The 144,179-nt window shown below is 42.0% G+C and overlaps 5 protein-coding genes and 1 long non-coding RNA gene across 27 annotated transcripts in view; 3 read left to right on the forward strand and 3 right to left on the reverse strand.

Moving 5' to 3' along the window:
• Positions 1-3,167: 3,167 nt before the first annotated feature.
• LOC309618610 (RAD52 motif-containing protein 1-like) lies at positions 3,168-15,432 on the reverse strand. Its single transcript, XM_082372637.1, has 6 exons — positions 15,270-15,432; positions 14,706-14,869; positions 10,490-10,588; positions 8,740-8,825; positions 6,257-7,283; positions 3,168-5,530 (listed from the first exon to the last, which is right to left on the reverse strand). Exons 1-5 carry the CDS (start codon positions 15,359-15,361, stop codon positions 7,182-7,184), a joined length of 543 nt encoding a protein of 180 aa, XP_082228763.1. The 5' UTR covers positions 15,362-15,432; the 3' UTR covers positions 3,168-5,530; positions 6,257-7,181.
• Positions 15,433-15,703: 271 nt separating this feature from the next.
• LOC309618601 (leucine-rich repeat-containing protein 37A2-like) lies at positions 15,704-61,035 on the forward strand. 2 transcript variants are annotated; one of them, XM_082372623.1, is made up of 11 exons: positions 16,182-16,474; positions 19,243-20,973; positions 25,369-25,940; positions 26,365-29,863; positions 31,196-33,707; positions 34,132-34,236; positions 38,624-38,670; positions 40,063-40,120; positions 40,202-40,344; positions 40,454-45,011; positions 58,994-61,035. In XM_082372623.1, exons 5-10 carry the CDS (start codon positions 33,468-33,470, stop codon positions 40,554-40,556), a joined length of 696 nt encoding a protein of 231 aa, XP_082228749.1. In that variant the 5' UTR covers positions 16,182-16,474; positions 19,243-20,973; positions 25,369-25,940; positions 26,365-29,863; positions 31,196-33,467; the 3' UTR covers positions 40,557-45,011; positions 58,994-61,035. The 2 variants fall into 2 exon arrangements, with proteins under 2 accessions (XP_082228748.1, XP_082228749.1); XM_082372622.1 differs by lacking the exons at positions 16,182-16,474; positions 25,369-25,940; positions 38,624-38,670; ... (2 more) ...; positions 40,454-45,011; positions 58,994-61,035 and adding exons at positions 15,704-15,910; positions 37,868-38,526 and having other exon boundaries at positions 20,875-20,973; positions 29,745-29,863; positions 31,897-33,707.
• On the reverse strand, positions 45,122-93,061 carry LOC309618618. Its single transcript, XR_014238560.1, has 3 exons — positions 78,253-93,061; positions 51,819-51,916; positions 45,122-45,636 (listed from the first exon to the last, which is right to left on the reverse strand). It is a non-coding gene; the product is annotated as an uncharacterized lncRNA (long non-coding RNA).
• Positions 47,959-58,312, forward strand: LOC309618609 (RAD52 motif-containing protein 1-like; the record flags this gene model as incomplete). 4 transcript variants are annotated; one of them, XR_014238558.1, is made up of 6 exons in its annotated part: positions 47,959-48,054; positions 48,435-48,614; positions 52,114-52,236; positions 52,612-52,780; positions 56,126-56,461; positions 57,176-58,312. XR_014238558.1 is itself a non-coding variant. In XM_082372634.1 (5 exons), 5 exons carry the CDS (start codon positions 47,959-47,961, stop codon positions 56,338-56,340), a joined length of 783 nt encoding a protein of 260 aa, XP_082228760.1. In that variant the 3' UTR covers positions 56,341-56,621. The 4 variants fall into 4 exon arrangements, 3 of the variants coding, with proteins under 3 accessions (XP_082228760.1, XP_082228761.1, XP_082228762.1); XM_082372634.1 differs by lacking the exon at positions 57,176-58,312 and having other exon boundaries at positions 56,126-56,621; XM_082372635.1 differs by lacking the exon at positions 57,176-58,312 and having other exon boundaries at positions 52,705-52,780; positions 56,126-56,621.
• An 8,620-nt stretch (positions 93,062-101,681) lies between the features above and the next one.
• On the reverse strand, positions 101,682-140,080 carry UTP18 (UTP18 small subunit processome component). 2 transcript variants are annotated; one of them, XM_082372607.1, is made up of 14 exons: positions 139,608-140,074; positions 137,862-137,974; positions 135,276-135,374; positions 133,145-133,212; positions 128,526-128,614; positions 127,080-127,205; positions 126,449-126,623; positions 121,366-121,466; positions 120,988-121,078; positions 118,138-118,261; positions 109,293-109,467; positions 104,416-104,558; positions 103,045-103,083; positions 101,682-101,837 (listed from the first exon to the last, which is right to left on the reverse strand). In XM_082372607.1, exons 1-13 carry the CDS (start codon positions 139,938-139,940, stop codon positions 103,059-103,061), a joined length of 1,662 nt encoding a protein of 553 aa, XP_082228733.1. In that variant the 5' UTR covers positions 139,941-140,074; the 3' UTR covers positions 101,682-101,837; positions 103,045-103,058. The 2 variants fall into 2 exon arrangements, with proteins under 2 accessions (XP_082228733.1, XP_082228734.1); XM_082372608.1 differs by lacking the exon at positions 103,045-103,083 and having other exon boundaries at positions 139,608-140,080.
• Positions 140,081-140,152: 72 nt separating this feature from the next.
• Positions 140,153-144,179, forward strand: part of MBTD1 (mbt domain containing 1) — a 70,302-nt gene continuing 66,275 nt past the window's right edge. For 4 of the 17 annotated variants that reach the window (XM_082372591.1, XM_082372572.1, XM_082372588.1 and 1 more), the window contains exons 1-2: positions 140,438-140,707; positions 141,331-141,394. Coding sequence is in view for 7 of the 17 variants with exons in the window: in XM_082372571.1 (XP_082228697.1) it covers positions 140,687-140,707 (21 nt within the window). In the remaining 10 variants the exon portion in view is untranslated. The other 13 variants (XM_082372589.1, XM_082372574.1, XM_082372581.1 and 10 more) reach the window with 7 other exon arrangements.

Here is a 144,179-nt window from a genome sequence, read left to right on the forward strand (position 1 = left end):
CATTATTATCTATTGAGAATATAATCATGTATTACTTGTATAATGGAAAATAAGTTTAAATTGGCTCTTACTGATTTTAAAGAGGTCCTGCCAAATTTGATTTTTAAAATAAACACAGAATTTCAATCATTAGGCTGCTTTGGGATATGGAAGGGGAAATACCTTTTCTCACAGGCATTGACCTCAAAATTCTGGACCGAGAAGGACCTTACAATGCAGTTAACTTTTTGTATTCATATTTGGGGAGAGTATACTCACAGCTTCTCAGCCCAGCGGTATGCCTTCCATATACTTTCAGCAATGTAAGAAATAGAGTTTCCTTGGAAATTTCTGTGAAGAAACACAGTTCATATCCTTGAATAGGTAGGAAAAGAATGTAGAGAATAAGGAAAAGAATCATGGCCACCGTGTGGGGAATATTCAAATGCAGAAAAGACCAGCTTTCTAATTCCCACAGCTTCTCAGCTTCCCAGTGTGCACAATTAATAAAAACATACTGTGAGGCCACTGGCACAAGCAATGAGGCATCTCCTCAGAACCTGAACTTCCTATCTGTCCAATTTCTTGGATACATAATGCCAATTACTTTTTTTCCAAAATCACTTATGTGTCTAAAATGACTCCTACAAATCAATGAGAAAAATGGCAAACACTTCTCAATATCAGCAAATGAATATAAAGAAATCCTATGCTAGGCAACACCAAAGCTTTGGCTCAGTGCCCTCAGAATCTGTCCAGGTGTTAGAAGGATACGGGCAATTAGAAATCAGAGGGACTAATATGAAAATATCTCTTAAGCATATTGCATAGGGAAAAGTACAAGTTACTGAGCAAGGAGTAAAGTTATTACCTCATTAGGGGAACAAAATGCAAAGGAAAGAGCTCGGAAGGAAGGACACACATCAAAACAGTAACAGGAGTTACCTTATTGGTGGTAGGGAAGGTGGGGTGGAATTTTCACATTTTATCCTATATACTTCTGTGACATTTCTATTTTTAAACAGTGAGAATGTATCCATGAATTAGACATGTTTAAGAGAAGCTGTCAAATGCCTGAGGTTCAGTTTGAACCACTAACTCAGTGGATGACTTTGAATCTTTTAGCTTTAGCTTTGTCCTCTTCCCTCAGCAACAATGTAACTGTTCAGTTTATATGCACATTTTTCACGCGAGTCAGAAATACGTCATAACGGATACCTGTCTGCCCATCTGCCTGAGGGACATTTCCACTCAAACAGAGCCTTCTGGTTGCTTTATGCTCACCAATAAAAGATGCCTAAGACTGAACTCATCTCCCTCAAAACTGACTCTGCTTCTCAACTGCTGGATTTCCACCTGTTATACCACCATCATTCTGCCCATCAACACATGTGATTTGTCTCTTTCCTGTACTACAATCCCCCAACTCTAGTCAATTACCACATCTTGTCAGTTTCTCCTCTGTAGTACTCTCGGGATTTTCTTTCTACTTCCATCACAACCACTCTAATTTGGCCCCTTCTCACTTTACTCTTAGATTTTGCTAAAGCGTTCTATTTGGTCTCCCTGAATCAAGCTTTCGTCTCTAGATCGCTCTACATATGAAATCTAAAATAAGCCTCTTGTTTTAATCATTTGTCTCTCTTGCTTGAAAACTTGCAGTGGCTCCCCACATCTTACAGCGTAACTTTCAAACCCCCATTGCCGATAGCCAAGGTTTTTCATAATCCTATCTTTCATTGTTGCCTAACCCAATTCTTTACAGCCAGACTAATCTATTAAATTCTGATCATCCCTGCAGTCACACCTTTGCCTAGACTGTACTGCCTATTATTCTTCTGACAAATCACAGCCAATCTTTAAGTCCCAGCTAAAGATTTAGCCTATCCATGCAGCCTTCCGTGACCTCCACACCCCTGTGATTACAGGTTCTGGTGAATTACAGCACCTATCTGTGTTTCTCTTAACACTTAATTATATATTACCTCCCTTTTAAGGCATATCCCCTTTCTTCCCACTTGTCATTGTCATGTTCTGGAGACAATGCCATACACTTCTGGGGCTCCCACAGTACTTAGCCCTGAGTTGGGCACAAAATGGGTGCTACATATAGAAAGCCAGGGGACAAAGATGAGTTCTAGATATAACTGAGGGATTGAATAATAATAATAGCTAACACTAAAATATATGCTAGGCACTGATGGAAGACCTTTACCTATATTAACTCATCTAAATCTCCCAATGAGATTGGAGTCATGGGGAGATTTAGGAGTCATAGGAGTCATCCTATGAGAGGATGACTACCATAATCCCCATTTTACAGATGAGGAAATTGAGTCATAAAGCTAATAAATGACAGACCTGGGTTCAAACCCAGGTAGTCTGGCTCCGGAATCTCTACTCTTAACCACTTTGTTGTATTACCACCAATGAGATGGGGAGAGGGACCTGTTGCTGTAAAGAGGATGGAGTAAAGATGGGAGAAGCGTAGATGTTAAGGAATTAAATAATGGGGTAAAAAATGGAGAAGGAAAACATAAGGGCAATTAAAAGTAAAAGACTGGAGGAGAGGGAAAAATAGTAAGAAGGAGAATGAAGATAAGGAATCATTGACAAACAAAAGGTGGAAACAGAAAGTCAGTCAATGTGGATTGGGGAGATAAGGAGGACCCAGGAAGACCTGAAGAAAGGCTGCCATGTCAGGCAGGATGCAGAGAACAAATGAGGAAAGGCGATTCTTACATGATGGTGAAGGTGCCGTTGTAGGCATTAGGCTCTGGCTCAGGCACTCTGTGGAGCTTCTGCTTTGGGCTGAGACCAACACACGACAGTGTCTCATTTTTGCAGGTACAGAGCTCACATATGCTGATGTTTGTGGTGGCATTCTGTTCTGGCTGCTTCTTTTCTGGGGTATATTTTACACCAGGAAGACCAGGGGATACTGAATACTGAGTGGAAGGAAAAAGGACTGTCTCAGATGGCCTTGGTTGCTGAGATATGTTAACTCCCAGGTCCACAGGTGGAACTGTGACTTGAGTCAGGTTTGGCTGTGCAAGTGTCACCTGAGGGTGTTCTGGAGGGGGAGCTGTAGTCTGCTGCAGGGCTGTAGAATGGTCAGACTCTGTAGTAGGTTCTGGAGTTGTGGTAAGCTCCAGGTCCAAAGGTTTAACTGTGATACTGCGTGAGGCTGGATGCTCAGCATGATCCTGATCTGGTGCTGGAACTGTCACCTCGGGATACAATGGAGACTGAGCTGCAACTGCCTTAATGAGCTCTGGAGGCTGAGCTTGGGTCTGCTGCATAGTTGGAGAAGGTTCATCCTCCATATTGGATTCCAGAGTTAACGTAAGTTCCGGGTCCAAAGGTTGAACTGTGACCTCAGTCAAGGCTGGATGCTGAGCCTGAACTTGCTCTGGATTTGGAAGTGTCACCTCGGGGTATGTTGGAGGAACTATAGTCTCCGGCAGGGGTGTGGAATGTTCCGCCTCCATAGTAGGTTCTGGATTTGTGGTAAGCCCCTGGTCTAAAGGTTGAACTCTGACACTGGGTGATGTTGGAGGCTCAGTGTGATCCTGATCTGGTGCTGGATCTATTGGGTTCTGGTATACTGGAGGCTGAGCTACAAAAACCTCCTTAGGTGGTTCTGGAGGCTGGGTTAAGGTCTCCTGCATGGTTGGAGAAGGTTCATCCTCCTTAGTGGGTTCGGGCCTTATGGTCTGTTCAAGGTCCAAAGGTTGAATTGTGACCTCAGTCAAGGTTGGATGCTGAGCCTGAACTTGCTCTGGATTTGGAAATGTCACCTCGGGGTATGTTGGTTGAGTTGGGGCTCCCTGCTGAACTGGAAAAGGTTCAACATTTTCAGTGGGGGTTGGATGCTGATCTGAAACCTCTTGCTGGACTGACAAAGGTTCGAACTGCTCAGGGGACACTGTAGACTGAGCCGAGTTTTCTTGTTGGGGTGGGGAAGTTTCAACCTCATTAGTGAACGCTGGAGTTACGGTAAGTGCAAGATCCACAGGTTTAACAGTGACATCGGGCCGCTGCAGAAGCTGAGCTTGATCCTGACCTACAGGAGAAACTGTTGTCACATGATGCTCTGGAGAGAAAACTACAGTCACATTAGAGAGCTCTGGAGACTGGGTTGAAGAGGAGTCAGCCTCACCAGGAGACTGTGGATGCTGAGCTGAGGCTTCCTGCTGAGGTGGAGAAGGTACAACCTCAGGAGCCTGTGCATGCTGATCTGGAGTCTCCTGCTGGGTTGTGGCAGGTGTAACTTCTTCTCCAGGATGCTCTGGATACTGAGCTGGGGTCTCCTCTTGTACTGAAGGTTTATTCTGTTCACCGGCTTCTGGAGACTGGGCTGAAGCCTCCTGTTGAACTGGCAAAGGTACAACCTCCTCAGGTGGCTGTGAAGGCAGCGTGGGGGCCTCATGCTGGGTTGTAGAAAATTCTGCATTAGTAAGGGGCACTGAGGGCTGAGCTGAAGGCTTGTGCTGATTTGGAGAAGGTCCCACCTTTCTGGCGTGGGTTCTTTTGTTATGGTAAGCTCCACATCTGCAGGTTTGACAGCGACACTGGATAAGTTTGAATGCTCAGCATGATGGTGACTTGGAGGTGAAACTGTCATTTCAAGATGCTCTTGAGGTTGAGCTGGCTGTTCCTGTTGAGTTGCAGAAGGTTCCACCTCCCCTCAAGAAGGCTCTGGAGGCTGAGCTGGTTGCTCCTGCAGGGTTGCAGAAGGTTCTGTCTCCGCTAGAGACAGAGCTGGGATCTCTTGCTGGGTTGGAGAAGATTCTGCCTCATTAAGGGGCTCTGGAGACTGAGCTGAGGCTTCCTCCTGGGTTGCAGAACTTTCAGCTTCTCCAAAAGACTCTGAAAGCTGAGCTGGGGTCTCCTGCTGGGTTGCTGGCTTCACCTCCTCAGGAGGCTCTGTAGGCTCAGAAGGCTGAGTCGGTTGTTCCTGTTCACTTGGAGAAGGCTCAGCTTCCACAGGAGGCTCTGGAGGCTGACCTGTGGTCTCCTGTTGGGTTGGAGAAGGTTCAACTTCCCCAGGAGGCGCAGAAAGTGGAGCTGGTTGCTCCCGCTCACGTGAAGGCTCAACCTCTCCAGGAGGCTCTGGAGGCTTAGCTGAGGTCTCTGGTTGGGTTGGAGAAGATTCTATCTCCTCAGGATGCTCAAGAGGTGGAGCCAGGGCCTCCTGCTGAGCTGTAGGAAATTCAGCTTCCGGAGTGGGCTCTGGAGTGATGCTAAGTTCCAAATCCAGAGGTTGAAGTGTCACACTGGGCAAGTTTGAATGAGCGTGACGCTGAACGCCAGGGAGAGATGCTACCTCATCACTCACTGGAATTTGGAGTACATACTCAGTAGGGAACCCTGGAGTCTGAGTTGGGGCCTCTTGATGGAGTAGAGAAGGTTCAACCTCCTCAGGGAGCTCTGGAGGCTGAGATGGGGCCCGCTGCTGGACTGGCGGAGGTTCAACCTCCTCAGGGCTCTCTGGAGGCTGAGATGGGGTCTCCTGCTGGACTGGAGAAGGTTCAACCTCTTTGGTGACCTGTGGAGTTATGGTAAGTGCCAGATCCAGAGGTTTAACAGTGACATTGTACAAGTTTGACTGCTGAGTTTCATTTACCCCATGATGTGCTACTGGTTGAACTACAACCTCCTTAAGTGTCTCCAAAGGCTGGGCTAGGGCCTCCTGGGGACTTGAAGTTTCTAGTTCCTCAGGGGCCTCTGAAGGCTGAGATGGAGCCTCCTGCTGAAGTGGAGGTGGCTCTACCTCTTCAGCGGGCTCTGGATGCTGAGCCCGGGCCTCTGCCTGGGGTGAAAAAGATTCAACCTCCTCAGGCGTCTGTGGATGCTGAGCAGGGGCCTCGTGCTGGGGTAAAGATTCAGCCTCCTCAGTGCGCTCTGGATGACGAGTGTGGGCCTCCTGCTGGGATGGAGAAATTTCAGCTTCCACAGGGGGCTCTGGAGGTTCATCTGGGCTCCCCAGAAAATCCGTAGGTAGGCTGTCCTCAGGATAAAAGGCATCCATACTGGGATCTGAATAATCACCCTGCTAACTGTTGTTCTAGACCCTGAGTTTTTTTTTCAAATTGGCCTATAGTTCCAACAACAACTTTGGCAAAACGTTGATGCTGAACTAGATCTTTCTTCAGGTTTGGGGGTGAAACAATAAACTTCACTGGTTTTGAGCTCTTACTACCTAGAGGTGGAACAAGTATTTCAAATGATTGGTGACCTTCAGCCTGATCTAGACCTATGTTTTTAGTCTTACTTTTGTGTCGAGAAGGCAGAACCAAGGCCTGATTCTGATTCCAATCCAGCACTGGAACTTCCTCTGGGAGCTTTTGATGTTGGGTTTGCTTGTTATTCAGATCCTGATGTGGAACAGCAAACTGATCTGGCCCTGTAGGCAGCTCCCCAACTGAATCCGTGTCCGCGTATGGAACCTCAGTCTCAGTCAACTCCTGATGAGGCGGGGCCAACATCTGGACTGGAGACGAGGACGTCAACTAATTAAAGCCCCCGGCTTCTGCCAGGGTGTAAGGGCATGGGGCAATTTGGGAGGGGGGTCTGAGGCTTGTGAAGACCAAGCCTCGGTCAGCCACGGGGGGGTTGGGGGTCACCTGGACGGGGCCCAGGGCCCACTCCGGAGGCTGAAATGCCTGGACTAGAAGCCACAGTTGTTGCCACATGAGGAAGAGCCGTGGCAACCAAAGGCGCAGCCGGGACATAACACGCGGCGGCTCCCAGGCGCAGTGACCCAGGCCACTGAGGAGCCGGAGCTACATCCTGAGTCCGTGCTGAACCGCTGTGCCAGAGCCGACGCCAGGGCTCACGTTAGCAACCGCGCGCCCCTCCCCCACCTAACGTCCCACCCGTTATTTATGACGTGTTTAGTTCCGCCACCGTTATTAGGTTCGTGCGGAGATCCAATGCGCGCCACCAGAGTGGGCCTTTTTCCCAGAGTCCCCAGGGCGCCAGCCATCCTTCCCCTTGCAAAGGCGACAATTACCTCCTGCCGGGCCCTCTTCCCAAGCCCTCCCTGCCCTCCCTGGCCCCAAACAATGAGGCGGGATTTGAGCTGGAGACCCGAGTGGCCCCAAACTCCAGCGGCCCAGGGGTGGCGGGGGGTTGGGAAGGATGCAGAGCTTCCCAAGGAAACCACAAGACCTGACATTCTGGGAAATTCAAAAGTGCTAGTCCAGTTCTGGCAATCTGAACACTTCCTCCTCAAAGCTCAAGTCTGAGAGGCATTCTTCCTCCCTTTGGCCACACGGCTGACAAGAAAAGTAGCTGACCTGCAAAATGAGCACCAGTTAGGGTGGCGGGAAGGGAACACACCTTACAGTTACTCTAAAATGTTGCCATTTCCTCCAAACTCTCAGTATTCACGTCTCATTATTAATTCACCACTCTATTATTAGGGGTTACCACTGAATCAGTGATGACTCCAGAACTTCTGTAGGAGGGCTTTGGGGCAGGTGAGCAATTCATTCTGGGAAAGAGAGTCTAAAACCAAGTGTATGGCCCTTTACATTAGCATGGGAAAACTTCCCCCATCCCACCTTGTCTCAACAGAGCCGTTAATCCAGAAAAAACTACAGTGTCGCTTTGCAGAGGTCTACCCTGTGTGCACACATGGAGAAGACACTTAGAATGTTAAAGTCAGCATGGTAAGTAATTTTCTTGAAGTACTGTAACTAGCATCCAGTTTACTTTCTTCACAGTCCTTTTCATAATCTATTTAATTTTAGTCCTTTTTAATTGTCTGGTACACCTTTAACACCTAAACTCCAAGAGAGAAGGAGCTTCATCTTATTTCCAGTGCCTAGCACATAATGGTTTCTAAATGGAACTGATTCCAAGATTGGCCTCATTTAGGAATGGATCTGTTGTTATAATCAGCTTTCCGAAATCTGTAGTATCAATAAGGAATCCTTTCCTCTCACATTTCACAGGAAGCTAGACTTCTTAAAGCCCAAACATGGAAACGTTTGAAGTTTCCTTGACTGAATTAAATTGAATTAAATTAATTATTTTGTACAGGAAACACTTTCAAAATTTTTACATTTTTCAGAACATAACCACCTTTTCTTTCTCTACTTTCTTCCCTTCAAAACAAACTTTGCAACATTGGGGTGAGTTCAATAATCAGAAATCTAGCCCCAAATTAAGCTCTCAATGACATGAAACACATTTTTTGCTCCTTTTTAACAAAAATCCTATATGCAGTACATTAATGTTTTCTTTTAGAAATTACGTTGACAACTTAATCCCTAATTCGAGGCATCCATATAATTGGTTTACAGAAAGGTTCTTCCGCAAAATATTTAACACCAGATATATATGAGATGCTGAGATCTGGGTAATATACCTTACTTGAAAGGCATGAATAGTTTTTAAACACTGTAGCATAATCACACTTAAGGCCATAGTTACTTTGTTCCCAAATCCCTGCAATTCTATTTAAGGGGAGTTCTAAAAGGCCTGTGTCTTCTCCTGTGTCCACAACTGTAGACGTACACTGATGGCCCTCAATCCTGCTCTCCAAACTTCAAATAAGGGGCCAGAGACAAGGCTCGGGACCTGGAGAAGTCCTAGAAATTCCCTGCCTCAAAAGCAGTTTCAGAGTTTCACATCTTCCGAAGGTTGACAGAGCTGAGTAGACATGCCAAAGTCTTCCAAATCCTGCTGGTTGTTTTGAATTATGGCTACACTGGCTGTGTATCCCCTTGAGTTTTTATCTCCACATACTTGAATTAAATCCTGTTGTTCCTCTTCAGTTCTAGCATCTGTGACCTCTTCACAGGGTCTATATGCCACAGCTATTTTACCACTTTCTGAAATAAAGTTAACAAGGATCAATTCAGAAGTTTTCTTGTTCTAAAACTTCCTGTATACAATGGTAGCACCCAATACTTAGACATTCTTTTGATTTCTAAAAGCAGAAAATAAGAGCATTTTCCTAGAAGTGCCCTCGTCTGACACTTCAGTTTTTATCATAATTATTTGTGAAAAAATATATGAGAAGTGTCAACTTTGGTTCAAAAACCTTTATGATCTTAGAAATAAGAACTAAGGAATAATGACATAGGAAGTAAAAGCTGTGGAAACAAAAATGTTCAATCACAATACAATTAAATAGGAAGGCATTAGGTGGGGGTCAAAGTGAATTCAAACCTGGGATAGGTACCACTGGACTACAATAGATACTTCATATTAGAAGCAAGGCAAGTGCCTACTCCTTGGGACCAAAATTCTACCAGATACAATGAACAAAGCTTTGGAGACAGAGACAGAGAGAGAGAGAGCATTTCAACACTCTACTGGCAGAAACTGGCCCATGTACCTTTTGGACAATACAGCTTTCCTCAAGGCAAGCTAGAGCCACCAGGCTTTTTGGTCTAGGGAGTTTTGAGTACATATAAGGAATACCTTTGCATATTAGGGACAAACAACCCAGACATTTAGTTTGGTTCTTAGAGGTTGTTACCCAGAGTTGACAGCTGATGGAGATTCTGCCTGATGACCAGGGAAGTCAAACTTCACTGGAAGGACTGCTCAGGCTGGAAGGCCAAGACCAATCCAGGGTCAACTCTTACAAGCAAATAAGGTCTCTGACAACTTAGCTAGGAGTTCTCAGTCTCTAAGCCTGCAGGGCTGTGAAGCAGCGGAGCAATTCTGTTCCGGGAATCTACTAATCATAAAGTTTCCTTTGGGCACAGCCTGTCACATTCTCACCGCTGTATAACTAACTCGATAGGGAACACAGTCAATGCTATTCAGTAGCATGACCACTTTCAAGGCTCACAAAAACGCAGCCGATTATTATATAAGAATCATATTCACCCAATATATCAGAAATGAAAACTGAAATTAAATGGATTCCAAAAACATAATCTAATAAACTCTTCAACAAGAAAACAACAATGATAATAATAATAGTCAATATATTTTGTCTCCTTACTATGTTTCAGGCATAGTTCTAAGCTTTTGACATTCATCATCTCATTTACTCTTACAATATCCCCCATTAGGTGATAAGCTGAATTACTAACCCTATTTGCAGATAGGAATAAGAAATTGCAGCTTAGAGACAGTAAATACCTTCAAATGTCTCCGGCTAGGAAAATCTAAAATTGCAACAACAACAAAAAATTCTAAGAGACAAAGTTAGGACTCAAACACAGGTGTCCAAGGCTTAGAATCACTACACTATTCTGTATGATAAGCAAGCAATTGAGGAAGAACTGGATCAAACACTTTCTGTATGAACTGAGGCAAGTCATTCTACATCTAAACACCGGGGACAATAATAGTTGCTGTCGTTTTTCTCATAAATGCCACAAAGAACAAATTTAAGACTGCTGCTGTGAAAGCATCTGGTGAATGAAAGAATACGTAATGTTTTAGATAACCATTATTTTCATCCAATCAACTTTTCAAATAAGTTTATTTGCTCACTGAAACTGAATCACTTCAAGGACAATCAAAAAGGTCTTACCTAAAACCACAATCAGCAGTTTCTGGAATGCATCTGTCATAGCCTTGTGAATAGCAAGCTTCTGGGTTCCCTTCCTTTTCATAAGGAATGATAATGACCCTAAATCCAACCAAAACAGATGAATTTAAAATGCCTATCTGAATAACTGATTTCTAGGTTATATGTTTAAAACTAAAAATGCATCTGTCATTCTTAGATCATTATCTTAGTGATTAAGGGCAGGCACAACACTGGGGTACTGCTGAATGTCTCTGTTGTAGGTATACGCTGGCATGGCACATTTTTACTGCTCAGATCTGTTCTGGAAGTTCCTAAAATACTCGATGGGAAATGCAAACCAAGGACGTGGCACAAATCTCATGTTACTCACAGCTTTCAAATGGACAAGCTGAGGCTACACTGCTACAGACCCTGCTCTCCTGTGCGTAAAGGGCTGGATTCATACAGTGAGATAGACTTGGTGGTAGTGCAGATGATCTGGCCTCTCCTCAACCATCACCCACTCAGGTGGATGGTGGAGCCTCCTCCACTCCATTCGCTAACAGTTCCGCCTCTGACGTAAAACCCTAAGCCCAAGTGCCATGGATTCCAGGAAAAAACTCAAGTACCAATGGGAATCCCCTTTCTAGGGATCTACATTTACTTTTTCCGCTCAGGCCCTTCTGTAGGAGGCAAAGGACTGAACATTTACACAAGAGTTTATTTCAATCTTTAGACAATGATTGGGCGGGCTGGCAGTGGCGGGCTGCACAGGCTCCCGGGAGGGGAGGAGTGGAGAGTGACCTGTGCTCGCACACAGGCTTCTTGGTGGCTGCAGCAGCAGCCTTAGCGTCCCATGCCCGTCTCTGGGGTCCGCGCTGATAGCCGCGGCTCGCGCCCGTCTGTGGAGCTCCTTAAAGCGGCGCTCCTAATCCTCTCTCCTCACGCACCAGGAAACAAAGAGGCAAGAAAAAGTCTTTTGCCTGTTCGGCAGCTCCAGACCTTTTCCCGGACTCCCTCCCGGTTAGCCGTGGTGCACAAACCCCTTCAGGCTGTGTTCACACCGCCAACCCCAGCCCTCTCCCTGCAATCCGACCTCTGAAGCCCGAGCCTCAGCTCCCAGCCCCTTCCACCCTGGCGGGTGAGCAGACAAGCCTCTCGGGCTGGTGAGTGCTGCTCGGCGCCGAGCCTCTGTGCGGGAATCTCTCCGCTTTGCCCTCCGCACCCCTGCGGCTGCGCTCTCCTCCGCGGCTCCGAAGGTTCCCCCCTCCGCCACCCACAGTCTCCGCCTGCGAAGGGGCTTCCCAGTGTGTGGAAACCTCTCCTCCTTCACAGCTCCCACTGGTGCAGGTCCCGTCCCTATTCTTTCGTCTCTGTTATTTCTTTTTTCTTTTGCCCTACCCAGGTACGTGGGGAGTATCTTGCCTTTTGGGAGGTCTGAGGTCTTCTGCCAGCGTTCAGTGGGTGTTCTATAGGAGCAGTTCCACGTGTAGATGTATTTCTGATGTATCTGTGGGGAGGAAGGTGATCTCCGCATCCTACTCTTCTGCTACCGTTTCCTCTCTCTAACAAGCTTCTTTGAGAGTGCAAATATTTCCAGTCTTAACTCTCTAAAAAACTTACATATTACTGTGGATTTTTTACATCACTAGTTCTTTCTTAAATGTCTATTTCCATTTTGAACAGGGTGTAGTATAGAAATATAGTCATAAAAATTCAAATAATACAAATAAAGTCAAAGCATTGTTAATTCTTTATTGATGTGTTTGTGCATCTTCCTCCGTCACTAGTTTATGAGCTCCTTAAGTGCTTGAAGGAACCGTATACTATTCTTTCCTTGCTACCAGAAACAAGCATAGATCTTGGCATATAATAGAGGAGTGATGGTCTGTTGACTGAGTGAATGAATGAGTACGTAAGAAAATGAAATTACTTTCTCCAACTGAAGCTGCCTGCTGGGAAGGAGAAATGAAGACTAATTTTTAAATGTGGAGTGTCACAACATTTAAAACAGGGAGGCTAGGCCCTGTACGGTGAGTCATAATGGAGCTGTCCTGGACAATTAGGAAGCTTCAGAAGGGCTCTGAGCCCCTGGGTAGTAGAGACAGTTGACATCTGGGATAACCTGGCCACAGTTCTTACTTGCAAACATTTCCCTTAGTGCTACTGAGAAAAACTCAGATACATTAGGCCTTTCCTTCATTTTATTTGAAGATGTTATTCTCTTGTCTGTATTTATAAAAAATACAGGGGAAAAATACAAGATAAAATACAAAAAGATAAGAAGTACGTATACCTGCTAATGAATAAAAGAAGACCTAATTGGAACTTCCCTGCTGGTGCAGTGGTTAAGACTCTGTGCTCCCAATGCAGGGGGCCCGGGTTCGATCCCTGGTCAGTGAACTAGGTCTCACGTGCATGCTGCAACTAAGAGTTCGCACGCCACAGTTAAGGAACCTGCGAGGCACAACTAAAGGAGCCTGCCTGCTGCAACTGGGGAGCCCATGTGCCGCAACTGGGGAGCCCTTGAGCCACAACTAAGGAGCCGGCCTGCTGCAACTAAGACCCGGTGCAACCAAATAGATAAATAAATAAAATTTAAAAAGAACGCATAATTAACAATTTCGGGGCTGTGGGTAGTAAACTAAGGCTCTGCATTAAATAAAGAAATCTAATACGAATGCCCTTTCCTCTCAACTCTATAGTGACTTGTAGAACATTTTCTTCATTACTCTATCAGCGACGGGCTTTATGCTGTGAAAATCTCAGAACCTAAGCTTATGGAATGGTCTTAATGTCCAATATAAGAAAACAACTCATTACTCACAACTGATACCAAGTAACTGTCTCATAATCTTTCCAGGACCATCCGTAATATCTGAGTGGTTATGTGAAATGGTCGCAGGGCCGCAAATTAAAGAATGTCGGAGACAAAAGCATTTCAATCCCAGGGGGTACAGCCAGGATTGAAGAGGGTGTTAAACAGGGTACAGAAGTGGGAGGTAGTGCACCTGGAGTCACATCTGAGGAGAGTTCTCAGATTCAATAAAGGTGAAATCAGTGAGTAAAGAAATATGGGTGAGAATAGTCAGCAAGGTCAGTGGGAAGTAGCCAGAGCAAGAAGCCAATCAGAGAAGACACACAATTATACAGTGAAAGATCTGGGAAATCGAAGCCTCACTCACTTAGTCAGAGGAATTGAAAAGGTCCTTGAAAAAGGAATGGTGGCTGAATGGAGGCACATCATGAAATGTTAATTCTGGGGAAGTAAAATTGGATGGCATGTTAATATTGAATAAGGTTTCTACAGTGCATTAAAGAATATTTTAACCATTTTCTGGAATCTGAAGGGAGTTCTGAATAGGCAGTTTGAGAGTGATGATGATGATGAAGCCTCCTTTATGTTACATCTGACAAAAGTTTGTCAAGCTCGGGACTTCCCGGGTGGCACAGTGGTTAAGAGTCCACCTGCCACTGCAGGGGACACGGGTTCGATCCCTGGTCCGGGAAGATCCCACATGCCGCAGAGCAACTAAGCCCGTGTGCCACAACTACTGAGCCTGTGCTCTAGAGCCCGTGAGCCACAACTACTGAAGCCCGCGTGCCTAGAACCCGTACTCCGCAACAAGAGAAGCCATCGCGATGAGAAGCCCACGCACCGCAAGGAAGAGCAACCCCCGCTCGTCGCAACTAGACAAAGCCGGCGCGCAGCAACAAGACCCAACGCAGCCAAAAATAAATTAATTAATTAATTTAAAAAACAATTTGTCAACCTCACAGATTTAAAATCCACATAAAAGTAAATATAAGGAAGACTCTTGTGAAGATTCCTTAAATTAAGGGGCAGCATAAACTGACATGGGGTTTAACATCAGTTAAGTTTGGGTTTGGCCTCTAGTTTCCACATTTACTGTCATGAACCTTAAGTAAGTCACTTAACCATCCTGAGTTCGAGTTTCTTCATCTAAAAAAAGAAAGAAAGAACTGGGGAACTGGGGGATCAGTGGAGCAGTGCATCTGAGAGCATTCTGTACACCACAGTGCTGTACAAACGCTGGCCTTTTCCGCCCCCCCCACCCCGAGATCTTAGTTCACGGAGCAGGGATTGAACCCCAGCCCTCAGCAGTGAAAGTGCAGAGTTCTAACCACTGGGCCGCCAGGGAATTCCCGATGGCCTATTAGTTTTAAATTCAGCACTTCATCCCAGTAGAGCAAGGAATTCCACATTTGGACCCACCTTCACTGGAGATGCCTGAAGAAGCTGCTTCTGGTCGCATGCCTTTTGGGCTCTGTGGGCATCCCTTGCTGAATAAACTTTGATGATGGCATAGAACCCAGGACCGGCCACTGCTGCGTTTGGGACGACTCGGACCGAATACTGAAGGCCAAACTGGGAGAAGACTGTGAACAGAGAATGCTGTAGGGTGGTCCCATGCTAAGTAAGTGCAGGCAATTTCACGCCCAGGAAGCCAAACCGCCCGTTCCCTTCCATTCCCCCAGCCCTTCGCCGCAGGCAACTGTGGTGAGCCTGCAACTCCAAACACTTCTCATTTCAGCAACAAGTTTCCCTCTGAAAACCTAAGCTTCGAGAAGCATTAGGAGACAGTGCCGGCTGTTGGGAGCTATCTCTCAAAAATCTGTGGGGGCGAGCTGACTGCTCAGGTCGGCTCTAGAACTAAGATTCCTCTCAGCGGACACCACAGGCAGATGAGGTGCTGAAGCAGTACCCCGGGGCGCCCAGTTAATGAGGCGCGAGGTGGCTTCCTCCAGCCCTCCCTCCGCCCCGGCTCGGCTCACTTACAAGGCCTCGGCCGTGGGTCCAGAGCTCAGCTCCCACACCAGCAAGGTTTTGTCACCCACGATGGGAACCACAAAATTTACCAACGGCACCATCCCACCGTTACCGCTCGTGCGCGGCTCGGTGCGCAGGCGGACTGCGCCTGCGCACGGGCGTCTGCGCACTCGCGCCTGCGCACGGGCATCTGCGCACTCGAGCCTCGCACCGCGTCTGCGCACGCGCTCCTGAGCACCGCATCTGCGCACGCGCGCCTGCGCACAGCGCCTGCGCACTACGTCTGCGCTGGCGCGCGTGCGGAGAGTCGGTGCGTATGCGCGCGTAGGCAGAAGGGGTTCATAGACGCCGTGCACAGACGCTCGTCCGCAGACGCGCGGGCGCAAACGTCCGTGCGCAGGCGCCCGGGCGCAGAGGCCCTTTCGCTATCGCGCGTGCGCATATGTCCCTGCGCAGGCGTGCGACCACACACGCCTTGCGCAGACGCCCGTCCGCAGGCGCGCGTGCGCAGGCGCAGTCCGCTTGCGCACTGAGCCGCGCACGAGCGGTAACGGTCGGATGGTGCCGTTGGTAACATTTGTGGTTCCCATCGTGGGTGACAAAACCTTGCTGGTGTGGGAGCTGAGCTCTGGACCCACGGCCGAGGCCTTGTAAGTGAGCCGAGCCGGGGCGGAGGGAGGGCTGGAGGAAGCCACCTCGCGCCTCAGTAACTGGGCTCCCCGGGGTACTGCTTCAGCACCTCATCTGCCTGTGGTGTCCGCTGAGAGGAATCTTAGTTCTAGAGCCGACCTGAGCAGTCAGCTCGCCCCCACAGATTTTTGAGAGATAGCTCCCAACAGCCGGCACTGTCTCCTAATGCTTCTCGAAGCTTAGGATTTCAGAGGGAAACCTGTTCATGAAATGAGAAGTGTTTGGATTTGCAGGATCACCACAGTTGCCTGCGGCGAAGGGCTGGGGGAATGGAAGGGAACGGGCGGTTTGGCTTCCTGGGCGTGAAATTGCCTGCACTTACTTAGCATGGGACCACCCTACAGCATTCTCTGTTCACAGTCTTCTCCCAGTTTGGCCTTCTGTATTCGGTCCGAGTCGTCCCAAACGCAGCAGTGGCCGGTCCTGGGTTCTATGCCATCATCAAGGTTTATTCAGCAAGGGATGCCCACAGAGCCCAAAAGGCATGCGACCAGAAGCAGCTTTTTTAGGCATCTCCAGTGAAGGTGGGTCCAAATGTGGAATTCCTTGCTCTACTGGGATGAAGTGCTGAATTTAAAACTAATAGGCCATCGGGAATTCCCTGGGGGGTCCAGTGGTTAGGACTCTGCACTTTCACTGCTGAGGGCCCGGGTTCAATCCCTGGTCTGGGAAGTAAGATCCCGGGGTGGGGGAGGGGGGAAGGCCAGCGTTTGTACAGCACTGTGGTGTACAGAATGCTCTCAGATGCACTGCTCCACTGATCCCCCAGTTCCCCAGTTCTTTCTTTTTTTTTTTTTAGATGAAGAAACTCGAACTCAGGATGGTTAAGTGACTTACTTAAGGTTCATGACAGTAAATGTGGAAACTAGAGGCCAAACTCAAACTTAAGTGATGTTAAACACCATGTCATTTTATGCTGCCCCTTAATTTAAGGAATCTTCACAAGAGTCTTCCTTATATTTACTTTTATGTGGATTTTAAATCTGTGAGGTTGACAAATTGTTTTTTAAATTAGTTAATTAATTTATTTTTGGCTGCGTTGGGTCTTGTTGCTGCGCGCCGGCTTTGTCTAGTTGCGACGAGCGGGGGTTGCTCTTCCTTGCGGTGCGTGGGCTTCTCATCGCGATGGCTTCTCTTGTTGCGGAGTACGGGTTCTAGGCACGCGGGCTTCAGTAGTTGTGGCTCACGGGCTCTAGAGCACAGGCTCAGTAGTTGTGGCACACGGGCTTAGTTGCTCTGCGGCATGTGGGATCTTCCCGTACCAGGGATCGAACCCGTGTGCCCTGCATTGGCTGGCGGACTCTTAACCACTGTGCCACCCGGGAAGTCCCGAGCTTGACAAACTTTTGTCAGATGTAACATAAAGGAGGCTTCATCATCATCATCACTCTCAAACTGCCTATTCAGAACTCCATTCAGATTCCAGAAAATGGTTAAAATATCCTTTAATGCATTGTAGAAACCTTATTCCATATTAACATGCCATCCAATTTTACTTCCCATTTCACATAACCACTGAGATATTACGCATGATCCTGGAAAGATTATGAGACAGTTACTTGGTATCAGTTGTGAGTAATGAGTTCTTTTTTCACATTGGACATTAAGACCATTCCATAAGCTTAGGTTCTGAGATTTTCACAGCATAAAGCCCGCACTGATAGAGTAATGAAGAAAATGTTCTACAAGTCACTATAGAGTTGAGAGAAAAGGGCATTCGTATTAGATTTCTTTAATGCAGAGCCTTAGTTTACTACCCACAGCCCCGAAATTGTTACCTACTTTAATTATGCGTTCTCTTTAAATTTTATTTATTTATTTGGTTCCACCGGGTCTTAGTTGCAGCAGGCGGGCTCCTTAGTTGCGGCAGGTGAGCTCCCCAGTTGCAGCAGGCAGGCTCCTTTAGTTGTGGCTCACAGGCTCCTTAACTGTGGCATGCAAACTCTTAGTTGCAGCATACACGTGAGACCTAGGTCCCTGACCAGGGATCGAACCCGGGCCCCCTGCATTGGGAGCACAGAGTCTTAACCACTGCACCAGCAGGGAAGTTCCAATTATGTCTTCTTTTATTCATTAGCAGGTATACATACTTCTTATCTTTTTTCCTCTGTATTTTTTGTACATACAGACAAGAGAATAACATCTTCAACTAAAATGAAGGAAAGGCCTAATGTATCTGAGTTTTTCTCAGTAGCACGAAGGGAAATGTTTGCCAGCAAGAACTGTGGCCAGGTTATCCCAGATGTCAACTGTCTCTACTACCCAGGGACTCAGAGCCCTTCTGAAGCTTCCTAATTGTCCAGGACCGCTCCATTATGACTCACCGTACAGGGCCTAGCCTCCCTGTTTTAAATGTTGCGACACTCCACATTTAAAAATTAGTCTTCATTTCTCCTTCCCAGCAGGCAGCTTCAGTTGGAGAAAGTAATTTCATTTTCTTATGTACTCATTCATTCACTCAGTCAACAGACCATCACTCCTCTATTATATGCCAAGATCTATGCTTGTTTCTGGTAACAAGGAAAGAATAATATATGGTTCCTTCAAGCACTTAAGGAGCTCATAAACTAGTGACGGAGGAAGATGCACAAACACATCAAAAAAGAATTAACAATGCTTTGACTTTATTTGTATTATTTGAATTTTTATGACTGTATTTCTATACTACACCCTGTTCGAAATGGAAATAGACATTTAAGAAAGAACTAGTGATGTAAAAAAATCCACAGTAATATGTAAGTTATTTAGAGAGCTAAGACTGGAAATATTTGCACTCTCAAAGAAGCTTGTTAATGCAGATGAACCTCTGATTCTTTTGGTTGCTTTACTTACATTTATAGAGGTATACGTATTCCCTCTTCTAACAGGGGTTAGTAACTTGGGGAGGGGGTGCTACAGATTAAGGTCCTAATTCAGTTGCAGGTCTATCTTATCTCGTCTTCAGGTCATATTCTCATCTCATACAGGATGAGATGACTAAAACAGTTCACTTCCTTTGCTTACCCCCAGCCCCGTAATAGGCTTCTGCTGGGCTTCCTTTGTTGCTTTCATCATCACTTTCACCACCAGAGGTCAGGGAACCTTCCGGTTAATCAGGGGCCCTGGAAATGATGCAGAAAGGTACTGACTTAAAAATAATAAATAACATTTATTTAGGGTTCACTTTGAACTCATTGCTTAAAATGTTCTATTTAATCTTCACTCTATGAAATTGGTATTGATAAATCTCAGGTATATTCAAAATAAGTCTCTATGTAGGGTTGTGATATTTTTAGGTCTTTTATGTCTTTAGGGTCGTCTCGGCACCAGACATAAGGCGGTTCGACATAATACGCTTGCCCTGAACAGCTCCAGATGCCAAGAATTGGCAAATTACTACTTTGGTTTCAATGGGTGGTCAAAAAGGATCATCAGGGTAAACTCTGTAGATTTTCTTTGACTAACCAGACTCCTTTCAACATTGAACTCCTAGACTTTAGAGAGAAGCATAGAGCAGGGCTATGGGGAGGAGATGTGAGAGGCTTCCACATGGAAGTATCTGAGCATTGGCCTGCCACCTAGAATTAGTGATAATCTCAATGACTTGGATGGTGGTGTCCATAATTTTCTCCAGTATTTGTATGGTATATAATAAAAAAGTGTTGTCTATATTTAGTCATTCATTTGCAAGTCTCACTTGACTTTGAAGCTATAGCATACCTAAAGTATTACCTGGGATTGCTGGAGTTTAGTTTTTATCGCTAACACCAGCATATTTTGAAGTCTAGCCTTTAATTCAAAATCCTAACAGCTTCAGGATCTTTCTAACCTTGAAGAAAGGGAAAATGAAGATATTGTGACACCACTTCAGAAGCAAAGCCTGAAGTTCTTCTGTGCTTTAGAGGTGGCGTTGCCCTCCCACGAGTGCAGGAGTCCTGCAGCTGGCATGGCTGAGGAACCTTTGGATAAGTTGGAGGAAGGTCTGTTTTCCAGTATGTGTGTGTGTGGGGAGGTGAGGGAGTGGGATTTCTCTTTTTTCCTTTCTTTCTGAAACTCAACTTTTAGATACATCATCACCTTGGCTAAGCAACTAAAGCCCTGGGCAGAATTTTTCTGCCTGACAATATAGGTTTTTATCTTAGGCAATACCTGACAGCACCTTAAACTTTAGAATTTTAGAACTGACTGCCTGCCAAGAAACTTAGGAGGAGGGAAAATTAGTTAGTTGGTTTTTTTTTTTTTTTTTTTGGTTAATAATTTGTTTTTTGCTAAAATAATCCCTCAAATACAGATGTCTTCTGGCCTTCAGTTATCCCAACAAAATCATTGTCTAAAGATTGAAATAAACTCTTGTGTAAATGTTCAGTCCTTTGCCTCCTATAGAGGGGCCTGAGCGGAAAAAGTAAATGTAGATCCCTAGAAAGGGGATTCCGACTGGTACTGAGTTTTTTCCTAGAATCCATGGCACTTGGGCTTAGGGTTTTACGTCAGAGGCGGAACTGTTAGCGAATGGAGTGGAGGAGGCTCCACCATCCACCTGAGTGGGTGATGGTTGAGGAGAGGCCAGATCATCTGCACTACCACCAAGTCTATCTCACTGTATGAATCCAGCCCTTTACGCACAGGAGAGCAGGGTCTGTAGCAGTGTAGCCTCAGCTTGTCCATTTGAAATCTGTGAGTAACATGAGATTTGTGCCACGTTCTTGGTTTGCATTTCCCATCGAGTATTTTAGGAACTTCCAGAATAGATCTGAGCAGTAAAAATGTGCCATGCCAGGGTATACCTACAACAGAGACATTCAACCATACCCCAGTGTTGTGCCTGCCCTTAATCACTAAGATAATGATCTAAGAATGACAGATGCATTTTTAGTTTTAAACACATAACCTAGAAATCAGTTATTCAGATAGGCATTTTAAATTCATCTGTTTTGGTTGGATTTAGGGTCATTATCATTCCTTATGAAAAGGAAGGTAACCCAGAAGCTTGCTATTCAGAAGGCTATGACAGATGCATTCCGGAAACTGCTGATTGTGGTTTTAGGTAAGACCTTTTTTTTTTCAGTACTCACTCAAAGTTCATTAAAATAAATGTCCTATGATATGTCCTTTAGTTGTAGTAAAAGTAGCTCTTATATACTTTATTTTTAACTTTTCTCTCTTTGAATATCATTCACAGGCACAGACTCAACTTCTTATATAATGATAATAACTTTTTCTTACTGATGTTCAAGTATTCACAACTTAGCTACTAGTAGCAGCTTTAAGATGACTCTTTGTCCTTTCAGCATTATCCTAGAGAATTTCTTTTTTTTTTCACACACACACACACACACACACACACACACACACACACACTGTATTTTATTTTTACAAGAGATAAATAGACTGACACCAAGCATTGTAAATGGATGACCACAACAAAAGCAACAATGATTGCCATTACCAAACACGAAACACACTCATACTATGTCATAATATTGACATTCAGTCCAGTAATCCTCCACTGTAACAGCTCCTTTACTTTGCAGTGAAAATTGATTTCTATATTCTTTACCTCTGAGTCCTTGTGGAATTTTTTCTTTTTAATTCAAACAGAAAGTCACAAAAATTATACTCATCCTCATCAGTTCACTCAGTGCCATGTAATTAATTTTTTTTTTCATCTTGATCTTTTGTTAGCACTTTTATGAGTTCATCAGCTTTCCATTAGAGTTCTGAAAATGCTTATTCATTCAGTTCAGCAGTACAGTTCCCAGAAACCTGTACTTGTCAGAGTCTTTTCTATGAATTCCTTGAAGATGAAACCCTTTTATAGGAACATATTTGCAAAAGCATCAGAGTACACCCAGAACTGTCTGTAACTGACAAAAGACTTAAAAATGACCACGGATAAAGATTTGATGAAAGTTCATAATAGTGCAATTGACAATGAAATTTAGTTTTTTCTGAGATATACATTTTAAAGTAATAACTAGAATTATGACTTATGATACCAGAACATATAAGATTTTTAGAAATTTCACGTAATGTCTGAAACATTTATATTAACATATTTCCATACAGATAACCCAATGAAAGTTTAGTATTAGTTGTTTCGTTTGTTTGTTTTTTTATCCTGCAGGTTCTTATTAGTCATCAGTTTTATACAAATCAGTGTATACATGCCAATCCCAATCGTCCAATTCAGCACACCACCATCCCCACCCCACCGCAGTTTTTCCCCCTTGGTGTCCATATGTCTGTTCTCTACATCTGTGTCTCAACTTCTGCCCTGCAAACCGGCTCATCTGTACCATTTTTCTAGGTTCCACATACATGCCTTAATATAGGATATTTGTTTTTCTCTTTCTGACTTACTTCACTCTGTATGACAGTCTCTAGATCCATCCACGTCTCAACAAATGACTCAATTTCGTTCCTTTTTATGGCTGAGTAATATTCCATTGTATATATGTACCACATCTTCTTTAACCATTCGTCTGTCGATGGGCATTTAGGTTGCTTCCATGTCCTGGCTACTGTAAATAGTGCGGCAGTGAACATTGGGGTGCATGTGTCTTTTTGAATTATGGTTTTCTCTGGGTATATGCCCAGTAGTGGGATTGTTGGATCATATGGTAAATCTATTTTTAGTTTTTTAAGGAACCTCCATACTGTTCTCCATAGTGGCTGTATCAATTTACATTCCCACCAACAGTGCAAGAGGGTTCCCCTTTCTCCACACCCTCTCCAGCATTTGCTGTTTGTAGATTTTCTGATGATGCCCATTCTAACTGGTGTGAGGTGATACCTCATTGTAGTTTTGATTTGCAGTTCTCTAATAATTAGTGATGTTGAGCATCTTTTCATGTGCTTCTTGGCCATCTGTATGTCTTCTTTGGAGAAATGTCTATTTAGGTCTTCTGCCCATTTTTGGATTGGGTTGTTTGTTTCTTTAATATTGAGCTGAATGAGCTGTTTATATATTTTGGAGTTTAATCCTTTGTCCGTTGATTCGTTTGCAAATATCTTCTCCCATTCTGAGGGTTGTCTTTTCGTCTTGTTTACGGTTTCCTTTGCTGTGCAAAAGCTTTGAAGTTTCATTAGGTCCCATTTATTAATTTTTGTTTTTATTTCCATTACTCTAGGAGGTGGATCAAAAAAGATCTTGCTGTGATTTATGTCAGAGAGTGTTCTTCCTATGTTTTCCTCTAAGAGTTTTATAGTGTCCGGTCTTACATTTAGGTCTCGAATCCATTTTGAGTTCATTTTTGTGTATGGTGTTAGGGAGTGTTCTAATTTCATTCTTTTACATGTAGCTGTCCAGTTTTCCCAGCACTACTTATTGAAGAGACTGTCTTTTCTCCATTGTATATCTTTGCCTCCTTTGTCATAGATGAGTTGACCATAGGTGCGTGGGTTTATCTCTGGGCTTTCTATCTTGTTCCATTGATCTATGTTTCTGTTTTTGTGCCAGTACCATATTGTCTTGATGACTGTAGCTTTGTAGTATAGTCTGAAGTCAGGGAGTCTGATTCCTCCAGCTCTGTTTTTTTCCCTCAAGACTGCTTTGGCTATTCGGGGTCTTTTGTGTCTCCATACAAATTTTAAGATGATTTGTTCTAGTTCTGTAAAAAATGCCATTGGTAATTTGATAGGGATTGCATTGAATCTGTAGATTGCTTTGGGTAGTATAGTCATTTTCACAATATTGATTCTTCCAATCCAAGAACATGGTATATCTCTCCATCTGTTGGTATCATCTTTAATTTCTTTCATCAGTGTCTTATACTTTTCTGCATACAGGTCTTTTGTCTCCCTAGGTAGGTTTATTCCTAGGTATTTTATTCTTTTTGTTGCAATGGTAAATGGGAGTGTTTCCATAATTTCTCTTTCAGATTGTTCATCATTAGTGTATAGGAATGCAAGAGATTTCTGTGCATTAATTTTGGATCCTGCAACTTTACCAAATTCATTGATTAGCTCTAGTAGTTTTCTGGTGGCATCTTTAGGATTCCCTATGTATAATATCATGCCATCTGCAAACAGTGACAGTTTTACTTCTTCTTTTCCAATTTGTATTCTTTTTATTTCTGTTTCTTCTGTGATTGCCGTGGCTAGGACTTCCAAAACTATGCTGAATAATAGTGGTGAGAGTGGACATCCTTGTCTCGTTCCTGATCTTAGAGGAAATGCTTCCAGTTTATCACCATTGAGAATGATGTTTGCCATGGGTTTGTCGTATATGGCCTTTTTTATGTTGAGGTAGGTTCCCTCTATGCCCACTTTCTGGAGAGTTTTTATCATAAATGGGTGTTGAACTTTGTCAAAAGCTTTTTCTGCGTCTATTGAGATGATCATAAGTGTTTTATTCTTCAATTTGTTAATATGGTGTATCACATTGATTGATTTGCGTATATTGAAGAATCCTTGCATCCCTGGGATAAATCCCACTTGATCGTGGTGTATGATCCGTTTAATGTGTTGTTGGATTCTGTTTGCTAGTATTTTGTTGAGGATTTTTGCATCTATATTCATCAGCGATATTGGTCTGTAATTTTCTTTTTTTGTAGTATCTTTGTCTGGTTTTGGTATCAGGGTGATGGTGGCCTCATAGAATGAGTTTGGGAGTGTTCCTTCGTCTGCAATTTTTTGGAAGAGTTTGAGAAGGATGGGTGTTACCTCTTCTCTAAATGTTTGATAGAGTTCACCTGTGAAGCCATCTGGGCCTGGACTTTTGTTTGTTGGAAGATTTTTAATCACAGTTTCAATTTCATTACTTGTGATTGGTCTGTTCATGTTTTCTGTTTCTTCCTGGTTCAGTCTTGGAAGGTTATACCTTTCTAAGAATTTGTCCATTTCTTCCAGGTTGTCCATTTTATTGGCATAGAGTTGCTTGTAGTAGTCTCTTAGGATGCTTTGTATTTCTGCGGTGTCTGTGGTAACTTCTCCTTTTTCATTTCTACTTTTATTGATTTGAGTCCTCTCCCTCTTTTTCTTGATGAGTCTGGCTAATGGCTTATCAATTTTGTTTATCTTCTCAAAAAACCAGCTTTTAGTTTTATTGATCTTTGCTATTGTTTTCTTTGTTTCTATTTCATGTATTTCCGCTCTGATCTTTATGATTTCTTTCCTTCTGCTAACTTTGGATTTTGTTTGTTCTTCTTTCTCTAGTTCCTTTAGGTGTAAGGTTAGATTGTTTACTTGAGATTTTTCTTGTTTCTTTAGGTAGGCTTGTATAGCTATAAGCTTCCGTCTTAAAACTGCTTTTGCTGCATCCCATAGGTTTTGGATCGTCGTGTTTTCATTGTCATTTGTCTGTAGGAATTTTTTGATTTCCTCCTTGATTTCTTCAGTGATCTCTTGGTTATTTAGTAACCTCCACGAGAGGCTGTTTCATCTTCAGGAGAAGAGACTTCTCAGGAAAATCCTTTTCCAGAATTATTTTCTCTTTCAGGCCTTTCTACAGAAAACACTACTTCAGAAAACAATACAGCACAAAATGTTTCTGAAGAAATTATTTCTACAGGAAACTCTACTCTCCCAGGAGGAACCGGCCCTGGAAACACTACCCATAGGAACGTCTCCACTGCACATTCTACTGTTGCTGCAGACAACAGTATGCCAACTGTTCAACACACCAACGAAACACAATGGGAGTAGCACAACACGGGCACTGAATTATCCTCTAAGCCCACAAGCTTCACATTCCCAGGGCTCACATCCCCGGGTGATCAAGTTGAAACTCAGCTAAAGCAGCAGCTGCGGTCCCTCATCCCCAACAATGACATGCGAAGGCTCATTTCTCATGTTATCCAGACTTTGAAAATAGACTGCTCGGAGACCCACGTGCAGCTGGCCTGTGCCAACCTCATCTCTAGAACAGGCCTCCTGATGAAGCTTCTCAGCAAGCAGCAAGAAGTAAAGGTGTCCAAAGCGGAATGGGATACGGACCAGTGGAAAAGTGACAACTCTGTCAGTGAGAGCACAGAAGCCCAGAGTGAGCAGAAAGAGCAGGAGTCAAGTGAGGTGAGGAGAACCCCTGAAACATGGGACCTGGACTTTTACTCAGTTTAGGACATGCCATGAACGTGCCCAGGCAGGAATACCACGGGCTCCTAGTCTGTATCGTATCTTCAGCCGTGAAACTGGCTAAGACAGTGATCTCCCACTTGGCTCATTTAGAGAGTGTGCCACTATTCCTAGGGTAGACGAGAAGAGGACATAACACAAGACAACTAAATTGTAGATAAATAAATTGTAGAAGAAAAGGCTAATGATAAGATTAATAACATTAAATTTAGCTTGTTCTTATAGAAGCTACTCGCCTGAAAGGATTGGGTTTTATAGTAGTTTAAGAATAGTTAGCGATTGTTTAGAATAGGTTTAAGAAGAGTTAGCTTTCATCCCTTGTATCTCCTTGTTTTTAAAAAATTGTTATTTATTTTTTTAGCTCACAAAAGAAGTTCCAGGATATGGCTGTAACAACAAACTCATCTTGGCAATATCTGTAACTGTAGTAGTGACGATTTTGGTTACAATTCTCTGTCTCATTGAGGTAAGGACAATAATTCCTTCAGATTCAGAACCCACAAACTGAGAATCAAAGCCACTTTTCCACCTACTACTACTTGATTCTTCTCTTTAGTCATGAGGACTGAGATACACTATGTTCTTTTACTGAAAAGTATATTCCCAGGATTTTTTGTTTCCTTTTTTCTTTTTTGGCTGCGTTGGGTCTTCATTGCGGTGCACGGGCTTCTCATTGCGGTGGCTTCTCTTGCTGTGGAGTACGGGCTCTAGACGCGCGGGCTCAGGAGTTGTGGCGCACGGACTTAGTTGCTCCACAGCATGTGGGACTTTCCGAGACCAGGGATGGGACCCGTGTCCCCTGCACTGGCAGGCAGATTCTTAACCACTGAACCACCAGGGAAGTCCCAATTCCAGTATTCTTAATCGTTTGTGTAGATCCATATTCCAAACAAGTGTCATTTTCCTTCTGCTTAAAAATACTTCTTTTACCATTTCTTATAGTGAAAGTCTACTAGTAATGAATTCTTTCAGCTTTTGTATGTCTGAGATAGCCTTCATTTTGCTTTTGTTTGGACAGATCTGGGTATAGAATTCTAGCTTGATAGAATTCAATGCAGTACTTTAAAGGTGTTATTCCACTGAGTTCTCGTTTACATTGTTTCCAACAAGAATTCTGATGTCATTGTTATCTTTGTTCCTCTGTACGTAGTGTATAGGTTTTTCCTCTGGCTGCTTTTAAATTTTTCTCTTTATTGCTGGTTTTGAGCAATTTGATTATTTTTTGTGCCTTGGTGTAGTTTTGTCCATGTTTCTTATGCTTAAAGTTCGTTGATCTTCTTGACTTTGTGGGTTTATAGTGTTTACCAATTTGGAAAAGTGTTGGCTATTATTTCTTCAAATTTTTGTATTTCTCCTCTCCTTCATGGACTCTAAGTACCCATGTATTAGGCCACTTGAAGTTGTTGCACAACTCACTGAGGCTCTATTCATTTTTGTTGTTGTTTTGTTTTGTTACTCTTTTTGTTTCATTTTGGATGGTTTCTATTACTATGCCTTAATGTTCACTGACCCTTTCTTCTGCAGTGTCTAATCTGCCATTAACCTCGTTCAGTGTCTTTTTCATTTAGACATTGTTTTTAATCTCTAGAAGCACAATTTGGGTCTGTTTTACATTTTCCATGCCTATACTTAACATTTTCAGTGTTTATTCTGGGTTTTTTAACATATGAAATGCAGTTGTAATAACTTTTCTTCATGTGTAATAACTTTTTAAATGTTCTTTTCTGCCAATTCTAACATCTGTATGGATTATGGGTTAGTTTTGATTGATTGCCTTTTCTCCTCAGTATGGGTCATATTTTCCTACTTCTTTGCATGCTTGGCAATTTTTCATATGATCCCAGATATTGTGAGGTTTAGTTTATTGTGTGATATATATATATATACATATTCCTGTAAAATGCTTGGGCTTTGTTTCGGGTGAAATTAAGTTACTCAGAACAATTTTATTCTTTTAGGTCTAGTGTGTAAGATTCGTTGGGTAGGAGTCCAAGTAGCCTTTAGTCTGGAGCTCACTATATGCAACTACGGAGACAAGTCCTTTCTGAGTATCATGAGGTTTTGCAGTCTGACTTGTAGGAACAGGTACTATTCCTACAACCCTGTGTGATATCCAGTTATTCTTATTATTAATCCTTTCATGTGGTTCTTTTCCTGGCATCAGGGAATTCCTCACAGAAATGTACTGACCAATACTTTGTTGAATTCTCAAGAGATCCCTCTGCATATCTCCAGAGTTCTTTGTCTGTGCACTTCTTTTCTCTCTGATACTCTGCTTTGTGAACTCTAGTTACGTTGGTTTTCCCAGACTCTCAGCTCCATTTCCTCAGTCAGGGAGTCCACCAGTCTCTGCCTGGACTTCTCTTCCCTTTACCATGACCTGGAAACTCTCTCAGAGAAGTAAGGTAGGGCAATTAGAGGGATCACTTCATTTATTTCCCATCTCCTCGGGATCACTGAACTTTATTGCCTGAGGTCCAGTTTCTTGAAAACTGTTGTTTCATATGTCCTGTCTGATGTTTTCATTGTTTCAGGTGGGAGGTCAAATTGGTCCTTGTTACTTCATCTTGGCCAGAAGCCAATAACATAGTTTAAGTCTGTTTTGTTTTGATACAGGGTCCAGTTAAAGATTAGGCATTGCATGTCATGTCTTTGTTTCCTTTAATCTAGAATATTTCCCTACTATTTTTTTTGATGTTTTATGACATTGGCATTTTTGAAGAGTCTAAGCCAGTTGTCTTGTAAATTGCCCCACAATCTGGATTTGTCTGTTTCCTCATTAGATTCAAAGTAAACATTTTGGGGAAGAATACTATATAGGTGATGTATTCTTCATACTTCATCACTTCAGGTGGCCCAGTGCTAAGTTTGATCACTTGACTAAGGTGGTATGTTGCATATCTCTCCATTGTAAAGTTATTTTTCCCCTTGGTAATTGATAAATAATATGTGGGGTGATACGTTGGGATCAGTGAAGATCCTACTTTCAAACAACTCTTCACCCAACTGTGCATCAATGATAATCCTTGTCTGAATCGATTATTACATTGATAGTTGCAAAATGACACTTTCCTAATTCTATCATTCCTTTTGCATTTATTAGCTGACATTATTCTATAAAGAAGAGCTCCCCCACTTTTCATTTTGAGTAGCATTGTGAACTCATGTGCTTTTTTAAAAATTAACTATGTTATACCTTATTATAATGATAATGTTATTCTTTGGAATGTTCCTTTTGTCCAGATTTGGCCAATGCGATCTCTGTTATTGTTTAACCACACGATGCTTTTTTCTTACTAGAATGATTTCTAATATATTACTACTCACAAATAGGAACTGAGAAAAGGACTCCAGAAGGTGCGGTCTTATTCAGACTCTTCTTAGAAGTCCGCCTTCTTCCTGTGTACTCTCAACCCCAAGTGAGGCTTTCGGGTTGGAAGGAGATACTTCTGAATTAAACTACAGATCAATGTCACCCAATTCTAATCCCTATTCCCTTTTTTCTAGGCATACCATACCTGCTGCCATCCTAATCCTTCTGCTGGGCACCTCTCTTCTCCTCTTTGTTTATTTACAACAGTCAAGAGCAGCAATTGGCCAACCGGCCGCTATCCAGTTCTCCAGTCCATATGCCCCAAGAACTCCTTTTTGCACTGGTCTGTGGTGGCCTTGGCCTACCTCTTCTACCTACTCAAGTAACTCTTTTACCACGAATTTAATTACCTGTGTTTCCCTTTATAGGGTCTTACCTAGCCGTATGGCCTGCTGCCTCTGCCAATTTAAAAACACTATTGAGGTTGTCTGTAAGACAGTCAAGCTGCGTTGTGACAGTGAATGCCTGACAGACATCACACGTTGTGGTGAGTCTCAATTGCGGGATAATAAATTTTAAAATTTTAATTTAATTTTTTAATAATTTTTATTTTTAATCAGTGATGATAAATTTTCAAATTAATGATGTAATTGCATTATTTTAATTCATTCATTCAGCGGTCCAGCTCCCTACGTTTCTAAGAACTACCCCCTTGCTAAAAATCAGATTCTTGGTTACATTATTAAGCTAATAAGAGCTCAGGTACATAGTTAGCTTAATAATGTAACCGATCCGCATACATAAAGGAACAAAAGAAAGGCATGGAAGGGGGAAGGGAATTAACATTAATGGCCACATATCCTATGCTGTGCTCTCTGCAAATGAGAACTTATTCGTAGAGTGCGTCACAGTTTGTAAACTGATCTTATATACATTAGGTCTCAACTACCCTTTGTCTTCTAGGACAGGTGTAAATATATTTTTGTTTCTTTTATTTGTTTCTGCAATTTTATAAAGAGTACAAGTGATGCTGTTTTATGTCCTATTGGGAGCCTGAGAGTTTCTGGTTCCATAACCAGAAGCTGCTACCTAGCCCTTCTAATGGATGGGAGAGCTAGTTTATTCTTAGACTGTCCAGCTCTGAACTTGCTCTGAATCTCAAGCTTTTCTATCCACAAAACACTCAGGGGCTTTCAACTATTTTTCTATATATTAGATTTATTGGCACTAACTTGATGACTTCCAAAACGTGCTTTCCTGCCCAGGTAGCTTGAATACAGGGCTCTTTCAGTGATCTAGAGCACGTCATATATAATAACACTTTGCTACTTCTATAAAGACAATATTGCTGATTTTTCAACACAATTTATTTTTTATTGGCCGTGCCACACAGCTTGTGGGATCTTAGTTCCCCAACCAGGGATTGACCGCGGGCCACAGCAGGGAAAGTGCTGGGTCCTAACCACTAGACCACCAGGGAACTGCCCCAAACAATTTTTTTACTAATTATATTACTCCCTTCTCGCCCAGAAGTGTGCAGAAAAGGCATTTTTCATCTCCTTTTACAGGCGAGGAAAAACAAAATCAGAGGTGTTAAGTGCTATGACCCTAGTGCCCCGATCTCCTGTCCCCTTTTTGGGGCTCTCTGCAAGCCCATGCTCCTCCTTTCTCATGACCCTTCCCTCCTCCTTTGACCCTGACCAAAAATACTTTTAATCCTTTTGGAAGAGAAGCCCAGCTACACAATGGTACACATTACCTTCACACAGTTATAAGCTTTGGATGGTTCCCCAAGTAAAGCTGGAAATATTAGAAGTAAAATGAAATGAAAGCAAAGTAGCCATCTGACACAAGTTGCTTTCTCCCTTCTGCATTTTAGGACCTCAAGTATTATTCCATTGATTTGTTGAACATTCCACGTTGACAAACAATCTGGCAACTCTTCGTAACATATACCCTAGATCCCTGCCCAAATTTTAGCAAAGAGCCACGGCGGACATAGTGTTTTTTTCTGTATAGAGCCTTCTGTTATGGCGGCTGGGATATATGGAAGCAGGGACTGAGCAAAGGACTCGGTGGGTGGGTGGAGAAGAGAATGTCCAGGTGACCACCTGTTAGCGGCGGTTGTTGTCGTGGACATCTGTGATAGTAGCAAGAACTCAAGCACACTGAAGAGGTGGAGAGAGGAAGCCTCACACTCCTCTGCCTCTGAGGCAGGACAGGATGGGGTATGTGAATGTGAGGAGTCACAGTAGATCTGCAGAGAGTCCAGCTGAGATGGGGAGTATTTGTCTTCCAGCCTTGGCTTTTCTTGAGTACTGGCCCCTGGGAACCAGTGGAGTAATCCTGAATATAGTTACTATATTTCACGCTACAGAATTTTCTGAGTAGATAGCCACTTTTTCAAGAGATACCTTTTTCACATTTTGTTGTTGCCAGTCATAGGCTTAAGTGTGGGTTTCTTTTTCTCCTAAGTGGCACTCAAACGTTGACTGATTCCTAATTTATTTGGCTGTGGCCTGACAAAAAGCTGTCCCATCAGTCTTCAATGATCAAAAACAGTCTCCTCTTTTTTGAGAGATGAAGAAACATCTCTAGGGAATGCAGAAGGATCGTTGATGAAGGTGTTACAAGCGTGGAAGAAGAACAACAGCCCCGAGCTGACTATTGAGTCAGAGAGGGCATCCTCAGATAAAAGTGCTATCAGCTTGTCAGGCTTCATGAATGAGCAGCTGGACTTTAATAAAAACAGTGATATTATCAGGGCACGAATTTACATACTGCCTTATATCTCAGAGGGAAATCTAGGAGATGTGGAATCAACATTATTACCATTCCTTCAAGTTCTTTTTTCAAATACACAAGATGGAGATACGCCGCTGGGCCTTTTGAAAAACAATACAAGGAGCCCTTCTGTTAAACGTGTACGCAACAATTCAACTAATAAAAATAGATGGAGGAAACTCCATTTTCTGGAAAATTTGTTAGATGCAGAAACTCAAGAAAAAATGGATGAGGTGAAAAAGGAAGAAAAACCTGCCACGCGTACGCGTTCCAACCTTTTAAGTGCCATGTATAAACGCTACATCTTTCAAAAGAAGTTGGAAACTGCCCAACCACAGAAAGACAGCCTAGCAAAGACTAAGAGTACAGAGGAAAAGCTGCTGAGAATGAACAGGGTCCTCAAGGGCCCGAGGGGCCTACAGAAAATGCACCTCCAAGCAGTGGGAGATGAGAGCGTCTGGGGGAAACAGAATGCCCAGCCATCTGTGGCGAGCACTGCCGAAGAAAGAAGGCTCAGGAGGCCATCCCCAAGAAAGCTGAATCAGCTACTCATGGTGCAGAGGCCCAGGAAGCTGGTGGGAAAGTCCTCCAATGCAGAGTCTTCATTCATAAAGGAACACAAGGCAGAAGGTTCCTCTACCCTGAAACAGTACTTCAAGGGCAGGCCTTCTGCCTCCATCCCTCCAAAATCCCCACCTGAGGTTAAAAGCAAATCAAAAGACTTATCCAACACTATACTTGTTTTAGAAGATGCAAAGGCTAGAGTTAGAAATATTAAGGATTTTGAACTAATCTCACATTCTGGGAAATAATACATCTTCCATAAAATTAGGACTCATCGGGTCCACAGAAAACCCAAAGTCAAAAGGAGTCGAAAGTTCAGAAAGAAAATTTCACCCTATAGAGTGATGCTTGCAAGCCCTCCGTTCTCTGTAGGGAGGAGTCTCATAAATTCCCCTCCGCGAGAGGCTGTTTCATCTTCAGGAGAAGTGACTTCTCAGGGAAATCCTTTTCCAGAATTATTTTCTCTTTCAGACCCTTCGATAGAAAACACTACTTAAGAAAACAATACTGCACAAAATGTTTCTGAAGAAATTATTTCTACAGGAAACTCTAGTCTGCCAGGAGGAACCGGCCCTGGAAACACTACCCATAGGAACGTCTCCACTGCACATTCTACTGTTGCTGCCGACAACAGTATGCCACCTGTTCAACACACCAACGAAACACAATGGGAGTAGCACAACACGGGCACTGAATTATCCTCTAAGCCCACAGGCTTCACTTTCCTAGGGTTCACATCCCCGGGTGATCAAGTTGAAACTCAGCTAAAGCAGCAGCTGCAGTCCCTCATCCCCAACAATGACATGCGAAGGCTCATTTCTCATGTTATCCAGACTTTGAAAATAGACTGCTCGGAGACCCACGTGCAGCTGGCCTGTGCCAACCTCATCTCTAGAACAGGCCTCCTGATGAAGCTTCTCAGCAAGCAGCAAGAAGTAAAGGTGTCCAAAGCGGAATGGGATACGGACCAGTGGAAAAGTGACAACTCTGTCAGTGAGAGCACAGAAGCCCAGAGTGAGCAGAAAGAGCAGGAGTCAAGTGAGGTGAGGAGAACCCCTGAAACATGGGACCTGGACTTTTACTCAGTTTAGGACATGCCATGAACGTGCCCAGGCAGGAATACCACGGGCTCCTAGTCTGTATCTTATCTTCAGCCGTGATACTGGCTAAGACAGTGATCTCCCACTTGGGTCAATTAGAGAGTGTGCCACTATTCCTAGGGTAGACGAGAAGAAGACATAACACAAGACAACTAAATTGTAGATAAATAAATTGTAGAAGAAAAGGCTAATGATAAGATTAATAACATTAAATTTAGCTTGTTCTTATAGAAGCTACTCGCCTGAAAGGATTGGGTTTTATAGTAGTTTAAGAATAGTTAGCTATTGTTTAGAATAGGTTTAAGAAGAGTTAGCTTTCATCCCTTGTATCTCCTTGTTTTTAAAAAATTGTCATTTATTTTTTTAGCTCACAAAAGAAGTTCCAGGATATGGCTGTAACAACAAACTCATCTTGGCAATATCTGTAACTGTAGTAGTGACGATTTTGGTTACAATTCTCTGTCTCATTGAGGTAAGGACAATAATTCTTTCAGATTCAGAACCCACAAACTGAGAATGAAAGCCACCTTTCCACCTACTTCTATTTGATACTTCTCTTTAGTCATGAGGACTGAGATATAATTTGTTCTTTTACTGAAAATTATATCCCCAGGATTTTTTTTTTCTTTTTTTCGGTGCGTTGGGTCTTCATTGTGGTGTGTGGGCTTCTCATTGCGGTGGCTTCTCTTGTTGTGGAGTACGGGCTCTAGACGCGCGGGCTCAGGAGTTGTGGCGCTCGGACTTAGTTGCTCCGCAGCATGTGGGACCTTCCCAGACCAAGGATCGAACCCGTGTCCCCTGCACTGGCAGGCGGATTCTCAACCATTGTGCCCCCAGGGAAGTCCCCACCGGATTTTTAAAGGAACTCCACTGCCAGGAGATCTCTATGGAATTGGATCCATGATAACAAGCCATTGGACTATTTTGACAAGTTAAATTTATAAGAAGGCCAGAGTTGACATGATAGTAAAATTTCTTCAACTCAAAAAACTATGCTGATTTGATGTACTCACCTGTCACTCTCAGTCTACTGTTGATTTCTTTCCTTGTTGGCTGAAGTGATGAGAGGTATACGATCTCCATACTCAGGGAGCTATCAGTCACCCTGGGAGGGCTAAAAGGACATGCCTAAAAGATAAAAGTATGATCTCATCAATTCCTTAGGTTTACTTAGCAGCTTGCTTCTCCAGTGTATTAGGAATTGTGTAGATAGGTTCCATTAAAACACTGCAAGTAAAATCCTGCCGCAGGCTACTCTAAAGTATGTCATATTTATAGTAGCCTATTCCTGGAGCTAGCCTGTTTACCTTTTGGTCAGTTACATAATGGTTTGTCACTTTTCCCAACAGGCAGTGGCTAACATTAAAAGAGTGATTTTAATAAGCTGGCAACCTTGATTCTACCCTACCAGTCCCACCTGCTTTATTTACCTTTTCTCTTGCTATGGCAGCCCTCCATTGCAGCCAGAGCAGCTCCTCCCTATACGCTGGTTACACCACGTCCGTGCCTGCTGTTGTCTGTGCCTTTGCCCATCTAAGATTCCCTGATGTTGCTTTGCCTGTGGAAGTCCTATGAACCTCTCAAAAGCCAGCTCAAGTTCAGATATCTTTCTTCATAAAGCCTTCCCTGCATACTCCAGCCCTCCTGATCCTAGTCCTGTGAGGTTTGTCACCATTTCTTAGAGGCCATAGCAAAGCAGTCGCCTCCCCTCAGAGCTCACCAAAGTGGTAAGCAGTTTTTAAAAGGCAGCCCCCCAAGAGAGAAACACCAAGGTTAGCACATCATGGAGCTGAGCAGAGACGTGTAAGGACTAATGGCTTCCTGGCCTATCAGACTTGAATAAAACCTGACATGATGTACTAACTTCTAAAGAGAAATGTGTCTATCTGCAGGAGGGTTGGTCAGTAGTGAAAGCATAGAAAAGGTGAGGAGAGACCAATATGGGCAGCGCCCATCCTCACATTGCCCGAGAGTAGAGATGGCACCTTAGGCAGCAGAACTGAAGAGTCAGGCCCACTAGCCAGGCTGTGCCTGTTGAGGAGCTGGATGGATCCAGCTGCCTCAGGCCTTCCCATTAAATTCTGGATTCAGCTGATTCCTTTTCTAATTCTGTTCTCACCAAGTAGCCTTCGATTGTGTGATTGTGCTTTAGTGTGCCACGGAGGCCTGTCTCCACAGAAGGTAATTCTCTGATTGTGTAGACACGGATGCCCTGTGTGTAGAACAGATGTATTTCTCATTGTCAAGTAATAATTTGGCATTCTGATTTTTGATCAATCCTGTGCTATTGATAAAGTGAGACTGCCACAACAGGAAGACGTGAGTTCTCTCTTGGTGAGGAAGCGTATGATTTCTGAGCCTAGGAGGCTGGGGACTAGCATGGGGTCAGCTTGCTAGTCATTGGCCATTGCCCAGACTGTACCCTCTACATCTCCAGGTGGCATGTGGCCTTTTGCTTTTTTAGAATTTCTGTAAAGTCCCCTTTTTATTGTTTCGAACTTCTATGTAGTTTAACCTTGAATTTGTTTTCTTTTGTTTTGGCCTGTGGGATCTTAGTTCACCAAGTAGCGATTGCACCTGTACCCTCGGCAGTGAAAGCGAGCAGTCCTAACCGTTATTTCCTTTCCCCACTTATATGATAAGCTCTTTGAGGACAGGGGCCATGCAGTGTTCTTCCTATAGTAGACACTACTGGTGTTCGACGGAAGAGAGATGAGGCGTTATGTCCATTCCACAGTGAGGAATCATGCAACCGAATATTTATTTGAAGTAGCATCGAGTCCAGCAATAGACCATGTGTTCTTAAGACTTTTGAAATGTCATGTTTTAATATTCCAGTCAGTGGGAGAAAATGAATAAATGGTGATAGACTAGCTGCCTAACTATTTGGGGGGTAAAGAATAGCAGATCCCCATTTTTCATTTTAAATAAACATATTTCCATAAATGTGAAAAAAGACCACATAAAGGTATTAGAAGAAAATAAAAGCAATATTTTTATAATCTTTTTGTGGGAAAGAGCCTTCAGAGCCTGATGCCACAAGCAGAGCCTTTGATATATTCCACCATCTTGTCTGTGACACCCGCTTAGCACTGATTCATGCCAAGCGTAAGATGAAGAGTTATCCATATATTGTCAGATTTAATGCCCACAGTCCTGTGAGGATATTACTATCCCTCCTTCATAGATGAAGGAGATCAATGTAAGGCCCCAGTGGCCAAACCAAAAGCAGAAGCCAGTTTCACCCGACTGCAAAGCTTGTGCTCCCCACTCCACTCTTTTGTCTTGTCTCCTTAGAGACAAAAACACTGGAAAGATTCGAAACACTGGAATTCAATGAAAGCCAGTATTTCTTTACTGTAAAGAGTTTTTTGTTTGTTTGTTTGTTTGCGGGTGGCGGGGTTTGGCCATGCTGTGCAGCTTGCGGGATCTTAGTTCCCTGACCAGGGATTGAAACTCGGGCCGCAGCAGTGAAAGCGCCAAGCCCTAACCACTGGACCACCAGGGAACTCCCAAGAGTTTTATAAGTCAACAAGAAGAAGACAAACAGTCCAGGGAAAAAGGGGGCAAGGGCTGTTCAGAGTAGCAGGTGTGTTGACAGTCTGCCACCATATCTGCCCGTCCTCTCCTCATGGCTCATGTGGGGTGGATTTTGTTAGCCAGGCCTTTGTCACCTCATGACGTACAAATAATCTCTAAAATTTTCTTCAAGTACTTTTATAATCCGTCTAGAATTTCTTGTATTTGTTTTTTAGTGTGGTTGAGGTAGAGGATCTAACTTTTCCCTCCTACATGAAGATCTAATTGTTTTCAAATCTTTCACTGAATGGTTTATTCTTTCTTCCCTGGTCTAATATACTATCTTCATCTGGACTCTATTCTGTGATCCAGTTATCTTGTCCTGTACCAGTACCAATATCACACTGCTTAATTCCAGTTGCTCTATAACATATTTTATATCTGGTAGGGCAAGTTCCTACTCTTTGACCTTCTTTTTCATGCATTTCATAACTATTCTTACATATATTCTCTACCAAATGTCAGCTGGCCAGGTTTTATTTTAAAATTATTCTGGATATAAATGGATTGCAGTGAATTTGTAGGTTAATTTGAGGAGAAATGACCTCTTTACAACATTCTAGGAGGATGGTATCTCATGCCATGTAAGTACTTCTTCTTAATGTCCTTCAGAAAAGTTTTAATATTTTCATCACAGAGGTCTTACAAATTTTAAGTTTATTGCTAGGTACTTTATGCATTTTTATTGATACAGTAAATGGGATGTTTCTTCTGTTTTTTAGTGAGTTATTTGTGTTATATGGGAAAGCTATTGAGGCTTCTATGTTGATCTCTTGATTTTGTGTGTAGCCATCTTACTCATGTTACTTCCAATAAAATTTCGGTTGATTCTTTTGGTCTTTTTAGGTCCCTCATTTCATATGCAAATATGTTTGTCTCTTCCTTTCCAATACTTCGTTTTTCTTATCGTACTGATTAAGACCTCCTCCACAATGATCGATAGTAGCAGTAATGATGGACATCCTACTCTTGTTCTTGACTTTAAAGCAATGCTTAGGTTTCTGCTAGATACTTTTATTTTATTTTCCTACTTCTAAGAATTTTTATTAGGAATTATCTGTTGAACGTTATCTAAAACAGTCAATAAAATATATCGCCAGCTGCATGCAAGACCCTAAGGTACTGTGGAAGAGTCAAAGGATTATTAAACAGGGTAGAATTCCTTTCCTTAAAAAAGTTATCATCCAACTGAGTAGATAAGATTTAAAGTAAAAAGGAATGAATAAAGATTTGGAAATAATTGTAATGGATAATCATGATCATGTTTTCTTTCAGAACAGATTTATTCTCATAGAATTGCAAAAGGGGAAGATAAAAAAAGAAGCAGAAGATAAATATTGGTCTTTTAAAGCAGAATTTTACAACTAGAGGAGAACTTAGAACTCATCTATTTCAATTTCCTCACCAAAGGCAAGAAGAATGTTTAATTACCCTAATGGTTTACCCTAATTTATTTATCAGCAGAATTAGCTTCCCAGCCCAAGCTGAGTTAGAACAGGACTGGCACAGATTCATCTGCTTTCACTAGTCCTTTAAGGAAAGAGGGTGGATGGGGAGAGGTTTTGGTTGTACCTGTTCCTGCTGGCCTGGTGCCTGGTTCCTAGGCATCAGGCCAGGCCAGAGGCCTTCTAGGAGGCTCTGCGGTAGGGAGGGCCACATGGTTGGGGATTTAGGGGCTGGCCTCACTCAAAGCTGACGAAAGGTAGAACCTATGAGTCCCTTCTGTAAAGTGGCAAGAAAACTTCCCTTCTCACCCTACTGTTTTTCAGGCCGCTACTCTCTATTCCCTTTATCCAAACCTCATAGAATTTTAACCGGGAGAAACTTTAGACAGCAGTTTGTCTCTTCCTTTTATAATAAGGAAATGGAGAAAGAGAAAGGGAAAATATCTTGCCCCATGGTCATACTGCTAGTGATTATCAAAAAGAAGAGGGTCCCTTTCCACTGAGGACTTCTCTACTGATCACACTGTGCTTGGGCTGTGGGCTCCGTTTTATGTCACAATTCAGTATACACATACTATATGGGTATAAGTAGTTTCTGAAACTAACTTATTGTGCACTCTGATTTTTTTCTATTCTATTTGTATTCAAAAAGAGTATTTCGTGTTTCCCTGCTGGTCATGGCCTCTAAACTGATTTCACAATTCACTGACACCTCAGTGACAGCCTGCAATATGAAAGTCACAGAGCTATAGATAACTTTGCTAGTTGGGTTCAGGTGTTTACTTGGTGTGATTCAACTTATAGGATAGGATAGAGCAGCCAGGAAAATAAAAGCACCTTCTCCCCACAGCCACACCCCCAGCAAATGCTGCATGTGCGACTAAGTCCGAAGCAGACTGGTGTGAAGCGCATCTAGAGAGTAACGTGTTTCTGCCCAGCGCCGCTGTGCAGTGTTTTCTCTGCACGAGGGCTCTTGGCCAAGGGCCAAGAAAGGTGAATGGGGCTGAAAATCCTGCCTATACTCCATGCTAAGCCACATGCAAAGGTCTCCCCAGAGACACGGGGTGGGGGGGGCCATTTTGGACAGACACGGAGAGGAGAACTTCTGGAAGGCCAGCATGCATGGGATGATTTTCAAGATCCCGGGTCCGTGGTGATTTTGCTCATTGTGCTTATGGACTGAGGTACCCATTTAGTCCTAATAAGACCAGAGATAACACATTGTGAGAGAGATGAAAAATGACATGTAACACTAACGGTGTGTGTTTTCCTCCAAGGGGCTTTTTTCGATTTCTGCTGCATAAGAGAAGCTCAGGGGAAAGTGAGAGTCAGGTAAATTTGAGGGGGATATAGTACTGTGGCCAGAGAAAGCAGGGGAGATGCTGAATTAATATTTCCCTTTCTGAGTTCCAGGAGGGCTTTTTCGGGAGAAGGCAGCCACTTTGGCTTAGGGATATGTATAGGCCTCTCAACGCCACACGCAAGGAAAACATGGCACAGAAGCTACACGACAGGGAGTCTTCTGATGAGGATGAGATATTCTCTAAGGATGCAGGGTAAATAATAGAGGAGAATTTAAAATTCTCCTCTAAAATGAGGAAATAATGAAAACTATAATTGTTCCTTTCAAAAGTAAAAGCCTTGGCATTATTCTTCTTACCCCAGGGAAGTCATCAAAGCCCCAGCAGAGAAGCTTCTGGCTGCATATTGGGTTGATGAAGGGGCGGGTGAGGAAAGTGAGACAGCACACGAGACAGCCACAGAGTGAGCCCTGTTCTGCCTCAAGCCACCTGCAAATTTTATTTTCTAATATTGGCTTCTCAGCATTGCTTGCAAAATACTTATTTTTCTCATACTAAAATGTATAAACTCATAACCAAGTCTAACCATGTGGTAAGGAATTAAAATGTAAATAGTTGAATATTTATACACCACTAACAAGGGCCTGCAAGAAGAAGCAGAGCTGAAACTAGAATCCCTCATGGTAGCCAGTACTTCCACAAGAGGAAATGTGGGCAAAGGAGGATGAGTAGAAGGATGAAGAGGGGCTTCCCTCCCTTGTTTCCCCAGTATCATCAGTCCCTGGGAACTGGAAAACATACCATCCTCAAGGGGCATAGATCATTAAATCAAATAGCAATATATTCTGGTGCTCTCTCTCCTGGTTCTTCAAGTACCAGTTATTTACAACATGCTCGACCTCCTGCCCATAGAGGACCATCTACTTCTGGCCCCTCTCGTACGGTCATTGGGGTTGCCAGAATATTTGGATCACTGGGCCTCCCTCGACTGTGGAGCCAAGGCCTGACTCTTCTCCCAAGTTCTCAAACTCATGTACAAATGTGTACCCTGTCTTGGTAGGGGGTTCTCCACCATTTCAAGCTGGTGGAAAATTCCCATTGGGTTGTTTTTTTTCTTTAAAAAGAAATCCCAACCCTTGGATAACTAGCAGGGAGGTGCCAGAAAGACAGGGGAAAGAAGAATGTGTGAGAGCAGCCATTGCCCAAGACGGCCCCCCTCAGGCCCTGGCCTCTCCTGACCCCCCTGAGGGTCAGCTGTGTGCTGCTCGGCTCCCTCCAGCTCAGCCCAGCCCCAAACCTACCCACCTCCTGCCTCACCCAGCACAGGCCCAGGGCTGCATGATTCCAAGTGATTATATAGTGACAGTGCCACCTGCAGAAGATGCAAAGGCTCTTCCACTCCTGCCAAGAAAGTCATTAATCACATTTCTTAAGTCAGTGAGAGTTAAATACATTAATGAGTAAAAGAAATTCTGAATGAACAAGATTTGATAATCTACCAAAATGACCACAGACAGTGCTGGTGGTTTAGTAATATGAGGTGAAGAACTGTGCAAGCCATTGGGTGATAGCACACGGTCCCCCAGAGGATCAGTGGGCCTGGGAGATAGCCCAGCAGGTTCTGCCAGTTGGATGGGGTTCCAAGCAAAGTGAACGGCCCATCAGTTCTGAGTTATGAGTTTGCTGATGCTGCATGAGAGACATCTGTTCTCTCAGTGCCTGCCCAAGTCACCTCCCAAAGGTTCTTACTGAGAATGAAAAACAAGTGTTTTTCTCTGGGCGGTGACTTCAGTGAGCCAACAAGTATTTACTGTGTTTAAGGCGCATGACTAGTACTACTAACTATAGGAAGCAGCAGCAGCTAACACTTACCACTTGCTTGCTTGGTGCCAAGCCCTGGGTTAGGCATCTTATGGTCTTATTTAGCCCAACAGTCCGTGGAAGCATATCTTGTTATCCTCATTTGACAGATAGGAAACAGGATTTAAAGAATGTAGGTAACCTGCTCAAGGACCCAAGGCCCCACGTCCAAAAGTGTGAGTTAAGGTTGGAGCCCAGAACTGTTAGACTGCAACAGGGATGCAGAGACGTCTAAGCTGTGTTTGCCACCAAAGAGTTGATAACAATGATAACAATGAGGAGAAGGAGGCAGCTGCTGTTTATTGAGCACCTGCTATGGACCAGGTACAGTACTAGGCACTTTGGTTACACTATTAGGTCACAAGAATGGAAAGTCCCCATGCCCGCTCAAACTCTGTAATGAGTGGGGGTCTGATTTCAGTAAGAGAGGTGGTCACAAAGACAGGGAGCTGACGAGAAACCAGGGGTAGAGATCCTTGTACTGCTGGGCTTCCGAAAGTGTGGACCAGGATTCCAGGTAGCTCCAGGTTCCTAGTTTGGGATATTTCCATTCTTTCAAAGTTGGTGCATAAATGAGGCTTAGATAATATTTTTTGTATCATACTACCTCAGATTTGCACAATTTTTTATTAGTCTCAAATGCTACCCTACCATATTTCTAAATTAAAATTGCCAAGAGTAAGATTCTGCTTGGTCCAGCTTGACCGAGATTGGGCAGTGTTTTTGCCAGAGCCAGAGACTTCACCTGGCCAGCCTGTGAGTGAGCTGTCTCTCCTTGGATCAGGGAGTCATCCCTGGCTGTGGCCCAGAAGCAGGAGGGGTGCCCAGGGTCAGGTGGTACAACACATGGCCGCCTGGGGCTGCCTCTGTCACCATCTTATGATGGACAAACTAGCTCAGAGCCCAACTCCTTACTGAGACCTGAGAGATAGAAGGGGAGAGGGAGATACAAGGCCAACAGCTACTAAATGAATGCAAATTCTGATTCCGATGAAATCTGTCAGAGAATTTAGCCACTTTTTAAAAGATAATGAAATGAGACAATACATGATTAGGGCAAAAATGATACAGGGAAGAAAATTGTAGGATTCAGAGGAGGGAAGGTTAGGAAACTAGGGAGGGTCCATGAAAAAGGTAGAACTTGATCTGGGCCTGGATTATATGCCAGACACTGTGGCTGGTGCTGGGGAAAGAGTTGATTAGGACAAAGTCCCTTGTCTTGTGGGGCCTTAAGACTGAGAGGAGGCACAGACACCTGAAGATATATTATACATAGAAGACAGTGTGTTGACATGACAATGGCAGTGTACCAAGAAGTGGTTCAGCTCTTGGTTGGCTGGAAAGGAGTAAATGTGAGGGATGGCTTAGAGGAGGGGAAGAAGAAGAAAGCCAAACAGAAGTTTCTTGGGAGGACGAGATGAAGGAAAGGCATTCTAGACGGAGGACAGTACAGAGGCAAGAAGCATGAAACCTTGGGTGGGCTTGAAGCGTGTGCAGTCTGGTATTCCCAAACATGAAGCACAAGGAGGAAAGGGCAGTAGGTGAGGCTGTGCGGGCGAGCAGAGACCCAATCCCAAAGGGCCTGGTCAAGGCGCATGGCCTTGACCAAACAGAGCACAAACTACAATGTTTTAAATAGAGAAGAGACATGACCAAGCTTGAGTTTTATAAAGAGTACTTTGATGGTGACCTAAAAGTAGAGAGGCCGAGAGGTCAACTTGGGTGTTTAGACCAAGTAGGAACTGGGAGAAAATGGGGCACCAGACCAGGGGTTTTGATGCAACTGAAGAGCATGTACGCTGGATACACATGAGTGAGAACCGGAAGGACAAGAGCTTATGTTCAGAGAATGAAAGATTGTACATTTAAGATTTTTTATGACAAATTCCAGATGATGATAAGGTCCAAATGTAACCTGGGAATGGAGATCAGTGAGGTGTTGGGAATCCAGAAGGTGATGAGAAATAATTCGGATAGTCCTGGGCACTCATTCCTTTCCCCTTTCAGTAGCTCAGTAAAAAGCTAGCTCAGCAGGTACCAGCGAACTCAATGGAGCAAATAGGCTCCCCCTCCTACTGCGACCATTTCTGTCACCAAGTAGTTGCCACTGTTAGTAGTATAGACGTTCCCTGCCTCACCATCCCTGTAACTGTGACGCACTCCAGGCTGGCTCCTCCTCTACGGGAACTCTGGTCATGGGACACACAATCCAGCTAAGTCTGGTCTAATCCCCTTCTCTGAAAGCTTGAGGGATTGAGTGCACCCTGTTATTGTTCTGCTTATAAGTCCCCCCCCCCCGAACAATAAAACCCTACTGTATATTTGCACAGTAGGGGGTTGAGGAATTTCGTCCCCAGGAAAATCTGTGGGTTGTTGGCATGGTAAGTATTGTGGTAGATGTGGAACCTAGAAAAATGGTACAGATGAGCCGGTTTGCAGGGCAGAAGTTGAGACACAGATGTAGAGAACAGACATATGGACAACAAGGGGGGAAAACTGCGGTGGGGTGGGGATGGTGGTGTGCTGAATTGGGCGATTGGGATTGACATGTACACACTGATGTGTATAAAATTGATGACTAAGAACCTGCAGTATAAACAAACAAACAAAACAACTAATACTAAACTTTCATTGGGTTATTTGTATGGAAATATGTTAATATAAATGTTTCAGACATTACATGAAATTTCTAAAAATCTTGTATTTGTATGGAAATATATTAATATAAAGGTTTCAGACATTATATGAAATTTCTAAAAATCTTATATTTGTATTTGTATGGAAATATGTATGGAAATATGTTAATATAAATGTTTCAGACATTAAAAAAAAAAAAATCCCACAAGGACTCAGAGGCAAAGAAAATACAAATCAATTTTCACTGCAAAGTAAAGGAGCTGTTACAGTGGAGGATTACTGCACTGAATGTCAATATTATGACATAGTATGAGTGTGTTTCATGTTTCGTAATTGCAATCATTGTTGCTTTTGTTGTGGTCATCCATGTACAATGCTTGCTGTCAGTCTATTTATCTCTTGTAAAAATAATATGCAGTGTGTGTGTGTGAAAAAAAAAAAAAAGGAAAAGAAAAAAGAAACTGTGTTCCCAAATGAAACCCTGGGATAGGATTAGTCATTTACATCTTTTAAAAATAAAGTCCAACAGTATTAGAGCTGTGGTATACTTATTGAAAAAAAAAAAAGTATTGTGGTAGAGGAAACGACTTGGAGCCCATGACCGAAGTCCCCAACCGTTACGAGGGCATCATTCATTAATATGCCAGTTCAAAATACTGAGAGTCTCAAGTCTGTCTGGTTCAACCCCTGAATCAGACAGTGTATTGATTATCTGGTGGTATGTAACAGATCACACCAAAATAGTGGCTCAAAACAACAATACACATTTATTCCTCACAATTTCTGAGTCAAGCCTTTAGGGGAATAGCTTGGGCAGTTCTGGCTCTGGGTCTCTCACGAGGTCCTCAAGATATCGGCCAGGGCTGCAGTCATCTGATGGCTGGACTGAGGCTGCAGGGTCCACTTCCAAGGTGGTTCACTCCCTTACCTGGCTGCCAGGGTGGTGCTGGTTGTTAGAGGGAGGCCTCCTTTCCTCCCTGCATGGGCCTGTCCACCTGCTACTTGATTGAATGTCCTCACTACATGATGGCTGGCTTCCTCCAGAGGGAGCTGTCCAAGAGAGAGACAGAGGTTATTCCTCTTATGGCCTGGCCTCAGAAGGCACATAACACCACTTCTGCCACATAGCATGGTTAGAAGTCAGTCACTCGTTCCAGCTCGCATTCAAGAGGAGGGGATTTAGACTCCACCTTTTGAAGAAAGAAGAGTCAAAGAATTTGCGGACATATTTTAAAACTACCATAGACAAGAAAATAGAAAGCACTCTAGATATTTCAAGCCAAAAAAAAAAAAAAAGCCAGAAAGAGAGAAAGATTATATCCAAACAGTTGGTGCTTATCATTGGGGGGCTAATGGTGGTGAAAGTTGGGGATGGGGGACATTGTAGCACTAGCCTTCAGGTTACTTTACCACAGCTGCTTTCCATAGACTCAAAACTGCTGCTGCCACTCAGAAGTCAGGAAACTTTGGGAAACCACTGATGAGGTCATTGCAGCCCCAAAGCCCCAAGGGTGGTGACTAGATGGGGAATATGGAGTGTGCTGCAGAGGAGGAAAAAATGATTTCCATCTGCTTTCCACCTTCCAAATTTCACACAAGTACATTTTATTGGCAGAACCCTGCTGTCGAGGGGATCTGTGAAATATGGTTCCCAGGCCTCTAGCACCTGCAGAGAAGAGGATAGAAATGGGTGTCAAGAGCCAACCAACACTATCCAACATGCGTCCGTATACAGGTATGGTGAGGAGGCACCACCAGTACTTGGAGAAGTCCTGGAGCCCTAGTCCTTTTTTTTTTTGTAGGCTTATGGGTGTCCAAGGCTTTGTAAAAGGGGGGTGTTGTCCGCATAGAATAACATGGTGGAGAGCTAGCTGAGTCACAAATCTGGAAGGTGTCACTGTAGTTGGGCAGCAGGTGAGGTACTGGTTGCTGGTGACATGCAGTCAGCCCCAGAGGTGACTGGAGAAACACCTGGAGTTGATCCTTATTTGGTCTCTGGAATGTTCTCACTGGAATGAAAGCTGGGTAGACTGCAGGCAGTGCAGCATCGGAGAGAACATAGCTGCCATTCAAAAGGGCTGCCAGAGGAAAGGTGTCCATAGGGAAATACCATTTCTCAAAATATGGTCTGTGGACCTCTACACTCAAACCTCTCTGGGATGCTTCTTTAAAAGGCTGATCCTGGGACTTCCCTGATGGTCCAGTGGTAAAGAATCCGCCTTCCAGACTTACCTGGTGTTGCAGTAGTTAAGAATCCGCCTGCCCATGCAGGGGACATGGGTTCGAGCCCTGGTCCAGGAAGATCCCACATGCCGCAGAGCAACTAAGGCTGTGTGTCACAACTGCTGAGCCTGTGCTCTAGAGTCTGCGAGCCACAGCTACTGAGCCCTCGTGCTGCAACTACTGAAGCCCGCTTGCCTAGAGCCCGTGCTCCGCAACGGATTAATCCCAAGTATATTTGAGTACCTAATGGAGTATGAGTGTGCTAGGTACTAGAAAAAGGATGATAAATCTGTAAATATCGTTCCTGAAGTGTTCATAATAGCTCTGGAGAAGATCATGGATCTTCTCCATACACAGATAATGGATACAATGAATAAATGGATACATACAATGAATGCAATGGATAACGATATGGATAATAAATCTATAGTTATTGGTTTGAAACAGTATCAAGATCCAAGTAATTCCTCCAAAGTCAACAATTTTTGAAGTAAAAGAGCTCAGAAGTAGGTAATGGGTGGGGCTAAGGGTCTGATATATTGAGGTGGAGAAAGTCGTGGTGGGGATGGAGAAATGTGCTCGGTGATTTGGGGGTACTTTAGGAAAATGGGCTAGAAACCAGCTTTTTAAGAGTTTCATACTAGACTGTTGATGGCTTTCATGAGTTCTACCTTGATTTGCATATTTAAGACTCATGAAAACACTCAAGTCGAAGGATTGCATCTTTGGTGGTCATTTCTCACACAGAGGCGGGAAATCTAAATTTTTAAAGTTCAGTGTATAGTTAGCGCTAACTATTGAGTACTCTAGTCCTCTGTGGGAGTTTGAAGATGAAGCCAGCTGCTATAAAGATGTCTGCACCATTCGATCCTGTAAACTCACACTTTGGACTCTACGCTAAAAATACATTTGAATAGAAGCGCTAAACTCCAAGACTTCTGTGCGCGGGGGTTGCAGAAGGGGAACGAGAGGCAGAGACAATCCCGGAGTGGGAGGGGCGAGGGAGAGGCCCGAGCACCGCCCTCGTCCCACTCCCACCAAGCTGGCTCCGCCCCTCAGGCTTCCATTGGTAAACAGCGAGGGCGCGTGCGCGGGTGCGCAGGCGCAGTCCGTTTGCGCCCCGAGCCGCGCACTCACGGTAACGGTAAGATGGTGTCTTTGGTACCTTTTGTGGTTCCCATCGTGGGTGACAAAACCTTGCTGGTGTGGGAGCTGAGCTCTGGACCCACGGCCGAGGCCTTGCAAGTGAGCCGAGCCGGGGCGGAGGGAGGGCTGGAGGAAGCCACCTCGCGCCCCAGCAACTGGGCGCCCCGGGGTACTGCTTCAGCACCTCATCTGCCTGTGGTCTGCGCTGAGAGGAATCTTAGTTCTAGAGCCGACCTGAGCAGTCAGCTCGCCCCCACAGATTTTTGAGAGATAGTTCCCAGCAGACGGCATTGCCTCCTCATGCTTCTCGAAGCTTAGGATTTCAGAGGGAAACCTGTTCCTGAAATGAGAAGTGTTTGGAGTTGCAGGCTCACCACAGTTGCCTGCGGCGAAGGGCTGGGGGAATAGAAGGGAACGGGCGGTTTGGCTTCCTGGACGTGAAATTGCCTGCACTTACTTAGCATGGGACCACCCTACAGCATTCTCTGTTCACAGTCTTCTCCCAGTTTGGCCTTCTGTATTCGGTCCGAGTCGTCCCAAACGCAGCAGTGGCCGGTCCTGTGTTCTATGCCATCATCACGGTTTATTCAGCAAGGGAGGCCCACAGAGCCCAAAAGGCATGCGACCAGAAGCAGCTTTTTCAGGCATCTCCAGTGAAGGTGGGTCCAAATGTGGAATTCCTTGCTCTACTGGGATGAAGTGCTGAATTTAAAACTAATAGGCCATCGGGAATTCCCTGGGGGGTCCAGTGGTTAGGACTCTGCACTTTCACTGCTGAGGGCCCGGGTTCAATCCCTGGTCTGGGAAGTAAGATCCTGGGGTGGGGGAGGGGGGAAGGCCAGCGTTTGTACAGCACTGTGGTGTACAGAATGCTCTCAGATGCACTGCTCCACTGATCCCCCAGTTCCCCAGTTCGTTCTTTCTTTTTTTTAGATGAAGAAACTCGAACTCAGGATGGTTAAGTGACTTACTTAAGGTTCATGACAGTAAATGTGGAAACTAGAGGCCAAACTCAAACTTAACTGATGTTAAACCCCATGTCAGTTTATGCTGCCCCTTAATTTAAGAAATCTTCACAAGAGTCTTCCTTATATGTACTTTTATGTGGATTTTAAATCTGTGAGATTGACAAATTGTTTTTTAAATTAATTAATTTATTTATTTTTGGCTGCGTTGGGTCTTGTTGCTGCGCGCCGGCTTTGTCTAGTTGCGGCGAGCCGGGTTTGCTCTTCATTGCGGTGCGTGGGCTTCTCATCACGATGGCTTCTCTTGTTGCAGGGCACGGGTTCTAGGCATGCGGGCTTCAGTAGTTGTGGCTCACGGGCTCTAGAGCACAGGCTCAGTAGTTGTGGCACACGGGCTTAGTTGCTCTGCAGCATGTGGGATCTTCCCGGACCAGGGATCGAACCCGTGTCCCCTGCAGTGGCAGGTGGACTCTTAACCACTGTGCCACCAGGGAAGTCCCGAGCTTGACAAACTTTTGTCAGATGTAACATAAAGGAGGCTTCATCATCATCATCACTCTCAAACTGCCTATTCAGTACTCCCTTCAGATTCCAGAAAATGGTTAAAATATTCTTTAATGCATTGTAGAAACCTTATTCCATATTAACATGCCATCCAATTTTACTTCCCCAGAATTAACATTTCATGATGTGCCTCCGTTCAGCCACCATTCCTTTTTCAAGGACCTTTTCAATTCCTCTGAATAAGTGAGTGAGGCTTCGATTTCCCAGACCTTTCACTTTAGAATTGTGTGTCTTCTCTGATTGGCTTCTTGCTCTGGCTACTTCCCACTGACCTTGCTGCCTATTCTCACCCCTGTTTCTTTTCTCACTGATTTCACCTTTACTAAATCTGAGAACTCTCCTCAGATGTGACTCCAGGTGCACTACCTCCCACTTCTGTACCCTGTTTAACACCCTCTTCAATCCTGGCTGTACTCCCTGGGATTGAAATGATTTCATGTCAGACATTCTTTAATTTGCGGACCCTGCGACCATTTCACATAACCACTCAGACATTACGGATGGTCCTGGAAAGATTATGAGACAGTTACTTGGTATCAGTTGTGAGTAATGAGTTCTTTTCTTACATTGGACATTAAGACCATTCCATAAGCTTAGGTTCTGAGATTTTCACAGCATAAAGCCCGTCACTGATAGAGTAATGAAGAAAATGTTCTACAAGTCACTACAGAGTTGAGAGGAAAGGGCATTCGTATTAGATTTCTTCATTTAATGCAGAGCCTTAGTTTACCACCCACACCCCCGAAATTGTTACCTACTTTAGTTATACGTTCTTTTTAAATTTTATTTATTTATTTATTTGGTTGCACCGGGTCTTAGTTGCAGCAGGCGGGCTCCTTAGTTGTGGCTCAAGGGCTCCCCAGTTGCGGCACATGGGCTCCCCAGTTGCAGCAGGCAGGCTCCTTTAGTTGTGGCTCGCAGGCTCCTTAACTGTGGCGTGTGAACTCTTAGTTGCAGCATGCACGTGAGACCTAGGTCCCTGACCAGGGATTGAACCCGGGCCCCCTGCATTGGGAGCACGGAGTCTTAACCACTGCACCAGCAGGGAAGTTCCAATTAGGTCTTCTTTTATTCATTGGCAGGTGTCCATACTTCTTATCTTTTTTCCCCTGTATTTTTTATAAATACAGACAAGAGAATAACATCTTCAAATAAAATGAAGGAAAGGCCTAATGTATCTGAGTTTTTCTCAGTAGCATGAAGGGAAATGTTTGCCAGCAAGAACTGTGGCAAGGTTATCCCAGAAGTCAACTGTCTCTACTACCCAGGGGCTCAGAGCCCTTCTGAAGCTTCCTAATTGTCCAGGACAGCTCCATTATGACTCACCGTACAGGGCCTAGCCTCCCTGTTTTAAATGTTGTGACACTCCACATTTAAAAATTAGTCTCCATTTCTCCTTCCCAGCAGGCAGCTTCAGTTGGAGAAAGTAATTTCATTTTCTTATGTACTCATTCATTCACTCAGTCAACAGACCATCACTCTTCTATTATATGCCAAGATCTATGCTTGTTTCTGGTAACAAGGAAAGAATAATATATGGTTCCTTCAAGCACTTAAGGAGCTCATAAACTAGTGACAGAGGAAGATGCACAAACACATCAAAAAAGAATTAACAGTGCTTTGACTTTATTTGTATTATTTGAATTTTTATGACTATATTTATATACTACACCCTGTTCAAAATGGAAATAGGCATTTAAGAAAGAACTAGTGGGGCTTCCCTGGTGGCGCAGTGGTTGAGAATCTGCCTGCTAATGCAGGGGACACGGGTTCGAGCCCTGGTCTGGGAAGATCCCACATGCCGCGGAGCAACTAGGCCCGTGAGCCACAACTACTGAGCCTGCGCGTCTGGAGCCTGTGCTCCACAACAAGAGAGGCTACGATAGTGAGAGACCCGCACACCGCGATGAAGAGTGGCCCTCGCTTGCCGCAACTAGAGAAAGCCCTCACAGAAACGAAGACCCAACACAGCCCAAAATAAATAAATAAATTAATTAATTAATAAATTAATTTAAAAAAAAAAGAAAGAAAGAACTAGTGATGTAAAAAATCCACAGTAATATGTAAGTTATTTAGAGAGTTAAGACTGGAAATATTTGCACTCTCAAAGAAGCTTGCTAATGCAGATGAACCTCTAATTCTTTTGGTTGCTTTATTTACATTTATAGAGGTATACTATTCCCTCTTCTAACAGGGTTTAGTAACTTGGGGAAGGGGTGCTACAGATTAAGGTCCTAATTCAGTGGCAGGTCCATCTTATCTCCTCTTCAGGTCATATTCTCAAGCAGGAGCTACAAGATGAAACGACTAAAACAGTTCACTTCCTTTGCTTACCCCCAGCCCCGTAATAGGCTTCTGCTGGGCTTTCTTGGTTGCTTTCATCATCACTTTCACCACCAGAGGTTAGGGAACCTTCCGGTTAATCAGGGGCCCTGGAAATGATGCAGAAAAGTACTGACTTAAAAATAATAAATAACATTTACTTAGGGCTCACTGTGAACTCATTGCTTAAAATGTCCTACTTAATCTTCACAACCACTCTATGAAATTGGTATTGATAAATCTCAGGTATATCCAAAATAAGTCTCTGTGTAGGCTTGTGATATTTTTAGGTCTTTTATGTCTTTAGGGTCGTCTCGGCACCAGACATAAGGCGGTTCAACATAGTACGCTTGCCCTAAACAGCTCCAGATGCCAAGAATTGGCAAATTACTACTTTGGTTTCAATGGGTGGTCAAAAAGGATCATCAGGGTAAACTCTGTAGATTTTCTTTGACTAACCAAACTCCTTTCAACATTGAACTCCTAGACTTTAGAGAGAAGAATAGAACAGGGCTATGGGGAGGAGATGTGAGAGGCTTCCACATGGAAGTGTCTGAGCATTGGCCTGCCACCTAGAATTAGTGATAATCTCAATGACTTGGATGGTGGTGTCCATAATTTTCTCCAGTATTTGTGTGGTATATAATAAAAAATAGTTGTCCATATCTAGTCATTCATTTGCAAGTCTCACTTGATTTTGAAGCTATAGCATACCTAAACTATTACCTGGGATTGCTGGAGTTTACTTTTTATTTCTAACAACAGAATATTTTGAAGTCTAGCCTTTAATTCAAAATCCTAACAGCTTCAGGATCTTTCTAACCTTGAAGAAAGGGAAAATGAAGATATTGTGACACCACTTCAGAAGCAAAGCCTGAAGCTCTTCTGTGCTTTAGAGGTGGCGTTGCCCTCCCACGAGTGCAGGAGTCCTGGAGTTGGCATGGCTGAGGAACCTTTGGATGAGTTGGAGGAAGGTTTGTTTTCCAGTATGTGTGTGTGTGGGGAGGTAAGGGAGTGGGATTTCTCTTTTTTCCTTTCTTTCTGAAACTCAACTTTTCAGATACATCATCACCTTGGCTAAGCAACTAAAGCCCTGGGCAGAATTTTTCTGCCTGACAATATAGATTTTTATCTTAGGCAATACCTGACAGCACCTTAAACTTTAGAATTTTAGAACTGACTGCCTGCCAAGAAGCTTAGGAGGAGGGAAAACGTTAGTTTTTTTTTTTTTTTTTTTTGGTTAATAATTTGTTTTGTGCTAAAATAGTCCTTCAAATACAGATGTCTTCTGGCCTTCAGTTATCCCAACAAAATGATTGTCTAAAGATTGAAATAAAAATAAACTAGAACAACTCTGGGTCTTTTAAGCAGGAAGCGACGTCATGAAGGAAATTAGGCGCTGCAAAGTCACTGGAAGGGCTCGAAGAGCAGGTTCTCATCTAGGCGCCCAGGACTGATATCCAGAATAATAAGATTGGCCAACTCTGGGAGATGGTCACCTGAGGCTGACACTAGAACTACTGAGTCCCCAGCACAGCCCCATCGCTGTGAGCCAGCCTTCAGAAACCAGAGTCAAGGCTCCTTGACCCCCACTGCTGTCCCCATAACTACCACTCACCCCAGGAGGCGGGGACCAACACTGGAGCACTGTTGCAAAGCCTCTCATTCCTGCACCCTTGCTTATCAGCAGAAGGACCAGGAAGAAGTTCTGTGCCTCCTCCTCACGTGGCCTACCAAATCCCGCACAAGGGTCTTTAATTAGCAGACCCTCCATTGTATCCCTAACCCTGGCTGCAAGGGCATCCGGAAAATGTAGATTTTAGCTTTCCAGGCTCTGAAGTACAAGAAGGCAGCCCAGAAGGAGGGAGGACTGAAGAATGAGCAGGCCAATCCAGAGCATCACTAGCCAACCCATAGTAATCACTAGCACTATCTCTACATCTTACAAATATGGAAACTGAGGCTTAAGTGGGGAGGTTAAGTAATTTGCCCAACATAACACAGTAAATTTGTGGTGAAGTCAGGATTTGAAATCAACCCAGAATATTCTGGGAGCATAGCGGGAAGCAGAGAAACTGAAGATCCTGGGGCACCAGCATCTTGTTCTGCCTTCTCTTGCTGGGCCATGAAGAGAGGCAGATCAGCTCCTGGAGAGGGTTCCAGGACCTTCCCACTCCAAGACTGCTTATTGGAGTCAGGAATGAATATCCAGTAACAACGCGAAAGACCAGGAACAAGCTGATCAAGGATGAGCAATGGTTCCCAAGCCGTCACCTGTGGGCAACCAGGAGTGATGGTGAGCAGCAGCCATCACAGCGACTCCTGCCCCTGATACCTTATCTCAGGATCCTTGGGCGCCCACCCTCCTTTCTTCGACCTTATAAATCTGCCCTCTAGATTGGAGGTCTAGTTGTGGGGTCAAAACCCCCAGTCTGATTTTCATAAGTCTGATTTTCCTTCTTCTCTGTTTCCAACACAGACAAGAAGAGAGAACATTTTAGGGGAAGAAAGAGAAGCTATAAATTCAGACAAGGTTTGAGATTAACTGAATTCTCCCTTTTTGTTTTAGCTCTCTTTGGTTTCCATGACTATGGGAAAGCATGAGCAGTCTACATCCCTTAGCCAAGCATCTTAATCTTTCCTAATTCAGAGCCATGGCATGCACGGAGGAATAAGGGATAGTTAGGTAGATAAATGGCTTAATCGATGGATGAATAAATTTGTAGATAGAGAATGCTGTAAGAAGAGATGGGCAGAGACAGAGACAGAGATAATAAACTTTTAATAGTCAGCCAGCAAGACCAGAACTGAAACAAACTGTCTCTCTAGAAACGTCCGGAAGAAGAGTGCAGCTTCCAGGAAGCTGACGGGGTGTACATAGAACAATATTCACGTTGCTGAAAAAAAACAGCAACAACAAAAAATAACAGTCCCCAAACTACAAAAGAGCAAATGGAATAATTACGAACTTTAGTAATTAGAAACGGAAGAGGAAACCAAATGGAAAGAGAGACCTATGAAAATACTTAATTCTATCTACAACCAGGTTCAAAGTCAAGTTCAAATCAATCAGCAAAACTCCTGAGAGGAGCCATGGGCTCCTCTTCTTGTGGCTGCAAGAAATCTGCAAGCAGCAGATTTGTCCCTACCAAGCCAAGATGTTCTCGGCACTCTAGGAAATCAGAGCCCAGACAAGAGCCTAGAATGCCCAGGAAACCAGAGCCAAGGTCACTGCTGTTTCTGCACATTGGGGCAAGAAGAATGGAGGAGGGAGAAAGTAATCGTCTGTTTTGAGTAGGAATGGCAGGGAAGCCGTGTGGAGAGGGGGAGGGGAACACACACAGGTCTTTGGGTTTGCTTCTCTACTCTGCCAGCTGGCACCTGTGCCCTTAAGCAAGTTGCCTCACTTCTCTGAACTTCTGCTTCCTCACCTATGAAAAGAGATAGTGTCTTTCTCCTGATGTGGTTTCAGGATTAAAGATTCTGTATAAAAGGGCCTGTCCTGCAATCAGTGAAAGCTGTTGTCATGGGTGTTGTTCTACCCCCATGTGCAGGCTTTGTGCCCCTCTCACTCGCAGACTGAAGGCGGCTCCAGATGGAAATTGGAAACCAAGCTTTCCTTGCTGCTACCCCACCCTCATGGGGTTGCCCCAGCATTAGAGATGGGCCTTGGTCCTAATGTGTTGTTCTCATAAACTGCTTGATAGTCTTTACTGAATGTTTACCAAACACCTGTTAAGTCAGGTCCCTCCTCCAACAGACATCCCCCCTGCCTTCGGCCTTGCTCTTTCTGCCCCTCTCCCAGAGGCAGGAACCCCTGTTTGGTGGCAGAGGTTCTATTATTCAGAGAAAGACCTCCAGACCAACAGAATCCTAAGTACAGGCACACCTCGTTTTACTGCACTTCGCTTTATTGTGCTTCACACATACTGCGTTTTTTATAAACTGAAGGGTTTGTGGCAACCCTGCGTTGTCATATGATGATTAACATTTTTAGCAATAGAGTATTTTTTGTTTGTTTTTTGTTGTTTTGTTTTGTTTTGTTTGGCCTGCACCACGTGGCTTGCAGTATCTTAGTTCCCAGACCAGGGACTGAACCCGGGCCCCCAGCAGTGAAAGCGCGAGTCCTAAACACTGGACCACCAGGGAATTCCCAGTAATAAAGTATTTTTAATTAAGATGTCTACATTGTTTTTTTTTAGACATAACGCTACTACACACTTAATAGATGACAGTATAATGTAAACATAACTTTTCGATGCACTGGGGAACAAAAAATTCATATGACTCACTTTACTGTGATACTCCCTTTATTTCAGTGGTCTGGAACCAAACTGCAATATCTCTGAAGTCTGCTGTATCTCCTATGTCAGGGATCCTGCAGCTGAACTCTGCCTACTTCAACCCCCATCACTTCATTCCAGGCCCACCCCAGCTTCAGGCTGCCTGCCAGAGCTTACCAAACACCTTCTGCCTTCCTGCCAAATCGTCCTCCTTCTGCAGAATGTGGCTTAGTGGAAAAGACACAGACTAGAATCAGACCTCCCTGCACATCTACTGTGTGACCTTGGGGAAGTTCCTTCACCTCTCTGAACCTCATCTATAAAATGAGGATAACAGCTTCACCGGACCGTGGAGAAAATTCAAGGGATGGTGTGAGTCCTGACCCTAGCGCAGTGTCTGGCACATAAGCAGTGTTCCCAGAAGATCAGCCCCCTCTCTTTTGCCTCCTCCCACCCCAGATGGCCTGTTACTTGTCATGCCTAGCTAAATCCAGAGATGTGACAGCGGTCATTAAAGCAAATTTGTCACTTGTTTCTATAGCCAGGTGGCACATGACAGCTATTAATTTTTCACATGAAAAATGGCTCTGCTAATTGAAAAACATCAAAAAGATTGAGGTTTACACAAATGGTCAGCTCTGTTTATTTTTTCTAATTTACTTTTCAGCAGTCAGTAAGAACTTAATGAGCTCTCATGTTTGCTTTCTCCCTATTTATAGATATTAGTGCCTGTGGTGTTCTAGATGTATGTACAGTTGTCCTTTGGTATGCACAGGGGATTGGTTCCAGGGCCCAAATCCCCCACCCCTTTCCTGCAGGTACCAAAATCCTCGGATGCTCAAGTCCCTCATGTAAAATGGCATAGTATTTGCATATAAGGTACATATATCCTCCCATATATTTAAATCATTTCTAGATTACTTATAATACCTAATATAATGTGAATGTTATATAAACAGTTGTAAATATCGAGACAAGGTTAATGTTATGTGACTAGTTACCAGGCAGCGGCAAATTCAAGTTTGGTTTTCGGAACTTTCTGGAATTCTTTTTTCAAATATTTTTGATTTGCCATTTGTTGAGCAGATATGGACAGCCATCTGTACTGAGAGCATTCAGCCTGGGCTACACAGCCAGGAGGGAACAGTTACAATACCCAAGTGAATTCCAGATGGGACTTCCTGCTCCTTGACAACTTAGCTGATACACTCACTGTTCATCAAGAAAACACCTCTGTTGGTTCTTTATATCAGCTGGATTCTATTTTTCCTTTTCTTGGCATAGATTTCTCTGCCTTGAAAGTCTTTTTATTGTTTTGTTTGGTATGAAATAAAAACAGGTAACATTTATTGAGCAATTATCCTGTGCCAGGCCCTATTCTGTGCACTTTACATGGATTATCTCATTTCACACCCATCACAACACAATGAGGAAGGTACCATTATATATTTACCCTGTTTCCAGATGAGGGAACTGAGACATAAGGGGAGATTAGAAATTCGGACGCCGAGGTCTCTCTGGGTTCAGAGCCCATTTTTTAATCATCACATTCTCTTTTCCATAAGCAGAGCACAACTGGTGAGCTCCACATTTTGAGGAGAGAGAGACATAGATGAAACAGCACTGAACCAAGAGTCAGGAGACCACAGCTCAAGTCCCACATCTGCCAAGAGCCCCCACGACCTTGAGAGAGCCTCTTATCCTCTCTGCCTCTAAGTTTAGAGGTCTGGGGTAGCATGGGAGTGAGAGCACTGACACTTCTGCCTCTTCCCCTTCAGCTAACCAGCCACCAAAAGAATTCAGAGTATTGAATTTATCTGTGGCCAGTTTTGCACCCAATAGCCCCCAAAAGGAAGAGCCCTCTGACAAATCTGGAAGGAAAAACACAAATTAGACTGAGGCTTTCCCCAAATTTAGACCTTAGAACCCACAGGACCATGAAGACATCCCATATAGTCAGGAATGGGCTGAGAACAGAGCTCTTTGAATCCTGGGGCAAACAGGTCAAAAAGAGTGGAGACACCAGGAACCCTGCCCACCAGTAAAACATGACTAAAACAGTCCTCCGATTTAGAGGAGGACAAACAAGTAAGAGGGCACAGGGAATTCCCTGGAAGTCCAGTGGTTAGGACTAAGTGCTTTCACTGCCGAGACCCAGGTTCGATACCTAGTCAGGGAACTAGGATCTCATAAGCCATGCAGCATGACAAAAAAAAAAAAGGGTAGAGAAAGGAATAAGCTTACCCTGCAGCACTTCCCTGAGCAGAGAGCCATGATAGCAAAGTTCCTTCCTCTACAAACCAAGGTAAGGACCTGTGGAGAGAAGGAGAAAGAGCCCCCTAAATTTCTTCACCTATAAAGGAAGGGTCTGGACCACTGACTCAAGAGGCAACGAGGATGAACTGGAATAATGGCAGCAGTTATGGAAGGTGATGGATTCAGGAGGTGTGGTTGTATCTGGCTGCAGATTGGAGATGCAGTGGGAGAGAGGTTGGAGTTTCTGGTTTAGAGAAATGGAGGATGATGCCCTTGGGGGTGAGGACCCTGTCTTGCTCATTTTTGAATCTCCCGTGCCCAGCATGGATGGAGCCTGGCTCAAGGTCAAACTCAATCAGTATCCGTTGAAGGAATAAGGGGATGAATAGGACTGTGGTTTCAGCAACATCCAGAGACAGTGGCTCACGAGGCTGCTTTGACACTTGATTCATGAGCCTTATGGTGCTACAGGGATGTTAGCTTGTACTGTACCTATATATTTTGACTCCCAATCACATAATTAACAGCCAAGTTGGCAGCAGTCTCCATAGTAATGTTTGTGGGGAGATGGTAGGGAAATAATCACGCAGGAGATCAGTGTATTACAGTTCAATCATTTGCATAATCACAGACCTCAGGCCTTGAAAGGGTATTGAAAATTCATCCTGGAACCCTGGGCTCCTGACTCCCATTGCAGTGTTCTTTCCCTGCGCCGTGGGCCAGAGGCAGAGGCTGCCGTGGAGACAGCTACACCAGCACAGGACGCTGTGAGGACCCCCGCTATGCCCACAGTAAGATCACTTCTTATGAACTGGGTTTGTCAACCACTCCCAGCCTACAAACACCAAATAATATCCTCTTCTAGGATCTCAAATACAAATGCCAAGTACACACAAAAATGATATGTATAGGCTATCTCTTTTATTTTTTCGCATCTTTATTGGAGAATAATTGATTTACAGTGTTGTGTTAATTTCAGCTGTATAACAAAGTGAATCAGCTATATGTATACATATATCCCCATATCTCCTCCCTCTTGAGTCTCCCTCCCACCCTCCCTATCCCACCCCTCTATGTCGTCACAAAGCATCGAGTTGATCTCCCTGTGCTATGCGGCTGCTTCCCACTAGTATAGGCTATCTCTTGATCTTTCTTATTTTAAAAATTTTTCCCAACTTCACTGAGGAATAAATAAATAATTGACAAATATAATTATATATATTTAAAATTTGATGATTTGATATACATATACATTGTGAAATGATTACCAAGATAAAGATCATTAACACATCTCGATCTTATCTTGACAACTGAACCAAGGAGTTCATGCAGCTAGTAAGTAGCTGAGCCCGTAAGATGTGGATACCCCCTGGGCAGAGGGTCAGGAAGAGCTTTTCCAAGGACGTGATGTTTAAGCTGAGCCCTGAAAGATGAGCAAGCAGGAGCTGGCTTGGGGAAGGGGATGGTGATTATTCCCTACAAGGAGAGGGCCCAGCACATTTGAAGTCCCTGAGGTGAGAGAGCCTATGGGTTTCCATTTGCCTTGCAAAACCCCGTTTACATGAATGAAAGGAGGATTTCTCCAGAACAATGATCTTGGATCATAACTATCTGAGGGAGCTCAGGACAAGGAAAAAACTCATTACATTTCCTGAAAGCATATCCCCCCTCCAACTGAGTGTGCGGGAAGTGGGGGAGATGGAGAGAAGAGGAGGGGACGGGAGGAGAAAAGGAGGAGAGGAGATCTAATCCTTCCCCTTTCCAATGTTCCAAAATCTATTCTGCTGGTCACTTATCATGGGAGATGCTCCATAAAAATAGATTTCTGAGACCAAATAAATTTGGGGACTACAACACGCTATATCCTCCTCTTAACAATCCCCACAGCTTGTTAACAATTTAAAGACCTTGAGAAGTCCTGCCTTAAATATAGGTTCTCCAAACGCACTTGACTACTTTTTCACACAATACCTATTTAACAATCCACAGAAGCTGTATCAGGGAACAACAGCCATAAATTAACTTCAACAGCCACGTGGAAAGTGCCAACTCTGATATCAGCCCCAAGGACAAAATTCTTTTTAACAGAACAGTCTATTGCTACAAGTTTCCTATACAGTCCCGCGAGCATCGCAAATGCCCTGGTCAAGCCCCAGGCTTAAAGCAACCACTCCAAGACGTGGGGCATGCAGAATGAAGCACACGCTCACCATTTTATCCCGGGGAAGAAGGAGGAAGAGGCATGACTTGGGCTGGTATAACAAAGATTTACTTCCTCAGCATCCTTTGGAATGGATATCCTGCATGATTGAGCCGAGTTTGTTCAATTCTCAAAGCAATTTGCCAGGAGTGAGAAAGGAGCGCTTATTAAAGCAACTGGTCAGTCCTGGATGATTACTTCTTATTCCAAAACAATTAAGATGAAGGTAAAATAGGTTATGTTGCTGTAAAAAATATGAATCTCTCCAAACAGTAGCACATGAATTTCCAACCAGAGCCATCAAGGCCACAGCCAAAAGCTGGCCAGGCATAGGAACTATGGGGAAAACATTTCCACCCTGTCAAACAGTACTGTTTCAAGCTGAATTAAAACAGACAAGAGAGGGCTAGATAAGTGGGGAGTGATGGGGTGCCCTGGATACAAGTACCCACTTAGCAGTCTGAACCCATCCCTAAAGAATACCCTGAGGGGGAAAAAAAAAAAAGAATACCCTAAGGAAGTGGCAAAGACAACCACACAGCGGCCTTCTTCTTCTACCTGGACCCCCAGTCCTAAAAAAATAGGTCTAAGCAGGATTTCTCAACCTCAGCACTACTGACAGTTTAGGTGGTCGATTCTTTGCTGTGCGGGCTTCCCTGTGTACTGTAGGGGTTAAGCAGCATCCCTGACCTCTACCCACTAGAGGCCAGTAATTACCCCTCCTCTCCTCCAAGTTGTAGCAAGCCAGTCTCCAGACATTGCCAAATGTCCCCAGGGGGTAGAAAGTGGGGTAAGATCACTCTTAGTTGAGAACCACTGGACTAAAGCAATAGAGACATGGGGGAGTGGTCCCACCAGGTCCCTGAATCCAGCCTGTCTCCAAGAGAACACTGTGCTCAAGACTGGCCTCGCCCAGAGAGCAAAGGGGGTGTGTTCAGAGGTTGTTACTTTTGCCCTTTTCTGGACACGGAGGGAGTAGGAGTGTCCTGATTCCCTTGACATGCCGTCCAGTGGCTGGCATCACAGCAATGTGCCTCACCTGCTCTGCAGAAGACAGCAGCCAACAGAGGTCAGAGAACCTTCCTGACAAGCCAGGGAGCCATACCAGGCGGCCTCTCCCCTTCCCCTGCCTGGCTTCCACACTGTTTAGGATAGAAAGATGTCTTGTAAGGCTCAAGGAGGCCCAGTAGAAAGAGTTTGAGAAGTCATCCTCAAAGCTAAAGCTGCTCATTGTCCCTCCAGTAACAACCAACATGTGACATCGCTATATACAGACATCAGTCTGTTTCCTACAATTTATGAATAACCTCCCATTAATACCAACTGCCTGTGGATGACAGGAGCAGAAGGAATGCCTTGGCTTGGAGTTGGATGCTGTGTTATAGGCTCTGATGCTGACATCTGCATGAGGTATCTTCCTTTCAGTAGCCCCTGGTTTTTTCTCCATCACAAAATGAGGAAAATAGCAATATCCACCTCACCAGGTTGTTGCAAGCTTCAAATGGGAAATGTGTGTGAACACACTTTGCAAATTTAGAGCATTGGGTTGTTTTTATTAACTCAAGAGGTATCATGAAAGTTGCAAAACAAATCAATTTTAATTCACTCACAAGTAGATGCTGTGCAGACATTTGCAGAGAAGATGACTGGGAAGGAATACTTACTTGAATAAAGTGATTAAGAGCAGCTAAGATGGGGACTTCCCTGGTGGTCCAGTGGCTAAGACTCCACGCTCCCAATGCGGGGGGCCCAGGTTCGATCCCTGATCAGGGAACTAGATCCCACATGCCACAACTAAGAGTTCTCGTGCCACAACTAAAGATCCCACATGCTGCAACTAAAAAAAAGATCCCTCGTGTCACAACTAAAGAGCCCACATGCTGCAACTAAGACCCAGCACAGCCAAATTAATAAATATTAAAAAAAAAAAAAAAGACAAGAGCAGCTAAGATGGAGAGAAAAATGTAAGACAGTGTTTTTAAGATTTTAAGAGTGAATGCTTATATACCCTGAGAAAACCATAATTCAGAAAGATACATGTATCCCAATGTTCACTGCAGCACTATTTACAATAGCCAGGACATGGAAGAAACCTAAATGTCCACCGACAGATGAATGGATAAAGAAAATGTGGTACATGTATACAATGTATACAAATTAGCCATAAAAAGAAACGAGCTTGAGTCATTTGTAGTGATGTGGATGGACCCAGACTCTGTCATACAGAATGAAGTAAGTCAGAAAGAGAAAAACAAATAGATTAATGCATATATGTGGAATCTTAGAAAAATGGTACTGATGAACCTAGTGGCAGTGCAGGAATAGAGACGCAGATGTAGAGAAGAGACTTGTGGACACAGGGGGAGAAAGGGAGGGTGGGACGAATTGAGTAGAGTAGCACTGACATATATACACTACCAAATGTAAAATGGATGGCTACTGGGAAGCTGCTGCATAGCACAGGGAGATCAGCTCGGTGCTTTGTGACCACCTAGAGGGGTGGGATGGGAGGGTGGGAGGGAGGCTCATGAGGGAAGGGATATAGGTATACATATAGTTGATTCACTTGGCTGTACAGCAGACACTAACACAACATTGTAAAGCAATTATAATCCAAGAAAGATATTTTTTTAAAAAAAGGAGTGAATGTTTAGAGTTCCCAAGATGGCAGAGCAGGAAGACCCTGAGCTCACATTCTCCTGTGGCACCAAAATTACAACTATTTACAGACCAACAATTTATGAAAAAGACCAGCTTTAGTTTTGAGGAAAAGTTCTCAGACTCTTTCTACTGGGCCTCCTCGAGTCTTACAAGACACCTTTCTATCTTAAAATAGAAAATATCTTCTACAACTAGAGATATAAAGAAGGAACCATAACAAGATGCGTAGGAGGGGTGGCGTTGTAGTATAGTCAAGACCATACCATGGGTGGGCAACCCACGAACAGGAGAATAATTACAATTGCACAGGTTCTCCCCAAGGAGTAAAAGGTCCAAGCCCCACATCAGGCTCCCCAGTCCAGGGGTCCTGTGCCAGGAAGACGAGCCCCCAGGACATTTGGCTTTGAAGACCAGCAGGTTTTACTTTGGGGAGAGCTAGAGGACTGTAGGAAGAAGAGACTCCACTCTTAAAGGGCCCACACAAAATCTCACACACTCCAGGACCCAGTAGAAGAAGGGAAGAAGCAGTAATTTGAAACGATCCTGGATCAGACCCACCTGCTGATCTTGGAGAGTGTCCGGAAGAGGCAAGAGGCAACTGCAGCTCACCTTGAGGACAAAGACATGGGCAGCAGCCATCTTTGAGAGCTCATTCTACCACATGGACACTGGAATTGGCAAGTTCCATTTTGGAATCCTCCCTCTAGCTTATGAGCCTCAGGACCCAGCCCTGACCCTGCCCACCAGCTTAAAAGCACGGGATGCTTCAGGCCAAGCAACTAACTGGGCAGAGACACAGCCCCATCCACCAGCAACCAGGCTGCCATAAGACCCCCTGAGCCCACAGCCACTCCTGGACACAGCTCTGCCCACCAGAAGGCCCAGCACCTGGTCTCCCACCAGTGCACAGGCACTAGAACTGGGTCCCCTAGGGCCCTGCAGTCAGAGACACCAGGGACCCAGCTCCACCCCCCACGGGGCAGACACCAAGCTCAGAAAACCCTGAGCCCCAGCCCCACCCACCAGTGAGCCCACTGTAGTCTCAGGACCAGCCTCACCCACCAGCAGGCAGACACCAGCCCCAGGAAGAGCTGGGCCCCAGCCCCGCCCACCAGCAGCCAACACCAGCTCTAATATACCTTGGGCCCCATAGCCAGCAACCTTGGGCCCCATAGCCAGCCACCTTGGGACCTGACCCCACACACTAGTGGACCAACACAAGCTTTAGGACCCAAGGCCCCTACTGCTAAAGACCCCAGGACCTTGCTCTGCACATCAGTGAGCCAGCACTCGCCCCAAGACATGCTGAGCCTTGGCCCCACCCACCAGTAGGCCAAAACCAGCCAAGGGACACTGGGAGACGCTGGTCCAACCCACCAGCAGGCAAACACTAGATCCACGACACAATGGACCCCTCAGTCAGCTGCCCGAGGATCTAGCCCCACTCACCAGCAGGCCAGCACCAGGTATGGAACCCACCAGAACCCACAGCTAGCCATATCAGGAACTGGACCCACCCACCAGCAGGGCAACACTAGATCCAAGAACCCCAGCCGTGCAACCACCCACCACAGAGCCTGCCCCTACCCATCAGTGTACCAGCACTAGACCTGGGACACCACAGAGTTCCACAGCCAGCTGCCTCATCATCCAGCCCCACCAACCAGCAACTGGCAGCCTCTGCATAAGGCAGGCCCTGGAAACCAACTGAACTGGGGGCCCACCATCCTTACCAGACCACCCACAGTAGTCAGTCCGCCACAACAGTAGGACCCACACAGCCCACATATAGGGCACCTCTATGGCATATAGCTCTGATGACCAGAGAGGTGTGTGCTGCTGAGATACATAGGATGTCTCCTACAAAAGATCACTTCACAAGGTCAGGAAACATAAACAACCTACAAGATACATAGAAATAGAAACAGCAAATTAAGCAAAATGAGGTGACAGAGAACATGAAAATTATGAAAGGAAAAAGCTCACTGGAAAAGGCAAATATACAGTAAAGGTAGTAAAAGCTAAAAGACAAAGTTTAAAGACAAAAGTAGTAAAATCATCTATACCCACAATAAGCAATTAAGGGATACACAAAACAAATAGATGTAAAATATGATGTCAAAACAGTAGTCATGAGGGGAAGGGAGTAAAAATGCAGGATTGTTAAAATGTGTTTGAAATTAAGAGATCAGCAACTTAAAATAATCATGCATACATATAGATAGATAGATTGCTATATATAATCCTCATGGTAATCACAAGCCAAAGATCTATAATAGATTCATGCACACAAAAAAAGAAAAAGAAATCCAGACATAACACTAAAGATAATCATCAGATCACAAGGAAAGAGAACAAAAGAAGAAAGGGACAAAAAGAACTACAAAAACAACCCCAAAACAATTAACAAAATGGCGAGGAGTACACACCTATCCATAATTAGTTTAAATGAAAATGGACTACATGCTCCAATCAAAAGACATAGAGTGGCTGAATGGATACAAAAACAAGGCCCATATATATGCTGTCTACAACAGACTCACTTCAGATATAAAGACACATAGAGACTGCTAGTGAGGGGATGGAGTCCATTTAAATGGAAATCAAAAGAAAGCCAGGATAGCAGTACTTACATAAGACAAGATAGACTTTAAAACAAAGACTATTTACAAGAGGCAAAGAAGGACACTACATAATGATCAAGGAATCAATTCAAGAAGAAGATATAAAAATGGTAAACATATATGACCCAACATAGAACTACCTAAATGCATAAAGCAAATAATAACAGACATAAAGGGAGAAAATGACAGTAACACAATAATAGTAGGGGACATTAACACCCCACTTACATCAATGGACAGATCATCAGGGCTGAAAATCAATAAGGAAACACGGGCCTTAAACAACACTTTAGACCAGATGCACTTAATAGATGTATATAGAACATTTCACCCCAAAACAGCAGAATACACATTCTTTTCAACTGCCATGGAACATTATCCAGGATAGATCACATGTTAGGTCACAACTTAAGCCTCAGTAAATTTAAGAAAATTGAAATCATATCAAGCATTTTTTCCAACAACAACATTATGAGACTAGAAATCAACTACAAGACAAAAACCTGCAAAAAAACACAAACCCGTGAAAGCTAAACAACATGCTACTAAACAACTAATGTCTGCTTTAGCTCCTCTCTGAAGTACCTAGATAACAGTATTTGATGCACATTACCTGAATTGTTTTACAGATGTGAATACCCTCAACCAAATGGAAGATGTTAACTACTTGATGACCATGAGCACATAGTCCCAGGCCTCCTGGAGCCTAAGGACTGATAATGTTAACCCCTGTGACACGACCCTTTTGCCTCACCATCAGTGAGTCAGAGAACTGTGCATGAGCTGATCACATACCCTGCAACCCCCCTCCCTCACCTGGCTTTTAAGAACGCTTTGCTGAAACGCTTTAGGGGAGCTCAGAGATTTTTTTGGGCCTGAGCCACCCATCTCCTTGCATGATCCTGCAATAAACCTTTCTCTGTTCAAAATTAAATTAACTAACTAATTAAGAAAATAAACAACCAATTGATCATTGAAGAAATCAAAGAAGAAATTTTCTTAAAAAAGAACCTGATGACAAATGAAAATGAAAATGAAAACAACAATCCAAAATCTATGGGATGCAGCAAAAGAAGTTCTAAGAAGGAAGTTTATAGTGATACAAGCCTAACTTAGGAAACCAGAACAATCTCAACTAAACAACCTAACCTTACGCCTAAAGCAACTAGGAAAAGAAGAAGAAGAACAGGAAAATAAACAAACAAAAAAAACTCAACGTTAGTAGGAGAAAAGAAATAATAAAGATCAGAGCATAAATAAATGAAATAGAGACTAAAAAAATAATAGATCAATGAAACTAAAAGCTGGTTCTTTGAAAAGATAAACAAAATTTATAAACCTTTAGCCAGACTAGTCAAGAAAAAAGAGAGAGGGCCCAAATCAATAAAATCAAGAATGAAACAGGAAAAGTTACAACTGAAACCACTGAAATACAAAGATAATAAGAGATTACTATGAACAACTATATGCCAATAAAATGAACAACCTACAAGAAATGGACAAATTCTTAAATATGTACAATCTCCCAAGACTGAACCAGGAAGAAATAGAAAACATGAACAGACCAATTACCAGTAATGAAGTTGAATTAGTAATAAAAAAAATCTCCCAACAAAGTCCAGGACAAGATGGCTTCACAGTTAAATTCTACCAAACATTTAGAGAAGAGTTAACACCTGTCCTTCTCAAACTATTCCAAAAATTTCAGAGGAAGGAATGCTTCTGAACTCATTCTATGAGGCTGGCATCACCCTGATACCAAAACCAGACAAAGAAATCACACACACAAAAAAGAAACTTACAGGTCAATATCACTGATGAACACAGATGCAAAAATCCTTAACAAATACTAACAGATAGAATCCAACAATACATTAAAATGATCATACACCATGATCACATAGGATTTATCCCAGGGATGCAAGGATTTTTCAATATGTACAGATCAATCAATGTGGTACACCACATTTACAAATTGAAGAATAAAAACCACATGATCATCTCAATTGATGCAGAAAAAGTTTCTGACAAAATTCAACATCCATTTATAATAAAAACTCTCCAGAAAGTGGGTATAGAGGGAACATACCTCAACATAATAAAGGCCATATATGACAAACCCACAGCTAACATCATATTCAACAGTGAAAAGCTGAAAGCATTTCCTTTAAGATCAGGAACAAGACAAGGATGTCTACTCTCACAACTTTTATTCAACATAGTATTGACAGTTGTAGCCACAGCAATCAGACAAGAAAAATAAATTAAAAGAACCTAAATTGGGAAATAAAGAAGTAAAACTGTCACTGTTTGCAGATGACTTGATACTATATTAAAAATCTTAAAGATGCCACCAGAAAGCTACTAGAGCTCATCAATAAATTTGGTAAAGTTGCAGGATACAAAATTTTTTTTTAGAAATTTATTTATTTATTTATTTATTTTTGGCTGAGTTGGGTCTTCATTGCTGTGCAGGGGCTTTCTCTAACTGCGGCAAGCAGGGGCTACTCTTCATTGTGGTGTGCGGGTTTCTCATTGTGGTAGCTTCTTTTGTTGCAGAGCACAGGCTATAGGGACACGGGCTTCAGTAGTTGTGGCACACAGGCTCAGCAGTTGTGGCTCACGGGCTCTAGAGTGCAGGCTCAGTAGTTGTGGCACACAGGCTTTGTTGCTCTGCGGCATGTGGAATCTTCCCGGACCAGGGGTCGAACCTGTGTCCCCTGTATTGGCAGGCGGATTCTTAACCATTGCGCCACCAGGGAAGTTCTGATACAAAACTAATATACAGAAATCTGTGGTATTTCTATCAAAAAGAATAAAATATCTAGGAATAAACCTATCTAAGGAGGTAAAAGACCGGTAAGGAAACCTATAGGACAGTGATGAAAGAAATTGAAAACAACACAGACAGATGGAAAGATATACTGTGTTCATAGATTGGAAGACTTAATATTGTTAAAATGACCGTACTACCCAACGTAATCTACAGATTCAAGGAAATCACTATCAAAATACCAGTGGTGTTTTACACTGAACTAGAACAAGAAATTTTAAAATTTGTGCACAAACACGAAAGATCCTGAATAGCCAAATATCTTGAGAAAGAAGAGCTGGGAGAGACCTTCAAGATGGCAGACGATTAAGATGTGGAAATCACCTTCTTCCCCACAAATACATCAGAAATACATCTACATGTAGAACAACTCCTACAGAACAGCTACTGAACGCTGGCAGAAGACCTCAGACTTCCCAAAAGGCAGGAAACTCCCCATGTACCTGGGTAGGGCAAAAGAAAAAAGAAAAAACAGAGACAAAAGAATAGGGACAGGACCTACCCCTCTGGGAGGGAGCTGTGAAGGAGGAAAAGTTTCCACACACTAGGAAACCCCTTCACTGGCAGAGACGGGGTGTGGCGGGGGGAAGCTGCGGAGCCGCAGAGGAGAGCACAGCAACAGGGGTGCAGAGGGCAAAGTGGAGAGATTCCTGCACAGAGGATCAGTGCCGACCAGCACTCACCAGCCTGAGAGGCTTGTCTGCTTACCCAACGGGGCGGGTGGGGGCTGGGAGTTGAGGCTCAGGCTTTGGAGGTCAGATCCCAGGGAGAGGACTGGGGTTGGCTGCGTGAAGGGGGCTAGTGCACCACAGCTAGCCGGGAGGGAGTCCGGGAAAAAGTCTGGACCTGCCTAAGAGGCAAGAGACCATTGTTTTGCGGTGCGCGAGGAGAGGGGATTCAGAGCAATGCCTAAACGAGCTCCAGAGACAGGCGCGAGCTGCGGCTATCAGCATGGACACCAGAGACAGGCATGAAACGCTAAGGGTGCTGCTGCAGCCGCCAAGAAGCCTCTGTGCAAGCACAGGTCACTCTCCACACCTCCCCTTCCGGGAGCCTGTGCAGCCGGCCACAGCCAGGGTCCTGAGATCCAGGGACAACTTTCCCGGGAGAACACACAGCACACCACAGGCTATTGCAACATCACACTGGCCTCTGATGCTGCAGGCTCTCCCCTCATTCCGTACCCCTCCCTCCCCCCGGCCTGAGTGAGCCAGCGCCCCCAATCAGCTACTACTTTAACCCTGTCCTGTCTGAGCAAAGAACAGACGCCCTCAGTCAACCGACACGCAGAGGCAGGGCCAAATCCAAGGTGAAACACAGGAGCTGTGCGAACAAATAAGAGAAAGAGAAATTTCCCCCAGCAGCCTCAGGAGCTGTGGATTAAATCTCCACAATCAACTTGATGTACCCTGCATCTCTGGAATACCTGAATAGACAATGAATCATCCCAAAATTGAGGCAGTGGACTTTGGGAGCAACTGTAGACTTAGGGTTTCCTTTCTGCATCTAATTTGTTTCTGATTTTATGTTTATCTTAGTTTAATAATTAGAGTTTATTATCAGTGGTAAATTTGCTTATTGATTTGGTTGTTCTCTTCATTTTTTTCTTGATATAGATTTTTCTTTTCCTTTTTCTCTTTTTGTGCCTGTGTATGTGTATGCTTCTTTGTGTGATTTTGTCTGTATAGCTTTGCTTTTACCATTTGTCCTAGGGTTCTGTCTGCCCAATTTTAATCTTTTTTTAGTATAGTTTGTAACACTTGTTATCATTGGTGGTTTGTTTTTTGGTTTGGATGCTCTCTTCTTTCTTTTATTACTTTTTAATTTTTTATTTTTAATAATTATTTTTTATTTTTAATTATTTTATTTTCTTTCTTTCTTTCTTTCTTTCTTTCTTTCTTTCTTTCTTTCTTTCTCTCTTTCTCTCTTTCTTTCTTTCTCCCTCCCTTCTCTTCTGAGCCGTGTGGCTGACAGGGTCTTCATGCTCCAGACTGGTGTCAGGCCTGTGCCTCTGAGGTGGGAGAGCCGAGTTCAGGACATTGGTCCACCAGAGACCTCCCAGCTCCACGCAATATCAAATGGTGAAACCTCTCCCAGAGATTTCCATCTCAGCACTAAGACCCAGCTCCACTCAACGACCAGCAAGCTACAGTGCCAGACACCCTATGCCAAACAACTAGCAAGACAGGAACACAACCTCACCCATTAGCAGAGAGGATGCCTAAAATCATAGTAAGGCCACAGACACCACAAAACACCACTGGATGCGGTCCAGCCAACCAGAAAGACAAGATCCAGACCTGTCCACAAGAACACAGGCACCAGTCCCCTCCACCAGAAAAGCCTACACAAGGCACTGAACCACCCTTAGCCACTAGGGGCAGACACCAAAAAACAACTGGTAATATGAACCTGTAGCCTGCGAAAAGGAGACCCCAAACACAGTAAGGTAAGAAAAATGAGAAGACAGAGAAACAAACAGCAGATGAAGGAGCAAGGTAAAAACCCACTAGATGAAACAAATGAAGAGGTAATAGGCAGTCTACCTGAAAAAGAATTCACAGTGATGATAGTAAAGATGATCCAAAACCTTGGAAAGAGAATGGAGAAAATACAAGAAACGTTTAACAAGGACCTAGAAGAACTAAAGAGCAAACAAACAATGATGAACAACACAATAAATGAAATTAAAAATTCTCTGGAAGGAATCAAGAGCACAATAACTGAGGCAGAAGAACGGATAAGAGACCTGAAAGATAAAATAGTGGAAATAACTATCACAGAGCAGAATAAAGAAAAAGGAATGAAAATAATTGAGGACAGTCTCAGAGACCTCTGGGACAACACTAAAGCACCCACATTTGAATTATAGGGATGCCAGAAGAAGAAGAGAAAAAGAAAGACACTGAGAAAATATTTGAAGAGATTATAGGTGAAAACGTCCCTAATATGGGAAAGGAAGTAGTCAATCAAGTCCAGAAAGCACAGAGAGTCCCATAGAGGATAAATCCAAGGAGAAATATGCCAAGACACATATTAATCACACTATCAAAAATTAAATACAAAGAAAAAATATTAAAAGCAGCAAGGGAAAAACAACAAATAACATACAAGGGAATCCCCATAAGGTTAACAGCTGATCTTTCAGCAGAAACTCTGCAAGCCAGAGGGAGTGGCAGGACATATTTAAAGTGATGAAAGGGAAAAACCTACAACTAAGATTACTCTAACCAGCAAGGATCTCATTCAGATTCGACAGAGAAATTAAAACCTTTACAGACAAGCAAAAGCTAAGAGAATTCAGCACCACTAAACCACCTTTACCACAAATGCTAAAGGAACTTCTCTAGGCAGGAAACACAAGAGAAGGAAAAGACCTACAATAACAAACCCAAAACAGTTAAGAAAATGGTAATAGGAACATGCATATCAATAATTACCTTAAATGTAAATGGATTTAATGCTCCAACCAAAAGACATAGCCTGGCTAAATGGATACAAAAATAAGACCCATATATATGCTGTCTACAAGAGACCCACTTCAGACCCAGGGACACATACGGACTGAAAATGAGGGGATGGAAAAACATATTCCATGCAAATGGAAATCAAAAGAAAGCTGCAGAGTGGAATCAAGATGGCGGAGTAGAAGGATGTGCTCTCACTCCCTCTCATGAGAACACCAGAATCACAACTAGCTGCTGGACAATCATTGACAGGAAGACACTGGAACACACCAAAAAGATACCCCACATCCAAAGACAAAGGAGAAGCCACAATGAGATGGTAGGAGGGGCGTAATCACAGTAAAATCAAATCCCATAACTGCTGGGTGGGTGACGCACAGACTGGAGAACAATTAGACCACATAAGTCCACCCACTGGAGTAAAGGTTCTGAGCCCCACGTCAGGCTTCCCAACCTGGGGGTCTGGCAATGGGAGGAGGAATTCCTAGAGAAACAGACTTTGAAGCCTAGTGGGAATTGATTGCAGGACTTTGACAGGACTGGGGGAAACAGAGACTCCACCCTTGGAGGACACACACAAAGTAGTGTGCGCATCGGGACCCAGGGTAAGGAGCAGTGAACCCAGGGGAGACTGAACCAGACCTACCTGCTAGTGTTGGAGGGTCTCCTGCAGAGGCAGGGGGTGGCTGTGGCTCACCGTGGGGACAAGGACACTGGCAGCAGAAGTTCTGGGAAGTACTCCTTGGCATGAGTCCTCCCACAGTCTGTCATTAGCCCCACCAAAGAGCCCAGGTAGGCTCCAGTGTTGGGTTGCCTCAGGCCAAACAAAAAACAGGGGGGGAACCCAGCCCCACCCATCAACAGTCAAGCGGATTAAAGTTTTACTGAACTCTGCCCACCAGAGCAACAGTCAGCTCTACCCACCACCAGTCCCTCCCATCAGGAAACTTACACAAGCCTCTTAGATAGACTCATCCACCAGAGGGCAGACAGCAGAAGCAAGAAGAACTACAATCCTGCAGCCTGTGGAACAGAAACCACATTTACAGAAAAATAGACAAGATGAAAAGACAGAGGGCTATGTACCAAATGAAGGAACAAGAGAAAACCCCAGAAAAACAACTAAATGAACTGGAGACAGGCAACCTTACAGAAAAAGAATTCAGAATAATGATAGTGAAGATGATCCAGGACCTCAGAAAAAGAATGGAGGCAAAGATCGAGAAGATGCAAGAAATGTTTAACAAAGACCTAGACGAATTAAAGAGCAAACAAACAGAGATGAATAATACAATAACTGAAATGAAAACTACACTAGAAGGAATCAATAGCAGAATAACTGAGGCAGAAGGGATAAGTGACCTGGAAGACAGAATGGTGGAATTCACTGCTGCAGAACAGAATAAAGAAAAAAGAATGAAAAGAAATGAAGACAGCCTAAGAGACCTCTGGGACAACATTAAATGCAACAACATTCGCATTATAGGGGTCCCAGAAGGAGAAGAGAGAGAGAAAGGACCCGAGAAAATATGTGAAGAGATTATAGTCGAAAAATTCCCTAACATGGGAAAGGAAATAGCCACCCAAGTCCAGGAAGTGCAGAGAGTCCCATACAGGATAAACCCAAGGAGAAACACACCGAGACACATAGTAATCAAATTGGCAAAAATTAAAGACAAAGAAAAATTATTGAAAGCAGCAAGGGAAAAACTACAAATAACATACAAGGGAACTCCCATAAGATTAACAGCTGATTTCTCAGGAAAAACTCACAAGCCAGAAGGGAGTGGCATGATATACTTAAAGTGATGAAAGGGAAGAACCTACAATCAAAATTACTCTAGCCGGCAAGGATCTCATTCAGATTCGATGGAGAAATCAAAAGCTTTACAGACAAGCAAAAGCTAAGAGAATTCAGCACCACCAAACCAGCTCTACAACAAATGCTAAAGGAACTTCTCTAAGTGGGAAACACAAGAGAAGAAAAGGACCTACAAAAACAAACTCAAAACAATTAAGAAAATGGTCATAGGAACATACATATCGATAATTACCTTAAACGTGAATGGATTAAATGCTCTAACCAAAAGACACAGGCTTGCTGAATGGATGCTTAAACAAGACCCATATATATGCTGTGTACAAGAGACCCACTTCAGACCTAGGGACACATACAGACTGAAAGTGAGGGGATGGAAAAATATATTCCATGCAAATGGAAATCAAAAGAAAGCTGGGGTAGCAATACTCATATCAGATAAAATAGACTTTAAAATAAAGAATGTTACAAGAGACAAGGAAGGACACTACATAATGATCAAGGGATCAACCCAAGAAGAAGATATAACAATTATAAATATATATGCACCCAGCATAGGAGCACCTCAATACATAAGGCAACTGCTAACAGCTATAAAAGAGGAAATCGACAGTAACACAATAATAGTGGGGGACTTTAACACCTCACTTAAACCAATGGACAGATCATCCAAAATGAAAATAAATAAGGAAACAGAAGCTTTAAATGACACAATAGACCAGATAGATTTAATTGATATTTATAGGACATTCCATCCAAAAACAGCAGATTACACTTTCTTCTCAAGTGCACACGGAACATTCTCCAGGATAGATCACATCTTGGGTCACAAATCAAGCCTCAGTAAATTTAAGAAAATTGAAATCATATCAAGCACCTTTTCTGGCCACAATGCTATGAGATTAGAAATGAATTACAGGGAAAAAAAGGTAAAAAACACAAACACATGGAGGCTAAACAATACGTTACTAAATAACCAAGAGAACACTGAAGAAATCAAAGAGGAAACTAAAAAATACCAAGAGACAAATGACAATGAAAACACCACGATCCAAAACGTATGGGATGCAGCGAAAGCAGTTCTAAGAGGGAAGTTTATAGCTATACAAGCCTACCTCAAGAAACAAGAAAAATCTCAAATAAACAATCTAACCTTACACCTAAAGGAACTAGAGAAAGAAGAACAAACAAAACCCAAAGTTAGCAGAAGGAAAGAAATCATAAAGATCAGAGCAGAAATAAATGAAACAGAAACAAAGAAAACAATAGCAAAGGTCAATAAAACTAAAAGCTGGTTCTTTGAGAAGATAAACAAAATTGATAAACCATTAATCAGACTCATCAAGAAAAAAAGGGAGAGGACTCAAATCAATAAAATCAGAAATGAAAAAGGAGAAGTTACAACAGACACTGCAGAAATACAAAGCATCCTAAGAGACTACTACAAGCAATTCTATGCCAACAAAATGGACAACCTGGAAGAAATGGACAAATTCTTAGAAAGGTATAACCTTCCAAGACTGAACCAGGAAGAAATAGAAAATATGAACAGACCAATCACAAGTAATTAAATTGAAACTGTGATTAAAACTCTTCAACAAACAAAAGTCCAGGACCAGATGGCTTCACAGGTGAATTCTATCAAACATTTAGAGAAGAGCTAACACCCATCCTTCTCAAACTCTTCCAAAAAATTGCAGATGAAGGAACACTCCCAAACTCATTCTATGAGGCCACCATCACCCTGATACCAAAACCAGACAAAGATACTACAGAAAAAGAAAATTACAGACCAATATCACTGATGAATATAGATGCAAAAATCCTCAACAAAATACTAGCAAACAGAATCTAACAACACATTAAAAGGATCATACACCACGATCAAGTGGGATTTATCCCAGGGATGCAAGGATTCTTCAATATACACAAATCAATCAATGTGATACATCATATTAACAAAATGAAGAATAAAAACCATACGATCATCTCAATAGACGCAGAGAAAGCTTTTGACAAAATTCAACACCCATTTATGATAAAAACTCTCCAGAAAGTGGGCATAGAGGGAACCTACCTCAGTATAATAAAGGCCATATATGACAAACCCAGAGCAAACATCATTCTCAATGGTGAAAAACTGAAAGCATTTCCTCTAAGATCAGGAACATGAAAAGGATGTCCACTCTCACCACTATTATTCAACATAGTTTTGGAAGTCCTAGCCATGGCAATCAGAGAAGAAAAAGAAATAAAAGGAATACAAGTTGGAAAAGAAGAAGTAAAACTGTCACTGTTTGCAGATGACATGATACTATATATAGAGAATCCTAAAAATGCCACCAGAAAACTACTAGAGCTAATCAATGAATTTGGTAAAGTTGCAGGATACAAAATTAATGCACAGAAATCTCTTGCATTCCTATACACTAATGATGAAAAATCTGAAAGTGAAATTAAGGAAACACTCCCATTTACCATTGCAACAAAAGGAATAAAATACCTAGGAATAAACTTACCTAGGGAGACAAAAGACCTATGTGCAGAAAACTATAAGACACTGATGAAAGAAATTAAAGATGATACCAACAGATGGAGAGATATACCATGTTCTTGGATTGGAAGAATCAACATTGTGAAAATGACTATACTACCCAAAGCAATCTACAGATTCAGTGCAATCCCTATCAAATTACCAATGGCATTTTTTACAGAACTAGAACAAAAAAATGTTAAAATTTGTATGCAGACACAAGAGACCCTGAATAGGCAAAGCAGTCTTGAGGGAAAAAAACGGGCCTGGAGGAATCAGGCTCCCTTACTTCAGACTATACTACAAAGCTACAGTAATCAAGACAATATGGTACTGGCACAAAAACAGAAATATAGACCAATGGAACAGGATAGAAAACCCAGAGATAAACCCACGCACCTATGGTCAACTAATCTATGACAAAGGAGGTAAGGATATACAACGGAGAAAAGACAGTCTCTTCAATAAGTGGTGCTGGGAAAACTGGACAACTACATGTAAAAGAATGAAATTAGAACACTCCCTAACACCATACAGAAAAATAAACTCAAAATGGATTCGAGACCTAAATGTAAGACTGGACAGTATAAAACTCTTAGAGGAAAACATAGGAAGAACACTCTTTGACATAAATCACAGCAAGATTTTTTTTGATCCACCTCCTAGAGTAATGGAAATAAAAACAAAAATAAACAGATTGGACCTAATGAAACTTAAAAGCTTTTGCACAGCAAAGGAAACCATAAAAAGATGAAAAGACAACGCTCAGAATGGGAGAAAATATTTGCAAACTAATCAATGGACAAAGCATTAATCTCCAGAATATATAAACAGCTCAGGCAGCTCAATATTAAAGAAACAAACAACCCAATCCAAAACTGGGCAGAAGACCTAAATAGACATTTCTCCAAAGAAGACATACATATTGCCAAGAAGCACATGGAAAGCTGCTCAACATCACTAATCATTAGAGAAATGCAAATCAAAACTACAATGAGGTACCACCTCACACCAGTTAGAATGGGCATCATCAGAAAATCTACAAACAACAAATGCTGGAGAGGGTGTGGAGAAAAGGGAACCATCTTGCACTGTTGGTGGGAATGTAAATTGATGCAGCCATTATGGAGAACAGTATGGAGGTTCCTTAAAAAACTAAAAATAGGGGCTTCCCTGGTGGCACAGTGGTTGAGAATCTGCCTGCCAGTGCAGGGGACACGGGTTCGAGCCCTGGTCTGGGAAGATCCCACATGCCGCGGAGCGACTGGGCCCGTGAGCCACAATTACTGAGCCTGCGTGTCTGGAGCCTGTTCTCCGCAACAAGAGAAGCCGCGATAGTGAGAGGCCCGCGCACCGTGATGAGGAGTGGCCCCCGCTTGCCACAACTAGAGAAAGCCCTCACACAGAAACGAAGAACCAACACAGCCAAAAATAAATAAATAATTTTTAAAAATAAATAAATAAATAAATAAGTAAATAAATAAATAAGCTACAAGGACATATTGCACAGCACAAGGAATATAGTCAATATTTTATAACTATAAATGGAGTATAGTCTGTAAAAATATTGAATCACTATAGTTTATATCTGAGGCTAATATAATATTGTAAATCAACTATACATCAATAAAAAAATATTTTAAGAGTGAGTATTAAAACACCTCAAACTCTTAGGTACATTTAGATAAAATAGAATTGCTCTTCAAAGTAGTCCTTTCTGTCCCCTTTTTTCCACTTCTTTAGACCTTTAGATCTTTTTCCCCTATTCACCTCATTTCCATTGTTGCTTGGGCCCCTCAAGCATACTTAATCGTCACTGCCAGCCTCATCCAGAGCCCCTGTGAAGCATTTAACTGTTCATGGCACCACACCAGTTGCTGTTCCAAGAAAATTATTATTTGTGTAGGAGCGGGAGAGGGAGGAGGTGAGCAGCGAGAGAAACTGGACCTCTCTGTAGTTTTAAATCTCAGACTGGACATACAAACCTGGAAGTGGAAAGGAGAACTAACATCACTTGGGGACCTAGCATATTCCAGGAACTGTGCCAGGTGCTTCACATAGCTCGTTGCCTCTAACCCTTGCAGCATTCCTAAAGACACAGCCTTTCCCAAAGTGTGTTCCATGTAATATAAGTCCATCCTTGATTCATTCATTCAACCAATGTTTACTGTGTTTTCTCTATGTGCCAGACACTGGTCTTGGTAATGATAAAAGCAAATATATAGCGGCAGTACCAGCTATTTGCCAGATATTTTTTTCTATATGTTAACTCATTTAATCACAACTTTATAAAGAAGACATAATCATTGTCATCCCAATTGTACAGATGATAAGACCAAGGCACAGGGTTAAGTTCTTGCCCAAAGGCACAAAACTAGTGTGACCAGCAGACTCTCAGATAGCCCCCGATGATCCCTGCCTCCAGGTATTCATGCCTTTGCATGGTCTCTTCCCTTGAATGCGGCTGGGCAAGTGACTGCTTCTAACCAAGATAATATGGCAAAAGTCACAGGCTGCCACTTCCACGATTAGGCTGTATAAGATTGTGACTTCTGTCTTGTCCGCAGACTTGCTCCCTTGCTGGATTGGAGGAAGCAGGCTGCCATGTTGGAGAGGCCCACGCAGCAAGAAACTGACAGCAGCCTCCAGCCATCAGCCCACAGGGAACTCAGTCCTGCCAACAACCAGGGGGGCTTGGAAGCACATCCTTCTCCAGCAGAGACTTCAGCTGAGACCCCAACCCTGGTCCAACACCTTGATTGCAGCCTTGTGAGGTACACTAAACCAATGATCCAGCTAAGTTCTCCTGGATCCCTGATCCACAGGAACTGTGAGAAAATAAATGTGCATTGTTTTCAGCCACTGGATTTGTGGTGCTTTGTTACACAGCAGTAAACAACTGATACAACTAGTAAGTGGCAAAGCGGGGGCTTGTACTCAGGTAATCTGGCTCCCAAGTCTGTGTCCTTTCCCACTATACTACATCACCTTTCATGTCTAAGGGGATATTCTGTTTGTAAGAAAAAGGCGGTAAAATAAATTTGGAAATGTTGAATATCATTGAAGATTCACGTTAATGAAGAGATGTCATAGTAAAAAAGAGTCTTTATCTGTGCTTGACCTAATGTTGCCCACACTTATCTGATCACATAAATTTTTGTGCATGTGACACTGGTAGCACCCTCCCAAACCACGATTCCACAGAAAATGCTGAGACAAGCATAATCCCCATATTTTGCAGATGAGGAAACTGAGACTCAGAAAGGTTAAATAATTCAGAAATCACACATGAAGGTGCTGAGCCCGAATGTGTGGTCTGACGCTAAGACTCGCGTTTTTCCCACTAATCCACCTTGAAAAGGGAAGGGCAGACAAAATGGCCTGGGTGGAGGGGGCGGTGGAGATGAAATAGCCTGAAGAAAGCATCACTTGACTGATCATTATGCACTGCTTAAACCTCAGCCAGTCAGAAATCAGCCAGCCCCACACCCAGAAGCCCTCGGTGCCCAGACCATGTTACATGTTCAGGCTCACCCCGAGTGACCACAACAGCAAAATGACTGTGGTGAGAAAGGATGGGTATAAGGTGTGGCCTAGTGAGCAGGTGAGAGGGTGCCTTGGGACCTGTGTCCGGGAATATGCAATCACAACTTTCCTACGTCCCTTGCTTTGCTTGGTCAAACAGGTCCCAAGGCCCTGAGAATCCTACCCAGAAGTGACCTGGTGACCTGCTATAACTATACTCAGATAGCCATCTAGGCTAGGTGGCCACCTAGAGTCATTCCCTATTTGAGGGAGCTTAGTATTATGGTACCTAATTAGCTCACCTTTAGAACAGACTTTAAGGAAAATGAGGGGAAGGAGAGGGGAACATTGCCAAGTGGCTACACTGTTTCATGCTTGATGCTGAACTTACATTATAGCATTTAATCCTCCTAACAACTTTATGAGGGAGTAACTCTCCTCCCTCCCCCATTCCACAGATGAGAAAAATGAGGTTCACAAAGATTAAGACGCCTGTTCAAGGTAAGTAAATGGCAGAGCCAGAATCCAAATGCAGGTGGGCCTGACTCCAAAGCCCAGGATTCATTTAAATGCAGTTTGGGGCAGGCAGAAATTTGGTAGAAACCCTTTCCCCTCTCTCTGCCTTTCACATAAAGGTAATGAAAATGGATGCTTTGGGAGCTTCTGGAGAACTAGCAGTGCCCTTCCCATGTTTCCAGAAATTTTGGTGCTAAGAACACCTCTAGAAAGGGAACATTTTACTTCTTCTGTGAACAAATGTAGAAAAACACCCTCGGAATTAGCTTGGGATGTGAAGGTTTGGTTTCCTTTTAATGGCCATTTATAAATGAAATGAAAGGAGCTATACTTCCTGAAAGAACAGAAGGGGAGTTTCGTCATCAGGATGTCCTGGAAGTTGCGGGGCTCAGACAGAGGTGAGTCTGTCCAGGGCAGAAGTTCTGCCCTGTACAGATGTGTGATTTTGGTACATGATTGGCATACCAATGCCAGCGGACCCACAAACAGCCCTTTGTGCAGACAGGCTGTGAAAGCAGACGGACCAGTTAATATTCTGCGAGGTTATTCCTAGGCTCACATTTCCTTCAGAGAGAGAGTCTTGTAAGACTCAATCACCCCTAGATGGGCAAATAACCATGAATCACTCCATTAATGCACAAGGGAAACTGGAAGAGGAAATTTGCATGTGATGAATTCCCCCCAACTCTGCATCAGGCACTGTGCATACATTACCTTAGGGAAACATCAGCCTAAGAGGAGGGTCCTCCCACACCTGCTATCCCCAGTTTATAGTAGAGGAAAGGGAGGCTCTGAGAGGTTAAATTACCTGTGCAGGACCACTCAGCTAGTCCATGACCAAGCCAGGATCTCACCCAGGTCTGTCTAACTACAAAACTCGCACTCATCCTCTGCACCATGCTACTGCCTAAAGGAAAAAAGGAAAATGGCAAACCCTGATGGGTCCCAACTGTTTGCACAGTGTCTGTGCTGGCCACTTACATATTCAATGCTTACAGCAATCGTAAAAGGCAGATCTTATTAAACTCGTTTCACAGATGAGAAAGCGAAAGCTCAGAAAGGTTTAGCAAATTGCTGCAACATCAGCTGTGATCTGGACCTAGGTCCATCTGACTCCAAATCCTGGAATCTTTCCACCACACCATCAGTACTCGTTGACACATTCTGACCCTCTCCCTGCAGCCCTCCACCTCCACTCTCCCACCCCTCTCCACCCTGCTCCTAAAGCACTGGCTCAAAGGAGATGAGAAACAGGGACTGGGGGCTAGACTGGTCATTTGGGCACCAACACGCAGAGGGGGGTTGGGGGATAAATGTTTGTCTCCACCAGCTATGGTGAGAAATGATGGAATCCAGGCCAGAGCTAAGAGTGGTTTTCACCATGGAGTGATGCATATGCGCCAGATGAAGGAGGGGTTTGGGCTACGGAGAAAGTGTGTATTTGTCGCCTCTGGTCTAGTGATTGAGCTCACTTAGCTTCAGTGGTCCCATCTGTCAAGTGTGGTCAACTCAACTCTCCCTGAAGGCAATTAACTCTGCAGATGCACGAGTAGAGGAAGAGGTGGTTTCTGAAGAGAGCAGCACAGTGAGGCAAGTGCCTTTAGCCCAAAGCCAAAATCATTCAAGCACCAAGTGGCTGAAGGAAGTTCACGTCAGACTGTACAAGCTCACTTGACATATTTGCCCTTCCTACTCCACTCTCCCCTCCTCTCAGTTCTAAAAGATCCATGAATGTTATAATTTCTAGTCTGTTTATCTTTGCTTTGATAGAAACCAATTTGCTTCATTTCTGTGTGTCAGATTACATTATATGATTCCCACTTTTAGTTCACTACATCCATTTAGGGAAGCATAAATGGATGTAGTGAAAATGATGAAACATGTTTTTAAGTGTTTCAAAAATGAGTCTCCATCTTCTTGCAGTAGGCAAGAGGTCTCAGCCTACTGTTCAGTCTTGTTCTGTTTCCCATTTGATCCCTGCACAGCAGCCTGCCTTGAGTCATGACTCCCTGTCACATCATCCACCCATTTGTTTGTTAATCCCCTCATTCACTAAAATATATTTATACATTTATTTATTTATTTAACAATCACCTAGTCATAGACTGTGTTGGTTGCTTGGGAAACACGATCATAGATGAGCAAAAAATAGACACTGTCCTCCTTGCAGAATTTAAATTCTAGTGGAGGAGAAAGAAATTAATCACATGCATTTAAAACATGTATAATGAAAACCATGATAAGGGCTTGGAAGGAACAGTACATGATGCTTTAAGAGCAAATAACAGAAAGACCTGACCTAGTTGAAGAAAGTGATGTTAGAGGTGAGATCAAAAGAATGGGGTGGCAGGGGGCAGGGGGTGGGGGTACCTCTGGGACAAGATCAGATGTGCATTTTGAGAGGATCCCTGGCTACAGTGTAGAGAACAGGCTGGGAGTAGTGGCAGCAGGAGAACATGCACGCTCCAGGGAATAAGAGGAGAGCAGATGGGAGGCTATCACAGAACTCCAGGAAGAAGGTGACGTTACCTTGAACTAGGGTGGTAACTACAGGGGGAGAACAACGGGCAGAGTTATGAGCTATTACAGCGATATCATCAACCAGAGGGTGAAGGAAGGAGGTGCCAAGATTGATTCTGGGGTCTGGGGAACTGAATGGCCAGTAAACTTAGCACTCACTGTGTGCCCAGCACTGTACCCAAGGCCTTGAGAGATACAAAGAGAGCACTGGCCTCGGACTTCCCCCGTGTCCCCTGCCAGACAAAGGCCAGGTTCCATAACCTCTCACACAAACCCCACCTGAGTCATTAGGCCCAATACGAATACTATAACTGCACCCCTGACTGTGCTCTGAACCCTGACCACGTCCTCTCTGTCCTAGAAAATGCCAGGCCCAGCTCTAGATTCAGTGTAAATGAAATGGGCAAAGGCTCTTGAGCTGGCGTGGAGGTGACCTTCCCTCCGGCACTGACCCACAGCCCCACTCGCAGTCCGGCAGGTCGGCATGGGAGGGTCTGGCTGGCTTGTGACCTTGCTCTCAGTGTCCATTCCATCCCCGCTTCCATCGGCTTCTCATGCATTGCCCAGAGCCCCCATCTCAGCCCCTCATCTAGCACCTGCACCTGATGACTGAATTTGGCTCTCCTGGTGTGAATCTTTGTGCCCCATGAGGTCACACATCTGTTCTCCCTCTGGTTCTTTCCATCATCCCTGCAGGGCAGGCTTCTATAATGAAAACAATTGTAAATTGTTAAATTTACAACTTACAATTAAAATTACATATAAAACTAAATTGACAATTAAAAGCCTTGTGACAAAGAGCACAAGTGCATCAGTTTTGGGTTTTGTTTTGGGGGGGAGAACAGAAAATATTTACTGGATGAGTGAATGGATTGAGGTGGGTGCTTGCCAGGGACAGTGCCCACTGGGCTGAAATTCTGAGACTGGAAAGCATCATTTCTTTCTCCTCTGGATGAGAGAGAAGGGACAGTATTTATCAGTCTCTGAAGACATCTTCTGCTGACCACAGTGCCCCTTTGAACAGAGGGCAGAGGAAACAGATCTAAAGAAGGTGAATGTGAGGATAGAAGCTTTAAAATGAGCCCGCAGACTTGCTGGAAGTAACAAGATCGAGTGCCTTATGGTCACCACAAGCCCATTTGGACCTCATAATGACCCTGTTGGGTGTTTTACAGGGAAAAAAACCCCAAACTCAGAAATATTATCTAACCTCTCAGATACCACTTACTTAAAACAGCTAAGTGGGGCCTCAAACTTAGTCTTCTCTCTAAAACCTGGAAGATATTCCTTCTCAAGAAAGTCTACATATCTTTATAGTGGTGACTTCAGAGAAAAATCTAAACACTTTCCATTCCTGCTTTCTGGTAATCTTGAATCATGTAGATAATTGTCACATTCTCACATTACTGTTCTCCCCCAAAACAAAAGAAAACAAAACAAAAAACTGACGCACTCATGTTCTTTATCACAGGACCACTGTTTGGGTGCTGAGGGGTACAGAAGTTTAAAAAAAAAAAGATAGCATCTCTCAAGAAGCCCATGGTCAGGGGAGAAAGAGCTAGGTAAACAGACAGGTATCCTATGATAGGACATACACCTTAAGATAAGGCATGTGGGTGTTTAAGATAGAATGGCAACAGTGAAGAAGAATTTAACCAGGAGTCCAGGAGGTTCACAGAAGAGGTGAAGTTTAAAGAGGGCATGGGGCAAATGCAGTCTACCTGCGATCTACATGGGGCTATGAGCAGGAAAGAGCTGTTGAGGACAGGAGGGCTTTCTTAAATCAAAAGGAGCCATGCTGGAAAATAGAGAAAAAGAACTTCCCCCTCTCCTTCTGCTCCTCTCTGGATATTTTCCTGTCAGGCCAGAGACTTTTTCATCACACAGGAATTAAACATTCCTGGATTAGAGAGTGACACAACTCGCTCATGTGAGTTCTTTTAAAAGCATGTTGCTATAAAACTAGTGACCTGGTAAGAGCCCGCAATAGGTTGGTTGTCTTCTTTTTTTTTCTTCCTTTTCTTCCCCTGTTACCTGAAATGGACAAACGTGACATATACCACCAACACTGATAAATTAGACAGCCCCAAACCCTGAGCTGAGCAACTTTGGGGAAAGTAAATATTTTTTGCAATTATCATATACACATGCAATAATCAAGGGACAAAGAAATTAGCAAATTAGTCTCATCTTTCTTAGCAGAGCTGTCACCCGCTCCCCACCTCCCTCAGGCTCCCCAGGGTTTGCAATAATTGGTTACCAATCACAAAAATCACAGGTCAGAGGATCCTCCCTCAAGTTCAGTGTGTCCCACAGGCTGGATGGCGGTGGTAAGGTATCCCTCCTCAACAAGGATGGAAAAATTAACGATAAGGCCCAGGAAGAAATGAGCTTTCTGAGAACTTGAGAATAGAATCCAAGTGGGAACTTCAGAATCACTAAAAATTGATCCTTTCCCACTGTGAAAATATCTGGAAGTTATTTTAAAGAGACATGCTCTGACCTACTGCTTCTTGAGGAATGGGATCAGAAATCTTCCCATATCAAATGATTGATCAGATCTTAAGAACAGCCAAGGACATCTATTTCCAGTGGTCAAGACTCCAAAGTTGAACAGGTGTCATCAGAAAGAGCTGAAATGTACCAGGGGTGATGCAGCTGTAGAATTAGGAGTCAATATCCAAATCTCTGCCACTTACTGGCTTGTGACCTTGAACTTACCTCTCTGATCCTTAGTACCTGAAGGATACTAAGCAAAAGGAAGATGCAGATAATAACTCCTAATGTTTTTATGAAGATCAAATGAAATAACCGATGAGAGCATCTGTTGAGCTGTTTGGGTCTTCCTATTAATATTTCTTCCAGGAAGGTCCTTCTGATCATAAATTCCTTGCCAAAGGTTTATGCCTTCAGTGATACCCTTAAGGGCAGGAAGCACCTCATATTTCTCACTATCCCAAGCAACCAGCAGGATTTCTGAACCTAGCAAGTGCTCAAGAAGTCCAAAATCTAACCATTGACTTAGGAGTTTTGGAAACAGGGAACAGAAACTAGAGGGGATGAAATTATCAATGCAGTAGTTCAAGATAACTCCCAGAGTTAATGTTTCCAGACAGAAAGTTCCAAGCACCCAGAACAAGGGATGCAAAAAGCCACATACCTAGGCACATCACTATAAAGTCCTGCTTTACCAAGAATAAAAAATAGATTATATCTGACAAAGAATATATGTATATATATATGTATATATATACACACATATATATATGAATACTTTGCTGTACACCAGAAACTGACATAACATTGGAAATCAACTATACTTCAGTTTAAAAAAAAATAGATTCTAAAAGCTTCCAAAGGAAAAGTTTTTTTTAAGTTACCTTGAAAGTAAATTGAATTAGAATATTACCAGATTTCTCAACAGTAACAATGTATGTCAGAAGAACAATGCCTCAGGATTCTTTGTTTGTTTGTTTGTTTTATTTATATTTGGCTGCATTGGGTCTTCGTTGCTGTGCACGGGCTTTCTCTAGTTGCGGTGAGCATGGGCTACTCTTCATTGCGGTGTGCAGGCTTCTCATTGCAGTGGCTTCTCTTGTTGCGAAGCACGGGCTCTAGGTGCACGGGCTTCAGTAGCTGTGGCACGCGGGCTCAGCAGTTGTGGCTCGCGGGCTCTAGAGCACAGGCTCAGTAGTTGTGGCGCACGGGCTTAGTTGCTCTGAGGCATGTGGGGTCTTCCTGGACCAGGGCTCAAACCTGTGTCCCCTGCATTGGCAGGCAGATGCTGCACCACCAGGGAAGTCCCGCCTCAGAATTCTAAGGGCGTTAATTTTCAGACTCAAGCTGATATTTTCATACACACAAGTTCTTAAGAAATTTGTCTCCAATACACCTTATTTTAGGAGGTTATTTGAGAATGTGCCACAGCAAAACAAAGAACTAAACCAAGAAAATGGAAGATGAAGGACCAGAAAACGAAGGATAACAGCCAAGAGAGCAGTCAAGGAGAATCTCAGAGTCCAGATGGGGCAGAACAAAGCGTTCCAGAAAACAAACACCTGATCTAATGGCACAGCTTGAGGTGGGGGTGAAGGAGATGGATATAAAGGAAGGCAATACAATAAATTAAATGTAATCAAAGTACATTACTTCTTTTTCCTGTTAATAATATTTACTTAGTCATACTAATGGAAACACCATGTAACTGAAAATAACTAAATTACCATATTGGGAGGGTTGAATAGGGGAGGGGAGACTGGTGCAATAGACAAAAATCCTTATTTGTTACAGCAGGAAGTAAACAGAAAATGTCTAAAGATGACAGACCATGAAATAGTAGCATGATATTACTTAGAGATACAAAAGCAACTAGAAGCAACCAGAAGAAAGGGCTAAAGGGATTCAAAATTGCAGCCTCTAAGAAGTAGGACTGAGGGGTAGGAGGGATGAGGAAGGGACTGTTTTTTCATTGTAAACATTTTCCTACCACTTGATTTCTCAACCATGCACAGTATTGCTTTGACAAATATTTTTAAATCTGAGTGAAATATGATATGAAACAATAAATCCGACAGACAAGAGGAAGAACACAAAGCAGCTAATGTATTGAGGGTTTGGGGTAATTGTTTTCTATTACATTTAGTCGTAGTGGTAGAATGAACAAATATACATATATTATACAATTATATATTATATGTTATTATTATATAGTATATAATTATTTTAAATATTATATATTTTATATCTATTTATGTATACTTATATATTAGGCCTAATTTCAGCATATAACACAAAAATTTTTAATTTATTATAAAAAAATTCTGGGAAGATGACAGCAGTGGGATCATAATTTCTCATATCTCCAAACTAAAAAAAAAAAAAGAGCAACTAGATAACAAAACCAAAAAAGGACAAAAATGGTCACAATGTGACAAGGTATACTCATAAACCCCAAAATACAAATGAGTGAGGACAAACCACCACCAACCACAAGACCTGAGCACCATCAGCATCCATGTAGGAAGAAGTAAAGAGAAGCCACAGGGCAGCATCTGAGAACAGCAGAACCCTGAAGCAGCCCACAGGTATTCACTAGGAAACATGGAGGGCCAATTGGAAAGCAGCAGCCAAAAACGGGAAGGGTTTAGCCGTCTCCAATACTGCGTGAGTGTAAGGGTCTGTGGTAAAGACAGGGCTTACTGCTAGGACTGGGTCCCACATGTAGGAGAAACTGCACACCGGAAAGACAGGTCCATAAAACAAAATAAAACTGTGACTGTTCAAATCAAGCTCAAACACATTTTTTAAACTACAAGACATAAAAGAACATTATAAATCAGAAAAAGTCAGAAGTGAGAGGACAGAATTCAGGAAAGACCTGAAAAGAAAAGATAAAAATCATTTCTGAAATAAAGACTGGTCTAGAAGAAACAAAAGGTCATATAAGCACAACATGTTTCTTAAGAGAAACAGAAGGTGAAAAACAGGGAAAAAATTAAAATAAAAAGAAATGAAGAAGAGATAAAAAGGATTCAAGAGAAACTGGCAAATATTGAAGATAGCCAAAGAAGATCATGATAATACAGTCCCTAAAGAAAAAACCAGAACAAGGGACTAGAACAGGCACAAAAAACTACGATTCAAGAGAACTTTCCTGAAATAAAAAAAGATTTGAAACTTCATATTGAAAGAGTAGACCCTAAACCTGAGAATATAAACCCAGAATGACCAGCACCAAAACATTCTAGAAAAATTACTGGGCTTTTAAAGAAAAAGAAAAATTCCTTTAACAATCTAGAAAATATGAGCACATGATTTAATAAAGGAAAGAAATTCAAATTATTATCAGACTTTTCAACAGCAACACTATATGCCAAAAGGAAATAGAGTAACATATTCAAGATACTCAAGGAAAGAAAGTATGAGCCAGAGACTTTACATCTAGTAAAACTGACCTTCAAGTGTAAAAGACTGTTGTTTCGCAACCTCAGGAGTTCCCCTGGGTGAAATTTGAAACTGCCCCCACCCCCTGCCCCCCAAAGAGTGCAAGCAGAGATAGAAGAAAGAGGCAGACCCTCCAGATTGCGAGGTGGCAGGTTTAATGAGCAGGGAACTTACCTACAAGGCTTGTCTTGGGTGCCACAAAAAGAGATCTCTGCACTGCTCACCAGAATCTTAAAGTTTATATAGAGGACTTAGCTGGGTTCAGTCATGGTATTCAGTCCAGTTGGTCTCAGCAACACCCTACTGTCAAGGCTGCTTCCTTGAGGCAGCTTCTAGTGCGGAGAAGGCAGGCGGAACGCAAGTTCCAAGCACGGGGAGAGGGGGCGAGGGGGCAGCAGTGAGGAGCCTCCAACTGCCCAGGTCCAGCTCACGGGTCAACCAGCAGTCATGTCCTCTGGATGACCTCATCCAACAAAGACACAGACAAGCGCTACCAACGTGCAATAAATTACCCACCTCACCTCCAGTTCTGTCTACTGAACAGGTCTGGAAATAATAACCAACTTCAGTAGTGACTGATCATCACTAGCAACCAGAGTGTGTAGTCTCGAAACATAATTTCTCAGTCAAAGAAACCAGTGATCTCAAAGAAATGGCTTGTTCCAGGCCTGGGGCAGGAAATATGCAAGATGAGCATGGAACATTTTGTCATACTAAATAGTGAGGAAGCTGTATGAAAACCACCCACTAGAGTCATGTCAAAGGACTCAGGGACAAACCTGAAGAAGTTTCCACTGGCCAAAGATGGGACAACTTGAGCTTCAGTGACAATAACTGCAGCAGATTAAAACCCATCAAACATATTTAAATCCATAGATTTGTAATGATATTAATATTAAAAATAAAAAGGTTGGTCACCCTCAGAGGATGATAGAAAACTAATTCATCATCTTGAAAACCGGTGAGTAATGGGGTTAACAGATACAAACTACTATATATAAAATAAATAAGCAACAAGGATATACTGTATAGCACAGGGAATTATATCCATTATCTTGTAACAACCTATAATGGAATATAATCTGCAAAAATACTGATTTACTTTGCTGTACACCAGAAACTAACACAATATTGTACAACTCTACCAGAAACTAACACAATATTGTAAATAAACTATACTTCAAAAAAAAAACCAAAACCACTAGTGAGTTAAAAGGAAATAACCCAGCACTTATCCTGCCTTTCCTATATGACCGCACCACTGGGTAACCAAATAACAAGTGAGGATATCTCTTTATTAAAGTATTCCAACTAATAAATAAAAGGAAATGATAGAATATCGCTATTCTACAACCCCTAACGGAATTAAGCATAAAAAAGACCACCAGACGTTATTCACCTTCTATAGTCATGCCTAAGACCACCTGTAGTTTTGCCAAAGAGATTGACCCTGAGCTCTGATCCAGCCTCTGATCTATCTGCCAATTTATAAGAAATAGAGGACTGAGGAGTATGCCTAACTGCACCAAGAGAATGCAATCAGCAAAGCCCAGACTGTGGGGAACTCTACAAGTCAAATGGTTTGAATTCTTCAACAGAGAAATTGTAAAGGAAAAAAAAAAAAGGATGGAGGAAGAATTTACAGATTAAAAGAGACTTAAAAGAAATATCACATTTTTTTAATGGGCAAGACTAAACAATACTCTTTCAGGACATACATTTGCATAATAAAACTAAAAAAGCAAAGACGTGATTACTATAAAAGTCAGGAGAGTGGTTATTTATAGGAAGAGAGGGCACTGGATAGGGACAAGGCATGTGGAGGGGTTCCCGGGGTGGATGGCAAAGTTCTATTTCTTGACCTGGGTGGTGTTTGCCTTATAATAAATAATTTGGTAAGCCATAGATTTGTCATGTGTGAGTTTTGGTATCTGTGCTTTATTTTTCAATTAAAAATGTGTGATATGCTTAAGTAAAGATAGTAAATTGGGGATTTTCACACAAGGGTGATGGGAGTATAAATTGATAAGGGTTTTGTAAAGCAATTTAGCCATATCTATCCATATTTCAAATACTGGTCCCATGTGCTTTACAGGGTCAGAAGAAAACGAAATAACAAACGTGACTACAGATGGATAAGTGTGAAAGACTATAGAAACACAAGGTAAAGACAAACTCAGGCTGATCAAGCACCTCATAAATGTCAGGGAGAGTGCTATATTAAGTCCTTTATACATATCATCTCACTGAACCCTTTATAATCTCTGTCAGATAATTATCATTTCAGATGTGGCAACGAAGGCTCAGAGAGGTTTAGTAACCTACCCAGAGTTACCTAGCCAACAAGTAAAAGAGCTTTCACTTAAGAAATTACTACTCCAGAGGTAAGAGAATAGGGAAGCACTAGCATCTACCCTGACAATTCGTTGGACATCGAAGAAGAATGAAACCCAGTGCTTTCATTGAACAAAGTGGAATATTCTTGCTGATATATAAAAGCAAGAAGCCCAGAGGCCTTGGATGAGAAATAATCTTTTGTAGAAAGAGTAACAGTGTAAAAACACATTAGTATCTTTTCAGCAATATCATATTACCATACTTGTTATAAGAATTAAATGATTCTGGGCTTCCCTGGTGGCGCAGTCGTTGGGAGTCCGCCTGCCAATGCAGGGGACACGGGTTCGAGCCCTGGTCCGGGAAGATCCCACATGCTGCGGAGCAACTAAGCCCGTGGGCCACAACTACTGAGCCTGTGCTCTAGAGGCCGCGAGCCACAACTACTGAGCCCGTGTGCCACAACTACTGAAGCACGCGCACCTAGAGCCCATGCTCCCAACAGAGAAGCCACCGCAATGAGAAGCCCGCAAGCTGCAAGGAAGAGTAGCTCCCGCTTGCTGCAACTAGAGAAAGCCCACACACAGTAACGAAGACCCAACGCAGCCAAAAATAAAAATAAATAAAATAAAATAAATTTATTTTTAAAAACAAGTGTTTTTAAAAAGAAAGAATTAAGTGATTCTGCAGTTTTCAAATGCATAAACATATGATAGGTCTTATTTCAAGTTGGAGGGACTCGAAGTAATTCCACTCAGTAGACATCTAGGTGAACACCCAGCTGAAGGTTCAGAGCTCACACCGCATGGATGAACCCACCAGCCTCACAGCCTCTGAGTGCCCTTCCTGGTCCCTCCTGAGAGAGACCTGCATCCCAGAGCCTCTGAGCGACAGGCAGAAGTTTGGCCCTTGGGTTTCCGGAGAAAGCACCAGGCAGAATTTTGGTAAGAGGAGGAGCAGCAGGAAGGAGAGAGAATTCACAGATATGAAAGTCAGGCAGGTCCCCAAGGGAAATACCACTCATTCCAGAGGCCACTCTGAGAACAGAAGGAGCACTGGACTCAGAGTCAGGACACCTGGGGTCCTGACTGTCATTTACTGGATTTGTGACCTCAGACCAAGTCATTTAACATTTCTGAAACTCAGCCTTCCCAGGGGCATAAAAGGGTTAATAAAAACTGCCCTGCCTACCTCCCCAGGCTGATGAGACAATAATAACAGCTGGCATTTACTGAATGCTTGCCATATGCCAGGCAACAGGCCACACGTTTTATATGCTGCAGTACTTCTTAGTTCTCCATCAAGCCTCTGGAGTGGCCTCTATTCTTGACCCTCTTTTACAGGTGAAGAAACTGAGACTTGGAGAGTGTAAATAATTTGCCCAAGTTAGGGCTGACAGTCTAAAGCAAGTAGATTGACTCTGGGTTCTATGCTCTTAACTGTGATGCTGTACTGCCCCCTGGAGTACATACAGCATAACTAAAAGGACCCTGTGTCCTTACAACTGTACAACAGGAAGACACACAGTAGGTACCAAATGCCATCTATAATGCAATGTCTCCCCAAGCAAAGCAGAAGGGATGCTTCAAGGACACCTCCAAGTGAAGACTGAGGAATGTAGGGAGATTCAGGAATATGTCCTTCAAACCCTCAAGACAAGACAGACTTGGAAATAGCAGGAGGGGGCGTTGTATCCTCTCCTACCCCACCCCCTTCCCTGTGAGACAGCCAGAGGTGCTCCCTGCACGACAGCCAGAGGTGCTCCCTGCACAGAAGAGAGGTCCTGGGAGTTTCCAAGGTTGCACAGGACAGTCTGCTTTTTGCAGAGGAGACAAGAGGAGACTTCTGAGAGCACAGACTCAAGGTCTTTCGGTGAAAAGAGACAGCGAGCCCCGATGAGCATCCCCAAGGAGAGTGAAGAGCATGGGGTACTGTAGTAGAAAAGTACAAGTCAGGACACTTGGGTTGGAGTATCAAAACTTGGATCCTAAGTCTAGCTCCAACATTGACAAGTTATGTGACCTTGGATAAATCACTCCACTGTCAAGACCAGATGACCTCTAAAGTCCCTACCAAACTTGATTCCTACAGTCCTATCTTCTCTGCTCTGCCTGGGCCATGGGGCCCTTGGATGGAGGAAGGGACTCATTACTTATGATGTCCTTTTTATGGGCAATGTACTGTCAGAGTCTTTTTAAAATAGTAATAGCATTAATATGACATATATCAAGAATTTACTCTGTGCTTGACCCAGTGCTAAACTGCCTTATGTTATGATAAGAAAAGTTATCCAAAACTTGGAAATAAGACAAAATGATTTCACCATCCCTTTATTAGGGCATTGTCTAAGAAAAAAGAGAAGCTGTAGCATTCTCTCTCCCCAAACTGAGAGGGGGAACGAGGTGGATGGGCAGATCCATCAAAGAGGAGAGAAAGGTCCACTGGAGACCCAGGATCTTCAGGGAGAACCCAGGGTTCCAAATAAAGAGAAGCAGTCAGAGAATGCACAGGGAGTCTTCCCAATAGGATGAGAGATTCCATACAGCATGGTAGAGGCCAAGGCCTTAGAGAGAAATGGGGTGCGGTGACATGGAGGGACCGGGCTAACTCCTACTCACTCTTCCAAACTCAATTTAAACCTGGCTTCCTCAGGGAGCCTTCCAGGACCCTTCGGACCAGGTCGAGCTTCCCTGCTCCATGATCCCAAAGCACTCTGCCCTTCCCTTCCAGTTACACTTGTTGAACTTGCAATTACCTGTCTAATGTGTGATTTTCCCTTCGTGAGAGGAAGGCCTGTATCTGTCCATGACTGCTGGGAATCCAGCATGAACGACATAGTACCTGACATACACAGGAGCTCACCTGATATTCAGTGCGTGGATGGATGAATGGATGATCTGAAAATTCAGGTGAAGGCAACAGGAAGAGGGAGCAAGAGTCTGAAGTAGAACAGAGGCATATAAATATAACAATATTTCATCTTCTGAGAATTTGATTTCCTTTCACAAGTCCATACATGCTTTCTGAAGGGAGGCAGGACCTACAAAGAGGGAATTCTGTCACGCTCAGCTGTCAGTGAGATAATGCATTTGCCCACTGCTGGCTGACTCAAAGTTTCACAGTTTATTTTCAACTCATTACCTATTTTTAAAACTATTGACTTGAGCTTTGCCTCTGGCTATCGGCAGTTCATCTCTCCTTATGCCTCAGCATTCTCTCTTAAGCTCTTTTTTACAACTTAACCTCCAAAATAGTCCCAATTCCAAGTATACTGACCTGCTGTCTGTATAAACCATCAAAATACCTCAGAAGTTTCATTTCTATATTCATGTTATACCTCCAAGATGGCTTCTCACATCAGAAAGTGGCACAAAAATCCTTGGTAAACCCTTGCATCTTGATTTGAGATGCAGAAAATGTGCTTTTAGTCATTATCGGTCCATATTTACCCCTTGTTCTCTCTGTAATCAAGTCAGATTTTCTTGAACTCATAAAATTACATATCTAATATATGAAGCAAGCACTGAACTAGATGCTGGAGATACAGAGATTAATAAAATACTAGCAGGACAGAAATATATTAACAAATGCATGTCAAGGACGGGTTGAGGGGAGGAGGAAGACTGCTTTCCCTGAGGGACTAGTATTAACTTCTCTTATGGACAATGTGGATCATAGAACTTTGTTGATTTTTTTCTTAATGGAATCAGAATGATAGCATAGGCAAAGTAAGATAATAATAGGTATCATTTTCCCTCATTAGGTTATGAACAATAATATCCAGTGGTGAAATTTTATCACTGTTTAGCTGTCAAAGAGAAAGAAGGGAAGGGGAATGCTCGTCCCCGTCAGTGGAAATGTCATTGGCATAGCCTTTTTGGAGAGCAGTTTTTATCAAACTTTTAAATCAAAAATTTTAATGTCTTTATCTAGCAATTCTATTTCCAGGCATCTCCCCTGGAGAAATACGTATGTGTACAAAGAGCCTTTATAAGACAGTTAATTGCAGCATTGTTTAGTTTACAATAGTAAAAGACAGAAAACTACCCATATGTTCCTCAGTCAGAGATACTATGCAGTAGTTACAAAGGAGGTAAATCCATATGCACTGCCATATCGGCTGGGTAAGTGAAAATAAGTGCAAATAGTGAGTTGGAGAATACTGCAACTTGGGCCCATTGCTGTTAAAAAAATAAAACAAAAAATTTAAAAACATGCATGCATGTATCTGCAGCCAGCACTGTTGGTTTTCTCCCAACAGTCATTCCCTCTTCCCCCTCCCTCCTTGCAAACAGAATGCCCAGAATTTTTTCAAGCAACAGGCAGATAGCAATGTGCTATCTGGGGCAACAGGTCTCACTGCCAGCCCCTGGGATGAAGCATGATTGGTTTTATAGAAAAATCGGTCCTCTTAGACAGTGATTGTTCTAGAGGTGGGCTTGTGACCCTATTCTGCCAAGGAAACATGAGGGAAAGTCTGCAGGGAGACTTCTATCAAAGACTTTCTCCTTTGATCAAAAAGAAAAGCCCTTGGCGAGGATGTGGAGAAAAGGGCACCCTTGTACACTGTTGGTGGGAATGTAAATTGGTGTTGCCTCTATGGAAAACAGTATGGAGGAGCCACAAAAAATGAAAAATAGAACTATCATGTATGACCCAGCAATATCACTTCTGGGAACATATCCAAAGGTAACAAAAACACTGACTCAAAAAGATATCTGTGTGTTTATGGCAGCATTATTTACAATAGCCAAGACATGGAAACAACCTACGTGTCCACTAATGGGTGAATGGATAAAGAAGTTGTGGTATACACACATATATATATATACACACACACAAATACACACACACACACACACATATATACACATACAAGAGAATGTTATTCCACCATAAAAAAATGAGGAAATCCTACCACTTGCAATAAAATGGACCTTGAAGGCATTATGCTAAGTCAAATAAGTCAGACGAAGACAAATATTATATGATCTCACTTATATAGGGAATCTAAAAATAATAATAAACAAACTCACAGTAAAAGAGATCAGACTGTGGTTACCAGAAGTGGGGGTGGGAGGAGAGAGGGAATTGGAGGAAGGTGGGCAAAAGATACAAACTTCCAGTTGTAAGATACATAGGTACTAAGGTGTACTGTACGTAATGTACAACACGATGACTACAGCGAACACTGCTGTGTGTGGCATATAGGAAAGACGTTAAGAGAGTAAATCCCTCTGCCACCTCCATCTATGTTATCTACTATTAATGGAATTTTGTGCAAATCCCTTTGGGTGTATTGATAAACAAATTAATATGCAAGTCATTTGGGGGGATCTATATACTAGCTACAAATTTTCTATGCAGTAAACATGGTTTTTATATAAATTGTAAATTTATCCAACTAATTTGTTGAAATAATTCCAATGAATTGCAACTGCTAGGACTAAGGATATCCAAAATTTATAGTTTGAGTCCAAACTAGATTCCCCCCTACTATATAGATGGGACCTCATCAATCTTGCCCCATGTTTATGTGGGTCTGTTTCCTAAAGCTGTACAAATGTTAGATTTTTAATCTTTGGTAATATGATCTTACAAAGAAATTGCTTTTCTTCTTATTGTTCAGCTCAGTCTCTTCATATATACTTAATCCTTACTAGTCACTTGTGTTATTTCATTTTCTTCTGTTTTTTGTTTTTTCATTTCCCTTGGTACATCAATGTCTTTGTTAGTGGTTTCTAAGAACTCAGTTATGACTGAGGATGGTAACCATCTGTCATGCAATGCAAATGAAATACCATATTTTATTGCCATCAACTTACTATGGTGATTTGTATTTTGGTTGTATATTAAAATATAATCATGTTGTGTTTTATAAAAAAGAGTAAATCCCAAGAGTTCTCATCACAAAAATTTTTTTCCTTTATCCTTTTCTTCTTTCTTTTCTTTTTATTGTACTACATGAGATGAATGTTAGCTGAACCTATCATGGTGATCATTTCACAGTATATGTAAGTTAAACCATCATGGCTGTATGCCTTAAATATAGAGTGACGTATGTCAATTACTTTTCAATAAAACTGGAAAAAAGAAAAAGAAAAGCCCTGCCAGGGAAGAGACTATTTTCTCCTTGTTCCCTTCCTTCCAGCTTGGAATGCTCTTGGGTTGTGTGAGGATGTGAGACTTCAGGTACAGCAGCCATTTTGCAGCCATGAGAAACAGGCAAAAGAACCACAGACACACTGACCAAAGATAGGGCATTGCTGAGCCACCGAATGGATTCTGAAGCCAGCCTGCCACCTCTAGACTTCATAAACATTAAATGCCCTTATGATTTAAGCCACTATTTGTCAGGTTTTCTTGCATCTGAACATATAATTGACTCAATATCCTCCCCCCCAAAAAACTACTAGCAAAATATACATCAAACTGTTAATAGAGGTTCCGTTGGATAGGAAGGGAAAGAGGACTTTCACTTTTTCTTGAAATATATTTTTCCCAAAAAATATATATGAGTATTGCTTAGGTCAAAAATTGGGGAAAAAAATACAGTTCAACTTTAATAACCGCATATGGCCTACATATTTGGGTTCTAATTTCCCCTATCTTATTCATTTTCCCAGGCTCTGATTCACTTATATTTTCCCTCTTTACTGTGTGTCTTGGAAAGTCACTTCAAACCTTCTGTTGAAAGACTGTATTTAAAAAAAAAAATGCAACAAAGGGTATAGGTACTATAATAGAAGTCCATCTCAGTCTTGCTAGATGTGCAGAGTTTGAAAGGCAGAAAAAGTAAAGGCAATGAGGAAGCATCAGCAAGAACAAAGGCACGTAGGAGAAAAACAGCTAAGTTTATTCAGGGAAATCTCAAGTAGCTCAAGATTTCTGGAGTGGTGAGAGCTGGAGAGAGGGAAAGAGGCTGAAATAAAGGGTCTTTCTCTGAGCATAGGAGCTTGAATGTCAGCTTGAACCTGACTGTGGTCATGATGATTCTAATGATGGCAGCTAACATTCACTGAGACCACGTTCTGGACCAGGTGCTGTTCTGAATCTAATAACTAGTCCTACAAAGCAAGTCAACTTTTATGCCCTTTCCATAGATGGGGAAACTAAACAGTTTGGGAGAGAAGAGCTGTTGAAGGATTTTAAGCAAGAGTAGCATGTTGAGATTTATATTTTTAAAACACATCTCTATACATACTTAAATATTTAGAGATGAAATGATACATCTTGGCTTTGCTTCAAAATAACCAGAGTTTGTGGGTGGGGATATAGATAAAATTCCCAGGAGCTGATCATTGTTGAAGCTGGGTGATGCATAGAAGAAGGTGTATTATACTAATCTCTCTTCTTTTGTATACATTTGAAGTTTTCCATAATAAACGTTTTAAAAAAATCTCTGGCTGCAATGTGGAGATCCAACTGAAAGTGTGAAGTTAGGGTATTAACAGGTGAGAGCTAATGAGAGTCGGTGAAGTGGCAGTAGAATAAAAAAAATAAAAGACATTTGGAGAGAAACTAGTCTTTGTGGTGGGGGAAGGAGTAGCGAAAAACCTCAGGTTTAAAGTCAGTCTTAGGTACGTAGCTTAAGTGACGCAGTTAATGCAGCAGCTGTTAACATAATAGGGAATACAAAAACAGGTCTGGGAAACAGTGACAGGAAGGGTGTGGAAATGTGTTCAGCTTTGGATATGTCAAGTTTGGTATGGCAGTGTGTTGGGCATCGAAATCAGTGGCCCTTTCATAGAAAATCCTTGAGTATATACCTTCAATTCAATCAAACCTATTTATTTATAAATTACCTAAATGATCTATAGTATATGTTATGTAACAAAGATACTTTTTGCATGACATGGAAGTTCTAGCATTTCCTACCCACAACCTAATGGGCTGTATTTCATACTGTTAAGAGTATGGACACACTACCCTTTGAGGACCGCTGATGGTTTTAGGACTGCAATGTTCAACCTCTCTGAACCTCAATTTACTTCCATGTTTATAGAAAATACTACTTTCCTTACAGAGGAACAATGAAAATGTCATGAGATATACATATATACTGATGTGAGCACAAGTAAGGTGCCAGGGGCTGCAAAATGCTGTTTACACTCCATTCTTCCTTCTCCCCACACCTCTTGCCCCAGTCTCCATTTCCTCCAGATTAGAACAGAATAGCCAATGCTTTTTGCTTCTTGTGTGAGGAATCTGGAGATGCATTTAAGTGGACTCCCGAGTAGCTTGAGAGCTGATTACAGGTGTGAGCAAGCACTTCATTTCATAGGCATTTGCTTGCTTCCATCCCATCCCCAAGGTGAAGTGCAGAAATGCTGGTCACAAACCCTGTAGCTGGTCACTTCACTCTGCACAGGCTTAGGAAGGGTTATATACCCTCACCAGAAACACACCACACTTAACATCTAGTAAAGCAAGAGACTTCTCACAACTGAAGACATTTTTCAAGAGGCTAATAATTATTCAGTTCATTGAATATTAGTAGGGATTGGGTGAGAGATGAGTTGAATACACTAAAGGTCAATTCATTACTCCAAATAAATCCCATGTGGCTCTAGATGACAAAATATCACCTCACAGCTTGAGAGTCCCCCCTAAAACAGATATAAGCCACATTCATGCTATCTTAGCAACTGCCAATAGAGAAGTGGGTAAATAAGTTCATGACTGTGGCTCTTATCTCCTTGAAGAGTTAGCTTGGCACTGGTTACAAGAAGGATTTGAGCTTGACTCAAATCCTCTAATCCCCATCAAGAGAGTAAAAAAATTAAAACTGGGAATTCTTTATTCTGCCCCTAGTAGAGTATAAATATGACCTAGATATGTTAACAAAGTAGAATTAAAACTTAAACTCTGGGGGCTTCCCTGATGGCGCAGTGGTTGAGAATCCGCCTGCCAAAGCAGGAGACACGGGTTCAAGTCCTGGTCCGGGAAGATCCCACATGCTGTGGAGCAACTAAGCCTGTGCGCCACAACTGCTGAGTCTGCGCTCTAGAGCCCGCGAACCACAACTACTGAGCCCACGTGCCACAACTACTGAAGCCCGTGCTCCGCAATAAGACAAGCCACCGCAAGGAAGAGTAGCCCCCACTCGCCACAACTAGAGAAAGCCTGCACACAGCAACGAAGACCCAATGCAGCCAAAAATAAATAAATAAAATAAAATAAAATAAATTTAAACTCTGCTTCCATTATTTTTTTCTAGAACGATAAATTCCTATAAGTCTTTCACACTCTGAAAACCATATGCAAAATAGGCACATATAACACTTAGCGTCCATTTCTGAAACAATGATTGAGCTGAAGCTAAAGATAAGGTGATGACAAAAAGCTACAAAAGCCTTGCCTTCAATTACTCACATAATTTAATGCTGCCCTCTAGCAACTCAAAAGAGAAATAATATTAATAAGCCTACTGGATCTAGGACTCTGAAATTTTTAGCCTTAGTATTATTTACAACAGAAGATGCTGAAAAAGGAGGCCACGTAGGAAGGGTCTCCACAATTGTACAGCAATAGCCCATCTTAATAGAAAATGTTCTTTTAGAAAGATGCTGGGATATGTTAACACAATCCAGCGGGCTGCTCGAGGTCATCACCCATAGACCTGGAAGGCCCTTGAAGACACTGAAGATACCCTGCACTGGCCTGTTTGTTTGTACAGTTAAGTGGGATCTATTACTTCTCTGGGCAGAGCCAGAACCATTTTTTGTCATTGGAGTAACTTCCTTTTCTAACCTGCCATTTCTTTTCCACATTTTAGAAAGGAGGTGGGGTGAAATACATAATATAATGTCAGTTTTTCCTAAGAAACATAGGGACTTAAGCAAGGTTATATTATGACTAAAGAATTATGCAATCAACTGACAAACTTGGAACCTCAACTAAACTTTTAAGTTGGCATCATGAACATTTCCAGGAAGGGGAGTGGCTAGTAATTAGTAGGACAAGCATACCAGGTTTTCATATGCCCCCCTCCCCACAAAGTAACAGTGACAATCATTTGAAGTACTAAGCCCAGAAAAGTCTTTTCGCTTCCACAACTACCTTTCTAGGAAAACCTGAAGGTTCAAAATTTATACCATTAGATCCCATGGTTCTCATAAATGTGGACTGACCTCCATGGCTCATCAGAACCTCTGTTAGCTGATACCCAGAAGCACAGAGAGATCTATGCTGGGAAAGGGGGAAATACTAATCAGGGTTAACTGTGAAACAGGAGACTAACTACCTGTATTATTTTCGGCTACGGACAGGTGTTTCCAATCTCTCATGTTGGGTCTTAAAAGAAATGCACCCAAATTAGCGTGTGTGTAGGTGGAGAGGGAAGAACCACATACACTTAGTTTCAAACAGAAGTTACTATGGGTTTATTAAAACATTTCTGGTAACTTAAATAAGCACAGCTGGCTCAATATATCATTATCCTTGTATTATCACTCATTCTGGAAAGTTTCTGAGAAGATTTATCAGGATGGGTTTCTCTTGTGGCTCAACTGGATCTGAGGAAAGAACAGAAGAAATTATATACTTGATTTACAGTCACTGGTCACCAACAAACAACATGCACTGGCAGTGCTGTTTTGGCAGGCAAGGCAGCTGGACTGCTTTCTCCTCCTGGCTAACGTTTTGCTCAAAATTCCACCACCTTCAAAAATTCTTTCTCCTAATTAAGTCTATATGCACTCCCAGAGTCTCTCCTCAACATTTATGAATCTCAGAGAAGACCAAATTAGTCAATTGTGATGAACAGGCCGGTTGCAGCTCCACCTCAGAACCACCACCATATCTCAGGTGAAAAATCAAGCCATGGGAAGAGAAGCATGTCCTACTGTTTTAAATACCAAGCAGCAATTAGAGGAAGGCACAAATCTTGTATCTGGAAGTCAAAAGGTACAAACGTCCAGTTATAAGATAAATAAGTACTACGGATGGGATGTACAACATGATAAATATAACGAACACTGCAGTGTGTTATACAGGAAAGTGGTTAAGAGAGTAAACTCTAGGACTTCTCACCACACAGAAAAAAGTTTTTCTCTATTTCTTTAATTTTTATCTAGACGAGATGACAGATGTTCACTAAACTTATTGTGGTCATCATTTCATGACGTATGTGAGTCAAATCATTATGCTGTACACCTGAAACTTATACAGTGCTGTATGCCAATTATATCTCAATGAAACTGGAAGAAAAAGAAATACATATATGGCGTATATGTGTACATATATGCATATGCCAAATATATATACTATATATGGCAGCAAAACTAATGACCAACCATTAACTAGCTACAAGGCAAGCCACTTATAATCTCTCAAGAAACATACAAAATAAAAGGGTTTGAGCTTACGGAAGCTATAATTATATGTGGAGATACTTATGTCTCTCAGTTAAGTCTCTTCTCCTTTGTGGATTAAATATTCAGTAATTATAATTTTGATGACCATTATGGACACAATATTAAAGATCTGCCCTCAGAAGAACAGAGCCAGGCTGTTGTGATTTGGGATAAAAAATTCCCAAGGAAGGTTCAAGTCCAACTAGGCTCTTCCTGATCTATATCCATCCCACTCCCTTAACTGAAGACAGAGCAACCCAGAGGCAAAGAAACAAAAATCAGTTAATATGGGCCCTCTGCCAATTGACAGCAATGGGTGTAACCTTAAAACTTTGTAGGATGAAAAAAAAGTGAAAGATTTTCTTACTTCAAATAATCTCTTTAAAAGTCTGAGTAATGATGCAACCTGAAAAAGTAAAAGACAAATCATCAAAACAATTTTGTGATTACCCAGGATACTGTCAATCAGATCACAGAATGGCACTTAGGAAGACTTCAGGTGCGGAAATGTAATCACAATCACTCTCACTAGGCAGCTAGGTTACTCCTCAAGCTGACACTCTGAAGTATCCTAATGCTAATACCTCAGATTTTAGATAAAAGCCATCAGCGTGCTCCAAAGCATTACATCAGGTTCTATGAAATACCTGATCAGCCACATCCAACAGAAATGCTGTCAGTCCAACCCACATGCTAGAAACAGTCTCACTAGAGACCAATGCTCTGGTGAAAACTCTAATGGGCTTTGGGGCTTAAGAAAAGAAAAAAATCAGTTATAATAAACCAAAGCTTTGGAAGAGAATTCCTAAGTGCAGTAAGAATCTGCATCCTTTTATAAAATCCAAACTGAAAGAACCACTCCAAAAATGACCTGAAATGAGAATGATGGAATTATCAATTTTCCCAGTACCACCCAACCATTTTCCTTTCAAAGCAAGTAAAACTATAAGCCATATTATTGTTTGCCATGTTCTCTTTTCAAAACCAATTTGTATTCCTCCTCTTCTTCACCCCAGATTTCAGTTTCTTTGAAAGCAGGCCTTCCCTGAAGCATACAAACATAAACACAGGGTTCTATGCAACATTCACTGCCAACACATGGGAGCAAGGAAAGGCGGCTATTATTTTTAAGTCACAGGTTCTCCCCCAGAGCTACCTTGTCACCTGTATCTTCTAGCAACAATGTAATTAGATTTTATTTGTTCTTGCTTTATAGCCAAGTAGGTTGAGCACAGAAAAGAACCTGGACAGAGCACAGACTTTTGGTATCTTTGTAGTTAACATCCTTATTTACAGCTTACAGCTGCAGGAAAAGAAATACCTCTTAAAAAAAAAAATCACTTAAATCTAGTGGAATAAATAGAGCATTGTCAAGTCAACAAAGGCTAATCTAAACATAAGGCACCAAGAAAGTGGCAGTATTATTAAAGTGGCAACTTTTCCTCAATTTGACATTTTCAAAATATAGCTTCCCCCTCTCCTCCAAAAATTCCCCAAGTAAATTTTCTGCTAGAAAAATCTTATGGTAGAAAAATGCACATTTTTTTTAGATATGACGATGGGAGTCGACTATAAACACTCTATAATTTATCAGTTAATAATTCATAATTATAATTAATAAATTACAGATCTAATAAATTATACATAATTATAGACTTGAGAATGTAACAACTTTATCTTCACATTTTCAAAAGAAGCTGAGACTTCTTTCTGACTTCTATACATAAATAATACCTACCTATACAGCAGGGCCTTGCCCTTTTCATTCCCCAAGGCAAAATAACCACTTCTGGGAGAAAAATCCATAGTATGAACAAGAGAAATATTCTTCTTTTTAACAACTGGGAAGTTTGAAAATACTGTACAGGAAGGAAGGTGGACCTGCAGGAAATAATAAAAAGCTTTAAACTACAACAACTGGGAGCTCATCTTTCTTAAATTTTGGTCTTCATTCTGTCATTTTGCTGGAGCAAAAAGTTCATTTTGATTGTAGCACACATCAAGTACAGTTCTCTTAATACGGCAAAGTGTTCCAAAATTAAAATTTGATTCTCAATGAGGTATTAACTGAGAAGGAAGGGAAGGAAGAGAAGAAAGTGCTTTCTTGATGCTGCATTAAAATGCAGCATCTAGCATGGTGCCTGGGAGGGTCAAATGAATAAGTGAATGAATAAAGTGAAAAGTCAACAGTAGAGCCCATTAATGCTCTAACTTAATAACCACAGTAAAGGATACTAAAATTTAATCACAAGGAACAGATACTTCAAACATTATGAAGAGTTTGAATCCAAGACAAAGTCATATCAAATCTTCCAATGTCATATAACTCCCCTTTTTTCACTTTTATTTCTCAATTTTGTGGTATATTCTTTGTCTTTTGCAATCTCTCCTTGAGGAGGGCTAAACCATGAAAACCTAGTTCATCAAGTGAAACTGTGTTCTGATTGAGAAAGAGCAGAAAGCTCACCTCAAGGCCAGGTCTCTTTCTCCAGGAAAGTCTACTTGGGGGAAAACAGGCCCAAATCCAAGCTAGGCAAGACAAGTCCTTGTCCAATTTGTGGATAAATAAAACCTAAGCACAGAAGCCGTTACCTTCAGCAGACCAGGATTTTAACAAACTCTCATTTTCACACATTCTCTAGCTCTTCCAAGAAATACACCACCTTCATACTCACATACAGAATTATCATTCAGCTATTAATCATGGTAGTCTATCATCCTTCACACTTTTAGATGAGACTTTAAACCACCCAATCAAGGTGATTTTCATAGACAAGTACCAGGTAAAACCCACTGTTAGATACACCTGTCTATTACACTGGTTTCAGTCAGTCACTAGGCCCTACTCCCCCGATAAATGCCTATTGACCATTTTTTGTCAAGAAAGTAAAGTTTACAGTGAATCTCCAAGCCATTTTCAATTATTTTCAACTTCTCTGGGAAGCAGGCTCTGTCTGCACAGCCTGGCATCAATGCAGAGGCATTAGAAGTGGTCTTGACCCATTAAAGCTAAGAAGTTCACAAAAATTGGGGCACAAGACACAAAGCAATTTTTTAAAGTTCATTTTTACCAGAAGGTAGCTGTGTATTTTTCTAGCTAAATAAACAGAACAATTCTGTTACCAAAATTATCAGAAATACTGCAGTAAATACAAACACGAAGTTTATGATGTAAATGGAGTCTCTTTAGATGTGGTGCCTTGTGCAACAAATAACCGACACAACCGTACACAGCGGCCATGGCTTCACACGACAAGCAGATGTGTTCTTCCTGATGGAGGATAAATACCAACTTATGGACAATTTAATTTTAAATTTTATCTCCCCTACTGACTTGGATATCAGGGGCAAAAAACATGTTTATGCCCTCCTAAAAGACTCAACTGTAACTATTCCCCAGCGTTTTTAGTACATCTTCCCTCAGACCAACGACCCCCACCTGGTTAGAACTAAGCTGTGCTCTAACCTCTCTTTATAACCCCTGTATTAAAAGCTGTAATTGAACTAATAAGAAAAAGTCCCATAAAAACCCAACTTCTTTAATTCAGAAAGTTCCCTTTATCTCCAACATAATTTCTGTATTACATTTAAGGGTCCAGATACCAAAATTCAACAAATAAAAGGTCTCTCATCCTTAATTTAATGGATAAGGAGTTCCACAACTTCTACAACATCCAAGATTGTAGATGTAATAACAATTTAACTTCTGAGTCTCTTACTGGTGCAATGGCTTAGATTTATATTCACTGCTTTGTGCTGGAATAACAGAACTGTTTGGATCATTATAAGAGATTGCATTTAATGACACTACCAATGTTGCACTGAGGCATTCTGAAGCTATGCCTGGCTTCTTTCCATTAGATATTATGGTTGACTACCATTTAAAAAATGGGAGTTGGCTGTTACTAATGAATTCCTTGTGTGATTTTGCCACAATAAAACACCATAAATGCTGCCATGATCACTGAAGCAAACTAGGCAGAACCAACTACTAGGCATCTTGCAGAATACATTATGTCAACAGAGATAGATTCCATGGTTTTCTAAAACAACTTACTACCATTAAAATGATAAAAGGTTAATATGTACTAGTCCACCACTACCATTACAGAAGCGGAGATTTTAAAGCTGACTTGAATTAGGATCCTCTCATTTATCAAATGATTCATTCAAGAGGCAATAAAACGCAATGCTATATTTTCCAAACACTTTTTCCAGCAGAACTCTTTCTTCCCTCAAAGAAAATCTTATGCAGAATGCCAATACATACCACAAGTAATACTGAAGCTGCTCTATATAATACAGGGAGGAGCTTAGCCTCCTACTTGCCCTACTTACCACCTGAAGTCCTATACACATTCTAGGGCTCTGAGGAATTTAGTTAGAAAACCATTAAAATGTTAGAAAGAATATGGAATCTAGCATCACAGTTCACTGCCCTTTACTAGCTGTTGACTTTGGGTGAGCCAATCCTCTGAGGACTGTTATTTGGCTCAAAATATTTTTGTAGAATTCTTTATAAATCTTTGTAAACTATACACTATCAAACAAACCTGATGAAGTGTGCAAGGTTTATTTGCTGAGTAAGCAAGATAAAAATAAGAATCTCTGTAAAGTGCTTATGGTATACACATAACAATAGCACAGTGTAATGCTGCCATTCAAAGTTCTTATGCCATCTGTATACCTGGCCCACAGCAAGTAACTGTTGAATGAATGAAGAAATTGGTTCTGCCTGAAGGGTAGGAAACTTCACACAGATGGAGTGACATTTAAGCTGAACTCTGAGGTTGGGCAGAAAAGAGTCAACACTGGCCTGAGGCTGCTATCCTTAGAAAGGCCCGCTTGCAAGTGGCTCTTAGATGGTGTCTGGGAACTTGACTGGCATACAGGTCCCTACACACATGGGAAACTTTCCCTAAATGATAAGGACAGCTCACTGTGCCTAAATGATTTGTCTAATGTGGTTTATGCTGAACACTTGCCTTTACTTCTGGGAGCCTTGACTTTGGGTACCTCCTAGGCAGAGGGTACCTACATCATCAACCCCCAATAAAAACCTTGGGCACTGAGTCTCTAATGAGCTTCTCTGGCAGAAAACACTTAACACATGTTGTCACAACTTGCTGTTGGAGGAATTAAATGTGTCCTATGTGACTTGCACTGGGAGAGGACTTGTATTAAACGTGCCCTATGTGTCTTGCACTGGGAGAGGACTTGTATTAAACGTGTCCTATGTGACCTGCACTGGGAGAGGACTTGTATTAAATGTGTCCTATGTAACTTGCACTAGCAGAGGACTCTTGGAAGCCTGTGCCTGTTTCTTCCAGGCTTCACCCCATGCACCTTTTCCTTTTGCTGATTTTGCTTTGCACCCTTTCCCTGTAATTATTCTTAGCCATGAGTATGACCATATTCTGAGTCCTATGAGTCCTTTTATTTACTATTCTATTCACCAAACCTGGCGGAAGTCCTGGGGACCCCTGGCACAGAGCTATCTTCACAAGTAACTATCCAGCTATTTAAATTGCAATCATTTTACACAATTTATTTTCAAAACTTAAGAACTGCCTCCACTCCCTTATGACACCAGGCCTTAAAAATGTAGATGAAGAAAGAAAACTAGGGATTTCCCCAGTGGTGCAGTGGTTAAGAATCCGCCTGCTGGGCTTCCCTGGTGGCGCAGTGGTTGAGAGTCTGCCTGCCAATGCAGGGGACATGGGTTCGAGTCCTGGTCTGGGAAGATCCCACATGCCGCAGAGCAACTAGGCCCGTGAGCCACAATTACTGAGCCTGCGCGTCTGGAGCCTGTGCTCCGCAACGAGAGGCCGCGATAATGAGAGGCCCGCACACCGCGATGAAGAGTGGCCCCCACTTGCCGCAACTAGAGAAAGCCCTAGCACAGAAACGAAGACCCAACACAGCCATAAATAAACAAACAAACAAACAAACAAACAAACCCAAAGTTTAAAAAAAAAAAAGAATCCGCCAGCCAATGCAGGGGACACGGGTTTGAACCCTGGTCCGGGAAGGTCCCACATGCCGTGGAGCAACTAAGCCCGTGCGCCACAACGTCTGAGGCTGCGCTCTAGAGCTCACGAGCCACAACTACTGAGCCTGTGTGCCATAACTACTGAAGCCCGCACACCTAGAGTCTGTGCTCCACAACAAGAGACGCCACCTCAATGAAAAGCCTGCGCACCGCAACTAGAGAAAGACTGTGCACAGCAACGAGGACCCAACACAGCCAGAAATAAATGAATGTATAAATAAATTAATTAATTAAAAAAAAAACTATAGAGGAATGAAGTGTTTGCTTTAAACATATTCCTTCATGTATATGCTGAAAGAAACTTCTGAAAATGAAGACTACCACTTAAGAAACGCTAGGAATGGACAGCATGGCTTTCCCAAAAGAACTGACATAATACAAATTTGGTGGCTACTGTTAGTCATTTCTATAATCACACCCCAAAGCTACAATATAAGGAATTTCTACATCAAAAGAGGCTACTCTTTTTAAAATAATCCAACACTTTCCTATTATCTTTCCATGTTTTCAACTTTAAATTTTAAAATTATCAATGCTAAAAGGAAAGGGTAAAGAAATATTACCAATCTGACTGCTTCTTTCATTTTTTCTGAAGCAATTGCCAAGATTTCTGTAGTAGGATTGAAGGTCAGAGAAGTAACACCTGTAACCAAGTTCATTATAGCTTTTATTGGCTTTGGGTTTGCTTCTTGGAGACAAGAATCTTGATTGTATATGTTTACCACTCCACAATTAGAACTGCAAAGAGAAGAAGGAATACAACAGATTAAAAACAAGCAAAAGAGTTTTCACAACCTAAGTGAATAAAGATTTAACCCCCCAAACTGATATTTACAGGAATCGTATTGTGTTACACAGGGACCATGGGCTGGAGAGTTCATCCCAAGGCAAAAGCTAGACACAGTCTATCAGTTCTACTGTAGTCTTACTGAACTCTCCTTAACTCCGGCAGCTTTTTAATTACTAGCCTAGCTAGAAAATCCTACAAAGCGTGAAATCTTCATTATTCATTCCTTCAATAAATATTTACTGAATTTCAACTCTATGCCAGGCACTATTTAAGTGCCTGGGATGCAAAGGTGAACAAAAGAGACTAAGACTGCCACTCTCATGGTATTTATGGCCAACCTAACATCCTAATATGCGAATGAGAGCTGTCCTTCCCCTATTTAAATAGGTCTCCTCCTTTCCTTTTTTATTCTATTCTATTTATGAGAACTTCCAAAACAGTGCTGAACAACAGCTGTAACAGCAAGCATATTAATCTTTTGCTCTACCAGGAATATCTACAGTCAAGAGTTATGGAAATGATCATCCACTCCAAGTTTACTGAAACATTTACCAGCAATGAATTATACCCAATATTCATAAAAAGTAAATCTTAATGGCTTTAACAGAATCATCCACAGACAAGAACTTTCAGTAAACTTCTTTGCCCTCAGTGTTCAGACAACCTAATGTTATGGGCATCATTTATAAGGAATAAGAATAAGGTACTTGTAATTCATAGATACTTAATTCAAACTTAATTAGCAAATGCAACATCAACCTGAAAGATGCAAGAAATTAAGCCGCAAACAAGGGCGACACACATGTATTCCACTAAGTGTTCTCTCATTCCTATACTCAAACATTCTCACTTAAACTTACTGCCTACAGTGAACCAGGCACAGAGCATAAACAAGACAAATTCAGTCCACATACAAGATTCCATAGCTTGAAATTATAGCCAACACACAAATAGTATGTTAGATTTAGTGCTTTAAAGTCTTCAAACTGCTTACATATACGGTTTCATATACACTAAGAACGCCTTAATTTAAGGACAGCTAACTCTATATAGTCCATATTAACTACTCAGGAGAAACAATATATATCCTGGGTTTATATAATTTTGTTATGGACTGAACATCTGTGTCCCACTAAAATTCTTATGTTGAAATCTTAATCCGAAATGTAATGGTATTAGGAGATGAGCCTTTGGGAGGTAATTAGGTCATGAATGGGATTAGGGACTTTATAAAAGTGACCCCAGAGGCTCTCTCACTCTCTTTTCACCCTGTGAGGTCACAGCAAGAAGCCAGCCTATTGCAACCTGGGAAGAAGGCCCTCACCAAAGACCCAAGCATGCTGGCAACCTGATTTCAGACTTCCAGTCTCCAGAAATATAAGAAATAAGTTTCTGTTGATTATAAGCCACCAGTCTACGGTACTTTGTTACAACAACCTAAGACAAAATTTGTATTTTCCTTATTTATATTTTTGACTTGGATCAAAATATCTATTTACTGTACTTATTTTATACTAAATCTCTTTTCTTGCTGAAAACTAATTTATGCCTAAATCCATCTTAAAGACGAAAAGTTATAATCCATATAGCTCTCTTCTAAATATCAATTTTAGATCAAATCTTATCATCATGAACATCAGAGTACCCTTAAACATAGCCTATGTTGCTTAGATGTGTGGAACAAAAATGGTACAAGTTAATCATTTTGATATATGGAAACTTACAGTGGTATTTGTGCTAAAATATATTGATAAATGATTCTAATATGCTACTGAGAGTGGTTATTTATTGAATGATATCTATATAACCAGCAATATGCAAACTGTCACGGGAACACAGAATATCAGAAGGAATTTAACCCCAGAAAAAATACGCCTGCAAGAAATACCCAGAAATACAAGAGAACATAAGCTGAGCTCTTTACGTGATCTAGACCCTCAAAGAAGGGAAAAATCAATATGAGGTGAAGTTGCTCCAGTGAGCTTTGTGGAAGAGGTAGGTAAGACGTGAGATGGAGAAGGGAGATATTAGGTTAAAAAAACAAAGAACAACAACAACTAAAACCGGGTATCCTAAGTGGAAGAACAGGACCAAAGGGAGAAAGGAGCTCACCCTGAACTCCAAACTAAAGAAACAGACATGACTGTTATCTTTCCACCCTCAACCACAGCTGATTGGACTAGAAGCAGGTTCTTGAATCAAGAAGCCAATCCATTAGCAGATCAGCAACCACGAAGTGTCCTGGTACACAAAAATCTTCCCCAACAGGAATGATGGCAATTAACCACATCAACCTACCTCTAGTGTCTCTCTCATCTCATTTACCCCCATGGACCATCAGTGTCTTTAATTCCACTCACTTCTAACTGCTTGTGGAACAGCCCCGTGACACGCCTATCTCTGGCACGCCTCCCTCCTCCACCCTCATTCTATGGACAACTCCACTCTTCTGGCTGTCTTGGCCTGGAGCCTGATAATGTCACTGCTTCTCTCCCATCCCAATTTTCTAAGCAGTTATGACATATGTTACAAGCATTGTTTACCTATCTCCCTATTCCCATTCCCACCCTTACTACTTAATGCCTGGATTATTGCAATGACCTCAAGGCTCATCTACCTGCACCTCTATTCCCCTTCTAAAGGCTGTCATGCAAATTATCTACTTCAAACTCTAAAATTCAAATATCATCATGATTCTCCTCTGCTTAAAAACCCTTAACGGTTTCTCTTTCCACTTAATATAATGTCCATATTCTTCGACACAGCATAAAAGACCTTTCTACAAGTTATCCCGACTGCTTACCTTTGTAGCCTAACCCCCCTTAAGAGTCATCCCATCCAGACTTCTCTCAGAACACAAACCTGAATTTTCTCATCCTTTCCACTATCTGCAATGCCTTTCTCTGAACCCCACCTGGCCCTCAAAATGGCCAGCTCAAGTGCCAATATCCCCCAAAACTTTTTCCAGACAGACGTTCAACAATAACAGCCTTCACCATTTCTAACATTCTTAAAATTAAAACACTGTATCTCAACTGCAGCCCTTAAGACGTCTCGCCTTGTAAATAGAGATACATGTATGCATGTCTTCACATAAGATCATAAACTATGAGAAGGTGATGATGCATAGTTCTATCTCACAATCCCCAGCTCAATGCTCAATAAACGTTTTTATGAATGAGGAAACTGAAGCAAAAACGTATCCTTGAATAAAACAGGTTTTCCTTGCATTATAAAGCATACATGTCCTGAACAATCTCTAGATGAAGCAAAATGAAACCCATTTTATATGTTCCATGAGAGCACTAAAATTAAAGAACTATTAATTCCAGGCCCTAAATCATAACAAATTTCATACTTTTCTATAGCCCTAAATTATTTAGTATTCTTTTAAAATAAAATAAAAAATACTTGGGGGGGACAGTGTGGAAAGAACACAGAACTGGAAACTAGACAACATGAGTTCCAGATCCAGCTCTGCCAGTAACTAGTCTGATGAGTAACAACACTTAAATTACCTAACTCTTAGACCTCAGTTTCCTTATCAATAAAATGACTGGATTAGACTGGCACTACTCAGTATACCTTTCTGTGATTACGGAAATACTCTATAGCTGTGCTGCTCAATATGATAGCCACTAGACACATGTCGCTACTGAATACATAAAATGTGGCCAGTGTCATCAAGGAACTAGATTTTTTTTTTAATTTTAATTAATTTAAAATTAAATAGCACATGTGGCTAGAAGTTACTGTGATGGACGTGCAGAATTAGACCAAGACACCAGCAAGAAATTAAAAACAGATATACAAACAAATGGAAAGATAACAGAAAAGGGACAATCATCATCAGAATAAACTAATACTGAAAATATCTTAGATACAAAGATGAAAGAGGAACTTTTTGTTAGCTTTAAGTTACAGAAGACTAGTTTCCACATTCTCCCAATCCAGGTAGATTACTGAAATCACAAAAATCCTGCAGCAAAGTTTTAAGCTAAGGCTTTAAAACCCAGATTTAAGTAGGAAAAATAGCAATCCAAGGTATATTTAGACATTTTAAAAGATAAAAGATAAAGCTATATAAAAGCTGAAGCACAGAATGTTTGAAGCTGATTTTCCAAAGGGATTATATAGACGGCACAAAAGGATTCATTCTCAAGACAAACTGGACTAAATGTTCTTTATTTCTTTAAGACTCCTTAATTTGCAAAACTCCTAGTGACTGTACCATTTTATATTTAAACACATCAACACACAGAGATGTACCTTTAAAAAGGCAGTAGAACTCAACCATAAAAAACAATGTTGCCATTTGCAACAACATGGATGGACTTGGAGGACATTAAGCTAAGTGAAGTAAGTCAGAGAGAGACAAATACTGTATGACACTTATATGTGGAATCTAAAAAATACAACAAACTCGTAAATGTAACAAAAAAGAAACAGACACAGATATAGAGAACAAACTAGTGGTTACCAGTGGGGTGAGGGAAGCGGCTAGGGGCAATATAGGGGTAGGGGTTTAAGAGGTACAAACTATTATGTATAAAATAAGCTACAAGGATATGTTGTACAACACAGGAAATATAGCCAATATTCTAATAACTATAAATGGAGTATAAACTTTAAAACTGTGAATCACTATACTATACATCTGTAACTTACATAATATTGCACATCAACTGTACTTCAATAAAATAAAACAATCCAGACAAAACTGTAATTCAAAAAGATACATGCACCCCTATGCTATGAGCAGCTCTATGTACAATAAGCAAGACACAGAAGCAACCTAAATGTCCATCGACAGATGAATGGATACGGATGTGGTATATATTTATATTCAATGAAATATTACAGCCATAAAAAAGAATAAAATAATGCCATTTGCAGCAACATGGATGGGCCCAGAGATTATATTAAGTAAAGTATGTCAGAAAGAGAAAGACAAATACCGTATTATATCACTTATATATGTGGAATCTAAAATATGACACAAATGAACATATCTACAAAACAGAAACAGACTCACAGACATAGAGAACAGACCTGTGGCTGGGGGGGTGGGGAGGGGTGGGAGTGTGGGACTAGCAGAGGCAAACTATTAGATACAGGATAGATAAACAACAAGGTCCTACTGCATAGCAAAGGGAGCTACAGTCAATATCCTTGGATAAACCACAATGGGAAAGAATATGAAAAAGAATATATATGTATAACTGAGTCAGTTTATTGTACAGCAGAAATTAACACACCACTGTAGATCAACTGTATTTCAATAAAATTTTTAAAAAGAAAACAAACAAAAAAAATTTTTAAAGGTTAAAAGCTCAGGCTTTGGAGCCAGACTATTTGTAATCTTGGGTCTGCCACTTACTGTCTGACCCTAACCAAGTTACTTAACTCACAGTGCCTCAGCTTCCCCACCTGTAAAGCAGGGATCATAGTACCAATATCATGGAGTAGGAAATGAGAATTAAGTTAGATTATATATGAAAAATTATCTATACATATATTTACATACACACATACATACATACGTAGCTTATATATATATATATACACACACACAATACACATATACAGCTATATATGAAAAACAGTGCTTGGCAGATACTAAGTGCTGAAAAAATTTGCTATTAATATTATAAATCTTTTTATTGTAATTATTATTCAGAGCACAGTTTGAAACTATTTAGATGGAAACTAGTAAAAAGACAATCTTAATTTGTGTATTTTTAAGAAGGTAATGAAGACTAAAGTCAACAAGTATCTAACCACCTGATAGAACTTTGATTAGAAAATACAAAAACAGGTATTTTTATGGCTTTGACCAACAGTTCTCAAAATACAAAGAGCCCAAAGTGGTTTATAGGTTGCACACCCCCAGTCAAGGCAGGAGCCCAAGCCAGTGATGTTCCATGACTGCAGCACAAGACGCTCCTAACTTCTTCACTGTAAAGCAGAGAAAATAAAGCAACAGCAACAAGACAAAGGGGATTCTCCAAGTCACCTTATGGGGCCACCTGAATTTAGTGAGCTATCTTCTGAAGTCTGTATTCAAAGAGCTGTCACATGCAAAGGAGAGAATATGCCAGGTCTCAACACCTTCCCATTCTTTAATATACAGTGCTTTGTAATACATAGCCAGCATTCAAATATTTCTTTTTTTTTTTTACTGACTGGCTTCTAGACTAGATAGGAAGTCACAAAACACACTACTGCATACACAGAAGATGCAGCAAAGGTACAACTTAACTAAGATTCTACCCAGTAGGGCGAGAAGGGCACTGCACCTGGAAAAGTAAGACTGCAGGCTTCAAGACCCCTCCTTATCAATGATTTCAGTTGTGTCTTACAGAACGCTTCAGAGCATCAGCCCCCCCCCCCCCACCTATCAGGAAGGGTTAGTCCCTAATGATTTCCCAAGTATGTCCTAACACTGATGTTGTACAAATTAATGTGAAAGCTTTCTAAAAATATGCAGCAATCCTTATATTAACCAAAGCCATAAAAAAAGATACTGTAAACTAAAAGACCTCTCTATTTACAACATTCTTAGTTTCCCTATTTCCCTATCAGAGCAAAGCTGTAAATTAAAAGCATCCACTTTATGCCAGGACACTGAGAAGAGTTAATAGACACTATCAGATGAATTTTGAGATCAAGGGAGGAGTTAATTCCCAGCAGCAAAGGCCAGGATAGAGAAATTTCACACCAGTACATGGAGAGGGGAAAGAGAGGGAGGTGGGAGGAAGGGAAGCAGTCAGCCAACCAGTCAAGTGAGTTCAGTTTCTCCTACCTCTGCCCTGATTCCACCACCAACTCTTCCCCGACTGTCTGATAACATGGGAAATTCCTCTAACAAGGGTTAAGGCCTTTCTTTCCAGGTTTAACAATAAAAACCTAATAATGGTCTTTGACCAAGCACATCAGAATTCAATTACACTGAAAGGCAATTAAAATCAAATGAGTTTAAACGACTAATATTAGATTCTTTCCTCTTTGGGCCCTTCAAAGGGGATTAATAAAAAGTGATACAAAAAAGAGAGGCAAGGACTAGAAAAAGAATAACTTCACAGATTTGAGTGAAGGTTATGTTTGTGCAGTTATTCTTGTCCCACATGAAGGCAAACGCAGGTCTGCTTAAAATTATTTATAATTAATTTAAATACCAGTCTTCATTCTAAAGGAGCTTTAGTCTCAGAAGACCTGCTAATCATGAACTGCTGCCATAGTGCACAGTGCTCTAGCAATGCTGGGCTCAGGCTACCCTACTGCCTATGGCAGACCCACGTGATGTCAGCCTGGCCTCCAAGCTCCACAGCCTGGTTCCACTTTCCTTTCTTCCCAGGACCCAAGGTAGCTGCTGACCAATTTCCAAATGGTGGTAGGGATATTTATAAGCAGTTTCCCCAATTTTAACCTTTGAAGGAGGTAGTGAAGTGAAGAAAAAGTGGTGAGTATGCTATGACAGCAAGACCCACTGGACCTCCCACCAAGGGAGAATTTGAAATCTTGTTATGGATCAATTGTGTTTAGTCTAAGAAAGTCATAAAGATTGACTTCTGGAAGTTCTAAAATTACAGGTGCTGATTAGTGATTTGGTACGTAAAATCGTTTAGAATTACAGGTAAGTATCCAATACCCCCTCCTCCCACCCTGCATCTTTAAAATCAAGTAGGACAATAAAGCCATCTTTTCCCCAGTGTAATAACCATTTTTTTCAGCAGTGACACAATAACATGTTCTAGATAATATTTTCAAAGTCTCTATAATACTAACAACAGTGTTCCCAAAAAACATGTTTTTGGTTTATACCACCTAGCTAGCTAAAGGCAAAAATGCTTTAAGTATCTTTAAGACTTAAATCAAACAAATATTTCAAACGTAAGAAAACATACCATAACATAATAAGGTAGTCCAGTATTTTCTTTGCTAAAGAGCTGAAAAACTGCCATTAATATTATTAAACACAAATATTAACAAATATTTTTAAGACAATAAAATGTAAGACCTGGGTTTATCAATTTCATATTACTAGTTTATAAACAGAACTACTAGGCACCATCTAGTATATTCAATTCTTTTTTTTTTTTTCTTTTTATAAATTTATTTATTTTATTTTTGGCTATGTTGGGTCTTCGTTGCTGCGCATGGGCTTTCTCTGGTTGCGGTGCATGGGCTTTCTCTGGTTGCGGCGCATGGGCTTTCTCTGGTTGCGGCAAGCGGGAGCTACTCTTTGTTGCAGTGCATGGGCTTCTCCTTGCGGTGGCTTCTCTTGTTGAGGAGCAGGGGCTCTAGGCACATGGGCTTCAGCAGTTGTGGCTCGTGGGCTCTAGAGCACAGGCTCAGTAGTTGTGGCTCGTGGGCTCTAGAGCGCAGGCTCAGTAGTTGCGGCTCGTGGGCTCTAGAGCGCAGGCTCAGCAGTTGTGGTGCACGGGCTTAGTTGCTCCACGGCATGTGGATCTTCCCGGACCAGGGCTCGAACCCGTGTCCCCTGCATTGGCAGGCAGATTCTTAACCACTGCGCCACCAGGGAAGCCCCTCAATTCTTTAATATTTTCTCATTAGCAAAAGGTGATTAAAGGTTACCAGAACCTCAGTTTACTTACCCACAAGCCACATACTGTCCATTCCTAGATGTGGCAATGCTTAATCCATATAAACTGCCTTCATCAACAAATCTGTTAAGGCACTTCCTAGAGTTCACATCCCAAACATAAACGTCTCCATCCCCTGAATGAAACAGCCAAAAAATGGGTTTGGTTAATTTTGTTTTAAACTTGAAAGGCAAGTGAACTGACCATTCTTAGTCCCTCTTTAATAGTACAAGATACTACAAATAAAGACCTACTATATACTATAATTGCCCTAAGTCTAGAAAACTGGCCTAAAAATGTTTCTTCTATACATTTCCATATATAGAAAACTACATCCTCATTAGTCATTAATAAACAATATCTTTAGGTTTAGAGTGAAAATCACAAACTCCTGGCTTGAGTTGAACTTTAGAAAAAGTTTCTGCATTTCACTCAGATAAATTATTGGCGCAAAATTTGAAAAAACAAAAAACCCACCAGCAAAGGTTTTCCAACATCTATCAAGAGGTATCAGAGGACCTAACATGTAAGGCTAGGTGATTTAGATATCAAACTGATGATGAAGTTGACAACAGAGGAGGAAATGAAGAATGAACTGATCCAGACCAAAAGGAATTTATAATTTAACTAAGGAAGTATGGATAATTTATTGTGAGTAATAAGCACAAATAGTTTAGAGAAGGGAGAATGTGTGAAAGATAAAGGATATTAAATCTGATGAGAACACAAATATTTTCATGATAGAAATGGCCATCTAATTGCCAAAATCAGTCCTCCTTCTTTTTTCTCTCTCCTGTACACGCAATATTGATGATCACCCTCTTCCTCACACCCGTTATAGATGTGTATAATGACCCTATACCCATCTCAAAGGTGGCTCCTCGCTCATGTATTTCATCTCTTTCTTTTCTGTGGATATTGCTCTAACGGTCACCCTTCTATATTATTATCCTTCCAATGAGAATTCAGTATCTCACTGTTTCAACTATTTCATTAAGAAACAAAACTTCCCAGGCTGGCATAAGGGTTTAGGTTAGGTAGAAGTAAAATATGTATTTAGAAAAAATTTAATAGGCTCAAATTTTTAAAACTTTATGTCTGTCTGTAGGGTAATGGTACAATAAAGGAAGGGCTTTAAAGATCAGCCTAGCTAGCAACAGACTAAAATGGGAATGGAAGGAATCAAGGGCAGGAAGACCATCTAGAAAGCAAGTGTATTACATGGTCATAAGTTGATGTTGACTTAAGAAGCAAAAATTAATCCAAGAAAAACAAAAAGAAAAAACTGGCTCAGCTGAAAAGATAAAAGGTAAATTCTTTCTTCAACACTCCTTCTATCAAAATATTCTTTATATATATAAAACAATAAATATGAACAATATGATGCCAATCACACAAATCACTCCTTACAGAAGAAGGAAAGGAGGAAGGGGAGGGGGGAGAACACCAATCAAAATTTAGGTAACCCCTAACTTACCAAGGCTCAACTTTTGATTACTCCTTCTCTGATTTTAGGACCTTTCTTCTTATGGTAAATTAGACCTCCATGGTACTAACCTAATTTGTAAATATTTAACACCTATATCCAATTCATATCACCAAATCTCAGTACCTGTGCTGACCCTTCAACTCTTCTCCCCAACTCTGACTCTCCCAAGATCCAAAGGCCATTTCATTAGGAACATTATTTCTCTGAACCAATATTTATTCCTCACCCCTCATAAAACCTAGCATATTAATTAACAGGGACTATATATGTTGCTGACATTCTTATATTATTGGATTAAAAACATACAAATGTAAGTAACTCAACCTTGTGAAAGTTTGATTCTGGGCCAAAACCAAAACAAAAATTAAAGTTAATGCTAAACTTAATCCTTTTTTTAAAAAAAGTTTTTGAATAGATTGAAGAATACTACTCACTGGCAGAACCACTCTAATGCCTCCCACTACCAAACAGCATGAGCTACGCTGAGCTTGTGATGATCCCTAAGATCCTTTAGGAAAAGGAGTAAGAGTCACAGGACAGTCAGAAAGGCCAGCAGAAAAGCACAAGATTAGAGACTGTCAGGAATGATAAAGGGTTGGTCAGTAGTACTACAGAAATGTCAGGTGAGATCAGAATTGTTTTCAGTCAATAATGAATAAAATTCCAAACATTATCCAAGTCAAAAGAGGCTAAAAGAAAAGAAGTAATGATTCTAAATAACTTTCAAAAAGAAAGTAAGAAAGTCTCAGAATAAATCATCTTTTAAAATGCATTTTCTGGGGACTTCCCTGGTGGCGCAGTGGTTAAGAATCCGCCTGCCAACGCAGGAGACACGGGTTCGATCCCTGGTCCGGGAGGATCCCACATGCCGCAGAGCAACTAAGCCCGTGCACCAAAAACTACTGAGCCTGTGCTCTAGAGCCCGCAAGCCACAACTACTGAGCTCGCATGCCACAACTACTGAAGCCCACGCACCTAGAGCCCGTGCTCTGCAACAAGAGAAGCCACTGCAATGAGAAGCCCACGCACCGCAATGAAGAGCAGACCCCGCTCGCCGCAACTAGAGAAAGCCCACACGGCAACGAAGACCCAACATAGTCAAAAATTAATTAATTAATTAATTAATTAAATAAAATGCATTTTCTGCCCATCTTTTCCCCAAACAGTGCATGTTAAGTGGTTAACCCTTCACCATTACTAGTTAGTAAATGAGAAGGCAAACAGCAATGAAAAATGAATTGTAAAAATAAAAATGATTTTCTTACTAATACAAAAAAGTCTAAAATCAAACTCAGTTTTGCTTAAAGTTGATATTTAAACACATCCAAAGCTTCAAAGAAGCTTCGGATCATCTTGTCATTAACTTAACTTACCTGAAGATGCATATACTTTCTTACCATCTGAAGAGAATGTGGATGCTGCAATCCTTCCATTAATTTTCATACTACCAATTAGCTCTTTAGTCTGGAAGAACAATAAATATTATTTATCAAATTGTTAGGCACTGCAAAGAAGAATCACAATGTGCAGAATAAAAGCAACCTAGTTCTCTATTTTGTAGCACCTACTCAACTTTGTTTTTCCCTACCCTCAAAAAAAAATTCTTTCCACTGCCCACAACTTCTCCCCAAGTCTCAATATGTTCCTCTACTTGAGATGCAGATTTAAGGACACCATGAGTTATGGTTCAAGACCATCCCTACACTAATGTCTTATCCTAGAAGAACAAGCAACAGCTAATAATGGTTCACCTTCATTGACAGCAAGTGAAAATATCCAGCAACACCATTTATAAGCAAAAAGGACCCATCTGGGGAGACTTCGAAGCTCCTCACTATCTTCTCCTTCAAACCTAAGAAAGGAGATGAATCAATAAGGATTAATGGTTTGCAGTAAAGCTTTCACTGACAATTGAGAGTTTCTTACTTTTTAAATGCCTTAAATAAAACGTGGGCTCAGACTCTGAATAAGTCTGACCCCACGCATCATTGAGTATGACTGAAATATAAGGTCACTACAAAATGCTTAGCAAACTTCTGTTCTTTGTCTTGGTTAACATTCACCACTCTAATTACAGGCCTGAGAGCCAGCTCTCCAACCAGTAAAGTTATCGACTAATTTTCCAAATGTAAACAGTAATACCTGTAAGTAACTAAAAGGATAAATTATACTTCTCTGTCAAAACGTTCATCACCAGAAGGAAAATACACTGCCACAGAGACGGCTAAAACGCAGTAACGTGCAGAAGCTAGTTGCCAGCCACCTACTAAACAGCCCATGATGAATGGGAGTCTAATTCTTAACTTTGTGGATCAAAAAGAAAAAACAAACCAAAATCATGTGTCAGTAGTGTATCCAAGAGTTGATTAGCTTCCCAAGACTCATGTAACCAAATCACATGAGCTAAGTATATAGACCAGATGTCCATTTACTTATTTATAATGGGACATGTTCCTTTCCCATGCTTAAAAGGCTCATACTGACTATGCAGGAGACCCTTCTGATATTAAATTGCTTATAGAGCCAACTTACCCATTAACAAGTTGCCTAATAGAAAGGATACATAAGAATAACTAGCTACGCTTCCAGGGTGACAGAGCAGAAGAGAATTTTCACTATCCACTCATTTGTACGTATTGGACTTTTGCACCATGTGAACATATCGCTAAGTTAGAATATTAATCAGAAAAAAGAATTTAGAAAAATCCAGTGAAGAGTTCTTGTTCCCCCACCCCAGGAAAATGATAGTTGAAGGTCCCACAGACCATCTCTGTGCTAGTAACAGTCTTTGTCTAGATGGTTCACAATACTACAAAACTGGGCCTCCCACTCTAGCCCCACCCACCAAGAGACTACATCCTAGCTTCCTTGACTGGAATCAATCCAGACACATATTTCCAGTCACTAGGGTTACTTCTGCTAGGGATGACCATCTTCTTCACAATGACTCTAGTCCTACTAAGGATAATATTCATCCCAAATTTTGGGCAAACATTATATACTGACTACAGCATACGGAAAGAAACAGCTCCAAACATAGGGAAAATATCATTACATGATGAAGCAGAGAAGGGAGGTTAGTTCTGGAAACCCCTCCAGACCCAATCCTAAGAGCACAGTGGGAATGCAAGACAGAACTCAAAGTGTTCACCTTGGAGCCTACAGCTGGGCAGAACTCAAAGTGCTCACCTTGGAGCCTACAGCTGGGCAGAACTCAAAGTGCTCACCTTGGAGCCTACAGCTGGGCACCACCACAGTCCTGGAGGACTGCAGACTGCACAGGTGTCACAAGGGCAACAGTAAACAAACTTCCCTCATACTATGTGGGACCAGTGTGAACACAGACTCAGGATGGCAGCAACAGAGGCAAAATGCCAGAGGACTCTTTACACAGTCCACTGCTCTCTGCCTGCAGTGAAAGACCTTATGTTTTTGGCCTGAGTAAGCCTGTTGTTTGGGGGTAATTCAGGAAAGGGGGCTGTCTTCAAGAAGGAAATACTAGACTTCCAACAAATAAGGACAAACAGTTACTTTATCAATTAATTGGAAAAATAAGAAAGATCACCATATTTTTATCTAAACCTTACAGTGTACTGTACACCAGTTATATGTATATAGCATTTTACTTTTGACTTCACAAAAGAATAGTGATAATAAGTGCTAATATCAATATTATAATTGCTTTTTATAAAAGCTAGACCTTTCAAAACAGAAGCCAGACAAAATTTATAACATGGCCTTGAGATAAAAGATATAGAGCTTTAAAGATGTCAGGTATAAATGTTTCTATAGATTAGGGAATGAGATTTTTTTTTTTTTTTTTTTTTTTGGCCACCCCACACAGCATGTGGGATCTTAGTTCCCAGACCATGGATTGAACCCACTCCCCCTGCATTGGAAGCACGGAGTCTTAACCACTGGACCGCCAGGAAGTCCCAGGAATGAGATTTTTAGGTCAACTGCTGAGCAACTTATAGGTAAGAAAAAGAATGGCCAATTTAATTAGAATAGAGCCAAATTCCATAGGATGGGAAGTGAACTGACTGTGATCAGACAGATTATATGCTGTTCTTAACAATGACAGCAGTTACCAATGACTGAGCATTTACCAAGTGGCAGGTGGTGCTTAGTTAAAATCTTCTAAAAAGTTCTTTTAATATTTTAGAACCCTTGAGTTTACAGAAAGAGAAAACTAAGGCTCAGCAATGACCATATGCCTATAAATCAAAATGGCTGCCTGACAAACTAATTTGATTCCCAAATGGTCAAATTCTTTGTGTTTTCCTAGAACAAGACAGCTCCCTTAAGAACTGCCCTTCTGGGACTTCCCTGGTGGTCCTGTGGTAAAGAATCCACCTTGCAATGCAGGGGACAGGGGTTAGATTCCTGGTCAGGGAACTAAGATCCCACATGCCTCGGGGCAACTAAGCCCACGCGCCGCAACTACTGAACTCACGCACCTCAACTAGAGAGCCTGAATCTGCAAACTACAGAGCCCACGCGCTCTGGAGCCCATGCACCACGCACCACAACTAGAGAGAGAAACCCCACACACCACAACTAGAGAGAAGCCTGCACGCCGCAAGAGAAGATCCCACATGCCTCAACAAAGATCCCGTGTGCCGCAACTAAGACCCGATGCAGCCAAAAATAAAATTAAATAAATAAATTTAAAAAAAAAAAAAAAAAAAAAGAACCGTCCTTCTAGGGACTTCCCTGGTGGTCCAGTGGTTAAGACTCGGTGCTCCCAATGCAGGCAGCCCGGGTTCGATCCCTGGTCAGGGAACTAGATTCCGCGTGCCACAAATAAGAGTCCGCGTGCCACGACTAAAAGATTCCCGCATGCCGCAATGAAGATCTCGCAGGTGGCAACAAAGATCCCGCATGCCACAACTAAGACCCGGCACAGATGGACAGATATAGATATAAGAACTGTCCTTCTAAATGATGCAACTGAAACTGCTTCTGGACTTTGAAATAGTAATCTGTGGTTCTTAACTTTTCTGTGTGCCAGTCTGAAGTGTATGATACCCTTCTCAAAACAATGGTTGTTTGAAACTTTTGTAACTGAAGGAAATGCTAAATTTCAGTTAGAGATTAGTGAAAATAAAGATGGAATGTTTTTCCTATCCAGCTTCACAGACCCCTGAATTTTGAGAATCCACAGACCCCACTTTACAAGCCCTGACAGGTTAGTGGAAGGAACCCTCAAAGCGGAATTCTTCAGAACGCATCAATTCTGAATTCTTCATTTTTCAGACTTGCATTTGCAAGAACCAAGAGCTCACATACACGTAAGGCTTGCACATCCTAACTTGTCAGCAATTTTCCCCCTTGTTCTACTGTCCTTAATTAATTTCGAGTTATTAATACTGTTTTATAATCACGAGACTGAGAATTATATTCAATAACATAACACAAGAAGAAATACATTTGATTTACCATTACTATTATAATTATCATTACTACCAAGTTACGCTTATTGAGGAAAGAGAAGGAAAAATATTAAAAGGCAAAGATAAATACCATGTCTTAGAAGAATCCGGTGATCAGATACACAGCCCTCCACACCAGCAGATCCACAGTACACATCACTAACTACTGGATCTCAGACACCCCTGGTTTGCTTTTCCCAAGAGGATGCACGGCAAGGAAGGACCAGAGCACATTCCTTTTGATTAGTGGAATGACATTTAAGAATAAAAACTACTACATGTTGCTTTCTATTTCAATATGGGGACACAGTTTAAGGTTTTCCAACTCAAAGGGAAGCCCATGGACCAGCAGCATCAGCAGCATCTGAGAACTTGTTAGAAATGCAGAATCAGGCCCGCCTCAGAACAACAGAATCAGAGTCTGCATTTTAACAAGATCCCCAGGTGATTCATATGCACATTAATGTTTGAGAAGCACTGATTTAAAGCATAAATAGATAAATTAAAACCCCCCTTGGAAAGGATCACTGAAAGTGTCAGGAACACAGGAAAGACAAGACTGGAAACACTGAAAATAAACATCATAAATGTTTCTAAAGTTGGCCTTACTCACTTTTAACCACTAGCAGAAAAAAGGCTGTACAGAGCAACCTGTAACCTTTACAGCCCCACAGACGTGCAATTTAACAGGGAAACTGCCAGCAAGCTGTAGCATATGACAACAACACCTCTCAAGATTTATAATGTTAACCCAACCAACTTCATTACAAGAACTTTAGTTCCCAAAGTATTCATGAAGGTGTCACTATATTTTTGAGGTAATGGGAGTAGGAGAATGCAGAAGAATAGATAAGGCAGAGGAAAGATAAATTTTCATCTAATAAAAAAGATGTATTTTTCAAGTAGTTCATTCTTCAAAATACATTATGAATTCCAAAAGCAGTGCTTTATTTCCTTTAAATGTAAACCAAAATTGTATTATAACAAACAGCAGAAGAACTGGAGGGCATCCAAATTTCAGATCAGAGAAGTGAAATAATTTGTCCAAGGAAATAGAACCCAGGTCTTTTAGCTCCCAGGCTCATGTTCTTTCTGCTGCAGCAACTGCTAATTTTACAGCCAAGTATTTGCAACTGCTTTTCTGGTCTAGGGGAATATATATTTGCAAATTATGATCTTCTTCCCATAGGTACTCAATAAAAAGTCAGTCCACTTTTTTCATTCAAACATGTTATCTCAACAACATGACATTTTCCAAATACTAAAACCAAAGAAACCCTTATTTTTAATAATACTATGGGGAGGAAAAAAAGTGGTTGTAAATACTGTTAAACAAACTCAACTATGGGCTGGGGGGGAGGGGGGTGCATGTCAGCTATATGTTCATTAGAAACCTTACCTCTTACTTGATGCACAGGAATTAGCTTTCCAGCCAGCATATCATAGACATAAAGAACCTTGCTGTGAGTACTCGTGGCTAAAACCTTTTCTCCATTAGCACTAAAACAAGCTTTAAAGATTGGAAACTTTTCCAAATAGATGCTCTGAATTTTAGGATTTGTTTTTCCATCAACCTATAAGGAAGTACAAAATATTCCTTTTGATTATTTCCACAGACAATGTATGCTGATTGTAAACATTTTTCACTACAAGTCTTTTTTTTTTAAATTTATTTATTTTTGGCTGCGGTGGGTCTTCGTTGCTGCACACAGGTTTTCTCTAGTTGCAGCGAGCGGAGGCTACTTTTCATTGCAGCACACAGGCTTCTCATTGTGGTGGCTTCTCTTGTTGCGGAGCACGGGCTCTAGGCACATGGGTTTCAGTAGTTGTGGCACGTGGGCTCAGTAGTTGTGGCTCACAGGCTCTAGAGCACAGGCTCAGTAGTTGTGGTGCATGGGCTTAGCTGCTCTGCGGCATGTAGGATCTTCCGGGACCAGGGATCAAACCTGTGTCCCCTGCATCGGCAGGCGGATTCTTAACCGCTGTGCCACCAGGGAAGTCCCTACAAGTCTTCATTTAAAAATGCATACCTGAAATAGCGATACAGCATTATCTAGTCCAGCGACCATCACAACCTGTGCACGAGGATGGAACTGCACAGACGAGATCCGAGCAGTAGTAGGACGTTCAGCATTAGCATGCTGGCAGTGCTTCATCTACAGAAAAATAAAGCTGGAATTTTATCAATTCGAATGGGTTAACATTATTTTCTTTAAAGCATGAAGACATTATAAAGTAGTTTACAATGCAGAAGAAAGCGCATTGGAAGAGTAACCAGAAGACCACAGACAGCTCTGCTACCAACTAGTATTCTAGTACAGTGCTTTACCATACAAGAATCCATTTTTCGGGGGCCTCCTCTACATTAAAAATGCAATTACATAAAAAACGCAGTATCATATGATGTCTTCTTTGTAACCCCTGAAGATAAATTTTTGTGGTGACTACATTTTCAATGGAGGTGAATTCACCCTATGAGGAGCTAAATGAATTACCTGCACAGGGTTGGGAGAGACAGAATCACTCTGTCTAATAATTTACCATAATAAGGTCCCCTCTCCCCATCTAAATTCACATGCTACCATTTTATAATGGGGAAAATTATGTCAAAGAGAGAACTGTTCATTTGACATATATTTAACTGAAGCAAGTGCTGGGTAGGCACTTGGTTACCACATGAACAAGTGAGACACAGTGATGAGTTAGACAGTAACTAGAGTAAGCCACTTCAGATAGGATGGCAAGGAAAGACATTTCTAGGGCATCATGTGAGCAGAAAGGTGCCACTTTAGGTAAGATGACGAGGAAAGACATTTCTAGGGCGTCATGTGAGCAGAAAAGAATGAGTTGGCCACTGGCAGTGCTTAAAGAACACATGGAGGGATGAGCAAGAGCAAAGGTTCAGGGGCAAGAAAGAACTTGGCATGTGCAAGAAACAGAAAGGAGGCCTGTGTGGCCTGAGTAAGGAATAAGAGGAAAAGGCATCAGATGAAGTTGAAGACATAGGCAAAAGCCAGATCCTGGGAAGGGCAGGGTAGACTATGGTAAGGAATTCAGATGTTTTCAAAGAGCAATGAAAAGTGACAGGACATGATATTTTATTTTTAAAAGATCCCTCAGGCTACTATAGGAAGAACGGCTTAGGAAGAAGGAAAGTGGTAGTGGAGAGTCTAGCCACAAAGCTGTTGCTTTGCACTGGGCGAGAGATGAGAGCAGCATGAACAAGGCTGGTGCCAACAGAAGGAACAAGAAATGCAAAAGGAGGAATCAAATAACATTCCTAAAAAATTCCTGGGAACATAATTTAATCTTGTTTTTGCAAAACGTAAAAAACCTAACACAAATATTTACCAAGGCAAAATGACAGCAAGCACATTTAATACCACAGATAACAGGAATCCATACATTTGTAACTGGGAAGTATATTGGATTTCAGAGGTAATTAGTTGGATTGACCCAATTTTACTGATTCTCACCTTTAAGATTCCTTTAGGAAGAGAGGTTGATGTGGATATGAAATTCCCAGTCCTTTGCAACAAATCATCTTCATCCTCTTCACTTTCATCTAAGTCAAACAAATCCATAGGCTGATCTTTAGAATCAGTGAGATGGCCATTACCTATCCCAAACATCTATATTTCAAACTTCAACTCCCCTCCCAGTCTCCCAACCTCAATCATTTTATTTAAGCTGCAAATGGTAAAAGTAAAACAGCAAAATAAATTTGAAGGAGAGAAAGAAGATGACAAGACCTCAATGTATATGGTTAAAATCAAAGCCTGACTGGAACGAAAGACACATTCACTACAGTGACTAAAACAACATGAAATGAAATAAAGATGAAACGGAGTCAGCATTTAATTTAAAAAGAGAAACTTGTAACAGTGGCAAGATGGGCAACAGGATGAACAGCAGATCTAGCTTAACAACTCACAGGAAAAAGAACTAGAACTTGTAGCTGACTGAAAGAACAATGCCAGCAAACTGTGTATCAGAACTTCCAAGAGAGGTAATAGGGCTGCTTTTCCCCTGGAGATGACTGACGATTCTAGTAAAGAAAGCTGAGAAGCTAAGCAGAGTGTTTAATAAAACACTTGTAGGGTTAAGAGAGCAAAAACTAGCACCAAAAGCCCTCTAAGGTTCCTAAGGGGTCTGGTAAGCCACCAGGCTCTGGATTGTTGCCACAAAAGGCTATACATAAAATTAAAGGTAAAATCAAAGAATTACGAGAAAATCTCCCAGGAACTGAAACCCGGCTTTGAATCCTCACACCCTCTGACTAGAATAAGATGTTCTAGGATTGCTAGTGCCCATTGCCCAACCACCTACCCAAAAACAAATACATAAATTCTCTGGAAAGAGATACCATTGTCCTAGACCTCTAGTTATTAATACTATTTCTCATATACAATGCCCACCACTCAACGACATATAACCAGGTAAATAATGACAAGGTAAGATAACTTAACTGAAAACCTAAAGAAAAACAATCCTCACAGGAGATCTAGATAATGAAGTTATCAGACATAAAATTTTTAAATATTACATTTAAAACTCATAGAAAAAGAGATCAGGTCTGTGGTCACCAGAGATGGAGGGTAACGTGAGGGGAATTGGATGAAGACAGTCAAAAGGTACAAACTTCCAGTTATAAGATAAATAAGTACTAGGGATATAATGTACAATGTGATAAATATAACTCTGCTGTATGTTATATATGAAAAGTGTTGACAGTAAATCCTAAGACTTCTCACCACAAGGAAAAATACTTATTTTCTACTTCTTTAATTTTTTATCTATACGAGATGATGGACGTTCACTGAACTTACTGTGGTCATCATTTCATGGCATATGTAAGTCAAATCATTATACTGTGCACCTTAAACTTATACAGTGCTGTATGTCAATTATATCTCAGTAAAACTGGAAGGAAAAATAATAATAATAAAAAAAATTTTTAATTTATGTTTAACGTATTAGAGATAATGAAAGGCAAGACTCAGAATTAAGCCAGAGAACTAGACTATTAAAAAAAAAAGAACCAAATGGAAATTCTAGAACTGAAAAACAGTAATTAAAACTAAGACCCCAGTGGATGGTTTTCACAGGATATCAAAATTACGTGGAGAGAATTAGTGGTCTGGAAAAAGGATCAGAAAAAAATATCCAGACTAAAGTACAGAAAGCAAAAAGACAGAAAATACAGAAAAGAACACAGTCTACAGCCATACCACCCTGAATGCACCTAATCTCATCAGAAAAGAACACAGAATGTTTTAAAAAAAATTTTTAACATACATGTAATTGGTATCCCAGAAGGAAAGAAAGAATGGAACAAAAACAATATGTGGGGCTTCCCTGGTGGCGCAGTGGTTGGGAGTCTGCCTGCCGATGCAGGGGACACGGGTTCGAGCCCTGGCCTGGGAGGATCCCACATGCCGCGGAGCGACAAAGCCCGTGAGCCACAATTACTGAGCCTGCGCGTCTGGAGCCTGTGCTCCGCAACAAGAGAGGCCGCGATAGTGAGAGGCCCGCGCACCACGATGAGGAGTGGCCCCCACTTGCCGCAGCTGGCGGGGGGTGGGCCCTCGCACGGAGATGAAGACCCAACACAGCCATAAATAATAAATAAATAAATTAAAAAAAAAAAAAAAAACAATATGTGAAGAGATAACAGGCAAGAATTTCCAAAACTTAGAAAAGACAGGTAGCGAGGTGCAACAGCACCTATGAAGACCAAGCAGAATACAAAGCAAGCTAAAAAAACTGGAAAACTGCGGCAGGGGGCGGAGGGGCGGGGGTGGTGGTGAATAAATTGACAAAACAGCAACAATAAAACTCCGTAATATTAAGGAATTACTATTGATTTCTGAAGGTGTATGATAATAGCATTATAGCTATGTTTAAAGGAGGGAGTACTTCTCTTTTAAAGATACTCAATCTAGGGACTTCACTGGTGGTCCAGTGGTTAAGACTCCGTGCTTCCACTGTAGGGGGCACAGGTTCAATCCCTGGTCAGGGAACCTGCATGCCAGTGGGCCGGGGGGCGGGGGGGGGGGGGAAAGGTAATTCAGGAAAAAAAAAAAAAAGATAATCTAGTATTTACAGATAAAAACAAATAATCTGTTGGAGATAACTGTGAAGCTGGGTTGTAGTCACCACTCTGCCAATAAGTATACCTTGGACAAGTCACTTCTATCTTTTTGAACTTTACTCCCATCATCTGTACAATTAAGGTATTAGACTTGGATATCCCAGATAGTAACAGACTGGCTGACTGTTGACCTAATTCATTTCCTTTTTCTCCTGGGCACAAAGACAAACTATATTTCCTGGTATTGCATGCAGTTAGTGTGGCCTCATGACTGAGTGGCCAATAAAATGTAGGTGAAAGTATCACGTCCCACTTCCAGGACAGGCCAATTAAAAACTTCCCTTGGTGAGCCTTCTCTCTCTTCTCCTATAAGTCAACTGGTGGCCAATATCTTAGGCAACATTGGAAGACCCAGCCTGAAGATGGCAGAACCTCTATAAACTTGGGTCCCTTAAGTAGAGCATCACCTTCTCACCACCTCAATTGTACTCATGGGAAAAAAAAAAATTCTACCGGATTAAGCCACTGGGATCTGGGAGATTTTCTGCTTCAGTGTCAGCATAAACCTAATCTATAATTACATGGACCTAAACTGCTGTAGTTCTATGAATGCAATATTCTAAAATGGATAATAAAATTATATTTCATCCAGGAAGGTAAACTGATGACTGAGGTTTATAATTATGCCATGTAAAAAAAAGTGACAGGATGGGACTTCCCTGGTGGTCCAGTAGTTAAGACTCCACACTCCCAATGCAGTGGGCATGGGTTTGATCCCTGGCCTGGGAACTAGGATCCCACATGCTGCGTGGGGTGGCCAAAAAAAAAAAAAAAAAAAAAAAAAAAGTGACCGGACAAGATGATTAACATATTAAAAAAAAAAACCTAGAAATATATTTCTCAAATAACAGAAGAGTTTTATATGAATGAGAGATAAGATTATATCTCTTCAAAAGGTAGGACTACAGAGTATAGGGAGGCTAAATTTCAATAGTTAAAAAAATTACAATTAGTTCTTAAAGAAAAGAGGAAGACATAGTCTAATAAGGAGCACAACATTATTTGAAATATTTAAGCAGAGGCTAAATTATCATCTAACCGATGTTGTAGAGAAGTTTCTTGCAGCAGATAAAGTCGGGCTACATCACTAAGAGTCCTTCAACCTCTAAAAGTATCTGGTTGGAAACCAGAAGGTAAGTTTCTACTTAATAACAGATTGAGTTTTCTAACAGAATTATATAAAACTGGCTCCTTGTAAGGGCTCCCTATACGTGGATACCATGAAGACTGACATGGGTGGGGAGAAGGGAGGGAGAGGTGATGATGATAATCGAACAGAGGTTCATCAGATACCAAAGATGCTAAGAAAGGAGCTCCTGTATTACAATGGGAGGATATACTCTAAAGTTCCTCAAGGATTTCAAAAGTCAATTCCAAGTCTAAAATTTATAACTCCAAGAACTCAAATCAGATCTTGGCCAAACCATCCATATAATATCTAAACTCAAAGATCTAAACAGCAGAAAACAGTTTTGGTACAAGTCAAACTTAAAATCTGGAGTTGAAAAATAGGTTTTTAGAAAGTGAATAATCATCTGGGCCTAACCTGACATGTGCTCCTTAGAAAGACATTCCATTTCCTAGTGGATAGCTAGATCAGCTGCTCATGTCTTTGGAAGAGGCTCTGAATGAAGAAATAACACTACTTATTTTTTACTTAATCTATGCCATAATGTAACATAGTTCTGTTGAGGAAAAACATCATAAAATTCATCCATTATTGTCTCTACAAGTAAAGAATATGTTACTAAATACGTCTACACTATTGTAAAAGAGCTTCCTTCAGAGAAATGGTAGACTTCAAAACCAGACATTAAAAAAAAACAAAAAAAGACATATTTCAAACACCAGGTTTTAACAAGCCTCGTGAGAAACCTCAAATAATAACAGAACAGAAATAGGAATCTATTTACCAACTTAAACAGAGGTGTCAACACTCACCATCTGAAGATGTTTTCCGCTTATTGGTCTCTGCCCAGGCAGGTACTCCCCCCATGGCATGCTGGAATCTAAGCAAAAATGTAAAAAATAAAATTTTGTAGTGACCACTGTATTTATATAGAGCTTAATACACTTAAAGAATATAGGTCAGAGCATGAATAGAATCTCTTCCAAAGAAGTTATCATCTTTCAGAACAGAAGGGCTACTCACACAGGATAGTCCTAAATTGGTAACTTTCATGAACTTCTAATCACCTGGATACATATTTGTTGTTACTTATTTACATCTAGTTACATAGTTGTCTTAGTTGCACATATCAACACACCAGATTCGGTGACTAAGTAAAGAAATAGAAATCTCTTTGTGGTTATAAATCAATGCTATAGTACACAGAGTACACAAAAGAATACTAGAACATGTCTGTAAGAAAACGACCAGATTGGTAAAGTAAACAAAACTTCATCATATATCCTTTGAATAAAATGGGAGCATTTCATCCTGGAAAAATTAAGCTTCAGGAGAAGCATGACAGTTATATTCTGAAGGGCTGGTATTTGGAAGCCTGAAAAGAATCATTCTGTTTAATGCAGAAACATAGACAAGTCCACCAAACTAAGCCCACTAGCCATAAGTAACTAGAAAACTGGACAAAATATGTGAAGCTATTTTCAGAAATTGGACAACAGGCAACATAGGACTATGATCTCTAAGAGAAGGAAAGTAACAAGGTGAGCAATGCCATTACTGGGATTTTCCCCTCAAGGCATTTTTATAAGACCCTGACACAGAGACAAGGAGAAAAAGATCAGACTTGAAAGAGGCTGAAACAACAGGAATTTGAGGGGCAGTCAACTGTAGAAGAGGAAGAGAAAGAGCTCCAGAAATCTGCACAGGGGTCCACAGACACTTCTTCTGAATACTAAACTGCATGCTCGTAGGATGAAACTCCATGAGGTCAAGCAAAGAACTACTAGGGGGCTGTAAGTTGCACAGAACCAAAGCTCAGACATTTGAGTTCAACCAGTCAGAGGAAGGGTCCTTACTGAACACTCAGGGCATTCAGGAGAGATCCCAGGAAGGTCATACCTTAATAATGGGGCTAAACCAGCCTATAATAAATGCTACTGTAGAAGAAAGCTAAAAACAAATCCTGAAAGGATCAAAGTGATTTCCAAGTCAATTAACTGCCTGCCAAGACAAAGTTCAACACACATTAAAAGCAAAAAACAAAATCCAGACACTGAACAACATTCACACTGCCCAGAATCCAATCAAAATTACTAGATATACAGAGAAGCAGAAAAACATAAACCATAATCAGAAGAAAAAGCAGTCAACAGAAACAGAAATGACAGACCTGACAGAATTAGCACACAAGGACTTTAAAATAGCTAATACACATAAAAAGGAACAAAATTGTGCCATTTGCAGAGATGTGGATGGACCTAGAGACTGTCATACAGAGTGAAGTTAAGTCAGAAAAAGAAAAACAAATACCGTATGCTAACACATATATATGGAATCTAAAAAAAGAAAAAAGGTTCTGAAGAACGTAGGGGCAAGACAGGAATAAAGACACAGACGTAGAGAATGGACTTGAGGACACGGGGAGGGGGAAGGGTAAGCTGGCACAAAGTGAGAGAGTGGCATGGACATATATACACTACCAAATGTAAAACAGATAGCTAGTGGGAAGCAGCCATATAGCACTGGGAGATCAGCTCGGTGCTTTGCGTCCACCTAGAGGGGTGGGATAGGGAGGGTGGGAGGGAGATGCAAGAGGGAGGAGATGTGGGGATATATGTATATGTATAGCTGATTCACTTTGTTATACAGCAGAAACTAACACACCATTATAAAGCATTTATACTGCAATAAAGATGTTAAAAAAAAACCCAATAACATCATTGATTATATTTAAATGGCGGGATTACAAGTTTTTTCCAAAATTTTTTGTACTTGTATTCCTTCTCAGGCCCCCATACTAAAACTTAATCATGTCTTCCAAGAACAATGCTCTTCCAATTCAAAATGGAAATCTGACTACCAAAGAAGCCAAAGACTGAGCAAATCAAAATAAAATACTGGTTATAAATACATCTTGGCAAACCTATGAAAAAGGACACTTACTCTTCCTTAAGTCTCTTTTGAAGCTGATCTTTTGAAAGTTTATCTTCACTGGCATTTTTCATCATATCTTTCCGAAAACGATTGTTCATCATGTCAACCCTATAAAAAAAAACAGAAAACAGCATGCTTTCAACAACTTAAAGAATCAACATAAATAGTTGCTGCCTTTAGTATTTTGAGCAAACAATATAGGTCAAGATTTATAAGGTGTGGAACATCTCCAATGTACATTCTCCATTCTTCCCAAAACAAAAAGGAATCTCCAATATTTCGGATCATCTAGTTTATCCTTTGAAGAGCTATTTCAAATTCATAATTACTTACTAGACACAGCTTATGCCATTCACCAAAATAAATTCCAGGCAAATCAGAGTTAAATACAAAAAAAATAAAACAAAAACCAAAACCCAAACCTTAAAATACTATGAAGGAAAAATATAGGCAAATATTTCTCTCTCTGAAGAACTTTTTTACTAGAAACAACAGCAAAAAAAAAAAGAGTCAAAGACTTCACTACATAAACATTAAAATATTCTGTGCATCAGACAACATTAAAACAAACTTAAAGGCAAACAAAAAGCTAGAAAATAATGTGCAATAAATCTGACATATAAAGGTTTGAAATTCTCAATATGTAAGGAGCTGATATACTAAAATCATTAATAAACAGTCTCATCTGCCATTTGCAACAACATGGATGACCCTGAAGGACGTCAAGCTAAGTGAAATAAAACAGACATCAAAGAAAAATACTGCATAATCTCACTTATATGTGGAATCTGAAAAAAGTAGAATACGTAGAAGCGAAGAGCAGAATGATGGTTACCAGGGGTGAGAAGGTAGAGGAAAAAGGGAGATGTTGGTCAAAGGGTACAAAGCTGCAATTACGCAGCATGACTGCAGTTAATGACAGTATTGTACACTGGAAATTAGCTAAGGGAGTAGATTTCAGGTGCTCTCGCCACAAATAAAAATGGTAACCATCTGAAGAAATGGAAATGCTAATTAGTTCACTTGACTGTAGTAATAACTTCACCATGTATATACATATAGCAAATTATCATGTTGTACACCTTATGTACAATTTTTATTTTAAAAATAAAAAAACAAAATGAAAGAGTCGGGCTTCCCTGGTGGCGCAGTGGTTGAGAATCTGCCTGCCAACGCAAGGGACACGGGTTCGAGCCCTGGTCTGGGAAGATCCCACATGCCGTGGAGCAACTAAGCCCGTGCGCCACAACTGCTGAGCCTGTGCGTCTGGAGCCTGTGCTCCGCAACAAGAGAGGCCGCGATAGTGAGAGGCCCGCGCACCGCGATGAAGAGTGGCCCCCGCTTGCCGCAACTAGAGAAAGCCCTTGCACAGAAACGAAGACCCAACACAGCCAAAAAAAAATAAAATAAATAAAAATTAAAAAAAAATGAAAGGGTCTCCAGTAGACAAATACGCAAAGACATAATAGAGACTACTTTTAAGAAAAACCAATGACTAATAAAAAAATGTTTTCTCAACACAAGTTAGATATTTCCTACCCTAAATTGTCACCCTAAACTGACAATGTCTGAAAAAAGAGAAATCATTGCTTTTATTTTTTTTTAATATTTTTTTGATGTGGACCATTTTTAAAGTCTTTATTGAATTTGTTACAATATTGCTTCTGTTTTATGTTGTGGGTTTTTGGCCGCGAGGCATGTAGGATCTTAGCTCCCCCACCAGGGATCGAACCCGCACCCCCTGCACTGGAAGGCAAAGTCTTAACCACTGGACCGCCAGGGAAGTCCAGAGAAATCATTGCTTTTAAAATGGAGTGAAACGGACACCTTTCAATGAAAAGGTAAATTGGCAGAACCTCAAGGTCAGCCTGGCAGTATTTATCAAGAACCTTAAAAATGTCTGCTCTTTGATTAAGTTAGTCTACCTCAAAGAATCTTTCTTAAATAATTTTAAGTAGAAAAAGATTTATGCGTAAAGATGCTCATCTCAACATCAATCTATTAAAAGGAAAACTATCCAATGATAGCTATGTAAATTATGGTTAAATCATATAATGGACTATAATACATCCATTTTAAAATGTTTATAAAGGTTTTTTTTTTAATTGGGGAGAAATATTTGCAATACAATATATTCTCATCTTAAAGTACATATTGTACATGATGGTTAACTTTTTCTGGTCTTTTCTCAATTTCAGGCATTGTGTTAAGAGCTCTACATACACTATTTAATCTCAAGAGCCTTCTGATATAGTTACTATTATCTCCATTTTACACATGAGAAAAGGTAGGTTCCAAACTTGCCAATGGTCAGTTAGGAACTGGCCAAACTAGGAGGCAAACTCAGGTCTGACCCCAAACACTGTGCTCTTTTAGCTTTTCTATACAGCACAGAAGAAAGAGGGAGAGATGTATGCCAACATGTTAACAGTGGTTCTCCCTCGCTGATGGGATTATGAATGATCTTTGCTATACTTTCCAGTATTTTTCAAGTCTTCACGTAATCACATATTCAGAAAGAGAACTTTCTTAAAACCTGCAAAGTAACTTTTGAAGAATCCAGAGGGACTCCAGAATAAAAATTAGGCAACCTACATCTCCTCCTCTTCATCTTCTTCATCCAACCAAACTGGCTTCTTTTGAAGTGGAAAATTATCTTTTGCTTCATTCTCCACTTCAGAGTCACCTGAGTCTTCTTGTACTTGAACCTAGAAAAGACAAAATGCCCACAAGCACTGAGTCTTTCATGCCCCATGGTGGCAGACTTTGCAGAATGGTGGCTTGTAGAATGCTTTGTTTTTATGGCCCTCTGATCAAATTATGGGACAGAATGCTACCACAGCAAATGCTGGAGATCGAACAGAAAATGAGGAGAATAGAGAATGGCACCACCCGCTGGACACGTGAGGTAAGATGGAATAGTCAAAGAGTCAACTTGCTGAAAGGAAAAGACCAAGTAAGACAAATAAAAAAGGTAAGTTGACAGATGAATAAAGGAGCAGGGAAAATCACATAACTACAGAAATCACAGGACCAAAGGCAGACACCAAAGATAAAATAACATGACTGAATGTCATAATTAAGTCATATTTCATATTCATAAACATACTTCTCCACTTTTCTTAACTGTTCTTGACCCCCTATCTCAAGAAACTTTATACTATCCAAACAAATCTAAATCTAGACCACAGAATTTCACCTGAAGTGAGCTTGAGCTTTCCCAAAACCACATGATAGAAATGTCCAAATGATTTCTACTTGCTCTATTATTGGCCTATGATCCTTCAAAGCCCAACAAACCCCACCTCACTTAAACTGTTTCTTTTCCCGAATGGGAAACTGTCACACAGTTCAGCATTTTTCCAGTAGTATTTCTCTGTCTCCCAACTAGATTCTGCAACCTCTCCCATAAGCACCCAAAGGAGATTCTGGCAATCAACTGATACTTGCTAGGTCTGCATTCGTTTATCAAACTGAGTAATTCTCAGTAAGGCTTTGCTTGACTACCCTAAGTAAAATTTCACAGGCCCGCTCGACACACGCTTATCTCCCTTTCTTGAACACCTTTATTTTTTTTTTTTTCCTTCAGCACTTCACTGACATAACTTGAATTTTATCTTCTGCCTCTGCCACTAAGTATCCAAGCTCCAAAGAGGCAGGGATTTTTGTTAGTTTTCGTCCACTGCTGTTTCTCCTCCAGTGCCTAGAAACTGCCTGGGACTCCCTATATTGGAAGAAAAGACAGGTATAGAATTAAAAAAAAAAAAAAGCAAAAAGCATGCAAAAAAATTATAATCAATCAATCATGCAGGGTTTTCACTGCCAGGAAAAGTATCTGGCGCCAAACTGGCTCACAAATACTACTTTAATAGACGAATACACTGTCACTCTCAAAAGCGGGCTTATCAACCACTCGATGTGGTTGTTAAAACAGACTACCAGGCCTGTGCCCACGAATTCTGATTTCACAAACGAAGTGGAACCCCTGAATCACAGCAAAGTATTGAGGCAGGCGACTGAATGACCAAGAGAGAAAAAACAGAGTCTGGGGAGAAGACAGTGGAACTGAGCCACTGCAACTAATCGAAAGATTCTCACGATTAGTTAGCTAAACGAATATGTGTTGAGCGCCTGCTGCATACCAGGCGCAGCAGCTCCCTCGGGGGCGGAGAAACGCGCGGTCTCCGCCCTCCCGGGACTTTCCGTCTGGCACCCCTCGGCGCCTGCATTCCCGGTTCCCTCCCACCTGAACGCTCCCCTGCGCCACAGGTCGCCCAGGCTCCGCCCCCGGAGGTACACCGCCCATCGAGCGCCCAGCCCGCACGCCGCGGCCTCCCTCACCCGCGGGCCCCGCAGACGCCGCAGCAGCGCGTCCTCGTCGTCCTCGACGTCGCCGAAGATCAGCTCCTCCAGGCACCGCTCCACGGCCGGCTTGTCCTCCTCCAACGTCTGGCGGTTCCGCTGCCGGAGCCGTCTCTCCTCCTCCGCCGCGACTACGGCGGCCGCCGCGCGCGGCCGGGCCGGCGATTTCCGCTGAGATGAAGGAGCAGCCTTTCGGAACGGCCCGCCCGGCCCCGCTCCGGCTCTATCGTCCGGCCTCATTCGGGTTTTCCGGTCTGGTCTCGCTCCGGCTCTCCGGTCCGGTCTCGCTCGGCTCCTCCGTTCCGGCGGCATCGCTCGTTTTGAGAAGGAACGCAGGCGCTCACGTGGATTCTCACTGCGCGTGCGCCGAGGCCCCTCGCTTTCCGCAGTGGCTGAGGCCGCAGGGGGCCGGAAGGAGGCTGCACCGCCCTGTGAGCACGTGACCAGCACTGTTTTCTCTCCCCCCCCCCCCCCGTGTAACGCCCATCCCCTCACGAGCCCCTCCCCGTGTGGGAGTTCCTCCGAGAGAACCAATCTTCCGGGTGGAGGGGGAAGCGGCGTGACTGGAGTGGAAATTTTTTTCCAACACAACTTCGCAGCTGCAATTGATTGAAAGGAGCGCAAGAAAGCCAGGGTATAAACTGAGATGACAGGCTAAAACTGCTACTCTTCTTCCTAACTTTTTAACCACTCGACTTACACGAGCCCAATCGCCTTTTCCACCCCTTCGTCTTGGTACGGCCCTTGGAGTACGGAGCCTGCAGAGGGTCCCACGCTGGAAGACAGAGCGGAGGGTATGTAGGGAAGTGGGCCAATCGGGGCGCGGGTCACGGCGCAGGCGCGCTGGGGAGGGAGGGCTATGCTAATGTTGTTGATATCCTGGGGCCACCCGAGTTAAAGGGGGGAAATCCGGGGGCTACCGCCGCCGCCACCGGTCTGGGCCCAGTCGGGGCCCCCCCTGTAGTCGCCGTAGTCCCGGGGAGAGGCGCCTGCCCCCAGCTCGGGAGGGGGCGCCGCGGGCCCGGGGAGCACGGACAACCCCTACCCATGAGGCCCTGATGGAAAACACAAAGGATCTGGTGAGAGCCGAGCGCGGCAGCTGCTTTGTGTGCCAGGTGGGGGGGACGCCGGCAGCCCCCCGACCCCAGGAACCCCTGCAGCCCCCTGACCCCGCTCCCAGGCCTGCTTCTCCATCCCACGCCCCCTCCACCTCCGGAGCCCCCCTCCCCCTACCGGCCGTTAAACGATGCGGGGATTCCCCTCCCCCCACCCCCGGACTCATCAGGGTTCTCTCTGTTCTCTTTACTTTTTGGAAGAAAAATTTTAGAAGAAAGTTCTCTTCGTTCCGGCCCCCCGTCCCCCTTCAGCTCTGGCTGGGGGAGAGAGAAAGGCTGGATTTGAGACTTCCTTTTTTCACCGCCCAAGAATCGGGGAGTGGAGTCCTCACTTCTCCCAAGGGGGCAGAGTTTTGGTGCTTTGCAGGGGAAGGCGCCTCTCCGCTGTGGGGCAGGTGCCACGAGGCGTTTCGCACGTGGAGGTGGAAAAATTGAAAGGGGGCGGGGTGGGCACGTGTGGGATGGGAGAGGTGGGAGTGGTGTTTGGGAAGCAGCCGCCTAGGCCGCCTGTTTAAAAGGGTTCTAAGTCGGTGGGCTTTTATGACCGTTGCGTTCTCTTTTGTGAAATAAGAATCCTAACATTTCAGAGTCGGAAGAGACATTAGAGGTCACCCAAAGCAGCCGTCCCCTGTGCAGCCTCTCTGACAAGTGGTAGGTAGCCTGGCCTCTGCCTAAACCCCTGCAAACACTGAGTGCTCGCTGCTGCCGTGGAAAGCCCTCGCCGTTCAGTTCTGTTTGTTGTTTGCCTACCCTTATTAGACTCTTTAGACTCATTCATGTTCTTATTAAGTGGATTCCCTTTTTACTTCTCAAATTTTCTCTCACATTCTCCTCACCCACCCACTGCTCATTGGCCTATATTTTGTGTGCCAGGAAAGAACAGCAGGGAAGTGGGGGAAGGAGGGCTTGAGAGATAGTGAGGGCCGGCTGAAAACTTTGCTGGGTCAGTTCAAATGTGCTGGCTTCTGTGTCTGAGAATGGTTGATATTTTTCTACAGGAAGTTTGGGAAATGGGATCTGGGGATTTCATGGCTGTTTTCTCTCACTAGTGAATCTTTTTAAAGTTAGAAATTTCAGCATCCTATCTCAAAGCACATTTCTTGTTGCCTAAATCACTTTCCCTAAGGGATGCCTAAATTGCCTCTTGGACATAGTACCAAAGCTGTTAGAAGCATCTCCTGGTAGAGGGATGATCAGAAGAACTGCACTCCCCACCACCTCCTCCTTTTGACCTATGTTTTTCTTTCAAGCTGGGCTTCCTGCTTGGGGCCCCTCCTTCACAATACTTTCTCTTTTTCTTTTCCAATTTTTAATGAGATATGAAATTTTTGCAACACTTTAATATTTGCCTAGAGTTTGCAGTATTTTTCATGCTTCTTATATTAGTATGCATCAGTAGTTATCACTTGGTGGTTTAGATAATTCAGTTCTACTATTGTCACTTAGCATTTTTCTAATATTCTCCTTCATTTGGTGAGCTATGGTGCTTCCAAGAGAAGTTTTATTGGCATAGGAATCTTGGGGGCACATGTTTTCCTCTTCCTAATATGGTGAAGTGGGAGTCAAGACATAACAGATAAAATGTAGCGAAGTAACGAATCTGGTATAAAAGCCAGAGAGTAAACTTTACTTTAAACTCCCAGTCGCCTGTTTAAAATGTTAGAGCACAGAAATTGTTTTCTCTCCCCCTTTTGTGACTTGGAGACTGTTGCTCTGCTCTAATGTGCTTACACTGTATTTTTTTTCATTTCTTTACCTCTACACCGATGAGTGTTTAGAAGGAAAATAGCTGTCTTTTTTTGCACCACCTCCTTCTCTGAATAACAAGTAGCTTCTACTTATGTAGAACCCCATACTCCACGCTTCTGGCTGCCTTGCAAATTATGGCAAAAACTGTCTTGAATAAGTATCTGTTGATAAGTATCTTATGTTGAACCATGTTTTTTAACTGTCCAACTTTTAATTTTGTACACACTTTGACATATGATATTTTCTCTAAATCTAGTCACTGAAAGTTAACATGGGAATGAATACTAGATAACTGATAAAAGTTAATGGAGCTGCATAATTCTGTCTTGAAAGTTTTTATTAACGTGAAATTCCCAAGTTCCTGTTCACTTTAAACATGAACTGTCATGACTTAAGCTGACTAACTTTGGAGACGTTTGCATTCTAAACATACTAGACAGGAATGACTGGTTTTATTTTTAAAGAAGACACTACTGTATATTTTTATGGCTGGTTATATGTTGATTTAATTAGTGTCTAAACCTTTTCTTAGATGTTCAGAGGCTTCAAACCCTCAGTTTCATCAGAAATTAAAACTATTTAAATTGTTTTTAACATAGTAGTCAAAGGAAGGTTAAACTATAGCTTAGAAGTGAAAACAACCTATTAACGTTATAAATACTAAACCACTGGATTACTGAAAGCCATGAGTTCTCAGTGATTTGAGTGACCACATCCTAAAATTAGACAAGTCACTATTCTTTTGGTTGCTCCTTGTTTCTCAATTTTTCATCTTTAAAATGTTTGCTAAGTAAGATTTAACTTTTTCACATTTATAATGTTAAGGTAAGCCAATTATCATTAGTTTCAGAGTTTCAGATCCAAAAGAAAGATAAAAACATCAGGATGGTAAAAGAGGAAGGAGTTAACAATAGTTAAACTAAGATATGCCTCCTAATACTAGTATTCTTAACTGTCCAGGGCTACTTTTAATTTTGTACAAAAATTGCAGGTTGTTTGATTTAGTCATTTATTTTAAATAAACCTTTGTTTTTTTAGGATTTTTTTCCCACAAATTTAAAATTTCTCTTCTTACTTTACTGCAACCCACAAGGAAGGGTGGAAAGAAAATAATTCCCACTTGAATAAACCCTAAATTTATGGGGATGAAGTGATACAGTATGAGGGACACTGGCAGATTAGGTTAGCATTTCAATTCTGCCACTGAGTAACTTCATATGCCCTGTTGGACAAGATTCTGTGCCTCAGTTTTCTCATCCTTAGAGTGGAAAGGTTGGTCTAGAATTAACATTATCCAATAGAACTTTCTGCAGTGATGGAACTGTCCTATATCTGTGCCATCTGTATGGTGGCCACTAGCCACATGTGGCTGTTGAGCACTTAAAAGGTAACTAGTGTGGCCGAGGAACCCAATTTTCAATCTGATCTAATCAGGTGTAAATATAAATAGCCACATGTCTGCCACACTGGACATACAGATAGTAGAACAGTGTTTTCCAAGCTTAGCTGATCACCACAATCACCTCTTGGGGATCTTATAAAAATACAAAACCTCTCTCTTGTGGGTTATCATTCAGTAGGTCTGTGGTGGAGCCTTCTTCAGAAAGGGTTTTATCAGATTGGTTAGAGCAATACTGCATGAGAAGATTTCTGAGCTCCCTTCTAGTTCTCACTTTAGTATTGATAA

This window comes from Balaenoptera borealis (assembly GCF_965194805.1).
Source record: "Balaenoptera borealis genome assembly, chromosome: 20".
Classification (NCBI taxonomy): Eukaryota; Metazoa; Chordata; class Mammalia; order Artiodactyla; family Balaenopteridae; genus Balaenoptera; species Balaenoptera borealis.

What these genes read in the sequence shown, in the direction of transcription:
- LOC309618610 (XM_082372637.1), bottom strand. Translation starts at nt 15,361, where the DNA reads ATGGTGCCGTTGGTAAATTTTGTGGTTCCCATCGTGGGTGACAAAACC. An exon ending in TTCAGGCATCTCCAGTGAAG is followed by an intron (nt 10,589 to 14,705) that starts GTGGGTCCAAAT and finishes GGTTGGATTTAG; the next exon opens with GGTCATTATCATTCCTTATG. An exon ending in ACTGCTGATTGTGGTTTTAG is followed by an intron (nt 8,826 to 10,489) that starts GTAAGACCTTTT and finishes ACTTTATTTCAG; the next exon opens with AAAGTGGTAAAATAGCTGTG.
- LOC309618601 (XM_082372622.1), top strand. Translation starts at nt 15,819, where the DNA reads ATGGTGCCGTTGGTAACATTTGTGGTTCCCATCGTGGGTGACAAAACC. An exon ending in ACTGCTGATTGTGGTTTTAG is followed by an intron (nt 20,974 to 29,744) that starts GTAAGACCTTTT and finishes TTCCCTTTATAG; the next exon opens with GGTCTTACCTAGCCGTATGG. An exon ending in GACAGACATCACACGTTGTG is followed by an intron (nt 29,864 to 31,896) that starts GTGAGTCTCAAT and finishes CTTTTTTGAGAG; the next exon opens with ATGAAGAAACATCTCTAGGG.
- UTP18 (XM_082372607.1), bottom strand. Translation starts at nt 139,940, where the DNA reads ATGCCGCCGGAACGGAGGAGCCGAGCGAGACCGGACCGGAGAGCCGGA. An exon ending in GCGGAAAACATCTTCAGATG is followed by an intron (nt 128,615 to 133,144) that starts GTGAGTGTTGAC and finishes TGTTTGACTTAG; the next exon opens with ATGAAAGTGAAGAGGATGAA. An exon ending in TCCTGTGCATCAAGTAAGAG is followed by an intron (nt 121,467 to 126,448) that starts GTAAGGTTTCTA and finishes CTCCTTTCTTAG; the next exon opens with GTTTGAAGGAGAAGATAGTG.